The following is a 144,179-nucleotide window of genomic DNA, read 5'->3' on the forward strand; positions in this document are numbered from 1 at the left end:
CGCTCACTGCCTCCAGGCATTTGGACAAGGTTTCAACAGCCAACCTTGGTGAAGATTTAAATGAGAGATAGAGCTGCGTGTCATCTGCATATTGATGACATCGCAGCCCAAATCTCCTGATGATTGCCCCCAGCGGCTTTATATAGATGTTAAACAGCATCGGGGAGAGGATGGAACCCTGTGGCACCCCACAAGTGAGAGGCCAGGGATCCGAAACCTCCTCCTCCAATGCTACTCTTTGGTACCTACCGGTGAGGAAGGAGTGGAACCACTGCCATACAGTGCCCCCCACACCCAGCCTCCTCAAGCGGTCCAAGAGGATAGCGTGATCAACGGTATCAAAAGCCGCTGAGAGGTCGAGAAGGACAAGGAAGGTGCCTTCGCCCCTGTCCCATGCCCTCCTCATATCATCTACCAAGGCGACCAAGGCTGTTTCAGTCCCATGTCCAGGCCTGAAGCCCGATTGAAATGGATCCAGATAATCCACTTTCTCCAAGTGCGCCTTCAACTGTTTAGCCACCACCCGTTCTACCGCCTTGCTCAAGAATGGCAAATTTGAGACTGGGTGGAAGTTATTCAAATCTTGAGGATCCAAGGAGGACTTCTTTAAGATTGGTTTAATTATTGCCTCCTTGAGAGCTGATGGCATTACTCCCTCTTCGAGCGATGTATTTACCATCAAATAGCAATAAACATAAAAATAACAATGACCAACAATGACCCAACAATAATAGCAATAGGTAAACCATTTTAAGAGTAATGAAAAGTAATAAAATAAAAAATTCCCACCACAAAAGCCGAGAAATTCTAATACTCTGGAACTCTGAAAGCAGTGAGCAATAAAACAAGGACATGGTGAGTTTAAATGCCTGGACAAATGCAGTGGTTTTGACCTCATATCTAATACTCCTAAGTGTGGGTGCTGGGGCATGGAGCTAGGCAAGATATTCCAAAGGTGGCATGGCATAACCAGAGCTTGAAAAAATTACTTTTTTGAACTACAACTCCCATCAGTCCAATCCAGTGGCCATGCTGGCTGGGGCCGATGGGAGTTGTAGTTCAAAAAAAGTAATGTTTCCGAGCTCTGGTTGTATGCAGAGATTGGAAAAGTTACTTTTTTAAACTACAACTTTTCCAAGCTCTGGGCATAACAGGAAAACTCGATCCCTACCCACTGAAACTCAGCAGGTGGGTGGACCTGGAGAAGGGTCTCCGCAGATGATCTCCACGCATGGGCAGCTTCATGTAGGAACAGGCAGTTCCCGAGATACAATCCCATGACGTATAGGGCAGGGATGAGGAACGGTTATCAGGCCAAGGGCCACGTTTCCTTCTGGACAACCAACCTTCAGGGGCCCACATACTAGTGGTTATGTCCAGTGTCCAGGGGTACAAGTGGACAGAGCAATTAATGTTAATTTTACCATTGTGGGCTAGTACACTGTTGCTTCTGGCCAGACCCACCACTGGCATGTGGCCCTAGAAAGGTTGCCCAAAAGGGAATAATTCCCCCAGGGCTGAAAAGGTTTCCTCATCCCTGTCGCATAGGAACAATGGAAGGATGTGGTGTCATTCCCAGGGGCATTCTTGGGAGTCTGCCCACATTGTCCATCTTTCACTGAATTAATCCAATTTTCAGGGGGCATTTTCACCCAATCTCCCACAAACAGTGGTGGCTGGTGGCTCCAATGTCAGTGGGACAGTGAATCTGCTCTGGGTTTTGGTCCAGACTTTCAAGGAGCTGTCCACTCAGCCCCTTGGCTAGCTCCTTAAAAGTTTGGACTAAAGCATGGAGTTGATTCCATCACCCCACTGACATCGGGGCCACCAGTTGCCACTGTCCACAAATGTACAGACATCATTGGGCCAAAAACTAGCCCCATTATATGGGTAGTTAAAGTACCTGTGTGCTGTGCTGGGGTAATAATGGTGCCATTATTTGTCCTAATACGATGGCACTTTAAGGCGGCACATTCATGCAGTAGAGTTTGTGCCTAGCAGACAATACTTTGCCCCCATATAAAAGCTCTTTCTTATGCACACAGGAGGCAATACTTGGGACCTACTACTGTATGGATGAGAATCCTTGCAAGGGCACTCTGTTTTCCAAATGGCATGCTAAAACCATGCCAAGAAAAACACTTATTCCTGATACTCATCATGCTCCCCGCCTCCCCTCTCATGTATATTCTTCCGGGATTGTTATCTGTCCACGCAGCAGCTATATGAGAGAGATGGAAGTAAATGTGATGAAATCTCACACGCTCTTGTCTGATAAGAGCTGGAATCTGAGGCAGTGACTGTGCATGCAGCTCCCAGGGAAACAGGGAAGGGTGGCAGGGAGGGGAGGGGCAAGAGGAATGTTTTTAGTGTTTCCTTCGACTGACCTTCCTTGTCTAGCTGCAAGAGTGTAATTGGTAGACTCCCAAGAGAGCTATGGAAAGGCCTCCCATCCACAAGATGTGCTGCCATTATAGACCAACCGGAGGCAGCGAGGAAACAGAATGCGGTCACTTAACGGTGGGCGAGTGAATGCTGGAAAAGAGAGGCAAGCTTTTGCTGAAAGGGAAAGGTGGCCGTCAAGTATCAAGCAATTCTTCTCAGTCGCTTTGGGAACACCTTGAAATAAAGCAGGACGGCTCCCAGGGATGTTGGGTGGGGAATGAAATTTAATGCTCTGGCTAGCATTTTTATCTAGTGAATTGCACGAGATATTGAATATATGTGTAGGGGTGTGTGTGTGTACAGCTACACAAAAATCTTTAAAAGCAATACAAGACATTAGAAATAATTAAAATGATTGGCTGCTCAAAAAAATATAAACAGCTGTACAGCCCTGCCGGCACAAAAGAAGTCTTCATGAGACAAGAAAGTCAAAAGCAAGGATGCCTGCTGAATCTCTGCTGGAAGAGTATTCCATGGCATGGGACTGGCCATGCTATGTATAAGTTCAAAGACTGGTCTACACCTGAGCTGATAGTGCTGCAGTTTCATTCTTTCAAAAGATAAAAATAAAAGTTGCATTTTCAGTGGTTTGAGAAAAGATGGAAGAAATATGGAGAAAAAGCAGATATTCAGTGGGTTGGTAACAATGTCTGATTTATTTGTAAGAAGGGAATGAATGCTGAATCAGTAGCTGCCGTATACTGAGTCAGACTATTGGTCCATCTGAAATGGAAATGGACTGCCTTCAAGTTGATTCCGACTTATGGCGACCCTATGACCCTGGTCGTAGTCCAGCACCTTAACCGCTACACCACACTGGTCCATCTAGCCCAGTGTTATCTACACTGATAAGCCGTGGCTCCCCAGGATTTCAAGCTCTTCCCAACCCTACCTGGAGATGCTGGGTATTGAAGCAGGGACGTTCTGCATGCAAAGCAGATGTTCTACCGCTGAGCCGTGACCCTTCTCCAAAAAATGTATGTCAAGTAACCAGGATCATGGGAAGTGGTCATATACTGAATGGGAACACTGGCCCAGCTAGCTCAGCATAGTCTACTTTGACTGGCAGCAGCTCTCCAGGATTTCAGATAGTGGCAGCAATTCCAGAATTAGCAGCTGGTGTGGATCTAACCTATGTTTGTCGTATGTGCTTTATTTTCATCGCTTGCTACTAGCTGCTTTGTATTTTTTAGAAAACTGAAATATAAACTTTAAGATGTATCCTGTTGTAGAAGAGAAGCTGTGTTAATTGACTGCAGCAACATAACATATATGGCACCTGGGTGACATTTTGGGGGCATGAGTGTTTGTAGGCAAGAATCTGCTTTATCAGATGCATTTAACACAGATGGAGTTTTGGAAGTGGTGACTTCTTCACTCAGTCCATGATCTGTTAATCCAGAACAACCACCGCAGTGACAGCTTTTTCTGTCTCCAAAGCCAACCCAATTTGTATAGGGGACTTTTCCTATTTCAGTAATTAAGAAATGAAATAAGCCTGAGTGAAACTGTTTAAAAGGTTCTTGATATAATTAGAGACGACTCATTCACTCATAACTAATTCTTAATTAAAGTCATTTGTCTTTTCACCCTCCTCCTTCTTGAAGGTGAAGAATGAGGAATACTTGGAAGTTGTGCGGCAGACATTGAAAATTTCAGTAAGTTCCAATCGAGGCACATTCCACAAGCTTTTGACAGTCACTTTCAAGGCAAACTTCAACTGGTAAAAAGATCCTGGGTTCATGTTTATACTGTATACACCTTGCTTCAGATCTTGACAAAAGGTGGAAATAGTCATTTACGAAATGACGTGTCTTGCGGATTCACCGAGCCTCAATGTCATGTAGGAGCATCTTCTTTTTGAAAAGAGAGAAAGAGATGAAAAGTATGAAATTTGTTACATGTGAAGAAGCCCATCCTTTAAAAGGCTAGTCACAGCTGTGCCCAGATGGTGATAGATTCATCATATAAAATGAGGGATTAGTAAACAATGTGTACCTTTTTAAAGAGCAAAACAAGTCCTTGCTCATCGCCCGGGCTTAATTGCAGTAGTTATATCAAAGCTATATAAAAATTTAATCATCAACCACAAGTAAGGCTTGTGTGCCTTGCTTCCCTGTTTTTCCACCTGTTCAAATGAAAGATTCTTGGAGTATCACAATATGCAAATCTCGTTTATGATGCACAAATATGGCCTTTCATCTCTTGGCTGCTTTGATGTTGTGACATAGAAAGCTTTTAGTGACACCGCCTACCAGACATACAAATCTTATCTGATGCATAAACATGTGTGCCCAGGTTAAATACGCTCTACCTGGCAGATGCCTCCCTTTTCCACCCTCCATAAAATGCATTTATGGGGGGAAAAAATCCGGAGGACAGAAGGAAAGAGAGGCAACTGAAGTCTAAAGCAAGCAACGTGCAAAAAATGCCTTAAGAGCATCAGTGAAGCCCCTGTACCCCCCCTAGATATGGTTGGACCTCAAATCCCATCATCCTTAGCCATTGGCCATGCTGGCTACTGGGACTTAGGAGCCCAAGGGCATGAGGGCAAAGGGAGATGGGAAGGGGTGGGGAACAAGGGATTGTACTGTTCTATTATAATAAAGTTAAAACCCTAATAAACTGCATTTTTTAAAAAAAGGATGCACACTTGTAATGCAGTAGCAATGGCCCTAGAAGAGGCACCCAGCCCCTCTTCCAAGATGCTGCTTGATAAATCTGGGTCACATGTTTAATCAACTGAAAGGATTTTCACTGATTAATCAGACTGTTTAAGGCTGAAGTTGTATACTCACCTGGGGTGGAAGGATCTTTCAATTTAGGTTCTCTTAGCTTCTCTTTTTTCCAATCTTAAATTCAGTTTTACAGATTTCTGCAGTAATTTGCATTTTTGAAAAAAAAAATCCTCATGAAAATTCATCAGCGTTTTGGTGCAGGTTTCTCCTAACACCCACATTTTTGTATGTTGTTTTGACTAATGTACATATTTTATTTATTTATGTTATTTCTGCTAATATATTAATTTTTGCACGCACTTTCACCAAATCTATGCATTTTTGTAAACGTTGTTTGGTTGGCAAACTTCATTGCAAAACTCAGATATGTATGAATGTTGAAGGATGGCTGTGCTTCGGGTCTCATATTGTTCCGGGAAGTGTGAATTTGATAGATTCAGCTTTACATGGGAACTGAATCAATTTTGTCCTCCATTCCTACCTGGGAGTAAACCCCATTGGACCCTTTGGGATCAGTAAAATGGGATCTTCCTGTGTTTGCTTTTTGCTGACTTGCTGTTGTGAAAAAAGGTGTTGTGAGTGGTTTTTGTTTTTTTTTGGCTGTGGATGCTTGTGGGCAATAATCCATGCCACTCAGTGTGAGAGCTTGGGTGGGTTGGAGAATGCAGTTGAAAGGTGTTAATATTACTCATAAGCCACAGACTGAAAGTTTGTTAGCAAGAGTGGGTACTCTTTGGTGAGAGATGGAAGGGAGTGAGTGGGCTGCACCAGGTGACAGGTGGGGTAGAAATTGTTGCCATTTGATTGCTTTAGTTTGTTGGTTCTCCTGTTTTCTTTACCCAGGTATTTGGTTAAACTGGAAATGCTGTTGTTGTTTTCACTGCAGTTTAGTTTTGTTTGTTTTATGATGGAGTTGTTAATTTGTCAATTTTTGGAGTTGTTTTTATGACAATTTTGTAAATTTTGGTATATTATCTTTCCCCCCTGTATATATTTATTGTTTTATTTCATTGTTCCCTGCTCTGGGATTGAAATATTCAATGAACAGCTAGTTAAAATTCTTACGACCCACCGACCGACCAACCTAAATTTTGAGTAGAGATTTATTTATTTATTATTTATTAGAGCTGTACAGAGTAGACATGTATATTACTAAACAATGCACTTCTAACAACAAAAAGACTGCCTATTGCTGTATAGACCAGTAAGGGCCCATCTATACAACTGTGTAATATGCAATCTTATTCTTTTGTGTTCTCATTAATTCATTGTCATCCGTATGACGTTGCAAGCTAGTACAGATTTTCACATTCACAAATTCATATTAGAAATACCACTGAAAAACCGATATGCTTTCCTGTATCGATAATCAATCACATTAACGTCCATGTGCTTAGATGCAATGCCGTGGACTTTCCTGCAATAGGTGGTCCATGGGCATTCCTCTGTCATATGCCAAGCCCCCTGTCTCCTTCCCACCCAATAGCACATCCACAAACCTGCAAATGCATGGGAATAACCCCCCCCCCCAAAAGTTTCTGTGCTCTTCCGAAAAAAGTGTGTGAAAAGTAAAGGACTATTATGGACCAATCAATGAAAAGCAGTGGACTTAGGGAGGTGGCCAATGTTAAAGCAATTTAGGCAAAAAAAGAAACCTACTTGTATGGATCTCAAGGTCGCTAACTTAATATGGAAAACGTGGATTTTGCTGTTAGGTATGGATAGGCCCTAAGTTCACTAAGGTTATCTGAGTAAATTCTACTTGTGGCATTTCACTCTACAGAATATCAGGGGGTGGAGTCCCAAAAATGGGCATTTTCTGCAGATTCTGTAGTCCCTCTGCCATACGTGAAGCAGCAGGCATCAGTTGCTTTGTATGTCTTGTAGAGACTTATCTTTTTGCTTGCCTGTTTCATGTGTATAATCCCATGAATCTCTGCTGCTGCTGCATTTGTTTTTATATGGTTTTTATACTGTTGATTTATTGATTTTTGGTTGCATTTTGTTTTAGTGGGCATTGTTTTTCTATTGTACATAGCTGTCCAAGGTGCTTTCAGAATTCTGGCTGTGATAACCAAATATGCTACCAATTCTCTGTCCACATCTGAAAGTAGAATTTTTACAGTGCAACCATATATTTGTTTACTTGGAAGAATGTTCCATTTTCCATGGCACTTTACTCACAGATAAATGCGTACAGGACTGCAACCTTAGTGTAGTTCAACAAAACTGGGTAGTTAAACGGATTGGCTAACCTAATATTTTTAGTTTTGAGAGGGGAAACACACACACGCACACACACACACACGCACACACACGCACACACACACACTAGGGGGCAGAGACATCCATCTACTCCCACCCCCAAACACACACCACACCACAGGCACCCCCAACACACAAGGACACACTGACTGACTGACTGACTGACTCTCTCTCTCTCTCTCTGTCTGTCTGTCTGTCTGTCTCACTCACTCACTCACCCTCTCTCTTTCTCTCTCACACAAACATACAGGGAGACACACAGCCCAGACACCTCCAAACACATATATGCATCCAAGGAACCCCAAATACACCCCAGGCGCTCCCAAAGATACCCAGGGACACACACACACACACTCTCTCTCTCTTACTCACACACACACACACACACAGGCACTCACTGCCACTCCGCCTCCCTCCCCTTACCCCCAGGCACCCACCCTCCCCACCCTAACCTGCAGCTGCTGCTGCTGCTGCTGCTGCTGCTGCTGCTGCTGCTGCTGCCGCTGGCCTCTTGCTGGCCCCTAAGTTCTTTGGAAGAAGACCTACAGAGGTAAATGTTTAATACATGAATATGCAGTGTTAAAAACGCATTTTGTAGCCTTATTAAGATTTAATCATGTAATAGGCAGCAGCTGTCCTTTTTATGATGGCTTTTCTTTAAAGCAATTCGGAATGCATATCAGGGGAATCAAGGTCCAAACCTGTCCATATGGCATGATCATAACTCTGGACAGGTTACTGCCAGTTTTAACCACATTAAAGCCCTACCGATTTCACCGGGAGAGTGAGGCACATAGTTAGCCCTCTCTCTCTCATTGAAATCAGGTGCTTAGCATTGCCTGGATCATGCCCTGGGATGTTAACTTGTGATATGCTACAGACTTGGCCACTTCCAGGTAGGGATGGGAAAGAGATTAGATTTAGTTCATAACTGAAGGTGAAATTCGCACTTTGAACACAGGAAGCTGCCTTGCACTCAGTCAGACCATTGGCCCATCTAGTTTAGTATTGTCCGCACTGACTGGCAGCAGCTCTCTGGGATTTCAGACAGGAGTCTCTCCCAGCCCTTCCTGGAGATGCCGGGGATTGAACCTGGGACCTTCTGCATGCAAGGCAGATGCTCTCCCACTGAGCTATGCCCCCTTCCCACATTCTGAAACCCTAAGCCAGGGGTGGGGAACTTTTAGTCCATGGGCCAGACTTGGCACAACAGGCCTCCCCATTTGGCCCACAAGACTACTTTCCCTAAACCATGTCCACCTGCCCCACACCTGATGCCAAATATAATGCCAGGTGTGGGGCAGGGACCAATGTGGCTACAAGGGAACAATCAGGAGCTTTAACTGAGCGCCTGATTGCTCCTTTGCTGGAACAAGGAGTGCTTCTTCCACCCATCAGTGGATGCAGGGCCAGTTCTAAAGGTCAGCCAGGCAGGGCACTGGCCTGAGGGCCCCGGAGCTACAGGAGCCCCCCGCTCCCCTTCCGTGATCATTGGCACCATCCGCAGATCGCAGGGCATGAGCTTCTGCCTACCCGCCATTCCCTTGCCCCACCTACCTGTCTCCTGCCTTTTAGCATTGCCCTTAATGAAGATGGCGGCCACGGCTTCCCTAAAGTACAGAAGCCACAGCTGCCATCTTAGTTGATGGCAGAGATGCGTGCACGTAGCACGCATGTGTGCCATCAACAAAGATGGCGGCGGAGGCTTCATCCCCTTAGGGAAACCATGTGCCATCTTCATTAAGGGCAATGGTAAAAGACAGGAGACAGGTAGGTGGGGGTGTGTGGGGGGCACATGCATGCATGCATGCGCACACATGCCAGGGCCCAGGGCAAGCTGATGCCCAAGGGCCCCGGCATGACTGGTGCCAGCCCTGAGTGGATGGGTGGGGAAACCTTCTGCCAGTATCACCAAGCAGTTGGCATGGAAATTGCTGCTAAAATTGAGGTTTTCCCCTTCATTTTAGCAGCAGCTTCAGTACAAAACTTTTTGTACAGGAGCAGGAAAGCCCCTTGCAGTGCAGTTCCCAAGGGTCTGACAGCCAACTGGCATGTTAGAAGATTCTTCTCAGTGGCTAACACACTCCTCTTTCATACTGACTGACTTGTAGGATCCTGGAGACATCGGGAACCTGTTCCTAAAAAAGTAAGGGGTTTAAGACCCCCCAAGACCCTGGCGGACTACACCGCTGGTGACAGCAGGCCAAAAGGTTTCCCTACTCCTGCACTATGTGAACTGAAACATGTCAGTTCTCTGAAACTGCAGTTCTCCAGCCAAGGAATGGGCACAACAAAGCATAGTAAAGGTTGTATAAAAGTGTATACATTAAAGAAAATAGCATTAAAATGCATTATATTAGCATAACGTGCTCTGCAAATATGCGTATCAGGCAAAATTGTAGACAACAAAATTGCATATTAGGAAAAAATCAAACAAAGATGCCAATGAATTCTTATGAAGACTTTTTTTCAAAAAAATTGCAAGCTGATGTAGAAATATGGAGAAATGGATTTAAGAGTGGAAAAAGGATAAAATGAGAAACTAAAATTGGCAGATTCACCCATTCCTACTTACAGGAGACACTTGCAAACTTATGGCAAGGAATGTTTCATTTTCCACTTTCCATTCCCCCCCCCCGAGACGTGCAGTTTAAACTCTCTGGTTGTTTCAAATGCCATAGATGTCTCACAAAAGCCACTTGCTATGACAACCTTGGACTTCATCATTCAAGAAGCACTAATGGCTCAGCAGGGAAAATTGGACAGAAAACAAAATCCTTTGAGTCTCCAAGAAGAATTTTGAAGTTTAGAACAAGTTGATGCTGCATATACCTAGCTACTTTCTAAACTACTGTGAGTGTGTGTGTGTGCATGCATGCGTGTGTCCCACAACTCCTTCCCCCAACTCGTGTTAGCTTCAAAAGGAAAGCTGCTATTGGCAGCAATGGGAGCTTTACTTCTGGGATTGATAGCAGCTTGGTGGAGGAGGTAATTTTCTTCAGGATCACAGTGGGGAGGGAAGAAAGGTTAAAACCAGACATCCCATACTACTGCTATTTTGTTGCACAGATATGGTTGGTAATGATGTTTAGTGTAGTAAATATATTGCTAAGTGCCAGTTCACCTCATGCAACATATTCCACGTTATATGCAGGAATCTGTGGCTAATTTTCATAACTTCTTACAAGGTGTTTAGAAAGACCCAATAGGTGGGGTGCTGCAAATGCTATTTAGATAAGGAAAGATATGGCTATCGGCTTAGCAAGCAGCCAATCCTAGGACGTTACTACATTTCTAAGCAAACGGGCATAGGTTGTGCAGGTTACTGTATCTAACCTACTAAGCAGGCAATTATGCAGCCCTTCAGCTACCTGCAAGGGTGTGGCAATGGTAAGCTAACCATTAAATAGTTATGGCCTGATAACCTCAGTGCTTTAATATAGAATTGTGGACAGCTGCACCCCCTTTAGCCCCATGGCTTCAACAAACACTGTTTTATCCCAGGTTGGAGGATCACAGTGATGCAAAGGGCCAATTCAGTAGCTGGAAAGAGTGAGGCTTATTATTAATTTTATTTATTTATTATTTTATTTATACCCCTTCCTTCCTTCCTTCCTTCCTTCCAGCAGGAGGTGTTTAACTTTCCAGTTCTCAGTCACAGGGCATACCCACACTTCAAAATTAGATTGAACTTCCAGCTGGGTGCCCCCAAGGCAGCTGCTTGCATTTGAACAGTGCTGGTAACCTGTTTAAGAGATGTTCTACCAGCAAGATCCTGAGGCTCAGATCAAATTTTGTACTGCTCACTTAGTATGATTGATCTTGGCTCCCCCTGCCAAAGAACCATGGGGACTGTAGTTTGTTGAAGGTGTGAAGAATTCTCTGTTGGAGATCTTTATCCCCCCCCACCAAAAAAAGTAGCTTATGGTTGTATCCAGCTAAGTCTACCCAGAGCAGACCCATTGAAATTAATTGAACTAAGCTAGTCATGTCCATTAATTTCAGTGGGTCAACTCTTAGTAGGACTGGCAGTAGATGTAACCAGTAGTGTAATGGCAAATTCAGAAGTGCAGGGTCACTTGATGATGGTCACAACCACATGCCCTCTCCCTCCTTTTTTTGCTGCTGGGTTGAGAATGAGATCCTTGTTAATGTCTTCTTCCACAACAACAGATATCCCTAGGAGCTGATTCGCATGTAAAAAGAGTGTGTTGGTTACTGAAAAGAGTCTTCTCAGCGGCTAACTCACCTCCTTTTTTGCCGCTCTGTAGTTTTTGAGTGATGACAACTCCTCAACTATAGTTAAGGCTTCACACATAATGCTAAACTATGGTTTATAAATCAGCTACAACCCTTGGTTAATGAGTGACCTTTAAGCATAGTTAATAAACCATAGTTAAGCTGCTGGGCTGAGTTCACACATAACATGAGTAAGTCATGGTTTAATAAACCTTAGTCTAATAAACCTGTTAGTGTAATGTGCAAACCAGGCCATAGCGTATTTGTTAGTCCATCCCCTACCTTTCTTAGTTCTTAGTTCTATAAGGAATAGAGAAGACAGGGTTATGATATTTGCAAGGGATTTAAGTGGCCACATAGCAGTAGGCTCTGCTTTTGGCTTGACCCCCCCCCCCGCTTGCTGAGGAACAGGCTGTGTCAAGCACAAGACGTCTGGCCCCAGAAAGTCAATACAAATAAAAATCTCAGACTGCAAGGTAGCCGCTGAAGAATGCTGTCACCCTTTCCCACCGACTAATTATTTTTGTTAACTCGAAAGCTGCCTGTAAGGTTGGTCCTCATCCATTCTATCTGCACAGGTCAAATACCTGTCGTAGCAGGCACCCTAGTTAATATTCAACTGAAAATTAATAGATTAGATAACTATTACATGCTTTTAGTGACAATTAATTTACTGGCTTGGGTTTGCTGAATTTCTCTGTCCTCGCTCCTCTCTTTCAGCTTTTATCAGGGTAGGAAAATATAGGCTTTGCTCTGCCATGGCTATGTTAGCTCAGCCTCTCGGATCGCTCCTTTGTGCTACAATTACCAACCACTGGATTGGGTTGACACAAGTAATCCCCCTCTGGATTCCCCTAGCAATGTGATGTCAGTAAGAAGTCCTTCAAACAGGGCTATTAAAAAACACATTAAACATGCTCCTCATTGTATGGTTTATGTGAGCTTAAGTTAGAATAACAACGGTGCTGTGGCATTTGTTTGAAAATGAAAGGATTATACGGCCTTTTGTAAAATAAGGAATTTAGTTTTTGGGAGGGGCAGCGGAATGGTGACTTATTTTTTGTTTATGTACCTAAGAAACCTTTGATAAGTCAGCTTCTGTCACTAGCTCTTAGTCCACTTGTAATTTCTTGTATCAACCGAGATGAAATGCATACTGCCTCCAAATCGTTTATGTCAAACACCGAACAACATAGACAGCGGTACTTATTGAGAGATTATGGGAAGAAGGGGATGAGGGCCTTTAGGAATCTATAAGTAATTCATCTTTAAAGAGCATTCAGGAATCAGTCTATATCCTTTAATTGTCATATAGATGATCTCAGCTTTCAGTTTGTGTCAGAAACAAATTGAGAAAAAAGAGAGAGACATATCCTCATAAGGCTATTTCAGAGGCTCTCAATTCTTTTTACTAAATGAATGAACCAGCCGACCAATCCTATATTAGAAAGGGTAACCCCCCAATCGTATTGTTTTTTTTTTTTTAATATTAGCTGGCCCTGGAATTAAACTGGCTACCTGGGCAAAATCATTGGCCTGGTTCTCTGGAATGTTCTGCCAACAGAGATTCAGCAGGCACGTTCTGTTTTAACCTTTAAACGCTTGCTGAAAACTTCTCTGTTCCGCCAGGCTTATGCAGGCAATTAAGATGTCTTGTTATAATAGTCTACCTTTGTTTTTACTGTATTTTTAATGGTTTTTACTGTATGGTTTTCTATTTGTTGTAAACCACTTTGATGTTTTTTAAAAATGAAATAGCAGTATAATATATTTATAAATCAATAATATCTGCATCTTAGTGTCTAAATAAAAAGTGACAGATGTGTGTGTAGAGCTTGGCTAATTAGAACATCAGAAAAGACCTGCTGGATAGGCCAATGGCCCATCTCTTCCAGCATCCTGTTCTCACAGTGGCCAACCAGGTGCCTATGGGAAGCCTGCAAGCAGGACCTGAGTGTGAGAGCGCTTTCACCACTTGTGATTCCCAGCAATTGGCATTGAGAGGCAGACAGCTTTCAATAACACAGGTAGGACACACCCATCTTGGCTTGCAGCTGTTGTTCACCATTCATACAAGTGTTCAACAGCCCTTTGGTACTGGCATGCCCAGAGTTCAGTCTACATTGCATGAAGTCTGTGATCCAATGGCCTTTTTATGTAATATGCTGTTTGTTTGCAAACACATAGGCTGATCAGATGGGAAGCAAGCACATATGCAGGTAGTTGTAGTATCAAAGTAACATGAGTTCAGTAGTGTAGTTTAGAAAAGGAACATAGGGATTTGCCTTATGCCAGGTCAGACTATTTGTCTTCTGCTCCAGTAATGTCTGTTGGGACCAGCAGAGACCTTTCTGCCGAGGTCACTCTCATCACATATAACCTGTTAACTGGAGATACCAGGAATTTAACCTAGGACCCTCTGTAGGCAAAGCATATGCTCTACTGTGGTCCCTCTCTTAAGGTGAATTTGGCCTTGCTTCTATCATACCAATGGTGGGGTTTGAATGGTGGGGTTGGAACTGTTTCATCCCCTGGAAATCTGTGGTGTGAGCTATTGGGATGGCTTCAAATCAAAGAATTGGATTTGCTGCATTCATAGAAACCCTGCAAAAGTTTAGCTGCACACTGCAGTATAGCCAATTATCAGCTGTACAGTACTAATCAAGTGTAGAGAAATCAAGTGATGTTTGTTGTTGTTATTATGTGCCTCCAAGTCGACTATGACTTATGGCGACCCTATGAATCAGTGACCTCCAAGAGCATCTGTCGTGAACCACCCTGTTCAGATCTTGTAAGTTCAGGTCTGTGGCTTCTTTTATGGGATCAATCCATCTCTTGTTTGGCTTTCCTCTTTGTCTACTCCCTTCTGTTTTTCCCAGCATTATTATCTTTTCTAATGAATAAGTGATGTACATGCATCTAAAAACTATGCCAGGAATGGAGAATCTTTTTCAGCCAGAAGGTCACATTCTCTTCAGGGGACCACATGCCAGTGGTGGGCAGGGCCAGAAGCAGAAGTGGGCAAAGCAACAAATTTCAGGTCCACCATTGTACAGGAGGTTAGTTTCTACAGACATTCACACATCCCTCCCTTTCCTCCATCCGGGCAAGCAAGAAGCAATAATAGAGTTCAAAGACATTTTCTCGTGAAGCCAAAAACACTCAAGGAGAGGTGCAAAGCAGGATCAGTGAGGCATGTGATCTGGGGGGAGGGAGGAACTGATGAGAGTCCTGAGGGCCAGATAGAGAGGCCTGGAGGGTCACATTTTGTACCTGGTCTGGGTCCCTGAACCAAGCTAATGGGTTAGTTTTTCTGTCAATGGTCTGGATTCAGGTTTTATGGGAAACTACTCTAGTTAGTGAAAACAAACCAGGTTCAAACCTGGTTTGTTCATAAAATAGAGCAGGAATGGGAGTCCTGTGGTCCTATAGACATTGTGGATTACAACTCCCATCATCTCTCACCATTGGCCGTGCTGGCTGGGGCTGATGGAACTGGAATTCAACAACGTCTGGAAGGGTTGCAGGTTCCCCAGCCCTAAACTAAAGTTTTAACAAACCATAGTTAGATAATTATGTTGGGACATTATGGGGAACTGTGGTTTGTATAAATCCAAATTAGACACTTCCAATCTCTTCCTAAACACATGTAAAAGAGGAGAAGGTAGGGGGCAGCATAGAAAAGTGGGACTCATACAGGCTCATTCACATGCTGTGAAACAAAGTTTTTCCACTAAATCTAAATGGGGCTAAAATTATTTTTTTCACATAAGTCTATCCTCAGGCACATATTTGCATGGTCAAACATCATGTATGAACTGGTAAATTACAGAGGCATGTTCTGTAACTGCAACAGAACTTTATCCAGCTGTCGAATTTGTGAAAATTGTTGCAAGAATTTATGATCTACTGCAGGTGTGGAGAACCTGTGGCCCTCCAGAAGTTGCTGAACTACAACTCCCATAATCCCTGACCATTGGCCATGCTTGCTGGGGCTGATGGGAGTTGTATTTCAGCAACATCTGGAAGGCAGTTTCCCCACACCTGATCTTCTGTTTTGGACATTCCTGCATGTGAGCATTCAAGGCTGGCACAGGTATAGGATTAAAAAAAAGTAAACTTCTCTGTAGGAAAAAAAATCAACAGGTCTGCAGGAATAAAGCACTATGTGAACTACTCCTAAATATCATTGTATCTAAAAAAAAGACTACAGAAACATAAAACCAAACTGAAATGTTCAAGCTTGTATGCAGTGATCTGTAATGGATGGGCCTGGGAGTTCTACTCAAATATGGCTGTTGTACAAACCACAAAGATGTCTGTAATGCACATTGATTGTTGCACAAAGAACTTTTAATGGCTTAGCTTGCATTTCCTTCCTTTTGTGGGTTTGACTATTGGGAAAAAAGTAGTCTTAACACAACTTGGGGGCTTGTGTTGGCCCATTAACTTTTTGGCCCATTAACTTCTCAATTTTTCCTTTTGAAAATATTATTGTAAATTATTAAAAGCTCATTCTGATGATGTTTGGAAGGTGTCTTCAACAGCAAAATACAGCAAACTGGATTGTAAGCAAGTAATCAGCACCAGGATCGCAGTTCTTTTTAACACAATAAACCTACACACACATACATGAACACACCCCTGCCTGTGAAAGTGTCATGTTTGTTAATGTTTCATGTATTTAATATTTATATTTCTGTGAACTGCATTGTTGTTACCCACCTGGAACCTGCAGGATCAGGTGTGTTAAAATCTAAATAAATAGATAGGTGGGAAGTCTCCTTAAGTACCTCAAGATTTATGCCCACAATACTTTAAGACTTTCCTCTGTAAAAACTCTTTATCTCCTGGCACTGCACCCAACCTACGTAAGTTGCTGTTATTCCAAGAGCTAACACATTCGCGAACTGAGCCAACAGCTGCGTGACGCTGATGAACTACAAGGAGAAAAAAAAAAAAAAAGCACCTGCGGTTACCCTCCTGTGTAAATCTTGGCATGTCAGCATGCTCAAATTCTTTTGCTGCCACCTGACAATGTTGCAAAATCTTCCTGAGGCCACGAAGGCCTAGTGGCTGCAACCCACAGTGCTTTACCATTCATCTTAAACCTTTGCAAGCATCAAGCAGGCTGGATTATTTTCACTGGTAACAAGGAGAGATTCAACCAGAGGTATCGGTCATAAATCTGTGAAAGTCAGACACAAATAAGCTCCCATGGATAACCATGGAAATAGACTTAGGGGGCAATCCTACCCACCCACCCCAACGTGGCATGGCCACCACCTGTGCATAGTGGCTGGGGTGGAAGGTGAGTAGGCAGGGCATCATGTGTTGGCAGCAGGGCTGGCTCAGGATTGAATTCAGCCCCACTCCCTTCCTCCCTCTAGAAAGCCACATTGCAGGGGTTTCTTCTGGCTGCTGCCAGCTGGGATTCCACTGCCAGTACTTGCACCCTGCACATGTGGCAACTAGAAAGGGGAGCTCTATGCCAGCAGAGTCACACTGGCATTACTCTATAGGCAGCAGAAGGCCAACAGAGGCTAGCAAGGCTGGAGGGAGAGAGGCCTCTGCCCAACACACGCAAACTCCCAACCTGGTGCAAAGGGGGGTTGGATTGCTCTTGCAGTCGTGACTACCTAAGTCCTGTCTGTTTCAGTGGGACTCAAGTAATTCTTAGTTTTTTCTGGATTGTGTGAACTTTAGAAGCAAGAAGAAGGAGTAAGGAAAGCAGCCACACCAATGTGGGAAGATGGGTGCTCCTGTAAGGTAAGAACCTTCCAGGGCACGAGAGCCCTGGCTTCAAAAAGCTTCTGCCATCAGAAGATTCAGGGAGTGAGTCACTTGTCTGAGTATCTATGCGAATATGACTTTCAGGGCATCCTTTAGATGTGAAACGGAATTTCGGAAAGACTGAACATTTAACAAGTTTATAAACTGCACTTCATTTCTTTTTTAATTTTGAAATTTAGCCTTGAAATTTGATGTTTGAATTTTGGAATTTGAAATCTGACTGTTTAGTTCCCCCCCAGTCTTGTCATAGGGGGTGTTTCCTGGCTGGCTAAATGAAAACAGTGGATGCAAAAACGTCCTAATGCCGTTTCAAGTCTGCAGTCAGATTTTATTTATTCATTCAATTGATGTCCTGCCCTTCCTCCAGCGGAGCCCAGATCAGCATGGATACTCTATGCCAGCTTGCCTGGTGCTGTCAAATGTTGATTGTGACATGTCAGATACTAGCAAATGTTGTTCTGAAAAATCAGTGGATGCTGACAGTCAGTGTTGAATGTCAAATATTCATCCAGCCAAAGAATATTTGGAGAATATTTGCTATCCAGATTCACAGAATGGGATTTTGAGAAGAAGTGTGTGTGTGTTCATTTCACATATGACATATTCATGGCATTGTAAATGAAAGCTTCCATCCAATGTTACTTTAGGAATGGTGAAGGGTAGAAATATGTGAACCAAAATGCAACTATTCTTCAAAAATTAAAAAAAATCCTTCAAAGTGTGGATAAGAATGCATATACTAGTGAAGATGGCATACAAAAATGCTTGTGAAGATATTAGGCAAAATTGCATACAAAAAATCTGTATGTTCGAACCATGCACTAAAATGCAGATAAATTTTCATGAGGACTTTTAAAAACACTTTGTAAACTGATGCACAAATGTGCTAAACTGACTTTAAGTTTGGAAAAATGAGAAAACAGACTTGTCAATTCCTATGTTACTCTGATATTAGTTGCAAAGCTTTAGATAAATGGCAAAAAGTTGGGAGCATCTTTTAAGTGCCTTCAGGTAAGCCAAGTCTGGCTGACTTGGACTTCATCCTGACTCTATACATATCAGGAAGAATCGATTGTGTCGCCTCCCCCTGGGCATTTTATTCAGTATAAGACTTTCTCAGCAATGCCATTTCCAAATTGCTCCTGGGGCAGCCACGGGCAAAACTCAAAGCAATCCATGGATACCTACAGGCTTTAGGGATGGGCGAGAAATTTGATTTAGTTTGTATTTGCCAAATTGATCAAATTCGCACTTTCCAAAACAATTAGAAAACCGAAAGCACAGTCATCCTTAGAAATTTGCACTTATTCAAATTTTGCAATGCAGTTCCCCAACCAAGCAATGTTTACAAATATGCATATGTTAGGGGACAGTGTGCATAAAAATGAATATATGAATGAAAAGAACATTCAAAATGCATTATATGATTAGACATTGCTTGCATAAATGTGTACCTTTGTCAAAACTGCCTACAAGGTGTTTAGTAAGAGAAATTCACACTAAAATGTTGGAGAGTTTTCATGAGGATTTTTTCTTTTAAATATCATAAATTGTTGCATAAATGGGGAAACTGAATTTAACATTGGAAAAATGAGAAATGGAGAGAACCGAAACTGACAGATCTTTTCATCTCTACTACCATGTGCCAGCGTTGCCATCAGCAGGGAGGGGTGAATCTGCCCGTTTTGTGGATCATTTTGTGGATCATTAAACCTAGGAATTAACTGCATAAGAATACTTGAGTAAACAGGCTGTTTTTAATAAGTGGCAAAACAGCCACACTGGAGGAGCCTGCGACACCCCCAAAGGGAAATTATTCTATATGGTGAGTGCCATTGCGAAGAAGGGCCTCTTTCAAGTTGTCATAGGATGAATTTCTCCTGGATGTCAGAGAGCTGACATGGTCTCCTGATGATTTTAGTGAATGGGCTATATAGGAAGTGGCATTATCACAGGTAGTTTGGTCCCAAGCTGTTCAGAACCGTGTATGTCCATAACAAAGCCATAAACTTGGCAGCCAGTGCAATACCTTCATACAGGTGTTATATGTACATGGTAGGATGCTCCTCTGAGGAACCTAGCTGCCGTGTCTTGCAGAAGCTGTAGTTTCCAAACCAACCGCAAGGGCAGCACCACGTAAAGCTCCTGTTCTGGTTGCTGGAAATTTCCCCAGATCATTTAGAAAACCTTGGGATTCTGTACGTCCCTGGGGGTGGACCATCTTAATAGACCTCTCCCCCAACATTGTGAGATGAAACCATACTAAGAAATGGTCTGACCTTCTCTCTCTCTCTCTCTCTCTCTCTCTCTCTCTCTCTCTCACACACACACACACACACACACACACACACACACACACACACACACAGACCACCTTTGTCAGGACAAAGCCCAAACTGAGGGTACACCCCACTGTGCGTTAGCTCATTGACAAATTGAGGCTGCCCTGTGGTTGTCATGGAGGCCATGAAATCCCAAGCTGGCCCACCAAGGGTGGTCTCAGCATGGATGTTGAAGTTCCTCAGAACAATATCCCTGGGGTTTGCAGCACCACATCTGAGACTACCTCAGCCAGAGAGATTGATGGGCTTCCCTGCTATAAGTTCTGCAGTTGCTACAAGATCACAATCCATTAGAATGTGTTCCCTGTGGAATATACTGCTTCCCCCTCCCCCGCAACCTCCCCCCCATGTGCTCTTGCTGTAATAAGCAGCTCAGAGTTGAGGGCTGTAGAAAGATGTCATGGATGGAAGGCCCATGGTGCCCATTCATACACCTTTCCACTACTTAAATACAATTGTAGGTTTTTCCAAGTTCAAAGAGTAGTTGTTTGGTGCTCTACACAGCTGTTCCAACTGAGTTCTGGGCTTGGAGCCAGAAGGTTGTATAAAACACCTTTAGAACATGCCTATCCCCTCTTAGAACATTTCGTGGTGTGCACGGTGTTTTAAATTCTCACCAAACCTGTTCTGTTCTTTTGAAACCATAAATAGTCATGGCACATCTGTCTCTAGGCTGCTGTGTTTTTCTTTGAAAACCAATGCTAAGGACATTTCGGGGCTATGTTTCAGAGTGTAGGAGTTCATACCAGGAATGTTGCCAAAATACTTTCTTACACTAATAATTGAGCCCAGCTTATTCTGTTTTCCCACATGATGACTGTGTCTTTACTATGTTGAGTTGAAGCTACTTCTGAGGGTCTTCACAAGTTATGCATCAATATATTAATTTCCAGAGGGGTAACCTGTTGCAGCAAAAACAACGTTAAGGTCTTAAAAGATCTTAAAGACTAACAAATTTATATGACATAAGTGTTTGTGGAGTAGAGGCCATTTTGTCAGATGGACGAAGTGTTCTCCTAAGTTCCTAAGTTATATATTCATGTGGTTGGGGGTGGAGAGGGGATTCTAAACAGTGAAGGGAAATTAAATGCCACAAGTACAGCCAGTGACAATGACTTGAAAGCTTAATAGTGGTCTGAAAGTAGTGTTGATGATAACACAAACATCCTGGCATTGATGAGCTAGTTATCACATGTAGTGTGATAAAAACCCATTGTCCTGATTCCAGCCACAGGTGATTCAATTGAACTTGATGAATTGTAATTTGCTGGTTTTATGTTGCAATACTTTTTTCCCATGGATGTAAACTATAAGATCACTTATAGTTTCCCAACCAGTGTGCCTCTAGATGTTGTTGGACCACACCTCCCATCAGCCTCAGCCAGCATTGCCAATGTTCAGGAAGATGGGAGTTGTGGTCCAACAACATCTGGAGGCACACTGGTTGGGAAAGGCTGACTTACAGAGTGTCATGGGAGACTAGAATATTCCCCACTTATTTCTAATATATTTGTGTCCATTTATTATTTTGCACAGAGGCTGGCCTGTCTGATATAAAATGTAGGAAAGCATTGCTGGCAGATGGTGGCATACATCACATTGGACAATCTAAAAGGTGCTAAATGCAATACTTGCTTGCAGAGGAACAATTGGGAGTGTACTCTAAGACTGTCGTGTGACCTGCTCCACACCTGAAGTCATGTGATGTAATGTGTGGAATAAGTTGGCATTGCTAGAGAACATGGCCTTGAGGGCCAGACTGGGGCCCCTGGTGGGCCTAATATGGGCCATAGGCTGGAGCTCCCTCATGCTTATCACAGCATTTTAGAATACAACCTCAATTTTTCTCAGAGGCATCTGTCACTTGTTCATTAATGACCTAGAATTAGGAGTGAGCAGTGAAGTGGCCAAGTTTGCTGACGACACTAAATTGTTCGGGGTTGTTAAAACAAAAAGGGATTGCGAAGAGCTCCAAAAAGACCTCTCCAAACTGAGTGAATGGGTGGAAAAATGGCAAATGCAATTCAATATAAACAAGTGTAAAATTATGCATATTGGAGCAAAAAATCTTAATTTCACATATACGCTCATGGGGTCTGAACTGGTGGTGACCGACCAGGAGACAGACCTCGGGGTTGTAGTGGACAGCACGATGAAAATGTCGACCCAGTGTGCGGCAGCTGTGAAAAAGGCAAATTCCATGCTAGGGATAATTAGGAAAGGTATTGAAAATAAAACAGTCGATATCATAATGCCATTGTATAAATCTATGGTGCGGCCGCATTTGGAATACTGTGTACAGTTCTGGTTGCCTCATCTCAAAAAGGATATTATAGAGTTGGAAAAGGTTCAGAAGAGGGCAACCAGAATGATCAAGGGGATGGAGCGACTCCCTTACAAGGAAAGGTTGCAGCATTTGGGGCCTTTTAGTTTAGAGAAAAGGCGGGTCAGAGGAGACATGATAGAAGTGTATAAAATTATGCATGGCATTGAGAAAGTGGATAGAGAAAAGTTCTTCTCCCTCTCTCATAATACTAGAACTCGTGGACATTCAAAGAAGCTGAATGTTGGAAGATTCAGGACAGATAAAAGGAAGTACTTCTTTACTCAGCGCATAGTTAAACTACGGAATTTGCTCCCACAAGATGCAGTAATGGCCACCAGCTTGGATGGCTTTAAAAGAAGATTAGAGAAATTCATGGAGATCAGGGCTATCAATGGCTACTAGCCGTGATGGCTGTGCTCTGCCACCCTAGTCAGAGGCAGCATGCTTCTGAAAACCAGTTGCTGGAAGCCTCAGGAGGGGAGAGTGTTCTTGCACTCGGGTCCTGCTTGCAGGCTTCCCCCAGGCACCTGGTTGGCCACTGTGAGAACAGGATGCTGGACTAGATGGGCCACTGGCCTGATCCAGCAGGCTCTTCTTATGTTCTTATGTTCTTAATGTAAAACTATCTAACAGGAAGGTTTCCAAATGATGCTATATTCTCCATATCCTTCAAGGACGGAGGCAGCATGATTCTGAATACCAGTTGCTGGAAACTGCAGTGGAGATTCATCTGTTGCCATACCTGTGCTCTTTGGAAGGGTGCAAACCCTTGGCGGCATATCACCTCATCATAGGGAAGTCTGGACTTCCCCTTTCCTGTCACCCTTTGTGGCTAATCGTCTCTTAACTGTTGGGTGGGGACGAAGCAATGAAGCCTAGCAGCTTGAGATCTCATACTGGGTTATATATATATAAAAAGCCTAGCTAGTAATAGCATGATGCTTACCCTTTGGCAGGATGCCACGCTGCTCTGGGTAGGGAGGGACAGGAGATAAATTTGTCTGGTATGCATTTTAATATACATCTACCTAATTTCCACTTCACAAGGCAATTAATTATTAATTATTATTGCATTTATATGCCACCTTTCCTCCAAGGTGCTCGCAGTGGTGAATGTGGTTCTCCTCTTCCTCTTCCTTCCAATTTTTCCACACAGCAACCCTTCTTTGGCTAAGGAGCAATGACTGGTCCAAGATTACCCAGTGAGCTTCATGGCTGAGTGGGAATTTCAGCCCTGGAATCTGAGGTCTGATGCATTTTTCCACCCCCCCCCAATGTGTACAAAACATCCATAGGGTTGCCAGGTTCAGGGCCTCAGACTGATCCTGTATCTTTAGGAGAAGAGAAAGTCAACCAAGTGCAGGTGTTCTTGCAACCGTGTAATGGGAAAAACCATAAGGTGGAATTCTCCCTTCCCCCTGCACAACTTTTAAAGTGCTTGAAGTCCCTGCGGTGTTCCTGCCTGTAGGGACAGTTTGTAGAGCAAGGACGGGGAACATATGGCCCTCCAGATGTTATAGGACTCCAACTCCCCTCAGCCCCAGACAGCATGGCCAATGGCCAGGGATGATGGGAGTTGCAGTTGAGCAACATCTGGAGGGCCACAGGTAGCCCATCCCTGTTGCAGAGTGAGCCTTCCATATTGTATCTAAGCAGATGGGCATCCTAATATGTAGCTAGGCTCCAGCACGGCTCATATTCAGTGTCTGGCTGCCTCTAAACCTGCCACCATGATGGGGCATTTTTAGTGCCCTTGAAAGGACTGAAATAGACAGGCAGCTCCATTTCAGCAAGGCCTCCCCTATTTTCTCGAGCATCAGGGAATGTGCAGTGGGGATGAGAGTATGGAGACCTGTCTCAGATAGAAAGGTGGGGTATAAACATTTGACATAAAGAAATGCATGCACCCATATAACATTTTCAGGCACTGAAGGCAAGGGTGCAATTTCTTCTTGGGATACACTTCATGTACATTACAGGCTTTGGATCTTAGCCTGTGTCAAGCAGATATGATTAATGAGATTCTTATGTCAAAGATGAAGGGTCTCATGCTGTTTAGTCATCATAAGAATGTTCACTGGCTTTGAACAGGTGGGGGAGAGCCCCCGCCCACACAGTCAGCTGTTGGATCTGGGCCTTCTAAAGCAAATATTATTGTCCATTGTATAATACAATTCAAGTAAATAGGTATGCACGCTATATCCGTGAATCAAAACAAAAGGTTAAGTGAAGTACATGGACGAGTACTGACATGGCCAACACAGTTCATGTGGAAGCATATTCCCAAGCCTTAAGGAAATGCTATCATGATGTGTTTGTGTGTCTGTGTCTCTGTGTGTGTGTATTGGATGACAACTCCCATAATCTCTGACCATTGCCCATGCTGAGTCTTCACACCTTGAATTTCACTCCAGGTGGAATTCGCTGACAATAATGTGGGACCCCCTGCAAAATCTGTTAATTCTATAGAAAATCAATTTGCTTTCTTTGAAGTTTCTATAGGTATTTCACCTGAAGAGGCTCGCCTAAGGTTTTGTTTTAGGTAGGACCTACTGTCTGTCTAAAGCAGTTGAAACTGGCATTGCTCTCTGTATATAGATGAGAGTTTGCCATATTTCTTATCTGCCCAGGAGAAATTTGACACCTTGTAAGACTCTCACGGTAATACTGGAGACCTGAAGAACTTCTTGCGCAGATGCTCTTTTATAGTGTGATCCTAACCATGTCTACTCAGAAGTAACTCCTCTTGAATTCATGAGCCTTACTCACAGGTAAGTGGGATTGGAATTGCAGCCTGTTGCTTCTGCCTTTTTAGAACAATGCATAAAAATCCAGGCAAGGAATCTTTGACCAGTAAACACACACACACACACGCACACAGAGAGAGCGTTTTCTGTCAGCTGTGGCACATTTAAACCCCCTGCATATTTCATCAGACACTTCACTTATTTCAGTACTTTAAATAAGATTTAATAAAAAGTGGCAAGTTCAGACTTGCTCAGTCTTACTTTTGTTTGCAGTTGGCAATGTACAGCTCTGTGGGTTTGACTACAGTTAATAATTTTAATTACTTACCTTGTTCTATGCAGGCACACTCACTTTTAACTACTTATTGAAAAAAAATACCCATTAGGAAAAAAACCCTCACTATAGCCATATGTAAAACACACAAAAAATAACATTACTACTCTAACTCAGATCAAGCATTCCGCTTCTTAGGATCACAGGAAGCTGCCTTACCCTGATGAGACTGTCGGTCTATCTAGCTCAGTATTGCCTACACCACTGTTCTTCAACTTCAGGTCCCCTGATTTTGATGGGCCACAACTCCCATCATGCCTGACCTTTACCATGCTGTCTGGGGATGATGGGAGTTGTAGTCCAACAACATCTGGGGATCCAGGGTTGAAGAACAGTGGTCTGCACTGACGATGGCCTCTCCCAGTCCTACCTGAGATGCTGGGGATAGAACCTAGGACCTTCTGCAGGCAAAGCTTGCAGATGCTCTACCACTGAGCTATGACCCTTCCCCAATTTCATAGGAAGTTGCCTTAGACCTTTGGTCCATCTAGCTCAGTATTGTCTACGTTGACTGGCAGCAGGTCTCTAGTGTTGAAGACAGGATCTCTCCTAGGCCTACTTGGAGCTGCTGGGGATTGAACCTGGTAACTTCTGCATGCAAAGCAGATGCTCTACTACTGGGCCACGACCCTTCCCATCATACTTTTTGATAGCAAAGAAGCCTGGATTCACTTAGTTGGTTCCCCATTCATTTCCGATATGAGTTATATTATTTTTAGGGCATTTTCCCATGATATATATAAATTTTATTTATTTATTTATTTATTCATTTGATTTATATCATAGCATCATAGAATAGTAGAGTTGGAAGGGGCCTATAAGGCCATCGAGTCCAACCCCCTGCTCATTGCAGGAATCCAAATCAAAGCATTCCCAACAGGTGGCTGTCCAGCTGCCTCTTGAATGCTTCCAGTGTTGGACAGCCCACTACCTCTCTAGGTAATTGGTTCCATTGTTGTATGGCTCTAACAGTTAGGAGGTTTTCCTGATGTCCAGTCGAAATCTGGCTTCCTGCAACTTGAGCCCATTATTCTGTGTCCTGCACTCTGGGACGATTGAGAAGAGATCCCGGCCCTCCTCTATGTGACAACCTTTCATGTACTTGAAGAGTGCTATCATATCTCCCCTCAGTCTTCTCTTCTCCAGGCTAAACATCCCCAGTTCTTTCAGTCTCTCCACATAGGGCTTGGTTTCCAGTCCCCTGATCATCCTTGTTGCCCTTCTCTGAACCTGTTCCAGTTTGTCTGCATCCTTCTTGAAGTGTGGAGACCAGAACTGGACGCAGTATTCAAGATGAGGCCTAACCAGTGCTGAATAGAGGGGAACTAGTACTTCATGATTTGGAAACTATACTTCTGTTAATGCATTTGCCTTTTTTGCAGCCACATCACACTGTTGGCTTATATTCAGCTTGTGATCAACGACAATTCCAAGATCCTTCTCACATGTCGTATCCCTCCCTTCCTCCCCGTAGGAGCCCAGTTCAGCAAACAAAAGCACTAAAAACACACCAAAACATCATAAAAACAGACTTTAAAATATATTACAACAAAACATCTTTAAAAACATCTTTTTTAAAAAAGCTTTAAAAACATCTTAAAAGCAATTCCAACAATTCCAGTTTGGCCCTGTTGACTGCTCCAACTAAAATGCAATATGTCTATCTATCTATCTATCTATCTATCTATCTATCTATCTATCTATCTATCTATCTATCTATCTATCTATCTATCTATCTATCTATCTATCTATCTATCTATCTATCTATCTATCTATCTATCTATCTATCTATCTATCTATCTATCTATCTATTATCCCGCCCTTCAGCAGGAGCCCAGGGCGGCAAACAAAGCACCAAAACACTTTAAAACATCATAAAAACAGATCTTAAAATACATTAAAACAAAACAGCATTAAAAACATTTTTTAAAAAAAGTGAAGTATCTCCCGCTGTAAAGGTTGCTAGAAGGTCCATCAGAAACTGTAGGAGACATCACCCTTTCAGCTGCCTAGTTAGCATGGCCATATGTCCTGTTTTATAGAGGAGAGTTCTCTATTTGAAGATGTCCATTTTCTGAGACACTGATCCAAGTTCAGTTTGAAGAAAAAGAAGCATAAGAAGGGAAATCAGGAGCCTTAAAGTTGCCCATCAGCCATTATCACTTCAGCGATAGACTCAGCAGGGAGACATCTCCTGGTCATTGCATGCCTATTTAAATTATAGTACTTGTTTCAAAATTTGCATCTATGCATAGTAATTAGCTTATGTAACTTTGTACCATCTTTTGTTTCCCTTTTTTTTGGCAATGAGAAGTGGCTTTAAGTAAAATTTTGATAGCTGTAAGAGAAACATTCTAAGTGTTCTTCTGGAGGGAGAGAAAAAGTGATCAACTTGCATATAGGATACTGATCAACAGAGTATTTGTTTTATCTGAACCCTCACATGGAGTCTTGAGATTAAACAAAAGCTACATTCAGCATCCTAGATTATCAGCACATCATTGTAATGATAGCTACTAGTTAAACCCAGGCAAATAGTGGTGACAAGAGTCAAAGTTCTAGACCCTAATGACAAAATAAAACTGACAAATTGCCAGGTTTGGATGGCATCCACCCAAGATTTCTTAAAGAAGTCAAATGTGAATTTGCTGATCTTCTAACAAAAAATATGTAACTTGTTCCTAAGGTCAGGCTTGCCTTGGTACCTGAGGATTGGAAAGTGCCCAATGTAACACCATTTTTAAAAAAGGGGTCTGGGTGAGATCCTGGAAACAGGCTTGTTAGTTTAATGTCTGTTGCAGACATTGCCTTACTGAAGCAGAACTCCGCAAAGGCTTCTGAGTAAGGCTAGCAATCATGGAATAAGAGAAAAAGTCCTATTGTGGATTGATACCAGGTAAAGAAACAGGGAGGAGAGAGAAGGAATAAAGGGACAGTTCTCCCAATGGAGAGATGTAGAAATTGGAGTCCTCCCAAGATCCCAGATCTCCCTGGGATCTCTGCTTTTTAATTTGTTCATAAATGATCTAGAGTTAGGGTTGAGCAGTGAGGAAGCCATGTTTGCTGATGATTAAACAAAAAGTAATTGCAAAGACCTCTAGAAGGATATCTTCACACTGAGTAAATGGGCAGTAAAATGGCAAATGCAACTCAGTATAAAAAAGCACACTGGGGCAAATATATATATACATATATCTAAATTTCACATGTACACTCATGGAGTCTGAACTGGCGGTGACTGAGCGGGAATGAGACCTTGGCATCGTAGTGGACAGCTCAATGAAGATGCTAAGAATTCCATGCTAGGGATCATTAGGAAAGGAATTGAAAATAAAATTGTCAGTATCATGATGTCATTATACAAATCTATGGTGCAAGTGGACTTGGAATACTAGGTAGAATTCTGATCACCTCACTTCAAAAAGGATATTTTACAATTAGAAATGGTTCAGGAAAAGGGCAACCAAAATGATAAAGGGGATGGAGCAACATTCCTATGAGGAAAGGTTAACATTTGGGGTTTTAGTCTAGAGAAAAAGCGAGTAGGTGGAGACATGGTAGAGCTGTATAAATTAATGCATGGTGGGGAGAAGGTGGGTAGTTTTTCTCCCTCTTTCATAACATGAGAACTTGTCGACATCCAATGAAGCTGAATGTTGGAAGATTCAGAACAGACAAAGAAAGTACTTCTTCATGCAGCGCGTAGTTAAGCTATGGAGGCAGTGACAGCTATCAACTTGCCTACCTATAAAAGAGGATTAGACAAATTAATGAAGGATAAGGATATCCATGGCTACTAGCCACAATACCTATGTTCTACTTCCACAGTTGGAAGCAGTATGCTTCTGAATACCAGTTGCTGGGAATCACAAGTGAGGCAAGTACTGTTTCACTCAAGTCCTGCTTTTGGGCTTCCCCAGGGGCGTCACTGGGGCGGTGCGGCAGGTGCGGGCCGCACCGCGTGACACCGCCAGACGGGGGTGACACCCAGAGCTGTCTGCCCCCGCACCGCCTAGGCTCCAACGAGAGCCTTCATGTGCCGCGCCGGCTGCCTTCCTTGGCTGTTAGAAGGTGGCAGCGGCGGCGGTGGCAGCGGTGGCACCGCGCTCCCGGGCCCTGTTGTTTGGCCGCGCGTGTGATCACTCACACTCTTGGGAGACAAGGCGCTGAGGGCCGCATCGGGTGACACCAACCCTAGTGACGCCACTGGGCTTCCCAAAGGCATCTGGTTGGCCACTGTGAGAATAGGATGCTGGACTAGATGGGCTGTTGGTCTGATCCAGCAAGCACTTATGCCCTAGATCTTGTGACATTTCATGAAATTATTTTTGGCATAAGGAAGGGCTCCAACCATTCCCTGGAGCCTTCTTCCCATTTTCCCCTTTTACCAGCACACATTATGGGATAAAGGAAATGACACTCTAGGCTAGCCTTCCCCAACCCAGTGGCCTCTTTTGGATGGTGCTGGCTGGGCTGATAGGAGTTGTAGTTCAAAACAGCTGGAGTGCACCAGGCTAGGGCGGGCTGTGCTAGGCTATTGCATTTGCTATGATATGATGTTACACTGCCTTGATACCACCACTGGAAGTATCTGGGCATCTATTCAGTTCCAGGATTCAACTCCAGTAATGTGTTAAAAGCATAGCACCTTTACAAATATGAAAACCCATCCCTCATAAAAGCCTGCCCAGGATGACAAAATATAACCGAAATAACATGGCCATGTACCACTTCCAGAAGTCACTCAGAGATAAATGGAACCCCGCAAATAATTTTCTAAGATATGTGCTCTGTTCTCAAATTTCCAAAGCCAAAGTTAGTACTAAGAGACAACCTTCATTTTTTAAACATGCCTTTCTTTCTTTCTTTCTTTCTTTCTTTCTTTCTTTCTTTCTTTCTTTCTTTCTTTCTTTCTTTCTTTCTTTCTTTCTTTCTTTCTAAAAAATCCTGTCCTTCCTCTGAGGAATTCAGGGCTGTGTACATGGTCCCTCCTTTTATTTATTTAGTACATTTTTATCTTGCCCTGCCTTCAAAGAGCACAGAGCAGTGTGCAAGGTTCTCTTTCTCCCATGTTATTCTCATAAAAATGCTGTGTGGTAGCAACGATTGCCCATCTAGTCCAGCATCCTGTTCTCACAGTGGCCAGCCAAATGCCTATGGGAAGCCTGCAAGCAGGACCCGAGCACAAGAGCACTCTCTCCACCTGTGATTCCCAGCAACTGGTACTCAGAGGCATACTGCCCACACATAGCCATTGTGCGTAGTAGCCACAAATAGCTTTTGTGGTTGAGCAGAGATTTCAACCCTTGCCTTGCAGGTGGAAGGCTGAGATGACCTGTGCAGTAGAAGGACACTGTGGAATGATGAAGTGGTAGAATGGACTGTACCATATCAGAATGTTTCCCTACTTAAAAAACCCACTGCAAATGGTATGTGTATGTGAGGGAGGGAGAGAGAGAGAGAGACAGCTGGTGAAATACTAGACTAGAACTCTGTGCCTATGTGCTAGCTTTCTTTGCAGGGATTAGGTTTTCTTTAAAAAAACAAACAAGGAAGTAAATGGGTGAGAGTATGTAAATACGAAGTGGGACAGTCCATTATACCACTTTCTTCTGTTGCATGTGCAGAAGTCCCTTGCTTTCACCACAAGTACCTTAAACTGTAAATCTCACCTCTTAAGTCTCCCACAAATGCAGCCTAAGTCCCTCGCTTTAGCCACAACTGGCTTCAGTAAATTGTCTTTCTTAAGACTTGGTCTGCATCAATTGGCCCTTATGGATGTGCTAGGGATAAGGAAGTCTAATCAGCATTGAAAGCAACAGCAAAAACCAGAAAGAATTTTACCTGAAGAATGATGTTAATTCAGAAAGACCAAGGTGGGATGGAGGGAAGCAGATCTTCTGGTCTGGAAAAATCTGTAGTCTTATTTATTTTATTTGGAAGTGTCTCTCTTTCTCGCTCTTCCTCCCTTACAGTGGTTTCTAATCTACTTGAATGTGCTCCACTCATTGTATCACAGGGAACATTTGCCTATTGCTGAAGTCCAAGATTTCCCTGATAGCTACTGATATGTGACTTGTCATAAGACTTTGATGTTGCACTGAAGGGTGGACAGATTTTTGCTTGGATTGACTTCGGTATTCTCATTGTGGTTTTTTTCCTGTTGTTTAGATGCCTTTGCAGCAGACTTATTAGAGATCCATTGACGTAATTAGTAGCAAATGTTACCTCTGTTGTGAAATCTTCAAAGTGCTGGCAATCCTCACTCCTTCTATAACCTCTCCCTCATTTGAAATAACTTCAGTAGTACGAACTCTACTAGAGATGACTCAAAAGAAGTATCTTAGCTGTATAAGGTCTTTGAAAGAAGAAGAGGGAGAATCATTCTCTGTTATGGACAGGACAATAAAGCAATGGCTTTAATCAAACAACAGGGTGGCAGATTTTAGTTAAAGACTGAGGGCTGGATCCAGACTAAGTTAATTGCACGTAGGTCCCAAGGACTTCATGATGAACTTTTCACATTAATTTCAGTGGAACCTTAATCAGGATCCAGTTCTTAAAGCTGCAGTCTTGTGTGTGTGCTTACTTGGGATGGGGTTGCACTCCCCCTGAAGGAGCAGGTTTGTAGCTTGGGGCTTCTCCTAGAACCATCTCTGTCACTTGAGGCTCAGGTAGCCTTGGTGGCATGGAGTGCCTTCTACCAACTTCGGTTGGTGGCCCAGCTGCGCCCCTATCTGGACAGGGATAACCTGGCTTCAGTTGTCCATGCTCTGGTACTGCAATGCACTCTACATCGGGCTGCCTTTGAAGATGGTTCGGAAACTGCAGCTTGTGCAAAATGCAGCGGCCAGATTGGTAACAGGGACCAGACAGTCCGAACATATAAAACCGATTCTGGCCCGCTTGCATTGGCTGCCTGTATGTTTCCGAGCTCGATTCAAGGTGCTGGTTTTAACCTATAAAGCCTTACATGGCTTGGGACCACAATACTTGATGGAACGCCTGTCCCGATGAACCCACCCGTACACTACGCTCAGCATCCAAGGCCCGCCTCCGGGTGCCTACTTCGAGGGAAGCTGGGAGTCTGGCAACAAGGGAGAGGGCTTTTTCAGTGGTGGCCCCCAAACTATGGAATGATCTTTCTGATGAGATGTGCCTGGTGCCAACACTATTATCTTTTCAGCACCAGGTCAAGACTTTCCTCTTCTCCCAGGTATTTTAGCATGCGTTTTAAATTGTTTAAAAAAATTTAATTGTGTTTTAAATTGTTTTTAAAAGATGTGTTTTAAATTTGTATATCTGTTTTTAATGTTTTTAGTTACTGTAAACCGCCCAGAGAGCTTGGGCTATGGGGTGGTATATAAATACAATAAACGAATAAAATAAAATAAGCTCCTTTGAACTTAGTGGGACTTCAGGTGTGAATATAATCAGGTTATAAGACAGGAATGGGGAACTCTTTTCAGTCCAAGGCCAAATTCTCTTCTGGGAAATCCTCCTGGGGCCACATGGCTGCAGAAGGCAGGGCCAGAGGTAAAAGTGGAGGGAGGGATGAATATTAATTTTACCTCTGTGCAGTAGTCTAGTTTCTACGCACACTCACTCATCCCTCTCTATCCTTCATTGAGGCAAGTCAGAGGCATTATCTGAATTTAAGGACACTCAGGGAGGGTGCAAAGGAGAGCCAATAAGGGGTGTGGTCTAGGGGCAGGAAGGGAGTATGGCCTGGAGAGAGTCCCAGGGACTAGACAGAACAGCCTGGAAGGCTGCACATGGCCCTGAAGCTTGAGGTTCCACATCCCTGTTTTAAGGGAAATGGAAATGGACTGCCTTCAAGTCGATCCCAACTTATGGCGACCCTATGAATATGGTTTTCATGGTAAAGAGTATTCAGAGGGGGTTTACCATTGCCTCCCTCTGAGGCTAGTCCTCCCCAGCTGGTTAGGACCTGCTCAACTTGCCACAGCTGCACAAGCTAGTCCCTTCCTTGTCCGCAACTGCCAGCTGGGGGGCATCTGGGCTTCTTGGGACTATACAGCTTGCCCATGGCTGCACAGGTGGCAGGGCATGTAACCCCTGAGCCACTCACTGTAGGGTGATCTTTAGCTGGCCCTTGACACCCAGGAGACATGAGCGGGGATTTGAACTCACAGACTCTGGACTCCCAGCCAGGTTCTCCTCCCCACTGTGCTATACCAGGGTATACCAGAGTATTACAGAGTAATGCTTCTGAATGTTGGAACATGGGCTCGGAATACAAATTGTTTCTACACTCTTCTGAAGTTATGGTCAGTTCAGAATAGTCTCACCTTGTCACCTCTGCTCTCTTCCATTGTTGCCACCCTCTTCCATTTTCCACACACGCTTACTTTTCAGCAGCATCAGTGATGATGGGGAGGGCTGGTGATGGGGGCTCCATAATGTCTTCAAACACAGTTAAAGCAGCATCTTGGGTACCTGGAACTGTGGGAATTGTTGTTCCCATGGTTTCTGAGTATTTACTAGGGTTGTCAGGAGCCCTGGGACTATATTTCCCAGAGTACCTGTTCCTCAAGAAACTTCTTCAGCAGTAACATAAAAATACTAGAAGCCGCATTGCAAGGCTTGACCTGTGTTGCTGTTACCACCAGGGAGAGATGCTTGAGAAATTTGTTTAGCACACATTTTAAAGTGAACTAACATTTCCCAGGAGAGTACGTGATTCAAATGTAGAGTATCCTTGACACTTCTTTGAATTTTGAGTTCCTGCCTCACAACGTGCCAAAATGCATACAAAATGCTCTTTTTATAATAAAATGCATTTAAAACTTATTTTTTTTAAAAAAAGAATGCATACCAAAAAAAAGAGTGTATTTCATGTGTATGTGTGTGTGTGTTTTAATTGCAGTTTGGTGCTGAACAAGGATGAAATAGAGTTATGAATGAACATGTGCAAAACTAGCCTGAATTGGAAATAGATAAATCTCTTTCACCAGGTAAGTTTTGGGTAAGAAGAAAGGAGGTGGCGGATGAGAACCTTGTGTCTGTAGGGGTGTGTGCGTGCACGCTGCTGAGAGATTGGGGGTTGAGGAGAGGTGCTCAGGCCTTCTTGCACTCCTCATGATGTACTGGGGAGTGTGATGGGTTCAAACCTTGGAACACTTATGGGACATAAATAAATTACCAGAGCCTATTCCACAGTGAGCGAGCCCATTGCAGGAAAGAGCTTCCTGCTTGCCAGAGCAGTTAATTCTCCAATGGAACAGGATGACAGGGGTGTTTGAATCTCCCTTTGGTAGAGGCTTTTATATTTAGATGCCAGGCTGGGCTGTCATGAATTGTTCCTCAACCCAGCCTAGCCCAGCCCTGCCTTGGAATGCAAACTCATCTGAGGCCCATTGAGCTCCCCCTTCCTTTGCCTCCAACCTCCCAACCTGTCCTGTGAAAGAAGGCAAATAGAAGCTGCTGGTAAGCAGGTCAGCAGCTTGGTGGGGTTATGTGTGTGTGTTTGACACTCCTTTATGGTGCCCACGAACCTGAACTGGGCCTTACTTTGTCCCTTTAACTATTAACTATATCTATAGATTTCTATCCCACCGTTCTGGTAGTCATCTACCACACAGAATCTTGAAACAATTTAAAATCCATCCATCTGTCCGTCCGTCCGTCTGTCTGTCTATCGTCTATCTGTCTGTCTATCTGTCTGTCTGTAACAAAACTTCATCAAATGCATGATATTAAAATACATTTTAAAAGCAACAATGGGCAGAGATGACAGATAAAATTGACCTTCACAGATAATACTTAGCAGGCAAAACCCTGCTGGAACAAAAATGTTGCTAGCAGCCAGCAAAAGGCATCCAGAGGGGGTGCCACCGGCACTTCATGGGGCAAAGCACTTTCTCTTTAGCTAAGTTGGTTGTTTCACTGAATTCTATTCAGTGCTGTCTGCCTGTTCTCTGTCAGCCTGGTCCAAACTTACCTTCTCTGCCCCATACTAGATATATTGTCCACATCGTGCCTTGTCTGCTTACATAATTTGTTCTGGGTGCTGTAGGGTGTTCTGCTTCAAGAAAGGGGTTGGGCATAGTGTCCTTCCACACGTTGTCCTGTTTAGGCCAGGAGTAAGGGACCTTTTCTTTGGCTCCACAGGCCAGATCCTTAATCTGGCTCCACTCCCATAGGCCAGCTTTGACATCTGAGTGGGGTAGCCCGCCTGTTGGTCATATGATGTCATTAATATGTCATGTGATTAACAGGTGGGCTGTCGTGTCACCTATTAAAATCCCTTGCACATGGTTCCCAAGTGCCTGATAGGCAGCTGGCTGTCAGTTGCTTGGAAATTGCGGCACCAGGGCCTTTGCCGCCCTGTGGTCAGCGGTTTGGGAACCCCTGTGCAAAGTGCTTTGCAAGCCCTATGCAGCTGATCCAGTGGGCTTTAACTCTTCCGCCCTTGATGGGTGGTAGAACTGAAGCCTGCTTTTGGCAAGCCTCAGCTGTGCATGCAAGTTCCCTGTGGAGAATTATCTTGCACCACCAATCCAGCAGGCTTCGACTGCCCATCAGCTGTCAAGAGCTGCTGTCCCTTGTCAATGCACAACTGGGAGTGCATTGGGTTCCTGACTGTGTAGTTGCAGCTGTGTCTCTACCTGCCCCTCTCCTGATGTCACATATGAGTGTGGTTTAGGGAAAATGGCCTCGCAGGCAAATTTGAACTTATGGAGGTTCCCCACCTCTGGTGTAGGCAATTAATGCTCTGGATAACAATGCTAGTTGTTCACAGTGCATGCTAAAGGTATGTGGGCAGAGGGTGGGGGGATCCTTGAGTCAATGCTACTAAACTCGAAAAAATGGAAAGGACTAGCATAGCAGGGCTATTGTTATGCTAAAATAGTAATCCCCCCTTAACCCTTGGAATAGAAAGGGCTCACATTGAAGGAATGTGTGGAAGAGCCTTAGAAGACACTGTTGGGTCTTCTACATATTTTATATTATATTATATACAGTACATTTATTCAGGGTGTTTATATACCAGATTTCACATTATTTATCAAGGTAAAAACTGAGAGAAAGTGTAGTGCAGTCGTCAGAGGGCTTGATTGGGGAAGGACAGTACATTTGTTAACATATTTGTAGATTGCACTTTCATATAAAATATCACAAGGTAGTATGCAACATAACACCACAATACTACTGTTAGGTATGGAAGGATCTGTCACTTTTGGTTTTCTCAGTTTGTCATTTTTCCAATCTTAAATTCAGTTCTTTTCTGCAGCAATTTATGATTTTTTAAAAAAAACAAAAAGATCTCCAGCATTTTAGTGTAAATTTATCCCAATAAACAGATTTTTGTATGCAGTTTGACTAATGTACATATTTTACAAGGAATTTCTCCTGATGTAATGCATATTTTTGTAAGTTACTTTCACGAATACATTCATCTTTATGCATACTTTCTCACTATACCGTATATGCATTTTTGTAAACATTTTTTGCCTGGAGAACTGCATTGCAGAATTTGGGTAAGTGTGAATTTTGAAGGATGGCTGTGTTTCAATTCTCATATTGGTGTGGAAAGTGTGAATTTTATAGATTCGAACTGAATAAAATTTCTCCCTCAACCCTAACTACAGTAGAAACAATAAAAACATCAAACTCGTTAGTAAAAGCTGGTTGGCAAAGGTTCTCGGGTTCCAGAGGCCTGTCTGAATACAGTTCTGTTAAAAATACTGTTTTTCAAAGAAGTCTGAAACTAAGCAGGGATGATTCCTGCAGGAGTTCTTCTGGCAAAGAGTTCCACAAGGAAAGGCCTACCACACTAAACACCTGGGAAAGGCCTGCCAAAGTGCCCTGTCAGAAGACCTCAGTGTTTGAGGCAGAGCACAAGGATTCAGGCAGTTGTTAAGGTACTTTGGGCCTAGGCTGTTGTTGGCCTTTGTGGATTTACACAATAGCCTTGAACCTGGCCCAGTAGCAAATCAGCAACCAGTGGAGCTCCTACAGCAGTGGGATAGATAGATTTGGCTTTAAATGCAAACTAAATCAAATTTCACTACCATCCCTAGTGGAATGGAAATGGAAATGCCTTCAAGTCGATCCCGACTTATGGTGACCCTATGAATAGGGTTTTCATGGTAAGCGGGATTCAGAGGTGGTTTACCATTGCCTTCCTCTGCGGCTGAGAGGCAGTGACTGGCCCAAAGTCACCCAGTGAGCTTCATGGCTGTGTGGGGATTCGAACCCTGGTCTCCCAGGTTGTAGTCCAACACCTTAACCACTACACCACACTGGCTCTCATCCCTAGTGGAGTGGGGAGAAAATAGATTTTTTCTGTTCCTGATCCAGCAGAGAAGCCCCTGTTGTGCCTGTAGATGGATCAGCTCAAGGTCCATCTAGATTCAATCCTTGGCTTGCTGAGCTCCATTTCTCTCTGCCCTTGAAATGCCCTATTTTGGGGGTGTACGCCAGTGGTATCTTCAGCTCGCTGCTGGTGTAAATGGAAGCAGGAGCTTCACTGCAGCAGATGTGTGTGACCGTCCCAATAGCACCGAGAACATAAATAATCATGAATGAACAATAAAAGGATGTCTGTGGGTCCCCACAGCAAGAACAATGTCTTAGAAAACAATGGACTCCTGATGTTGCTTCCACTCACTGTGGGAATGTGTGTCTTCTCCTGCCTTAAGAAGCTATAAACATTTCCTGAAAAGAGTAAAAATGCCAATATGCATTATTATGAAACATTTTCAGTGCATCCCACCCTTTCATTCCAGTCAGTTTCTTAAAATGATGTGGATGATCTAAACCAGACTTGGATTTAGGAGACAAATTACTGGGGGGGGGGAGTAATTCCTAAACTTTGTTTGTCATCCTGGATCCTTGAGAACCAGAGTATTTTGCCACTTTGCTTTCCTTTTGAGACATTAAAGAGTACCTTTGAGTTAAACTTCTAACAGGACAGCGTGAAAAGGAGAAGGTATGGAGGAGAGTTGACCAAAGGGATTGTGCCTCTCCCAGTTTAGCTTTTAACTCTCTGACAGAACAGAAGGCAAACCATATAAGAAAAGCAAAGGGAGGGCCCCGTACCCAAATGGCCTTTTGCCAGATGTACAATACATTCTGCACCCCCCCATGTTTGTGTTTGCTTTGGTGTTGCAGGAGGGGAACTAAATTTTCCTTTAGCCTTTGTTTGCTTGTGTGAGGCTTAAGGCTTATGCAAAAATTGGCACCTAAGTATAAAATAGTTTCATATGTTGGAAGAGCTTGGAGTCTGAAACTGGAATGGAGGGGGCAGCTCTTAGGCTTTACTTTAATTGTTGCACTTGTAATCCCTTGATGCCAAATGCTCTCCTTGTTGCAGACATGAGCACGCCAGGCAAAACTCTTTTTAAAAAATAAAGGAGTAAGTGTAGGACTGAGCTTTTGAATGGCTTCTATAAGATACATTGTGAAATGATGGGAAGAGGCAGCTCTTGGTGAGTGCTGTGAAAAAAGTTGGCATTGTGACAGTCTTATCCAGCTTTTGCAGTTTCAGACTTTTGTTGTTGTCAGATTATGATCACAATGGAGCAAAGATGACACCATCCATCCATCCACTCACCTACAGTACCTGTCTCATGAATTGCATCTATAAAGTTTTCAATATTGGGTGTTTCAACAACAACAACAATAATAAATGTCTTTTGTTTTTGAGATGTTTTAAAGTGCTTTTAGTATTTTTGTTTGCTGCCCTGGGCTCCTTCTGGGAAGAAGGGCTGGATATAAATTTAATACATAAATAAGAGCCAGTGTGGTGTAGTGGTTAAGGTGTTGGACTACGACCTGGGAGACCAGGGTTCGAATCCCCACATAGCCATGAAGCTCACTGGGTGACCTTGGGCCAGTCACTGCCTCTCAGTCTCATGAAAACCTTATTCATAGGGTCACCATAAGTCAGAATCGACTTGAAGGCAATACATTTACATTTAGTAGTAGTAGTAATAATAATAATAATAATAATAATAATATAATAATAATAAAAAAAAAACATAAGAAGAGCCTCCTGAGTCAGGCCAATGGCCTATCTAGTCCAACACCTTGTTCTCACAGTGGCCTGTGAGAAGTATTTTATACTGTATTGAATTTTATATTTTAAACTAGACTATCCTATACTATACTATAGACTGACCCAGTGCTTTGCAAGATGTTGGCTTGTATGGATCCACACCAGACATTTCCAAAATATGTACAAACACATTGTTGGAAGTTTGTGTGTGTTATGGGGTTTCCCAAGTTTCTCCTCCTCCTCTTTCAACAAGCATATTTGGGCTTTTATTGGCATATCCTAGTTCACGCGCTTTACAGAGATTTGCATCCAAATACAGTGTTGGGATAGATACAATTCACAGCCACCTCATAGAGGCACTCTCCTGAATGTGAATCTATGAATTGTGGTGGCCCAAAGCTTATTTTGGGGTCCACAGTCACAGTTCCCTTTTCTCATGTACGTATTTTACATTTTGTTATTGTCATGTGGGCATCATGTTGGACAGTGTCATGCACCCAAATGAAGCAGTGCGCCAGATGTAATTACATGACATCTTACTGCGGATACTCTCCTGGCATAGGAGTATAGGTATATAGTTTGTGCTGACCCAAACCTTATTTTGGTGTTCACATCCCTAATCCGTTATTGTCTTCTAAATATTTTGGCCCTCCTCCTTCTTTTTCCTTATCCAGAAACCTGTAAGTTCACAAAAATTCTGTGAGCATAAGTCCCATGGTTCATGAGACAGATACTGCAGGGGGGTGTGTGTGACCAGTGGCCATTTAAAAAAATGGTTTCTGCATATTTCTGCCAGCCTGCCCATGATGTTATCTGTTCATTTTTCTGTCTTTCCAAAGTATGCCTTCCGTGACATCCAATTGCCATCAGTAACGACTTTCCTACTGAAGTCTGTTATAGGGACAGGACTAGATTGTTGTCCACCAAGCCCCTCACCAATTTTCAATGGTCCGTGGGAAAAATGTTTTGGGAACCACTGCTGTAGTGGACAGGATACTGGACATGGACTGAAGAGACCCAGATCCAAAATTCCTGCTCATCTTTACATTATATTAAGGCTGTAATTCTATATGGACTTCCTTGGGAGTAAGTCCCTTTGGACTCCACAGGACTTACTTCTGAGCAGATGCATATCGGATTTCACTGCAAGTGGCTTTCGGCAATTGCTGTCTATCAGCTAGGGATGGAAAAAACCTGTCAATTTCAGTACTCTCACTTTCTTATTTTTCCAATCTGAAATTCGTTTCTCAACATTTCTGCAGAAATCTGTGGGGTTTTTTTTAAATCATAAAAATTCTCCTGCATTTTAGTGAAAGTTTCTCCTATTAAACACATTTTATATGCAGTTTTGACTAATGTACACATTTTTGCAAACAAATTCTCCACATAGAATGCATTTTTGTATATTATTTTCACTAATATATTCATTTTTATGCACACTTTCCTTGATACATGCATTTTTGTAAACAGTTTGGGCTGGAGACCTGCACTGCAAAATTTGGATAAGTCAAATTTCGAAGGATGGCTGTGTTTCAGTTCTCATATTGTTTCAGATAGTGCAAGATTCAGCTTTAAATGGGAACTGAATTGAATTCCCCCATCCCTATTCTCAGCCTAATATACCTCACAGGATTGTTGTGAGGATAAAATGGTATAAGATATGTGCAGTTTTATTAAAATTTTTGTGTACTAACCTGATGAAGGGTGATTAGGAAATATAAGAAAGAAGGAAAGAAAGAAAGATGTTAATCCGAATACATTGGAGGAAAGTGGGATATAAACATAATACATAAAGAACCCCCCCCCAGCCTCCACATGGGATGGTCCATCCATCAGCACCTCACCCTGCCTGAAAATTAATTAATTCACACAATCCAGACTATTCACGTTAGTGTTTAAAGTGACTAAACAACTTAGGCCCCAAATATATGAAAGATGACCTCCTTGCCTCTCAGGTGTTAAGGTCAGGGCATTCTTTGTGGCTGCCCCTAAGCTGCGGTTTTCCCTCTCCACAAGTGTGCCTCCATTATGGGGTTCCTAGGGCTGTGGACAGCCCTCCTGATCCACCATGTCCCAAAGATGGTACCCCCACCCTGGATCTGTCCCCAAAGTTATGGGTGGAGCTAAGGGGTCTTTTTGAATTAATAATATGGTTGGGAGGGGGAAGAAGGTGATGCTATGTCTCCTTCTCTCCCATCCCCCAAGCAGGCGGGTGGAACCAGCACCACGCAAGAACTGCTTTGCACATGGTGTGGGGTGCATTTGTGGGCAGCACATGGTCCCTGGAATGATGGGAGGGAGATTCCACCTCCCACCCTTGTTCTTGCAGGACCGCTAGTGATCTCAGGCAATCCTGCGAGAGCCTGAGCATATAACAATCAAAGCTAGGCCTGCGCGACACGGGCCTCACCTGCTGGTTTGAAGGGAGTGGACTGTTGAAGAGTCACATAAGAAGTCGGTATCAGTTGAGGGCTCTCTGGCAACTCCTCCCTCCAGAGACCGGTGCCTGGTGTTGAATGTTGTCACTCACCCCAATGCCCCACTCCCTGATAGCCCTGGATCATTCTGGGCCACCATACCTGACCGGTACCAATCCAAGGCTATCTGAACCCGACTTGGCTGAGGCCCCAAAGCCAGCAAAGAGGCCCAATTCAGCTCAGGACTTGGCGAATATGGAGCATAGCGCTAGTAGTTTCTGTTGTATGCTGAAGACACATCTCTTTAGCCTGGCCTTTGACACTTGTGATATATATTCTTGGGATCCACCTTATTCTCTTGATTGTGATTTGTTTTAAACTGATTTTAATATTGTATTTTAAGCTGCTGTAATGCGCCCTGGGACCTTATGGTGACAGGTAGGTAAGAAATCAAATAAATAATACTAATAAATAATACTTTGTGGCCTAAATAGAAATCAAAGATGCCTCAGAGTAGCTGAAGTTACAAGTCACTGGTTTGTTATCCAGCATCTTTCTGTAACTCCTCGGGGCTTTTCTGCCATTGTCTTAGGCCACGATGGGTCTCTGCTTCAGTGGAGCCAGGATTCCATTTGTGTGGTCAGCATTCACTTTGCAAACCTATGCATTTCTTTGCATTACTCCATATGAGCTTTTTTTTAAAGCTCCGATGAAGCTGCACGATATTAATCTAGAGTAAATGATCTATTTCAGATTTATGCTGGGGAGTGAATTCACCAGGGTGCAGAGAAGTATCTCATCACAGACCACAATGAATAATGTATTACACTTAGCAGTGTGGCAGGCTTGAGTTAGCTGAATTCATGTCATTTCATTCGGGCCATAAGGAGCCGTGCTTTCCTTTGCTTGTCATTTGGAGGCCTGTATTCCTTAGAAAGTAGCCGGTATACAAGATGAAGCTATTTTTCTTCCTGTCTGCTTTAGAAAGAATACTTTCTCTTTTGACTTAGACACACATTCATTCTCCCTAATGCTTTTTTAAGAAAGCAGAGCCTTAAAGATCAAAGATATTCAGCCAACACCTGTGCTAACAGTATGTTCAATTGCTATTGAGCATTCTTTGTAAAGCTGTTTTTTAAATGCAGGTGTTTTCTTAGTCTAATATGTGGAATTTAAATGAATCCATAAAGGATGAGAACGGAGCATCTTCCACATATCTTTCTATTATGCTTACATAAAAGTGGAGCTTATTTAATCATAAATTCAGTACAAAGGAGTGGAAAAAAATATCAAAGATTTCTCCCTATCGCTCTTTGTTGGTTGATGCTATATTTTGTTCTCAAATATTTAAACCAGGGATGGCCAGCTGGTGTCCTACTGTTCGGATGCAGCCTGTGAATCTTCCTCTCCCCCTTCTGAACCTAGGTGGTTCTTACCAAATTTTAATAAACTGAAAGGTGGCAAAATGTTTGCTACCATTTCACTTCTATAGAAAGTTATAGGGCTGGGGACAGAGAAAGTCTACACAATGAGTGCGGAATCTCAGGCCTGGGGCAAAATGTTCCAGCCTCTCTATCTGGTCATGGGGATTCTCCCCAGCCACACCCACTTTTCCTAGGCCACACCCCTCACTGACCCTGCTTTGCACTTTACTTGAGGTGTTTGCGTTTTTTTTTTTTGGTGTGTGTGTGTTTATTTATTTAATTAAGCTTATATACCGCCCGACTAGCAACAGGTCTCTGGGCGGTGAACATTAAAAATACAATAAAAATAACACAAAACTGTACACAAAACTGTACAGTCTAAAATCAAAATATAATAATTTAGAATTAACAGGAATTAAAATGCCTCAGAGAAGAGAAAGGTTTTAACCTGGCGCCGAAAAGATGATAGTGTCGGCGCCAGGCGCACCTCCTCGGGGAGATCATTCCATAGTTCGGGGGCCACCACTGAGAAGGCCCTAGATCTTGTCACCACTCTCCGGGCTTCCCTATGAGTCGGAACCCGGAGGAGGGCCTTCGTAGTAGACCGTAGTGTACGGGCCGGTTCATATCGGGAGAGGCGTTCCGACAGATATCGTGGTCCCGTGCCGTATAAGCTTTATAGGTAAGTACCAACACTTTGAATCTGGCCCGGAAGCATATTGGAAGCCAGTGCAAACAGGCTAGCACAGGTGTTATATGCTCAGACCGCTTAGTTCTTGTTAGCAGTCTGGCCGCCGCATTTTGCACTAGCTGTAGCTTCCGAATCGTCTTCAAAGGTAGCCCTACGTAAAGCGCATTGCAGTAGTCCAGACGCGAGGTTACCATAGCATGTACCACTGATGAGAGGTCCTCCTTACTCAGATAGGGACGTAGCTGGGTTACCAACCGAAGTTGGTAGAACGCATTCCGGGCCACCGAGGCTACATGAGCCTCAAGTGTGAGGGAAGAGTCTAAGATGACTCCCAGACTACGCACCTGTTCCTTTAGGGGGAGTGTAACCCCATCTAGGACAGGGTATATATCCACCATCCGATCAGAGAAACCATCCACCAACAGCATCTCAGTCTTGTCAGGATTGAGTCTCAGTTTGTTAGTTCTCATCCAGTCCATTGTCGCAGCCAGGCAACGGTTCAGCACGTCGACTGCCTCACCTGAAGAAGATGTAAAGGAGAAGTAGAGCTGCATGTCATCAGCATACTGATGACAACGCACTCCAAAACTCCTGATGACCGCCCCCAGCGGCTTCATATAAATGTTAAAAAGCATGGGAGACAGAACCGAACCCTGCGGGACCCCACATTGGAGAACCCACGGTGTCGAGCAATGTTCCCCAAGCACTATCTTCTGGAGACGACCCGCTAAGTAAGAGCGGAACCACTGCCAAGCAGTGCCTCCAACTCCCAATTCCGCAAGCCTCTCCAGAAGGATACCATGGTCGATGGTATCAAAAGCCGCTGAGAGGTCAAGGAGAATCAACAGAGTTACACTCCCTCTGTCTCTCTCCCGACATAGGTCATCAAACAGGGCGACCAAGGCAGTCTCAGTGCCAAAACCAGGCCTGAACCCCGATTGAAATGGATCTAGATAATCGGTTTCATCCAATAGCGCCTGGAGCTGGTCAGCAACCACACGTTCCAGGATCTTGCCCAGGAACAGAACATTGGCTACTGGTCTGTAGCTGCTGACATCCTCTGGGTCCAAGGAAGGTTTTTTCAGGAGTGGTCTCACTGCTGCCTCTTTCAGACAGCCAGGGACCACTCCCTCTCGTAAAGAGGCATTAATCACTTCCTTGGCCCAGCCAACTGTTCCTTCCTTGCTAGTTTTAATTAGCCAAGAGGGGCAAGGATCCAGTACCGAAGTGGTCGCACGAACCTGTCCAAGCACCTTGTCCACGTCCTCGAACTGAACCAACTGAAACTCATCCAACAAAACATGACAAGACTGTGCTCCGGACACCTCAGTAGGATTAACTGCTATTAAATAGGAGTCTAAGTCCCGGCGAATGCATAAGATCTTATGCTGGAAGTGTTCAGCAAATTTATTACATTGAGCTACCGATGTATCTGCCGTATCTTGTAGGCCTGGATGAAGTAGGCCACGAACCACTTTAAAAAGCTCCCATGGGCGTGAGAGAGATGACTGAATAGTGGCGGCGAAATGTTGTTTTTTTGCCGCCCTCACCGCTCCTACATAGAGCTTAGTAGAAGCACGAACCAGCTCATAATTGCATTCATCGGGAGTTCGTCTCCATCTCCGCTCAAGCCGCCTCCTGTCTTGTTTCATCGCTCTCAGCTCCGGAGTATACCAAGGAGCTGTATGAGCTCTACATAGGAGAGGGCGCGCAGGAGCGATCGTGTCAACAGCCCAGGTCATCTCTGTATTCCACAGATCGACCAGGGCTTCGACAGGAGCGCCAGTCTTATCAGCTGGAAAAACCCCCAGAGCCTTTTGAAAACCTTCAGAATTCATTAGTCTCCGGGGGCGGACCAATTTAATAGGTCCCCCACCCTTGCAGAGGGAAAAGGCTACTGAAAGTCTAAACTTCAGCAAGCAATGATCTGTCCATGACAATGGGAGAGATGTAAAACTCCCCACATCCAGATCACTATCCCCATGTCCAGTAGCAAAGACCAGGTCAAGAGTATGCCCCGATGTATGTGTTGGGCCACTAACATATTGAGACAGCCCCATGGTTGTCATGGCGGCCATGAAGTCCTGAGCTGCCCCAGACAAAGTAGCCTCAGCATGAATGTTGAGATCTCCCAGTACTAATAGTCTGGGGGATCTCAACAGTATCTCCTAGACCACTTCCGTCAGCTCAGTTAGGGAAGCCATTGGGCAGCAAGGTGGGCGGTACACCAAAAGGATTCCCAGTCTGTTCCTCTGGCCCAGCACAAGGTGCAAACACTCCAGACCAGTGATTGCATGGACATGGTGCTTGGTGAGTGAGATGGAACTCTTATAGACCACAGCAACCCCACCTCCCCGACCCTCAGATCTACCATGATGCTGAACCAGATACCCCGGTGGGCAGAGCTGGGAGAGACTAACTCCTCCCTGTTTGCCCACCCAGGTCTCGGTTATACATGCCAGATCGGCCACCTCGTCCACAATCAAATCATGGACGAGGGAGGTTTTATTATGTACCGATCTGGCATTAAAAAGCAGCAACTGGAGATCTGAGAGTTGGCTGATAGGACAACCAACAACCCTGCGGGTATGAGATGGACCAGAACGCGGCACAGCCACTACATGTCTGAGCCGCGTTCTCCTTACCTGGCACATCCCTCTCATATCACCATACCTCTCTCTACCCATCACTACAGCAATTGGGGCCCCCTCAGGTCTCCCCTCTTGATGATAAAATCTCTTCCCGAGGCACATGATAAACTATAAATACAAAAAACTCATATACATAAAAATACACATTCACTCACAACATACACTCATATAACACCCATTCATCCACTTCAAACCCACACAGAAGACACAGTCCCGTATTCTGTGCACCCAAATGCCAGCTCTAAGACCGTTCTTCTTCCCACGTATAACGCCACCTGGGGCCTGGTCCTGCAAGATGCTCACGTGCAGAGCAGGAGCCCAAGAAGGAGAGAGCAGAGATGTTGGCCAAGCAGCAGCAGCAGCAGCCGCCGCCGCCGCCGCCGCCGCCGCCGCCGCCGCCGCAAAGCAGGCAGATGGCTCTCCCTCCCTGGGTGGTGATGGTCCTCTTCCCTTGCAGGCACTGGATCTCCCAAGCCCCCTCAGCCAGCCGGCTTATATATCCCCTCCAGAGAAGGGACAGGTGGAACAGTATCAGGCACAGCTGGCTGGGTACCTGGAGCCTGGTCCTGCAAGGTGCCCAAGTGCAGAGCAGGAGCCCAAGAAGGAGAGAGCAGAGATGTTGGCCAAGCAGCAGCAGCAGCAAAGCAGGCAGATGGCTCTCCCTCCCTGGGCGGTGATGGTCCTCTTCCCTTGTTGTTGTTGTTTTGCTTCAACCGCCATGATCCTTCACTGGACCTGAAAAACTTTCCAATGAGGTTTGTGTAGAGATGGGGGAGAAATTTGATTCAGTTTGCATTAAAGGTGAACCTGCCTAACCCACAGTTTCTGAAACAAGTATATGAATTGAAACATAATTGGCCTTCAAAATCTTACTCTTCTGTGAATTTTGCAATGCACTTCTTCAACCATGCAATGTGCACAAAAATGCATACATAAGGGTAAAGTGTGCATAGGAATCCATATATTAATGAAAATAATGTACAAAAATGCATTATATTAGGGAAAATTGCTCTGCAAATATGTGCACATTAGGCAAAATTTCATACAAAATGGATATATTAGGAGAAATCTACACTCAAATGCTGGGGAATGCCTGGTGGAATTCTTTGATAGCTTTATGCAACATGCAAACAATGCACCAATGCAGCCCTACATGTAAAAACAGTTTCACATGGATTGTGTTGTACATAGAACAGTCTTCAGGCACTGTTTGTTTGCACTGCAGGGACCTCTTTCCCTGCTTGTTGCAAACCATGCTTTACCTGTGCTGTGTTTTTTCTGGATGGCAGCCAGCAATTTAGATGGTTTCGAACTGCTTTATGGAAAAATTGCAAGCCATGAGGTTTTGAGAAATAGCTCCTTGCTGCTGTGTTTGGAATAACGTTTTGGACATACCGTGGACTCAGTCCACAGATATACCTGTTTGTTCAAAACATTTTAATACCGCCCTTTATTTACAAGTTTACAAATATAATAGATTAAAAACAATCAAACATTTAAATAAACCAGCAGAAAAGACCTTCTTAGCTAGTTAAAAGGCCTGGGTGATCAAAAATGGGTTTGTCTGGCATGTAAAAGAAAGCAGTGTGGCTGCCAGGTGAGTTATTTGGGGAAGGGCATTCCACAGTTGGGATGGCAGAACAAAAAAAGCCCCCTTCCTTCATTGCCACATGCTTTACATCTGACAAGAAAGGCACCTAGAGAGAAGAGCCTCAGCAGGTGATATAAGGTCTAGATAGGGTGGTAATGGGACTACCTGAATCCTTATATCCCACGTCAGTCACTGAGATCATCTGCAGGAGCCATGTTAATCATCCCCCAAGTTGGAGATGCTCATTTAACAACATGAAATTGAGCCTTCACTGTCATTGGCCAAGTTCTCTGGAATGCTCTGCCAACAGAGATTCAGAGAGGGGGCGTTTTAAAAGGTCTGTTTTAACCTTTGAATGCCTTCTGAAAACCTTTCTGTTCTGCCAGGCTTATGCCGGCATTTAAGAAGATGTCTTTATGCAATAGTTGACCTTTGTTTTTACTGTATTCTTAATGATTTTTACTGTACATTCCTTTTACTTGTTCATAGAATCATAGAATTGCAGAGTTGGAAGGGGCCTATAAGGCCATCAAGTCCAACCCCCGCAATGGAAAAAGGTGCTTCTTAAGGTACCTGAGCCCCCAAGCTATTTAGGACCTTGAAGATAAGTAGTGACACACTGAACTGGGCTCAGAAGTCAACAGACAAACAGTGATGCTCTTTATAAAACTAGTAAGATATGGCCTGAATGAACAATTTTGTTTATTCATTTATTCCTACCTTTACACCTTGCCTTTCTTCTGCCAAGGAACCCAAGGCTGTGTTTATGTGATTCCCAGGTGGTCAGCCATCCAGGCACTAACCCAGACCCAGATCTGCTTAGCTTCAGTAAGGTGGTGGCATTTATGTGCCTTCTGACCATATCCTTAGGACATAGCACAGCAGCGGAAAGCAGAACATGTTTACTTTCAATTATAATGTCAGAAAGGAATGGCACAGTCAGCCTTGAGCTCTGTTGCACAGGCTACATTGTCATATTTTAAAAACCAATCAACCAGCCAACAATGTTTTGATTCAGGGATCAAGTGTGACACCACCAGTTCCAGGACATACATTGAGGTGAGTTTTTTTTTTATGACCATGGCAAACATTGATCAGTTGTTAATTTTCAAAACCACAGTAGATGAAAAAAACATTTTAGAGTTGTAGAAAATGTACCAATAGGGGGCAGAAGCAGCATTTGACAACAAAAGGAATGCCTCCCCCCACCCTGGCAATTACTCCCCCCTCCCTCTCAGAATACAAGACATGATGTAAAATAGAACCGTGTGCAACCCAGAGTCGAAACTTCACAAACACAGGGAACATCTCCACTTGATTGCAGACTGCAAATGTTACCCAACTCTACTCCAAGCCACCAAACTTTTCTGACATTATCAGCTGAAATCCTGCAGGAATGGATTCCCAAATTTTATTTTCTGATGTTATTGCTGCGTAGCTAGTGTTACATGGATTTCACCGGTGACATTGGCATGATGGAGTCCAAGTGTTTAGGCAGACATTACCTGCATTCTGCCTTAGAAGTAGGGATGGGGGCGAAAGTAGGAATGGGGGCAAACTTACCTATTTTGCAGTTCCCCACACAAGACATAAACCAAAAATGTAGTCATCCTTGAAAATTTGCACTTCTCCAAATGTTGCAGTGCTGTTTTCCAACCAAGTAATGCATTCAAAAATGCATATAAGGGTACATATCTATATTAGTGAAAGTAACATATAAAAAGGCATCAACAACTTATGACCATATTACCAATAATTATTCTTGCTTTATAACTGAAGCAAAGCAAAGTGAAACTGTAATTAACATGTTCAGGTATATCTCCTGATCTTGGATGTTTCACATCTCACACAGACCTTACATCTGTTCCAAAAGTGGTGTGAAACCACAGCATGCTGCTTCTAGTTGCAACAACAAGAAAATGATCACAAAATTCACATAAAAGAAAAAATATTTGGTTTACCAAATCTAGGCTCCCAGCTCTCATATTTTTTTGTGTGTGTATGTGTGTAGTTCTCGGGCAGTTTCTGATAAACATTTAGAAACAAGATCTTAGTCATGGGGGAGACCATTGTTGGATAACATTGCTGTACAAGGAGTGTGTGGAACATCAATTCTAATTCAGCTTCCAGCTGATTGCATAAAAGCAGAGACTTAGCAGTGTTAAAAGGCTCTAGAGTAAAAGCAACCTTGGTGAGAACTTGATGAAGACGGGGTTGTAGTGGACAGCACAATGAAAATGTCAACCCAATGAGTGGCAGCTGTGAAAAAGGCAAATTCCATGCTAGGGATAATTAGGAATTGAAAATAAGACAGCCAATATCATAATGCCGTTGTATAAATCTATGATGCAGCCGCATTTGGAATACTGTGTACAGTTCTGGTCGCCTCATCTCAAAAAGGATATTATAGAGTTGAAAAAAGTTCAGAAGAGGGCAACCAGAATGATCAAGGGGATGGAGCAACTCCCTTATGAGGAAAGGTTGCAGCATTTGGGGCTTTTTAGTTTAGAGAAAAGGCAGGTCAGAGGAGACATGATAGAATTGTATAAAATTATGCATAGCATTGAGAAAGTGGATAGAGAAAAGTTCTTCTCCCTCTCTCATAATACTAGAACTTGTGGACATTCAAAGAAGCTGAATGTTGGAAGATTCAGGACAGACAAAAGGAAGTACTTCTTTAGTCAGCGCATAGTTAAACTATGGAATTTGCTCCCACAAGATGCAGTAATGGCCACCAGCTTGGATGGCTTTAAAAGAAGATTAGACAAATTAATGGAGGACAGGGCTATCAGTGGCTACTAGCCATGATGGCTGTGCTCTGCCACCCTAGTCAGAGGCAGCATGCTTCTGAAAACCAGTTGCCGGAAGCCGCAGGAGGGGAGAGTGTTCTTGCACTCGGGTCCTGCTTGCGGGCTTCCCCCAGGTACCTGGCTGGCCACTGTGAGAACAGGAGGCTGGACTAGATGGGCCACTGGCCTGATCCAGCAGGCTCTTCTTATGTTCTTATGAAATCTTGTGATGGTGGAGACATCTCTGTGTTAGTTCAGATCCCTGCACATCTCACTGCTGAGACATCAAGACAGAAATGAAGATATCCATTATGTATTTACCCAGCTCAGTAAGCTGTTCAGAAGAATATTCACTTTGTGCTATTTCCAATATTCATTGTGCTATTTCCAAACATGTCAGGTTGTGTGACACCTTCTGAGAGTGCATTTTATACTCCACTTTCCATTTAAAAAAAAGGTTTTCCATGTGGTATACAGGATAAACATTCATCAAAATGCTACAATGAAACAAAACTGCAGCAAAATATAGAGACAAAACCACAGTTGTTAACAGAAACACTTTGGAAAATGGAATATCATTGTAGTTTGACACCTGTGCAACAATAAGTGTGTCAAACCTGTGAAAGTGGGAAAGACTAGAGAAGACCCTCAGCCAATGATCTTAACTAGCAAGAAGATTTGTGTGGGAGGAAACAATCCTTTTGGGACCCCGTGACCTTCCAGAAAGGGTTTGCCAAAAACGAGGATTTGCATCACTGAAAAGCAGGAGAGTAGGTTGCATTCAGTAATTTATATGTATGGATGAAAATGTGTAATTAATTATGATAATTTAAAATAGGAGCAGGGCCGACTCCAGGCATGTGGGGGCCCTTGGGCATCAGCTTGCCCTGGCCCCCTGGTGGGTGGGTGCGCAGCCCCCCCATGGCCCCCCTACCTGTCTAGTCTTTACCATTGCCCTTAATGAAGATGGCGGCTGCGGTGTCCCTAAGGGGAATAAAGCCTCCACCACCATCTTTGTTGATGCACACGTGTGTGCTACGTGCGCACATCTAAGATGGTGGCAGCAGCTTCAGTACCTTAGGGAAGCTGCGGCTGCCATCTTCATTAAGGGCAATGCTAAAAAGCCGGCTGACAGGTAAGTGGGGGGCATGGGGGGCATGGATCGTGGAAGGGGAGCGGAGGGCCCCTCAGGGGCCCCTCAGGGGCTCCTGAAGCTCCGGGGCCCTTGGGCCAGTGCCCAACCTGACCGCCCTTTAGAACCGGCCCTGAATAGGAGTACCATACATCTTCCCATGATGGAGAAGACACCAGGTGATTTGTGTGCCCACTCAGTCTACTGACCAGGTGCAACTTCAAGGCTCCTGATCTCCCTTTTTATGGTTCCTTATATTTGAAACAGACTTGGATTGGACAGCCCTCAAAGAGAGGATACCTTCAAATGGAGGACCGTCCAAGTGATCATGAACTATAGCTCCCATAAGACCTGACCATTGACCATGTTGGCTGAGGTTGATGGGGCTTAGAGTCCAACAACATCTGGAGGGTTACAGGGTTGCCATGCCTGCAGTAGGCAGACCTGGAAAATCTTTAAATTGAAATATTCTTTTATCTGTATACAGTGTTTGAAGTGGGGAGGGACCGGGTGGGTTACCATGCCACTTCTTTTCCTGTAGTCATTGTTGAGCCTTCTATAGGGATGGGTGACAAATTTGATTCAGTTTGCATTTCAAGCCACATCTATCAAATTCACACTTTTCTAAACAATATGAGAACCAAAGCACAGCCATCCTTTGGAATAAATACTTATAATTTTGCAATGGGTTCACCACCTAAACAATGTTTACAAAAATGTATATGTTAGGGAACTGTGTGCATAAAAATGAATGTATCAGTGAAAATAACATACAAAAATGCATTATATGATGAGAATTGGCTTGCAAAAATGTGTACAATAGTCAAAACCACCTAGAAAAATGTGTTTCTTAGGAGAAATTTGCACTAAAATGCTGGAGAATTTTCATAAGGATATTTTTTTAAAAAGTTGCAAATTGCTGCAGAAACCTGGGGAACTGAATTTAAAATTGGCAAATTTAAGATTGGCAGAAACTGAGAGAACTAAAATTGACAGCTCTTTAAATTCCTAGTCTGCCATAACTATCCCAACTCACCACCACCCCGCCTCATTTCAGGCACTCTTGTCAATTCAACAGCACATTTATAATATGTTTTCTTCCTATTTTTAAAAGCAATGTATAGTCAGGTTGCAGCCAACAGCCGGTCATGCACATGGTTTTGGATGCTCATGTTAATATTTTTACTTTTAAAATGGTGCGTGCGACCACTTCTAGGTTGGATCCTTGCCCTTCTTGGCTAATAAAAGCTAGCAGGACTGGAACAGCCGGCTGGGCCAGGGCGGTGATTAACGCTTCTTTGCGGGAGGGAGTGGTCCCTGGCCTCTTGAAAGAGGCAACAGTAAGACCACTCCTGAAGAAACCGTCCCTGGACCCGGAAAACCTTAACAACTATAGGCCGGTAGCTAATGTCCCATTCCTGGGCAAGGTCCTGGAACGAGTGGTTGCCAACCAGCTCCAGACACTCTTGGATGAAACCGATTATCTGGATCCATTTCAGTCGGGCTTTAGGCCCGGTTTTGGCACGGAGACAGCCTTGGTCGCCCTGTACGATGACCTTTGTCGGGAGACAGACAGGGGGAGTGTGACCCTGCTGATTCTCCTTGATCTCTCAGCGGCTTTTGATACCATCGACCATGGTATCCTTCTGGGACGACTCACTGATTTGGGAGTGGGCGGTACTGCGTGGCAGTGGTTCCGCTCCTACTTGGCGGGCCATCTCCAGAGGGTAGTGCTTGGGGAACATTCCTCAGCACCCTGGGACCTCCAATATGGGGTTCCGCAGGGGTCAGTTCTGTCCCCCATGCTTTTTAATATCTACATGAAGCCGCTGGGTGCGGTCATCAGGAGTTTTGGAGTACGTTGCCATCAGTATGCTGATGACATGCAACTCTATTTCTCCTTTTCATCTTTTTCAGGTGAGGCTGTCGACGTGCTGAATCGATGTCTGGCTGCGACAATGGACTGGATGAGAGCTAACAAACTGAGGCTTAATCCAGACAAGACTGAGATGCTGCTGGTGGGTGGTTCTCCTGACCAGATGGTGGATGTTCGACCTGTTCTGGATGGGGTTGCACTCCCCCTGAATGCTCAGATTCGTAGCTTGGGAGTTCTTTTAGATCCATCCCTGTCGCTGGAGGCTCAGATAGCCTCAGTGGCATGGGGTGCTTTTTACCAACTTTGGCTGGTGGCCCAGCTACGTCCCTATCTGGATAGAGAGAACCTCGCTTCAGTAGTTCATGCGCTGGTAACCTCGAAATTAGATTACTGCAATGCGCTCTACGTGGGGCTGCCTTTGAAGACGGTTCGGAAACTGCAGCTTGTGCAGAATGCAGCGGCCAGATTGTTAACGGGGACCAGACGGTCCGACCATATAACACTGATTCTGGCCCACTTGCATTGGCTGCCTATATGTTTCCGGGCCCGGTTCAAAGTGCTGGTTTTAACCTACAAAGCCTTATATGGCACTGGACCACGATACCAGTGGGAACGCCTCCCCCGAAACTGCCCGTACACTACGCTCAACATCAAAGACCCTCCTCCGAGTGCCTACTCATAGGGAAGCTCGGAGGGCGGCAACATGAAAAAGGGCTTTTTCAGTGGTGGCCCCTGAATTGTGGAACACCCTCCCAGAGGAGATACGCCTGGCGCCAATGTTACTATTGTTTCGGCACCAGGTTAAAACTTTCCTCTTCGCCCAGGCATTTTAATTATTTTAATCATGTTGTATATACTGGAAGTGTTTTAATTCTTAATATTTTGTATTTTTAAATTGTGTTTTTATATTGTATATGCTTATGTATTTTTAATGTTGTTCTTGTTCTTGTGAACCGCCCAGAGAGCTTCGGCTATGGGGCGGTCTATAAGTTTTAATGATAATATATTATATATATTAAAATATTGTATCTGTTTCTACAACAAATCGATGCTTATTCCCAAGCAAACATGTTAAGCATCAGAGCAGCAGAAGCAAACCACATTATATCCCTGTAGTTTCGGTGGTGCTGTGTGTTAAGTGAGGTTTTAAAATGTGAAACTGCACATACTCCGATTTTTTCGTTCTTTTTTAGTGGAATGCTGGGTTGGAGGGAGAAATGTCCGTTGTGTGCTTCACAATGGAAGTAATTCACATGGACATGAATCCCCTTCTCCGTAAGACCATTATATACAGGCTCTAAAATGACCTAGCTGCACCACTGTTTGTGAGATCTTACATGTTGAGATTTTGTGTGAACTCCCCATCAGTGGGGAAGAGTGCAATTATACTCAGGCCCTTCTTGTGGGCTTCCTATGGGCATCTGGTTGTCCACTGTGAAAACAGGATGCGGGACTAGATGGGACCATTGGCCTGGTCCAGCAGAGCTCTTCATATGTTCTTATGCTCTTTCATATGCCTATGGCCTTCAGAAAGCCAATATTGATAACAAATCTGTGATGCTATAAACTCACCCCAGTAATTACAGACAAGTATCTCAATCCAGGAATGTCTTGTGTGTGCTCAGTCTTGCCTGTGCAAGAAGTTTCCCTATCCATGCAACCTTTCCTATTCTGTTCAATGGAAAGGGAGCTCTGTGTACATAATATGAGAACATGGTGGTCTCTCCTCCACTAAGTGAATGAAGGAGTCCACTCAGTCTCACACATGAGTTCTGTTGGTGCATCAAAGCATACCTTGAACTGCTCATAAACTTGTATTGATTGTGCCCCACCATTTGTAAACAATGTTATTTCCTTTTTCTTTTGTCACTACCTTGTACTCATTAGTAGCTTCACTTTTCTGGATTTATGTGTGAAAACATTGCAGCATCTTTCCTCTCTCAATGGAGGGTGAGGCTCTTGGCTTTCTCCATTGTTAATCCTGGTGTCGCTCCAAGGGACTTTTGTCATTTCAAGGATTGTTTCTTAAATTGGTACAAAGTGATTGCCTGGCATTTCAAAATCTCTTTGCGGTTTAGGTAACTTTGGTATACACCTGCATTTGCCCAAACAATGCCAATGCCTGAAAAGGTAGCTTTTGTTATTTCATGATGTCATTGTTGCATGCTGATTTGTTATGGACAAAATATTTTGTACTGCTTAAGTGTTTGATCAGAAACCTATATCATACTTATCATGGCTGGCCTATATTTTTCTTTTGCATTTTGTAAAAAAACAAGTATATTTCACACTGGTGGCTGATAGATTGATAGTGCTAACTGTAAGCAGTTTGTGAAGGGTCATCACATAATGTCCATTGTGCATTTACAAGGAACTGATCCTTCGGTGTGGCAGCACCTGCACTCTGGAACTCGCTGCCCATTGACATTAGGCAGATATCTTCACTGTATTGTTTTTGGTGCCTGCTAAAAACTTTTTTGTTTAGGCACACCTATCCAGATATGTAATTTTAACAGGCCATTTGTATGTATATTTGTTTTAAAACTGGTGATTTAATTTATATTTTGATAAATTTTATGTTTGTTTTTAACACTTGATTTTATTGGTATTTTTAATGAATATTTTATATTGTTTTATGTAAACTACCTAGAGGTTTTCTGTCGATTAAGCAGTATATAAATCTTGTAAAATAAAATGGGAAAAATCATTCCAGTGGCCCAAGAGTGGTAGCAAGAGGCGGATATGTCCTATACTTGTGATACTGAGCAAGGCGAGTTTATGTTTTGTCACCAATGACAACATAGATGGGTCCTGGCAACAAACCTGGATAGGACTGCTTCTCACAGTGGATGTCCCAGGAGACAAGGAAAGGGGAGAAATTCAGTTTTGTTTGCTTTTTAAAGAGGAACTATTTAATTAACATTTCTCAAACCAATATGCAAACCAAAGCATAGCTCCTTTTCAAAATTTGCACCCTGATTCCTGATGCTCTGTGTGATGTTCCTATATATTAGTGTATATATGGTAAGTGCTGGTTGTTTAGAGTATACATGGTAAGTAGTGAAAGAGGAGGGGGAGTGAATGGGCAATAGAATGCTTGATGATTGGCTGAATGTTTAAAATGGCTGACAGTATAAATGAAAGGATGACAGGTAAATCTGGATGAATGTGAGGTGGTGAATTGTGGAATCTGGGGGGAGAAGAGAAAGAGTGGATTGCTTGGTGGGGTTTAGAGAGTTGTTTACCAGGAGGGAGGTGGAGTTCGGATTAGGATTGAGTAAAACCATATGCTTATGTGCCTTAAGAAGAAATCTTGTTAATCTTGTTAGCTTTGTTATCTGTAATAAATACTTAATTTGGTTTACCAAAGGCCTGATCCTTGGCTGGGGTTTCACAGACCAGAAGGGAGGGTAAGGTAATGACCAAGGCTGAAGGGGAACTGTAACAAATGGTGGCAGCGGTGAAGAGAATAACAATACCAGTATTCAGAGTCTCTGGGAATACTAGTATTGGGACGTTACTGGTGGTTGCCTAGCAGGGGGATCTGTTGAGATCTGTGCTAGAGCGGGGAGAGAAATCATAAGAGAGAGCGGTCCGGACTGGTGGAGTCCCTGGTGGTGCCTAGAGACAGGCAGTAACCACGAGCAGGTAGGAACCTGACAGGAAGAGCCAGGGAAGGACGCCTCACACTCTGCTTCCATCATTTTGGGAGCTCCACATGCCCCTGAGGTTTGGCTGGCCTTTACCAGGGACAAAGTTTTAGTGTGACAGACTCTGCCCTGGGGAACCCCTTGCTAATAGAATTTAGGCAGGAGCCATCCTTGTTTGCTTTCAGATGTCTTTTTAAAACAGTATTATTCAGACAGACCTTTTGAACCTGAGATTCTTTGCTAACCTACTAATGTGTTTGAAGTTTTATTGATTTTACCATAGGTAGGTCTGGGGGAGAAATTTTATTCATTTCCCATTTAAAGCCAAATCTATCCAATTCATCAGTTCCGAAACAATATGAGAACTGAAAAACAGCCATCCTTTGAAATTCACACTTATCCAAATTTTGCAATGCAGTTCTCTGGCCCCAAAAATGTTTACAAAAATGCATATATTAGAGGAAAGAATGCATAAAAATGAATATATTAGTTAACAGCATATACAAAATGCATTACATTAGGGAAAACTGCTTGCAGAATGTGTACATAAGTCAGAACTGCATCCAAAATGTTCTCCTAAATCTCCATTTAGGAGAAAGTCACACTAAAATGAGATGCATTTTTATAAAGTTTTTTTTTTTTTTTAAATAGCAAATTGCTGCAGAAATGTGGAGAACTGAATTTAAGATTTGGGGGGGAAATGAGAAGATGAGAGAACAAAACCTTTCCATCTTTCCATTCTTAACAGGAGGTGGAAAGGCTGCACTGCCATGTGCACAAGATCCATTTATACTCTTTCCAGACCGGACAGGGCAGTAAAACTGTCCGTGGACTGTGCCACTTACACTTCAGGTGGGGAGTTGCAGGTTTCCCACTTAAAAAAGCAAAACCACGTTATACATATAAAATTAGCATATCAAGTTGAAGAAGATTAAGCTAAAACTGTCCTGTCCTCTCACAAGCTAGTTTTCTATGTGCAGGTAGACACATTTATTTATGCAATACATGCCACTTGCACTCTGAAGCAATACAGCCCAGGAACAGTTTTAGCACTTCATCTACAATTATTCTAAACTAGGCCTGCCAGTTAGGTTGTTCAATTCTTTGGCAAATGCAGAAAACCTGAATGTCCTGCTTGGTCCAAGATCCAAAGTTTCATGCTCTTTTCTTACATGGCTGATCAAAAATCTTAAAATCCTCCAAGTACACCCTCTAAGTGAAGTGACTACCAAGTGGGTGGCTACTGAGGAGAGGGCTGTTTGGGATGTAACGCCCTGGCTAGAGTCTATCCCCAGAGATGCTCACTTGGTGCCTTTTCTGTGGTCTTTTTTGTGCTAGGTGAAATCCTGTTTATTCACCCAGGATTTTTAATGGCTAACCTAGGGCACAATCCTAACCATAGCCACTCATAAGTAAATACTACTGAATTCAAAGGGGCTTACTCTCAGGTAAGTGGGGTTAGGATTGCAGTGTCATTGTAATTTTAATCCACACTGTAAACTGTTTATGTTGTCTGTTACAAAGCAAGTTTTTTGTGGTTGTCCATAATTACTTATTGTTGATGTTAATTACTGTGCATTGTATTTTTAATATTGTCTTCTTTCTAAGAAGCCCAGAAAAAATTATTGATGCCAGCCCTACAAATATTCTCCTTCTTAGAATTATAGAGTGGTATAGAAGGGGCCTATAAGGCCATCAAGTCTAACCCCTGCGCAATGCAGGAATCCAACTTAAAGCATACCCGACAGGTGGCTGTCCAGCTGACTCTTGAAGGCCTCCAATGTTGGAAAGCCCTTCTTCTTCTTCTTCTTCTTCTTCTTCTTCGTAGCAGCAGTAGTAGCCATTTATTTATTAAAAACACTTCTATACCACTAATTATTTGAAAATATCAAATCAGTGTACAAAGGTTAAAATCACACAATAAATAATAAACATAAAACAATAAAATAAAATATAGTAGATATAGTAGTACAGCTCCAATCTCCACAGCGACCAGTCAAGGGCATGAACCAATGTTAGTGATCAGAGAATGCATGGATGAATGCTAAGATCTTTAACATATACCAAAACCATAAATCAAATGGCCTATTATATTTCTACTGACTCAGCCTCCCCATTCTTCTGTTGCTAGTAAGTGTCCCCAAAGGGTGTAGTCATCAGGGGTCATGGGGTGGGGGTCATAGACCCGTTACTTTTGTTGGAGTAGGATTCCAGCCAGGTCCCTCTGGATGAGCCAATCAGCATGAAAAGGGAGCCTGTTAGCTACTGAGAAGAGACCTTGTCCTTTCGTGCTGATTGGAGCCAATCAGAGTGAAAGGAGGTGAGTCACCCACTGAGAAGACTCTTCTCTGTAGCTAACACATGGCCTCCCCTTTCATGCTGATTTGACCCTAGGGATGTCTGTTGTAGTGGAGTGTGGACTCGTGAGGTGACAGGGAGAGCAAGGGAGACAAAGGAAAGTGGTAAAGGGGTCATGGCTGTGGGTGTGTGGCCTGACTATTATGAAGGGACCCAGCACTTCTGAATTTGCCACTACACTACTGGAGCCCCCTTTAAATGCTAATGGTGGAGGTCAACCTCCTTTCATACCTAACTGCAGAGCTGTGGAACCTGTGGTCCTCCAGATTTTGATGAACTACAACTCCCACCATCCTTGACCATTGGCCATGGTGGCTGGGGCTGTTGGGAATTAGTGTCCAACAACATATGGAGGTCCATAAGTTCTCCCCAACACACAACATTCCATGGGCTGGACTGGAGGTTACTGAGCATGCTCAGTGCTCATTGGTCTGGGTTTTTTGGGCAGAGGAGTTTGCCTCTTTTTACTCTTCTTGGAAGGGGGGTACTTCTGTAAACCTTGAGGTTCTCACAAGCATGCTGATCCCTCCCTCTTGTTTTTCAGTGGCCAGGTTTTGCCTCCATTCCTGTTGGCATAGGGGAACTGTGTACAGTATTAGACGGGATTCTAGATAGAAAAAATTGGGAGAGGGGAGACCAAAGCACCAAGACAAATCTTCCAAAGAAAAGAAAAATGAGTGATGCTGTTTTGATGGAAGCTAGATATACAGACAATATCTTTGCATGATTCTGTAGGCTGAAATGAAAGTAACACCTCCATTCATAATTTATTAAATACAGTAGACCAGGGTATAAAAGATAACTTTGTAATATGTGTGGAACATACCGAGTGGACGTCATCCATGCGTGCAACATGTCTGCATACCTTTCACTTTGTTCTTTGGTCTTTGAGGCTGCGACTTAGGTTTAAGGTAAGCTTAGAACGTCTCCCATTGATCTCTTTCATTCTGCCTCCATAAAAGAAATTGTGAGGACATCGCTATTGATTTTCTTTTTCCCATCCCTGATAGGTGGTCATTAGAAATAAGAAGGTGGGGGGAGAGAGGGAAGTAAGACTCAACCACACTTCTACCTTTTAATGAGGCATTTAGCAGGACAATGTTTGAAAGCAATTAATGGAGAAAAAACATTTTTGTCCTGTTTTATCCACTGGGCCTCCCAAGAAAAATGGAGTGATTATGTGTATGCCAGGAAACTGTTGTCCTTTTCAGTTTTTTCCCATGTCGCCATTTTATTCATGTCATTCAGTGCTCCAAAATCACAGCCATGCCAATTATCTCTCTGTGTGCGTAGAGAGCCAGTTTGGGCTCCTTTAATGCCCGCGCCTCTCCCTCCCCACTTCATTTTATGCCTGGTTCTTGGCTATTCTTCAATGATTGAGCAAGGGTGTTCTGTGGAAAAAAAAGGGAGGATCTTCAACAAATATGTGAAGAGTCTAGAGTGGTATTTGGCTACCTGTGAAGAGGCTCCTTGAAGCAGCTTAAGGCACAATGGAATATTGCAGCTAGCAATGGTTTATTTTGTCCACATGGTTTATTTCACACGCACCCGGGCAACTGGTGAATGGAGGATTAGCACAAGTTTTCACCTTATTGAAAGGGACGATTCAAAGCAAACAAATAGGACATGCCGCAGTGGAATATGAAATTAAAGATTCCCTTGTGCCCTTTTGCAGACCCCTTCAGTCATGTTCAAACTTAATTAGGGATAATATGATTGCTTTGGTCATACAAATGGCATACAATTTGCAGAACTGCTGTATTATTTGTTGCAGTTTCAGTGTTCTAATCTCACAGCCCACTCATTTATTAAGTTTTTGTGAGGAAGGGAAAAAAATCAGTAAAACCAGAGTCGTTTGACTTTAACCTCATCTTCTCCTCATGCGGTGAGACTAAATTCAATTTGAAGTCGTTGTTGGTTTGTGGGTGGATATGCTCCATCTCTGTGAATTGGTGTAGAAAGATTATGTTGGATAAAATAGAAACCCTATAGCTACTAATTTTGATATTATGGCATACAACATACTAGAAGCTTCATACCCGGCATTGTTTGGGAACTCTAAAAACAACAACAACAAAATTAAGTGCAGTTTTGAAAGGTTCAATCCACTATCTTGTTTTAAAATGATGTCCAATCATATCCAAACATGGAAGGAGACATGCTTCTTGAACTCAGGAACCATCATGCAAAATTTGGTTACGATATCTTAAGAGGTGTCAAAATGCATAGAGAACAGATAAACAATATTTCCAACATAAACAGAAGTTTAATTAGTTATGATACAATTTTGTATGGGATTGCAAGCTTTAACGGTTAGATCAACCACCCAAAACCTTTGCTGATCAATTGCTAAGTGCAAATTTGATTTTATGAGGCTGACAATGAAGGGACATTGGTTTATTCTGAAGGCTGTTTTGGTTCTGGTGTGTTACTTTGCAAAACACAATGATGACACTATGAAAGACCCTATTAAATGCCAGCCCTTGGCTCCTGCTGGGAGGAAGGGCGGGATATAAATAAAATAATAAATAAATAAAATAAATAATAATAACTAAAGATGGCTTTTTCCCTACAATAAGATGCATCTGTTTTTCATTTAATAAAGTTTAAATTGTCATACACTTAAATACCTCTAAAAGGCACCCCAGCGTATAGTTATATGCAGAAGTGTTGTATTTAGCTAACTGACTATTTGATTAATCAGTAAAAAGGCAGATGATTAACCACCTACAACTCTTGGTTGGCAACCCGATGATTCCCCCCCATCATAAAGGCTGTGATCCTGTGTGCTCTTACCTAGGAATACTGCTGAGAATTTATGCATGGAATCTAGCTGCATGTACATTTCTCATCTTAATGGATACACCAGTTTAAAAAAGTGCAGGTAACATTTTCTGGAGATTCAAAAATCAGAGAGCCATGTGCAATGTTTAGCTCATTGTACCCTAGGCCACTCATGTTGCCTCCCTTCTGATATATTCCATTTATTGTCCTTCCTTCCTTCCTTCCTTCCTTCCTTCCTCTCCGAATATGCCAAAACATTGTGAATATTCAGAAATGCTCAACACAAACATCTGAACATGTTATGGAAATTAAAAGCATTTACATAATTAAAATCTGAGCTCAGCTCTTTCCTAGTTTTGTCAGACTTTCCTCTTGGTAAGATTTTCCATAAAAAGTTTCCCCAAAGTTGCATACTTTCTACTGTTCTGCTTAATATTTCAGAAGCTGATTGTTCATCCACTCAAACACTTGCAGTCTTCATGAGAAAAGCTCCCCAATAAGTAGACATTAGTAAACTTTTGTGAATGGATGCCTAAGTGCTCATTAACTATTGTTCAATTACAGGGGGAAACTCTGCAGAAGTAAATATGGCATGCACATGAATATCAATTATGCCCAGTATGGTCCCTGCAATCAAGCACCAGGAGAGAAATGTACCCAGACTTAAGAAACTATATAAAGCCATGCAAAAAAGATTATTAAAATAAAAACATAAAAGCTTTCTGCATTTCTTTTAAAGATAGTCTATTGAATTAATGGTATTCCTGAAATGTGCTAGGTTTTTGAGGGAGTCAGTATTGCTTTCTTGTAAAGGAGTAGCTTTTTCAAGGGTGATGCTGATCGTGTCAAATGGCTCTACTCATCTTGCTGTTCCTCAGCAAAACTGGAGCTTCAAACAGGATCACTTGCTCTTTCCACTGGTACAGCCACCACATCCAGTAGAAATCCTTCACAGTCCATAATCCTTCAAGGGCAGACCATCCAAACTTGTTCCCCACCGTTGCAGACAGGAATAGTCACTGCAAGTCCAAACTTTACCAGGAGGTAGTCTGACCATGGTAATGGAGCAGTATCTACCCCTCCTACTTCCAGACCACCACCACCACTTGAAGCAAGAACCAAATTGAGGGTATGCCCTACTCTTGTGTTGGGCCAGTTTGAGACAGTCCCATGGTTGCCATGCAGGCCATGAAATCCTGAGCTGACCCGAGGCACTACACTATCTTTTAGATTTTACTTCTGTATACTGCTTGGATATTTTCTGAATGGAAAATTGTTTATAAATTTTTCATCAACTAATTAATTAATTAAATCATGCAGGTGCCTGGCTGCTGACCTGATCTCAGCCCCAGTGCTTGGAGCTGCTAGCTAGTCAGCAGCCACATGCTTGCACTGTGTGTGACCGAGATGCTCCCTGCCTCCACCATCGCTGCCTCCTGCCCGTTTCCTGCAACAGCGTCCCGGTGGTCCTGTTCAGCCAGCTGCCTCACTGGAGGCTGTTGCTTCTCACTGGCAAAGTGATTTTCTGTTTGTCCTTGAACCATCTTGTGCTTCAATGCTCCGAGCATCTTTTGGTTCTTAATCTCTCTTGGTTTCTCTCGCTTTCTTCTCTAGACCTGTTTCTTGTTCATCTTGTACCATACTATTAGAAGTCTCTGCATAAAGGCAAAAGCTCAGGTTGCTATGGCAATAGCCAGTCTGATGGCGCTGTGACCTAAATCATGATGGAGAAAAGTAGCACCTTGCCTATATCACCGCAGTGAGAGCAGGCTTGAATTTTGCTCCTGATTTATTAACTCAAAGGCCTGTGCTCCAGAATACCAGCAGTGATATAGCCCCTCCATGTACGCCCGGCTATATCAGCTGTTGTTTTTTCCCCCAGGATATGTCCTTCACATTAATGCAAGTCATGTCAGCAGTTAGATTTCTGTTTCCCAGTTTTGTCCTAAGAAACCCAGTATTAATATCAATAAAGTTATACCAGGAGCCAATGAACCCAGTTCAGAACATTCGTGTGGTACAGACTCCAAAGATTGTCCATTTCACAATGCAGTTAAGGTTTACATGTATTAACATGCTCTATGTTTTTTAAAAAACTCTGCCCTTAGAAAGCTAGCATCTCAGAAAGGGTTTATCAACTTAGCCATCTCCTAGTATGATAGTTTTACTGCATGTTAGTCTGTTTTACTTGCATTTGTGAGGTATTCCTATTTGTGGTCTGAAATGGGACAGTCCCCAGAAGATTACAACATGTGATTTTTCTGAATTTGTGTTGATCTGTTCTCACATTGAATACCATGGACTGCAAAAATGACAAATAGTTGGGTGTTAGAACAAATTAAACCAGAACTATCACCAGAAGCTAAAATGATGAAACTGAGGTTATCATACTTTGGACACATAATGAGAATGATTCACTAGAAAAAACAATAATGCTGGGAAAAACAGAAGTGAGTAGAAAAAGAGGAAGACCAAACGAGATTGATTGATTCCATAAAGGAAACCACAGACCTGAACTTACAAGATCTGAACAGGGTGGTTCACGACAGATGCTCTTGGAGGTCACTGATTCATAGGGTCACCATAAGTAGTAATCGACTTGAAGGCATATAACAACAATTCTATTTCTGCATTGTTCTCCAAACACACATGAAAATTTTGTAATTTTGGTATGCTATACCCTAAAATGTGCATTTTTGTATGCTAAAATATATATTTTGTATTCATTTAAACTTAGAATACATATTTTATTATTTATTTATTTATTACATTTATATACCACCCCATAGCTGAAGCTCTCTGGGTGGTTTACAGCAATTAAAAACAATAAAAACAAATATACAAATTTTAAAACACAAAAAACAATTAAAAAACACAATTTAAAACTTTTTAAAAACAATTTTGGTATTTACATTTACACATTTGGCTTTTTTGTTGTTTAAGTCATGAACTGTATCAGACAATTCAGAGAAGTAGAAAAACCAATCTGCATATTAGTCTGGGAAGTTCACTTAAAAATGCAGACTGAATGAAATCCTTAAGAACATAAGAAGAGCCTGCTGGATCAGGCCAGTGCCCCATCTTGTTCAGCATCCTGTTCTCACAGGGGCCAGCCAGCTGCCCATGGGAAGCCCGCAAGCAGGACCTGAGTGCATCAATGATCTTCCCATTTGTGATTCCCAGCAACTGTTATTCATACTGCCTCGGACAGTGGAGGGCAAACAAAGTAGCCATCCTTGAGCACCCCTAGGTAGCTCTGGCAGGTTGCTGCTTGAATGACAGGTGGGTAGTTCCTAATGGCTTTGATTTTGCTCCTCACTTTCCCCTGCTGTCTTTGGAGCATATGGGCTGCAAATGCAGCACTCGAACAGAGGCAAATTAAAAAAATCAAAGCAAGATCCTAAAACACAAAGGCTCCTCGACAGAAATGGACTGATGGCAGCCATTCTGTCCTTGAAAGGTGTTCTGCACATTGTAGGTGGTTTCTGGCAGATTACAATATAATTTGTCTTTCCTGGAAGTGGTATCTTTCTACTGATCATATTTTAGGGACTTGGTTTTCTTTGCACCTTGTAACGACATATGACACTGAAGGGATGTTGACCCAGAGGTGTTCTGATTATGCCAGTGCTGTGTAAATATTCAGGTGTACTTGTGGGACAGCCTTGTTTCTTTAGCACTGATGTGAAAGCAGAATCCAGTTTAGCAGAAAACTAGTGCATGGGAACATAGGATGATGTCTTATACTGAGTCAGGCCGCTGGTCCATCTAGCTGAATATTGGCTACACTGTCCGGCAACAGCTCTCCAGCCCTACTTGGAAATGTCGTGGATTAAGCCTGTGTCTCTCAGTCTCCCGCAAATAGGACTTATTTTGATCCATTGATCACTGGAAAGTCAAACATTTTCAGATGAGGACAATTTGCTCAAATTGGGGGTGGGGGGAGAGAAGGGGGAGGGTGAAAGGAGGGCTGAAATGTGTCTGGCACATTTTGTGGGATTAAACTGGGGATGTGTGAAAATCACCACCAGGGGCTGAAAGTTCTTGTAGCAGTCACTGTCTAGCAGCTTCTTTTTAAAAAAAGAACATTTGGTGTAGACAAAACTGAGCTAGGGAGAGGCAGGTTCCTATATTCCTATTTAAATCAGCCCTTCATTCAAAACCATGAGGACTGGGATTTTGTATTACATTTAGACAAAGGGCCATAGCTAAAGGCAGAGAACATGCTTGTCATGTAGATGGTCCCAGGTTTCATCGCTGGCAACTCCAGGGTGAATGTAGACCAGGTGTGCAGAAGCTTTGGCCCTCCAAATGTTGCTGAACTACAACTCCCATCAGCCCTAGCAAGCATGGCCAATGGACAGGGATGATGGGAGTTGTAGCTCAGCAATATCTGGAGGGGCCAAAGGTCTCCATACCTGGTGTAGACAATACTGAGCTTAATGGACCAATCATCTGACTCTGTACAAGGTAGCTTCTTACATTCCAAGTGTTCTGGCCAATGACTGCCAAAGATCTAGAATAATTGACAAGCACTGTGCCCTTATTTTTAGATTTTATAGCATTATATGTTATTATATTAATAGTTTTGTTGTTATATGCCTTCAAGTCGATTATGACTTATGGCAACCCTATGAATCTTCTTTGGATATATTCATAAGGCTTTCATGGTAAGAGGTATTCAGAGGTGGTTTACCATTGTCTTCCTCTAAACCTATGGCAGCCGGTATTCTCAGGTGGTCTCCCATCCAAGTACAAACCAGGCCTGACCCTGCTTAGCTTCTGAGATCAGATGAGATTGGGTGTGTTCAGGGTAGTATGGCCGCAGGCTATATTAATATTTAAAGACAAATGCCTTTAGGCATAGTAGGCTACCTGTTTATATGTTCTGCAATGGTTCCATGCCCCTTTAGGCCCCTTGCTGCCCCAAATCTCTGACTGTGGCCATCTTAGCAGCCTCCATCATTATCTTTAGCAAATTACCCTCTGCTTGCACTCAACATTATGGCAAGACTTTGACAATGTAAGATGTTCCCCCCAAGGAATATGGCTGATAGCCAGTGTGGTGTACTAGTGTGAGCACTGGAATAACCCTTGGGAGGTTTGAGCTCAACCCTCCACTCAGCCTTGAAGCTCCTTAGATGGACTTGGGCAAGTCACTCTTAGCCTAAGCAACCTCACAGGAATGTCACAGGGACATCCAATATAGGTGGAGACAACCTTGTACACAAATTGGAACCAGCTATTTCCCTCTGATGCCTTTTTGCAAAAATCCAAGCAGGAGATCTCGAAGCAGAGCACAAGTCTCTGTGCTGAATTATTTGGAGAGCGCTAAAATTACCCTTCTCTTGCAGCCACCTGCACTCTTGAAACATCTGCTGAGTTTTTGGCTCAGATGCTTGCTTCTGTTTGAAATCATGCTACCCATGACATCATCCGGCAGAAGCTGTGCGGCACAATAATGGCACCTTGAAGAGGAAAGGAAATATTTTCTTCTGCAGATGGTGAAAATTTGTATAATTAAGTCAGCCCAAAGCTAGGACAATTGTATAGTCAGTGAAAAGCAAGTTTCAATTGTTACATTTATTACTTAGCAAAATGTGAGTGGGGTGGCTTGACACTGATTTCCATTTAAAAGGGAGGTATTTCTGCAACCCTGGACTTAGGTGTGTAAGGAATCATAGGGGAAGATCAATCTGGGTCTGGGTGATGCAACATGGAAATTGATAGAACAAGGCAGAGAAGCATCCACCATGACCTTCTCGGGGAAAGAAAGAAGTTGTACTCACTTTCTGAAGCTTTCATCTGAGGGCTTATCCACATGGGACCATTACTTTTTATTTGCACCGTCCACACTAAGGGCTCAACGTCAGCTACAAACATGGTGTTTTCTATGCACACTGAGGGGAAGGATCAATCACGCAGTTTCCTAATGATCACACCCTCTAATTAAACATCCCTACTCCCTCTGGTTACTTGGCAACCGAGCATGATCAGTTTGTTCTACCAGTTAGTTTCATTTAAAAAACAACAACCCAGAAGTGTGATCATTTTTGTTTTCAATGGTACGATACAGCTGAAATATAAATCTTTGTATGAGCAGTGTTACGCTTTTGCACACGAGTTGGGGGGGAAAGAAAAATAATGGTACCATTTGCAGAAACATTAAAAAGGCTTGCAAAACAGAGGAGAGCAGCCAGAAGTCGTTTATCAGCTCACAGGAAATGAAATGAACACAGGGAGGAGGAGGGAGTGGGCGTGGAAAGGGGAATGGTTGACACATCCACCTAAAAGCATTGGAGCAAAGCACTAGAGATACAGAATGAAAATGTTTTTTCCTTCCGTTTTTGTATTATCAGAGGATTGGGTTAGTACAGATTTACATGGGGAAAATTGTGTGATAGCTTCTGTTTGCCAGCAGCGTCATGTGAACCATACAAATTAAAAGGGGATGTGAGTAGTACCAAGCACACACTAAACCACCATGTAGATGAGCCCTGAAATAAAAATGTACTGCCTTCAAGTCGATTCCAACTTATGGCGACCCTATGAATAGGGTTTTCATGGTAAGCGGTATTCAGAGGGGGTTTACCATTGCCTCCCTTTGAGGCTGAGAGGCAGTGACTGGCCCAAGGTCACCCAGTGAGCTTCATGGCTGTGTGGGGATTCAAACCCTGGTCTCCCAGGTTGTAGTCCAACACTCTAACCACTACATAAACCAGTATCTGGACTGTACCACTTCAGATGGCAGGTATCTACTCCAGAGGTTCAGAACAGGGCATAGTTGGGTCCCTACCCTGAACTCATCGTCAAGCACATCCTATGGAACTGTCACCTTGATTTAATGAGATAATACATTCATTTTGCAAATTGGGCTACCAGACCTAGAACCATCCCTGTCTTCCAAAGCACATCTGAAAGAGTAACTTTTGTTCATTACATAGGTAGGTAGCCTTCCTGGTAACGCTACACATTGTCATGGATGGAGCAAAACATGGAGAAGGGTAGTAACGGACAGAGCTTGGAAAAGTTACTTTTTTGAAGTACAACTCCCATCAGCCCAATCTAGTGGCCATGCTGGCTGGGGCTGATGGGAGTTGTAGTTCAAAAAAGTAACTTTTCCAAGCTCTGGTAACGGAATTGGCAAGGAGAGATAGCCCACCCTCCAAAATAGGAATCACATGAGGCCTATCAGTTTCTGATCATTATCATGCAGGATTAAAATAGTTTTAAATCCTTGAATTTAAACCCATAGAATAGACTTGACCAATGTGGTGCCCTTCAGACATTTTAGACTATAACTGCCATCAGCTCCGTCCAGCTGGCTGGGGCTAATGGGACTTGTAGTCCAAAACATCTGGAGTGTACCAGGTTGGCCAAGACTGCCACAGAGAGTCAAAACGACATGAACAGCCCAGGGTTGAGGCCATTCTGTGTGATCAAAGCAGTTCTGCTTCTGCTTCTAGAAAAGGGCTAGGGTGCTTAGAACTGGAAAGGCTCTCATAAAACAAATTGTCTGCCAAAGACTTGTGAGAACTCACAAGACTGGTGTTTGGTGGGTTGTAGGTGGGTTTCTTTAACATATTGGGTGTATTCAACGCTAGTCCAACTCAGAGTAGACCCATTGAAGTTAATGGACATGACGAACTTAGATTCATTAATTTTAATAGGTCTACTCTGAGTAGGACTTAGCAGAATGCAACCCATTGCTTCTGCACTTTTGTGGGAGATTTTCTTAATGCCGAAGCAATTGTTTATAGTTTCTAAAGAGCACATCCTATAGAAGTGATAGTCACCAAATGTATAACTGGAACCTCTGATCAGCCCTTGTGTTAATGGATAAAGGACAGGGCAATTTTGGGGAGTTTTTAAAATCCTTTTAAAAAGTTGTATGTCACATTGAGGACCTCTGGGAGACAGAAAGTCATCCATGATTTTTACTCTAAATAAATATATCAGAAAATGTAAATTATGCCCCAGCACAGGTACAATTTTGGTAACTCCTTTTCATCCTCTACCAAGCCCTTAGTAGTCTTAGCGTACAAGAAATTTCTCCACAACCCCAATTCCATGTAATGCTGTTGAAGGATCAGCTTGAGCCAGCAATAACAGAGCATGGGGCTGCCCATAAATAACCAAACAAAATTTCAGATAAATACATGTGACAGCTGGTTAGCTGTGGTGCTGGTTTGGCCTAATTCATCAGTATAAAGAAGCTGTCTCTGTGCAAATGAAATTGAGCACAGAGCTGGGGCTGCTTAGCGACATCTTTCCAGCTCCTAATGGGAGTTATCATTAATCAGACACGAGCACAACAAAGGTGGAAAAGCACTTGAAAAATTAAAAGAGTTGAATGTTTTCTTGAGACGGACGTTACTTCTGTTTGTATCTGTGAATGCAAATTCTTTTGTATGCAACGATTTTCATGATTGATTGTTTACCGTTTTAACTCTCAGGGTGGGGAGGAAGGGTTTGTCAGTTTTAGAGTCTCTCCATTTCTCATTTTTCTAATCTTAAATCCAATTCTCCACTTTTCTGCAGCAATTTACAATCTTCATGAAAATTCTTTGGTATTTTAGTGCAAATTTCTCCTAATAAACACACTTTTTAGGCAGTTTAACGTACACATTTTTGCAAGTAATTCCTCCTAATATAATGCATCTTTGCATGTTATTTTCACTAATATTTTCATTTTTATGCACGCTTTCCTCTAACATATGTATTTTGTAAACACTGATTGGAGAATTGCATCACAAAATTTGGGTACGTGTGAATTTCGAAGGATGGCTGTGTTTCAGTTCTCATCTTGTTTCAGAAAGATAGATTTGGCTTTAAATGCAAACTTAATCGAATTTCTCCCCATCTAGTGGTGACTGGTGGCTCCATGTGAATGAGGCAGTAGAATCCGCTCTGGGTTTTAGTCCAACAGCTCCTTGAAAGTTCAGACTAAAACCTGGAGCGGATTCCACTACCCTTCTGACATGGAGCCACCAGCCACCACTGCCCCATCCCTACTATCAGGTTAAAGATCAGGTAGTGTGATTTGGTATTAGATCAGATAACATCTGATGTGGTATTAGGAAGCTTTCTATTTTCCATCATTGCCTGACCTTCTCCAAGAAATGATGGATATAGACAACCTATTTTCAGTTCATTGCTAACCAGGCACCTGGTTGGCCACTGTGAGAACAGGATGCTGGACTAGATGGGCCACTGGCCTGATCCAGCAGGCTCTTCTTATGTTCTTATGTTTATGTTCTTAACCATTGGTGACTGCTTATGGAGAAATCCCTGGTTGATTGAATCTGTCTACTCTGAGAAACCAAGGCTGATTCACACAAACACTGAGTAAAAGAGACCCCTCCTCCCATTTTTGTTTTTACAAAAAAGTTCCAGAGTGGTTTGGGCTGACAATATCATGAGCACATAGCATAATCTGCTATCCCAACATTCAAACTGCTTTTAAAAGATTTATGGCTGTGAACCAACCTGCGCGATCTGTGCTTATGGGAAATGTTTTGGATGACTTCAAAGACTTTGGATCAAGAATGCATTTGTTGCTTCAACTTTGCCGTTCCTCTCTTTCCCCCTCCTTGTGTTGTCTCTCCTCCTCCTGGCAAAATTTAGACTGCAAGGCCCTTGGGGCAGGGATCCAGCTTCTTTTTTAAATGTTACTGTATCTTATTTTCTTATCTATTTACTCCAGTGTTTATATCAACAAATGTTCTTAGCCACATAAATCACAGGGATCCACAGTTCTTGTTAATGTGTGCATCGGGGATAGGTTAGTGATGCTCTTTCCCTGGTTTAAAACTGAGAGGCTGATTTACTTCCTAGGGCAGGATTTGGGAATGGAATTGCTCTGCTTTCTCAGTTCACATTGTGGCTGCAATATCCCCTTTCAGAAGGTGTCATCATTTTCATTTTCTTATGTTCTGATGTAGCCTGTAATCAGCAGTAGCTTCAGCTCCTCTCATTACTAGCTCTTGAAGAGATTGTTCAGACTCAGCAAGAACAGCACAGGGTGACAGCATCTGCTTCCTCCAATTTCGGTGTCGCCTCTGTAACCAACACAACAACAGTGGCACACATTTGCATTTCTGAGTTTCAATAGAACTGGGGTGCCTTGTGTGAAATAATATTCTGAGGTTCTACATTAAAAAAATATAAGATATAATATTTTCTGGATAGTGATGCACACAAGTAAATTACATATGTAGTCATAGAATCATAGAATAGTAGAGTTGGAAGGGGCCTATAAGGCCATCAAGTCCACCCCCCTGCTCAAGGCAGGAATCCAAATCAAAGCATTCCCGACAGATGGCTGTCCAGCTGCCTCTTGAATGCTTCCAGTGTCGGAGAGCCCACTACCTCTCTAGGTAATTGGTTCCATTGTGGTACGGCTCTAACAGTTAAGAAGTTTTTCCTGATGTCCAGTCGAAATATGGCTTCCTGCAACTTGAGCCCATCATTCTGTTTCCTGCACTCTGGGATGATCGAGAAGAGATCCTGGCCCTCCTCTATGTGACAACTTTTCATGTACTTGAAGAATGCTATCATATGTCCGCTCAGTCTTCTCTTCTCCAGTCTCTTAAGAACTCTTAAAATACCACAAGTAACACAGAAGACATGACTTTAGGGGTGACCCAAAATATATAGCAGCAACACAAAAAGCTGATTTATAACAATTCAGCTTATCTTCTATTTCTGATCTTCAGAGGAGAGTGTTGTTGCTTATGTAGCACAAAAAGGAGGTAGTGGCAGACTCAGGGGACCTCTGAGGTTTGCAGAAGGACAACTCAGAAAATCAGGTAGGAATTCAGAGAATTAGGTAGGAGAGGGTAGTGGAATGGAGTGGCTGGAAAATGAGAAGAAAGGAAAAGCGCAAGATACAAGAGGCATACAGAGAACCATCTCTTTGTCTGGATAGATCATTTCTTGGTTCACAGTCAATTCTGGTGCCAGTGGTTGGCCAGCTTGGGCATTGGTCAGGGATACCAGGGGCTTGGAAGGTCCCCTCACTGGCCTGATGCAGTTGCACCACCATTGAATGCCTGCCCTATTGAGCTCCTGGCAGGTGGTGGTACTGCTTTGAAGAGAAGGCAACTTCTGCTCCCATCCATGGTGGCTGCCCACCATTTTAAGTTACCCAGCACCAAATGCCTCAGCCCACAGATCCATGCAATGTATTGATTTAATTAATCTATAGTACAGATGGGTGAAAATTCAGTTTGAATTTCAAGCTGCATCTATCAAATTCACACTTTCCAAAATAATATGAGAACCAAAACACAGCCATCCTTCGGAATTCACAGTTATTTGAATTTTGCGATGCAGTTTGCTCACCAAACTGTTTACAAAAATTCATATGTTAGGGGAAAGACTGCATAAAAATGAATATATGAGTGAAATAACATGCAAAAATGCATTATATGAAGAGAAATGGCTTGCAAAAATGTGTGCATTAGTCTAAACTGCCTACAAAAATGTGTTTTTAGAAGAAATTCACACTAAAATGCTAAATAATTTTCAAGCTGAGCTTTTATAAAAATTGCAGAGTGCTGCAGAAATGTGGAGAACTGAAAGTGACACATGTTTCCATCTCTAATCTATACCCCAGGTAGCATATCAAGGGCTGGTGGAGGGCAGCAAGCACCTGTGTTGCCATGAGAACAGCAATGGCAGCGAAAGTGTGTGGCAGCTGCCCTGGCTGCCAGAAGCAGGACTAGGCCCTGGCCTGCTTGGGGGCAGTGTTGGTATGGGGGCCGATCATCAGCATTGTGTCAAGGTTCCTCCCCCGGGAGTCTTGCACCCATCTTGTTCAAAATGGGAAGCTATTTGTAAAAGCCCCCAGTGATGGAAGTGGGAGGTGCCCATAAGAAGCAGGGGGAAGGGCTGTAGCTCAGTGGCAGAGCACCTGTTCTGCATGCAGATCCCGGCTTCAATGCCTAGCATCTCCAAGTAGGACTGAGACTGACCCCTGAGTGAAACCTGGAGATTGGCTGCAAGTCTGTGTAGACCAGGGTGGAGAACCTCAGGCGGGGGGCCAAATGAAGCCCTCTGTACCTGTCTCTTTGGCCCTTGGGACTCCCTCCAGCCACACCCTCTTTCCACAGGCCACATTCCTCACTGGCCTTACTTCACACCCTCCTTGAGTGTTTTGCCAGGGTGGAAGGTGTCCTTGAACTCGGATCATGCCTCTTGCTTGCCTGGAGGGAGGTCAGAGAGGGATGTGTGAGTGTATAGAAACTAACCTAATGTGCAAAGGTAACATTGACATGAATCGCTCAGTCGTTTTGCCTGTGGTCCTGTCCTCCACTGACATGTGGCCCCCAGGATGTTGCCCGGAATGGAATGTGGCCCTTGGTCTGAAAAAGGTTCCCCATCCCTGCTGTAGACAATACTGAGACTGGCAAAGCTTGTTGCACCCTAACAATCTCTGGCCCAGTCATCAGCATTGGAGAGGGGCACATGGATACGTTTGCCTTCCAAGAAAAACAGCAAAAGTGCTGGCTTGGGGCATATTCCAGGCACATGCAAAACCCAGCCATGTCAAGTTTGTGCATCATAGCTCCTTAACTTCTACAGTTTAGTTGGAGTGCATATTTACTCAAACACTCACCGAGTTCAGTGGGGCTTAAGGGTTTATTTGCAGGAGGGCCAGCCCGAGATATTTTGCTGCCTGAGGCAGAGCAGGAAATGGCAGACCACCCCCACTCCCCAGTCAAGGTGCAGAATATTCCAAGCCAATGAAGTGATTTCGGTATCCAAAAGCCAATCACATGATAAACACCAGTAATGATAGTGAGCCAGTCACATAACTGGCATCTGAGGCAGAACATCCGACAAGTGCCTCTCCCCATTTGCTGCCTGTTCATGGGACCAAAAATCAGCTGTTGGAGGTGGTTGCTTCACTCTGCCTAATGATAGGGCCAGTCCTGGATTGCAGCTGAGCAACTCAATCCTCAGAATGTTCACTTCAGAGCACGTTCCACAGTGTAGTAAGTCTGTTTAGGATTGCAAACTTTGTTGGTAGGATCTCAAAGAAATGAAAAAACACCCTCATCAATATTATGTGCCCCCTTTATCTCATTCATTCATTCATTAGAATTATATCCTGCCCTTCCTCCCAGTAGGAGCCCATTTTCTGCTCAGACTAAGTGTGAGGAACCTTTGGATGTCCAGATGTAGCTGAACTATAACTGTCCTCATCCCTGGCCATTGGGCATGCTTACTGGGGCTGATGGGAGTTGTAGGTCAGCAATGTCTGGCGGGCTAAAAGTTTCTCCCGCCTGGGTCAGACTACATGATCCCCAAAGCATTTGCTGAGAAAAGAAATTAGCCTCTTCTTTTCCTCTTGCAGACATTCTGTTGCTGACAGCAATTTAATCAACAGTTGCTTAAAGTTTCTCTCATTCGCAGCACAAGTTAGTAAAAACACAAATTAAAGGTAAAGCGTTTATTACAGTACACACATCAACATGTAATCTCTTTGCAATTCAGCTTAATAATAGTCCTCCAACCTTTCATTTTTATGATAAACTCTTTTGCCAACATTAAAGAGTGCTAAATTATCAATCCAGGTGCTTCCTTCAGTATTGCAATTTTATAGGAGTGATCCCAGTAATTCCAGGGTTTTTCTAAACTCCTAAACCATGTATTTTGTGTCAGACAAAATAGATACAGTTATTGTCATGAACATCAGAAACAAAATAATAGTTAGATGAATTTAGCACTTCCCCCCATCGTTTCTTTCTTCTGAAAAAATATTCCTGTCCTTCACTGAGTGAGTAAAGATATTTCATTTTTAATAAACCAAAGCCTTTCTAATATTAGTAGCTCATGTCTCTAAGCAATCAAATTCCAACAACACTGTTTTCTTAAAGACAAAGGAGTAGGGATGGGAGAGAAATTTGAATCAGTTTGCATTTAAAGCCAGATCTTTCTGAAAGGATATGAGAAGTGAAACAAAGCCATCCGACCAATGTTTTCAAAAAATTGCATATGTTAGAGGAAACGATCACACTACCAAGGAGTTCAAGGTAGTATACATAGGTATACTCACAGCATCCCTGTCGGGTAGGTTAGATGGAGAGATAATGAGTAGCTCTAGGAATCTGTATAGTTAAGTGTGAATTTGAACCTGGATCCCCCTAGTCAAATCTTTTAACATAGCATTAGGAAAACCTGTAGCCCTCTACATGGGAGCTCTTGATCCATTGATGGGAATTGCTGTTTGGAGATGAGATGACCAGGGTGTGCTGAAGACAAGGGGAGGGGGGGACCCTCAAAGTGCCTTGCCAGTGAAAAGCCAAAGGTGGAAAGAAAATTGTTTTTATTTACTGCCCGACATGTTTTGGGTGGAAATAACCCTTTATCAAGGGCAATCTCAAGGAAGTTTAATGCTGTTGTCTTATCGGTATAGCTAACCCATCACTTTGTAGTGTTAAACTTCCTTGAGATTGCCCTTGATAACAAGTTATTTCCACCCGAAACACATCTTTTATTTCCACCTTTGGCTTTTCACTGGCAAGGCACTTTGAGGGTCCCCTCCTCTCGTTTTCTATAATTCTGGGTGCCTCCCTCCTTGCTTTTCTGATGACCAGGGTGTGGCATGTGTTGAACACCTTCGAAAAACCAAAATCCTAATTGTGAATAAGATGCAGCTAGACTGAAATGCACACCCAGACTGTCCCTTATGGACAAAACAGAGTCAATTGTACAAATGGAACAAGTTCTGGATTTTCTTGGCACAGCATGTTTTTAAGTGCAGAGTGCGTGCACATCGTTTTGTGTGTATGTGCTGTGATTTTACTCTTGGAGATGCCTATCATTCAAGGGTATTCCAGTGGGCTCTTCTTATGTTCTCTATCATAAGCTGAGCAAATCCAGTTGCTCAGCCGCACCCCTTTGCCTCAGAGGTCCTCAGTGGGCTCTGCTGCTTGCTAAGTAAAGGCTAAAGGTTGACACCAAAGAAGGCCAAGAATAAGGGCAGGAAATGCCGCCTGAATGACCTTGGCACCATAAGGATGCCATGTTATTTCTCTTCCAGATACCAGACCTGAATTTGTGATGTTAACTGTGAGACTCTTTTGTGAGAATTGCGAGAATCACTTTGAGAGCTTCTTCGGGATACAAGTGGGATGAATGGGAATGGACTGCCTTCAAGTCGATTTCGACTTATGGCGACCCTATGAATAGGGTTTTCATGGTAAGCGGTATTCAGAGGGGGTTTACCATTGCCTTCCTCTGAGGCTGAGAGGCAGTGACTGGCCCAAGGTCACCCAGTGAGCTTCATGGCTGTGTGGGGATTTGAACCCTGGTCTCCCAGGTTGTAGTCCAGCACCTTAACCACTACACCACACTGGCTCTCTACAAGATACAAGTGTTCTAAAGAGAAGATTGCTGTCTTCAGTCTGAAGAGCTTAGAGGTGAGTTTGAGGCAAAAGAGGTGGTCCTAGGCAGAAGGCACCAGGAAGTGTCTGCTAATCCAATGAAGGCTGAAGCTTCAGAAGGAGCTTTGCAAGGTGCTGGGAACTAATAAAAAGAGCCAAGGAGCTGTTCACCCATAGGCTGAGGAGCTCAGGGCTGAGGAACAGATCTCTCTGTACAGAATATGGAGTTGGGGAACAAGAATGATGCACCACCCACAACCAGGCGCCTTTCATTAAAAAATCTACGTAACTTGTTGTATGTACTTACTTATCTGTCCTGTGAAGATGGTTCTCTATGAGTGGCTTGCAAAGCAAAAAGCAAAACAAAAACATCAACACACAAAACCTCACGCAATAAAATACAGTGTAAAACTTTTCTTTAAAAAATTAATTAATCTTAAAAGCCAGGATAAAAGCAGGAAGGGCAGGATAAAAATCAAATCTATTCATTTAATATTAAGAACAACAACACACACTCTTTTTTTAAAAAAGAAAAGCTCTATTGAAAATATAGAGGTCCAGACTGTAAAATGGCCATTGTTTAAGAAGGCCTGGGTGAATAGAAAGGTCTTTACCTGTGCCAAAAAGACCATAAATATGGGGCCAGGTGAAAGTCTCTGGGAAGGCAATTCTCTAACCATGATGCCACTATCGACAAGGCCTTCTCCGACTGTTCTTAACCACAGAATGCTTTTGTCTCTTTTTCACTACTTGAGAGTATATATTTAAATTTGTAAGAATGAAAGGATCACTTGGCTCATTATTTATCTATTTAAAAACATTTATATACCACTTAATAGTTCAAAAATCTCTAAGCGATGTACAGACTAAAAAACAAACTTCTCATTAAAACAAAAATGCAATCTAAAAGAGCAATATAAAAACACTTAAAAGAATATAAAAGTTAATAAAACCCAGGGGATTCAAACACGTAAAACAGGGTCCAGTTTTACGGGTCAGGAAAAGCCTGGGCAAAAGGTAAGTCTTCACAAGTCATCCAAAGCAACTGCTTCACGTACAGCATTGGGAAGGGTTAGAGCATTGTGAAATGTCCTTGTCTTAAAAACCAACCAACCAACCAAAACTCCACATCTGCAAATTCACCTTTGTGCCACTGTTACAAGAGAAGCCCCTTTAAGATCTCGCTGTGGAAAAAGTGGATAAAAGGGCTTTGACAGTTTGTGTCACCCTTACTGGCGATCTTTCCCTACCCATGGCCTAACGAAAGAGCTTGCTTGGTGTTTTTTTTATAATCACTATCATTATATGTGATGTTAGTGTGTTTTGTGTCTGTTGTGTTTTGGTGTAAACAGTTTTGTGAGCAAAAATAATGACTGGAATTAAAATGTCAAATGTTAGCTGCTTAATTGTTAGCTTTTGATACACTAGATAGTTTTTTTTCCTGACTTAACAATCCTTATCGGTTAATAGTTCTTGTGTACGGCAATGCCTTTCAGATGAACTTCTTTCAGGGATGAAATAATGCCTGCAGAATACCACCCTGGTGCAGAGCCCATGGTATCATTCTCGATCCAGAAGATGCTAGCCTCTGTGTGAAGTCAGGCCCAAAATGTTGTTGCAGTAATCACTCCCTCTGTTTCAGGGGTGGGGAACCTTTGGCCCGCCAAAGGTTGCCGAACTACAATTCCCATCGTCCCTGGTCATTGGCCATGTTGCTGGGACTTATAGGAGTCATAGTTCAGGTGCCACACACCTGGTCTGTTTCTAATGTATTCATTGCTTATGTAGACAAAACAACACTATCCATACAAAAGAGGCAGGTGTCAGTCAGCTCAGGGAACATAGGGGCATAGCTGAGTGGTAAGAGCAACTGCTTTGCATGCAGAAGGTCCTGGGTTCAATCCCTGGCATCTCCAGGAGGGCTGAGCAAGACTCCTTGTCTGAAACCCTGAGGATCTGCTGCCAGTCAGTGTTGGCAATGCTGAGCTAGATAGATTAATGGTCTGACTCAGTATAAGTCAGCTCCCTAACTTCTTATGTACAAATAATTAATAAATAATAAACAAACGTACACCAAAACCAAACCAAAATGGCAGCCCAATGTGCTCAGTGGCTATGGAATGCTGACTGACTGTTAGGGGGGAGGGGTGAAATGGAACATCAGGATGGAACAGTGAGATGGAATGGACTATCCTAAACAGGAATAGTCTACGCTGCAAAATTTTGTTGTAGCTTCCACTTGTCATTATTATTTACATTTGTATTATGCCCTTCCTCCAAAAAGCTCATAGAAGCATATATAGCCACCCCCAGTCTTTGCAATACAAGCCCAAGAGAGAGAGTCTGGCCATATGTCATGGGTTGTATCCAAATACATTCTACTCAGAGTAGACTTATTGAAATAAATAGACTTAAGTTAGTCATGCCCATTAATTTCAGTTGGTCTATTCTGAGTATAACTAACACCAAACTGACACCAAATAAGCACAGAATGTGGTTTTGGACATAGAATTCAATTTTCTGAACATTTCCACTTTCATTAAATAATAAACATGGCTGCAAAGATATCCTTAGAAATGTGTTGGCTAATGCCTGCAGAAAATCTCAGAAGTCAGATGGGTGAACAAATAGGGTTTTCAGCGGTTGAAGGTGAGGTGTCATACTAGCCTGTGTGGCTCCTTGACTCTTCCCCTGACTAGTAAAATCAGAATAAATTATGCCTCAAACAAATATGGTAAAAAGACAGAATTACGCAAAACAAAAGAAATGATGCAAATTGACTCCATTCCTGCTCACCCAGACATTTGATGGCTGAAAGATAACTATTCCTGGCTGCGAGGGATATTTGATTGTTTGTAAATGTTTTTAAGTGTTTTCTTTTTCTTTCTTTCTTTCTTTCTTTCTTTCTTTCTTTCTTTCTTTCTTTCTTTCTTTCTTTCTTTTTGCTGTTTTATTGTTTACCATCCTGGGTTCCTTTGGGTGGAATGGCAGGACAGACATCTAATAAATAAATAATATAAATAATAAATTTGCATAATCCATCCAGGCCACAAAATTCATTATTTATTGCTGCAAAATTTGGATTGCCTGGCTGCAGATTTTTTTTAAAACAAAGCTACATTGTAGAGATTCGATGTATGCAAATTTCATTGCACACAATATAATGGTGAGATTTCAATAATAAGCATGCAGCAGTAGAGACTGATCCATCGGGGCATATGGGGCACTGCCCTACCAACCTCAGTCTGACCTCGGCCAGCCCCCCCACCTGTCTTCTTACTTACATCCAGTCCAAAGGGCGGCACTAGCTCTCACCTTCCTCCTCCTCCATCTCAGTGTTGTGTTTCTAGACCTCAACCAGGGTGGGGGGAGGGGATGGGGCAAAACCAGAATTAGTTGGCTCTGCCTGTCATTGGCTCTGACTCCACCTACTGTGGGCCTCTCTGCCTTCCACCCTACCAGCCCACACCGATCTGCGTTGTCAACCAGCAGTAGCATCCACTTTTTTTCCAGTCGTGTGTCAGAGAATCAGAACTGTGTTGAACAGCGCATGATCCATTCTCTGGTACGTTTGCTGAGTCTATACAGTGCCCATCTATGACCTTTATGGGTGCTGTTTGCAGAGGAGGTCTTTTGTTTTACTTGCATACAAACGTCTGCCTGATGATCATCCACCCCCGGATCTCCTTGTGCCAAGACAAGGAATGTAAATGTCAGCACCCTCCATAAAAGCAGTGGAGAAGGCACATTTGATCTTCAAAGTGGTTTGCAGACATTTGCCAATTAATTATTCCCCATAACACATGTTCTTCTCCCCCATGTGATACCCCCATTGAACAGATGGGGAAACTGAGTCAGAGAGAGATCCAGAGGCTTGCCCAGAGCAAAAGGAGAAGGTGGCGTCAGAGCTTAGGTTGTCAGGGGGAGGGAGGGAAAATCCTGTCTTTTGTTGCCAGTTGTTGAGGCAGCCACATACTTTTGTCTCTGGTTGCTCCTGTTGTGCCTTCATGTCAGGTGTAGCATGCTATAATGTGTTGCTGTCATATATTTGTAGGGGCCTTTTTTCTGATGAGAAGGCCAGGCCCATTCAGAATCCAAGGTCTTGGCAATTCATGATGCATGGGAGGGAGTGTGGGTATTTAGGAACAGGAATGGCAATACAGGAAGCTGCGCTATATCAAGTCAGGCCATTGTTCCATCTCATTCCGTATTGTCTGTACTCTCACTGGCAATGGCTCTCCAGGGTTCTAGACAGGGGACATTTCCAGCCTGACTGCTACTGAGCTATGGCCCTTCACCTAAATGTTACGTTAGGGTTTATTTATACACTGATTTTTAGGCCAATGCCCCCCAAAACAGTGGACAGAATATTAATTCAAAATCGCAATATAAGTACAATACATCAGTCAAAACAATATAAAATAGCAAATCACTAAATACCCACCAATCACACTGGATACACAACCATGAGCTTGCATGAATGCGCTCGCCACAGATGCAGTTTCCCCAGCATTCCACTCTCACCAGGTTAACTCACACGCCCTCCCTCCTCCAGCTGCTCCAAAATGAGAAACGGAGAGAGCTGAAATTCACAGTTCTTTCCATCCCTAGTTAGTGGGAATGTAAGTTGACAGGTTAAAGTGCCTAATAATCAGACATTGTGCACATTCACCAGGCTTCATGGAGAATGTGCACATAATTTGGTTTTGATCTATAAAGCTCTTTATGGGTCAGAACTCCCAACATCTTCTGAAATGCCTTTCCTGATATAAACCTACCCAGCACCTCAGATCTTCTTCTAAGGACCTTCTCCAGGTTTCTTCTGTGAGAGAGGCTTGGAGGGTCGTGACAAGGAAGAGGGCCTTTTCAGTTGTGGCTCCCTGGTTGTGGAATGCTCTCCCTAGCAAGGTCTGCTGGGCACCTTTGTTGACATCTTTTTTGGCGCCAGGTAAAGACTCCCCCCCCCCGGCATTTGATAGACTGAGATGATCTTCTGTTGTTATTTATCTGCTAGCAAGTTTCCTGTGGCTGTTATGGGGGTTGTTCTGTTTTATGGTATTTTATAGTTATATTTATGTTTTTAATGTGTTGTAAGTTGCTTGGAGACTAATAAGTCCAATCATCATCATCACCATCATCTGAAGAGGGAATTCCATGAAGAGGAAATTGGGATCATTTCCACATATACATAATTACTGTAAGGATTTCTATCAATATTTAGTTAAACTTACAAAATATTGTGCAAAGCCTCCCACCATATATTGAAGACTTGTGTCTGTGTGTGTGTGTGTAACTACAAGGAATTTCAGAAAGAGAACTTGGGAACACGTTGATAATGCATAGAAATTTCTGCTCCTGAAGTTGAATAATGATGACCACCATGGCCGAGAGGGGATGTTAATCCTGCCGCCCTCAGCCCACGTTCAGTGCTTGATCCACAACACCACACTAAAAGAGTCTTCTAGAGGCATCAAAGAGTAACAAGTTTTTTGAAAAAATATTTTAAATGTAGCAATTATTGTTGAACCATTAAATGGGAAGGAAGCCTCCTGGTAAGAATATTAAGAAGAGCCCTGCTGGTGAATCAGACTAAAGGCCCATCTAATGCAGTATCCTCCTTCAGATATCATCAGGAAGTTCCAGATTAATCTAGGCGACATATATAAAGGATGGATTGGGGTTTTTTAGGGCATCTTGTGGAGAACAAGAATGGGTAGAAAATATCACAAAGATGTCAAAGAGCATGAAAGCCCAGGTTTTGGGTATAATCAACAAAGAATAGTACGTTTTTGTCGCATCGTAAACATAATTCCCTGAAAACCTGGTTGGATGTAGAAACCCAGCATTTCTTTGAAGCTCTCTTTATATTGCAGAGATATCAAATGAGACTAGGGTCAAAAAACCAAAACAAAGTTTCAAGATAAGGCAAACTGTTGATGGTCTTTACTCGCTATGGGCACTTTGGTAATGATGAATGATCAGAGCTTGGAAGTAACTCATTATTTTTAACGAGTTACTTGTAATTCGCTACAATTTTAAATAATGATTGGGTAATTTCATTACATTTGGCAAGTAACGGAACGACTAGTAATTTCCCTACTTTTCAGCTGCAACTTTAACGTTTCCATGTTAGGTTGGACGTTACTTGGGGGCGGGAACAAGGGGAAGTCAGCTCCTGGCTGTGATTGGTTAACACAAGACATGTGCCTCACACTGATTGGACCTCTGTGCAGACTGTCTCTTCCCTCATGATCTGTGTTAGGAGGCACGAGGGAAGAGGTGAATAGGCAGGGCCTGCTAGAGTCTGAGAGGAAAAAATGGACGCCGGAGGAAAAAGCCAGGGCAAGGACAACGGAGGAGAAGGCAGCAGCAGAATGGCGAAGAGCTGTGGAGGTGAGTGACGATGATTTGTGTGTGTGTGTGTGTGTGCCCCCCGTGGCCCCTTCCGCCCCGTGGCATTTTTGCCCCCCCCACCCCCCCGCAGCCCCTTCTGCCCCCCTCACTGCCTCTCCTTGCCTCGTTGCCGCCCCCTCCATCAATCACAAGGCACTTCTGAAACTTCGGCCTAATACTTCTCTTCCTTCCACCCCTTTTTGAACTCTCCCCCTTGTTCCCATGCATAGCTGTGTGCTGTATTTATCCAGACAGAGCACTCCTGCCTTTTACAATGCCGGCTAGCTTTTTATTGTATATTTATTTGAACTCCATCTTTCTTTTTATTTGTATTTTTGTCCTGTTTAATCACAAGACTGAATTGTATGTGGGACAAAAACTGTCTCAGTAATAATAATAATAATAATAATAATAATAAAAATAAAAAATCATTAGGCGTATAATAAATGGCTTAAGGCTGATTTTTTTGTTCTTGGCAGAGATGAGGTGAGAAGTAGGGTCCTTGCAGCTCCTCCTCTCAGTCCCCCAGCTCTCAAACTCATGTTCTGTGAGAGAGAGATTCCCAGTCCCAGAGAGAGATAGACTGTTGACAATCTCTGCTAATATCTATACAAATGTACATAACATGCATCACCAGAACTCACATGATCTAGAGTTACCTTAGATCTTGCAAGATTTGCAAATGAGAAGCAATAGGGTTTTATATTAGTTCTGATTGTCTATTGGGCTATCATAGGTTATATGTTTTTTTCATTTTCTATGGCAAAAACTCCAACTTCAGTGGAATTTATGTGATGTGTTCTAATCATTTGAATTTGGCTAATGAATGCTTTGTTCTTTCATCAGAACTTTAGCAGTAGTACTAAAATATTAATAAAAAAGAAAAGGGAAAGAAAAAATACTTTACATACATCATTCAGCTGTATTGCTAATTATAGATATAGATATAAAAGATAAACGGCATTTTAAGAACATAAGAACATAAGAAGAGCCTGCTGGATCAGGCCAGTGGCCCATCTAGTCCAGCATCCTGTTCTCACAGTGGCCAACCAGGTGCCTGGGGGAAGCCCGCAAGCAGGACCCGAGTGCAAGAACACTCTCCCCTCCTGAGGCTTCCGGCAACTGGTTTTCAGAAGCATGCTGCCTCTGACTAGGGTGGCAGAGCACAGCCATCATGGCTAGTAGCTATTGATAGCCCTGTCCTCCATGAATTTGTCTAATCTTCTTTTAAAGCCATCCAAGCTGGTGGCCATTACTGCATCTTGTGGGAGCAAATTCCATAGTTTAACTATGCGCTGAGTAAAGAAGTACTTCCTTTTGTCTGTCCTGAATCTTCCAACATTCAGCTTCTTTGAATGTCCACGAGTTCTAGTATTATGAGAGAGGGAGAAGAACTTTTCTCTATCCACTTTCTCAATGCCATGCATAATTTTATACACTTCTATCATGTCTCCTCTGACCCGCCTTTTCTCTAAACTAAAAAGCCCCAAATGCTGCAACCTTTCCTCGTAAGGGAGTCGCTCCATCCCCTTGATCATTCTGGTTGCCCTCTTCTGAACCTTTTCCAACTCTATAATATCCTTTTTGAGATGAGGCGACCAGAACTGTACACAGTATTCCAAATGCGGCCGCACCATAGATTTATACAACGGCATTATGATATCGGCTGTTTTATTTTCAATACCTTTCCTAATTATCCCTAGCATGGAATTTGCCTTTTTCACAGCTGCCGCACACTGGGTCGACATTTTCATCATGCTGTCCACTACAACCCCGAGGTCTCTCTCCTGGTCGGTCACCGCCGGTTCAGACCCCATGAGCGTATATGTGAAATTCAGATTTTTTGCTCCAATATGCATAATTTTACACTTGTTTATATTGAATTGCATTTGCCATTTTTCCGCCCATTCACTCAGTTTGGAGAGGTCTTTTTGGAGCTCTTCGCAATCCCTTTTTGTTTTAACAACCCTGAACAATTTAGTGTCGTCAGCAAACTTGGCCACTTCACTGCTCACTCCTAATTCTAGGTCATTAATGAACAAGTTGAAAAGTACAGGTCCCAATACCGATCCTTGAGGGACTCCACTTTCTACAGCCCTCCATTGGGAGAACTGTCCGTTTATTCCTACTCTCTGCTTTCTGCTTCTTAACCAATTCCTTATCCACAAGAGGACCTCTCCTCTTATTCCATGACTGCTAAGCTTCCTCAGAAGCCTTTGGTGAGGTACCTTGTCAAACGCTTTTTGAAAGTCTAAGTACACTATGTCCACTGGATCACCTCTATCTATATGCTTGTTGACACTCTCAAAGAATTCTAATAGGTTACTGAGACAGGACTTTCCCTTGCAGAAGCCATGCTGGCTCTGCTTCAGCAAGGCTTGTTCTTCTATGTGCTTGGTTAATCTAGCTTTAATAATACTTTCTACCAGTTTTCCAGGGACAGAAGTTAAGCTAACTGGCCTGTAATTTCCGGGATCCCCTCTGGATCCCTTTTTGAAGATTGGTGTTACATTTGCCACTTTCCAGTCCCCAGGCACGGAGGAGGACCCGAGGGACAAGTTACATATTTTAGTTAGCAGATCAGCAATTTCACCTTTGAGTTCTTTGAGAACTCTTGGGTGGATGCCATCCGGGCCCGGTGATTTGTCAGTTTTTATATTGTCCATTAAGCTTAGAACTTCCTCTCTCGTTATCACTATTTGTCTCAGTTCCTCAGAATCCCTTCCTGCAAATGTTAGTTCAGGTTCAGGGATCTGCCCTATATCTTCCACTGTGAAGACAGATGCAAAGAATTCATTTAGCTTCTCTGCAATCTCCTTATTGTTCTTTAGTACACCTTTGACTCCCTTATCATCCAAGGGTCCAATTGTCTCCCTAGATGGTCTCCTGCTTTGAATGTATTTATAGAATTTTTTGTTGTTGGTTTTTATGTTCTTAGCAATGTGCTCCTCAAATTCTTTTTTAGCATCCCTTATTGTCTTCTTGCATTTCTTTTGCCAGAGTTTGTGTTCTTTTTTATTTTCTTCATTCGGACAAGACTTCCATTTTCTGAAGGAAGACTTTTTGCCTCTAAGAGCTTCCTTGACTTTGCTCGTTAACCATGCTGGCATCTTCTTGGCCCTGGCGGTACCTTTTCTGATCTTCGGTATGCACTCCAGTTGAGCTTCTAATATAGTGTTTTTAAACAACTTCCAAGCATTTTCGAGTGATGTGACCCTCTGGACTTTGTTTTTCAGCTTTCTTTTTACCAATCCCCTCATTTTTGTGAAGTTTCCTCTTTTGAAGTCAAATGTGACCGTGTTGGATTTTCTTGGCAATTGGCCAGTTACATGTATGTTTAATTTAATAGCACTGTGGTCACTGCTCCCAATCGGTTCAACAACACTTACATCTCGCACCAGGTCCCGGTCCCCACTGAGGATTAAGTCCAGGGTTGCCGTCCCTCTGGCCGGTTCCATGAACAACTGGTCTAGGGAATAGTCATTTAGAATATCTAGAAACTTTGCTTCTTTGTCATGACTGGAACACATATGCAGCCAGTCTATGTCCGGGTAGTTGAAGTCACCCATTACTACCACATTTCCTAGTTTGGATGCTTCCTCAATTTCATATCTCATCTCAAGGTCTCCCTGAGCATTTTGATCAGGGGGACGATAGATCGTTCCCAGTATTAAGTCCCTCCTGGGGCACGGTATCACCACCCACAACGATTCTGTGGAGGAGTCTGCCTCTTTTGGGGTTTCCAGCTTGCTGGATTCAATGCCTTCTTTCACGTATAGAGCGACTCCGCCACCAATACGTCCTTCCCTGTCCTTCCGATATAGTTTATATCTAGGGATAACCGTATCCCACTGGTTCTCTCCATTCCACCAGGTCTTGGTTATGCTCACTATATCAATGCTTTTCTCTAAGACCAAGCACTCCAGTTCTCCCATCTTGGTTCGGAGGCTCCTAGCATTAGCGTACAGGCACTTGTAAGCAGTGTCTCTCTTCAAGTGTCTTTGGCACTTGTGGTTAGGCCTGTGGTAATTTTGCTCTTCTGAATTTATATCCTGTGCCCCTGCTCTCACAATGCCTACTTCTAGGCCTACCCCTTTTAAAATTTCATCATTTCTTTGGTTTTTATCCCAGGGGGGAGGTTTATTCCGAACCGGACCTTTCTCAGCTCCTGTCGGGTTTCCCCCCTCAGTCAGTTTAAAAGCTGCTCTGCTACCTTTTTAATTTTAAGTGCCAGCAGTCTGGTTCCATTCTGGTTCAAGTGGAGCCCATCCCTTTTGCACAGGCCCGGCTTGTCCCAAAATGTTCCCCAGTGCCTAACAAATCCGAACCCTTCCACCCGACACCATCGTCACATCCACGCATTGAGACTGCGAAGCTGGGCCTGTCTGGCTGGTCCTGCGCGTGGAACCGGTAGCATTTCAGAGAAAGCCACCTTGGAGGTCCTGGCTTTCAGCATCCTACCTAGCAACCTAAATTTTGCTTCCAGGACCTCACGGCTGCATTTCCCCATGTCGTTGGTGCCAATGTGCACCACGACCACTGACTCCTTCCCAGCACTGTCTACCAAACTATCTAAACGACGGGCGATATCCGCAACCTTCGCACCAGGCAGGCAAAACACCTTGCGGTCTACACGCCCATCACACACCCCACTGTCTATGTTCCTAATGATCGAATCACCCACTACAAGGATCCCTCCACCCCCTGGAGATATATCCTCGGCACGAGAGGATAGCTGCTCATCCCCCAAGGAATGGGTCCCTTCTAAGGGATCGTTTCCCTCTTCCTCAGCTGGATGCTCTCCTTCCCCGAGACCATCGTTGTCCATGATAGCAGGAGAGCTATCATCGTTGGAGTGGGACACAACTATAACGTCCCTGAAGGCCTCCTCCACACACCTCTCTGCCTCTCTCAGCTTTTCCAGGTCCGCCACGTTGGCCTCAAGGAAATGAAGTCGTTCCCGGAGAGCCAGGAGCTCATTGCACCGAGAGCACACCCACGACTTCTGTCCAACAGGCAGATAGTCGTACATGCTTGTTTTCCAAGCTTGGCATGGAATGCTTCTCATACAGAATTAATTTGAAATGCTGCATATTTATTATCATAATCATCATATTCAAAATAAAAAATATATGTACCGCCTTCAAGTTGATTCCAACTTATGGTGACCCTATGAATAGGGTTTTCATGAGGCTGAGAGGCAGTGACTGGCCCAAGGTCACCCAGTGAGCTTCATGGCTATGTGGGGATTTGAACCCTAGTCTCATTTTGTTCTCACAACAACCCTGTGAGATAGTAGGTTAGACTGGCCCAGGCAGGGTTATTCAGTGAGCAAAAATGATGCAAATAGGATCTCTTTTAATTGTGCTATCGACCTGCTTACTTCCACTCTGACTGGGGGATCTTGCAGCATGGGGAAGAGATGGGGGGACATCACAGCTGAAGTTCACCCATATAGGAGCATTATCTCTTGTTTATTACAGAGACGCCTGTTGCAGGTTTTGCTGCTGAGAGCAGCAGTCAGTTAGTGCGGCCACTTGAGTCACAGCTTGTTGATCCTGAGGAGGCAAAACTAGAAAGTGAGGTTCAGAAAGGAGGCCCTGTGTATGAGGAGGAGGAGGGCATGAAGCAGTGCCAGTTGCCCACAGCCACATCTGCAGAACAGCAAGTACCATGGTTTGGCTTTGAGAAATCTTGTACATTTGTGAGCCAGAGTGGGAAAAATGTTGTTGTATGATGCAATTACTGCCTTCCAAGGATCAAAAATCTGAGATCAGCTGTTTCTTTCTCATCCAATGTGAAGAAACATTTTGAGGTAAGCCTTTGTCATGCTGGTCCTCAAAGAGTGTCCATTGTCTATTTATGTTTAAATTGTGAAGTTCCTCTTCCATTTTTTCTTGGATTCATGCTTTGTTCTTCTTCCTCAGAGGGCACACCCTGAGAAGCTGAGAGCAATTGAAGAAGCAATAAAGGCAAGGAGACATGGCCTTCCTGAACCAATGCATGACACCCCTCCTCCCAAAATGCTGAAGCAGCAGCAGACAACCCTTGAGAGGTGGGGATCTGGCAGGGAGCCTGTCACCCAGAGCAATCTCGACAGGAGAATCATTGATTTCATTGTAGAGGAGACATTACCACTTCAGACTGTGGACAAACCATCATTCATTAATCTGGTTCGCATTGGACTCCCCAAAGATCTCACCATCATATGTGCCAAGACTCTGAGAGACAGAATTGAGAAGAGAGCATGCCACATGAGAGAAACTCTTGCAAACCGAATGGGTGCTGTGGCATATATAGCAACCACTGCAGATTGTTGGACCAATGGCAAGAAGAGTTACTTTGGGGTAACAGCCCACTGGATCAACCCAACTACCCTGAAACGTGAGGTCGGGGCCTTGGCTTTGTAAGCGTCTGAAGGGGCGCCATACATACGATGTCCTTTCAAAAGCACTGCATGATGTACATGTGCAGTATAGGATCCACAACAAAGTTATGTGCACTACTACAGACAATGGCTCCAACTTTGTGAAAGCGTTCAGAATTTTCATGGCCAAAGAACCAGTGGAAGCTGCAGGCACCAGTGATGATGATGGTGATAACCAGGAGGAGGAGGAGGCTGAGGTGCCTATCTGTGAGATCCTGGACACAGGACCTGAGGCAGAGGAAGAAGCTGCAGACTCAGGAGAGGATTTTCTTTTACCACCACACCAGAGATGTGCTAGCCACACCCTCAACCTTGTGGCAACACAAGACATAGAGGCCATGCTTTCTGACTCCTCCAAAAGTAGTCTTCTTGGTCCTTTCAAGAAACAGTTTCGTTCCTTGATGGGAAAGTGCAGCAAGTTGTGGTCCAAGCAGAACCAGTCAGCCCAGATTGCTGAGTATATCCATGCGCAATGTGGTGTGTATCTGAAGGTACCGAATAAGACCAGGTGGAATTCCACCTTTGATGCGTTGAAGCAACTACATGAGCTCCTGTCAACTGTGCCACTAAAAATGCATGCCATAATGGACCGCTGCTCCTTGTCCAGGATCACAGCTGCTGAGATTGAAGTGGTACAGGAATACACAGAGATTATGGAGCCACTAGCCCAGTCCCTAGATATCCTGCAACGGGAGAACGGCATGTTCCTGGGGTATTTGCTACCAACGCTCTGCAATCTGGACCGCAAGTTAGAAGGACTGGAAAACAAACCTGAGAGGTACACATACTGTTTTCAGCTGCTGAGAGGTGTGCGCGAAGCCCTAAGAAAGCGGTTTGCAGCTATCTGGGAGGACAAGAGGCTTCTTCTGGCAGCCTGCCTACACCCTCGCTTCAAACTAGATTGGCTGGAATCGTGTCAGGCCACCACCCATAACAACAAGTAAGAACATTAGGGAAGCCCTTTGGGTGGATTACTCCAAGGGAAATGTTGTCTCAAGGGAGGCATCAGAGGGCTTAAGGTGGTAGGCAGGGGCTGGGCCTTTTCTTCCTGGGGCTCCTCATCACAACCTTAGGAAGCTCTTAGAGGCAAAAAGTCTTCCTTCAAAAAATGGAAGTCTTGTCCGAATGAAGAAAATAAAAAAGAACACAAACTCTGGCAAAAGAAATGCAAGAAGACAATAAGGGATGCTAAAAAAGAATTTGAGGAGCACATTGCTAAGAACATAAAAACCAACAACAAAAAATTCTATAAATACATTCAAAGCAGGAGACCATCTAGGGAGACGACTGGACCCTTGGATGATAAGGGAGTCAAAGGTGTACTAAAGAACGATAAGGAGATTGCAGAGAAGCTAAATGAATTCTTTGCATCTGTCTTCACAGTGGAAGATATAGGGCAGATCCCTGAACCTGAACTAACATTTGCAGGAAGGGATTCTGAGGAACTGAGACAAATAGTGATAACGAGAGAGGAAGTTCTAAGCTTAATGGACAATATAAAAACTGACAAATCACCAGGCCCGGATGGCATCCACCCGAGAGTTCTCAAAGAACTCAAATGTGAAATTGCTGATCTGCTAACTAAAATATGTAACTTGTCCCTCGGGTCCTCCTCCGTGCCTGAGGACTGGAAAGTGGCAAATGTAACACCAATCTTCAAAAAGGGATCCAGAGGGGATCCCGGAAATTACAGGCCAGTTAGCTTAACTTCTGTCCCTGGAAAACTGGTAGAAAGTATTATTAAAGCTAGATTAACTAAGCACATAGAAGAACAAGCCTTGCTGAAGCAGAGCCAGCATGGCTTCTGCAAGGGAAAGTCCTGTCTCAGTAACCTATTAGAATTCTTTGAGAGTGTCAACAAGCATATAGATAGAGGTGATCCAGTGGACATAGTGTACTTAGAATTTCAAAAAGCGTTTGACAAGGTACCTCACCAAAGGCTTCTGAGGAAGCTTAGCAGTCATGGAATAAGAGGAGAGGTCCTCTTGTGGATAAGGAATTGGTTAAGAAGCAGAAAGCAGAGAGTAGGAATAAACGGACAGTTCTCCCAATGGAGGGCTGTAGAAAGTGGAGTCCCTCAAGGATCGGTATTGGGACCTGTACTTTTCAACTTGTTCATTAATGACCTAGAATTAGGAGTGAGCAGTGAAGTGGCCAAGTTTGCTGACGACACTAAATTGTTCAGGGTTGTTAAAACAAAAAGGGATTGCGAAGAGCTCCAAAAAGACCTCTCCAAACTGAGTGAATGGGCGGAAAAATGGCAAATGCAATTCAATATAAACAAGTGTAAAATTATGCATATTGGAGCAAAAAATCTTAATTTCACATATACGCTCATGGGGTCTGAACCGGCGGTGACCGACCAGGAGAGAGACCTCGGGGTTGTAGTGGACAGCACGATGAAAATGTCGACCCACTGTGCGGCAGCTGTGAAAAAGGCAAATTCCATGCTAGGGATAATTAGGAAAGGTATTGAAAATAAAACAGCCGATATCATAATGCTGTTGTATAAATCTATGGTGCGGCCGCATTTGGAATACTGTGTACAGTTCTGGTCGCCTCATCTCAAAAAGGATATTATAGAGTTGGAAAAGGTTCAGAAGAGGGCAACCAGAATGATCAAGGGGATGGAGCGACTCCCTTACGAGGAAAGGTTGCAGCATTTGGGGCTTTTTAGTTTAGAGAAAAGGCGGGTCAGAGGAGACATGATAGAAGTGTATAAAATTATGCATGGCATTGAGAAAGTGGATAGAGAAAAGTTCTTCTCCCTCTCTCATAATACTAGAACTCGTGGACATTCAAAGAAGCTGAATGTTGGAAGATTCAGGACAGACAAAAGGAAGTACTTCTTTACTCAGCGCATAGTTAAACTATGGAATTTGCTCCCACAAGATGCAGTAATGGCCACCAGCTTGGATGGCTTTAAAAGAAGATTAGACAAATTCATGGAGGACAGGGCTATCAATGGCTACTAGCCGTGATGGCTGTGCTCTGCCACTGTAGTCAGAGGCAGCATGCTTCTGAAAACCAGTTGCTGGAAGCCTCAGGAGGGGAGAGTGTTCTTGCACTCGGGTCCTGCTTGCGGGCTTCCCCCAGGCACCTGGTTGGCCACTGTGAGAACAGGATGCTGGACTAGATGGGCCATTGGCCTGATCCAGCAGGCTCTTCTTATGTTCTTATGTTGTTGCAGGTAATCCTTAAGGGTCTGCTGTGCTGCCCCATGAGTGTGGTGACTTGGTCACCTTCCTACCTTCCATGTCATCATCCACAGGCTCAGGCTGGACCCTGAACCAGGGGACATGACAAGCATCAGGAAATGAAGAGCAGATGATGGTTTCCTAACATATATGAGTTAACATATCCTCTCTCTTTGTTAGATACACAATGGAAGCCTTGTTGAAAGCTGAAATAAAGATGGGTGTACTTAATGAGGACAGTGATCAGTCTTCAGATAAAGACCAGGAAGGAGATGACTTAGAAGATGACTTCTTTAACTTTCTGCCCCAGGGCAAGAAGTCAGCAGTGGACACAGCTGAGGAGGAACTGGTGAGGTACCTGAGGTCTCCCAGCAGGGAAGTGTCATCACTCCATGGCTTTCCACGTGTGTTGCGGTGTTTTTTGCAGCACAACACAGGCATGCCTTCAAGCGCCGCAGTAGAACGCCTGTTCAGTACTGGTGGCAACGTAATGACTGTAAAAAGACATTCCTTGTCTGACATGCTCTTTGAGCATCTTGTTCTTTTGAGAGATAACAGAAACATATTATAAAAGCATTTCAAGTGTAAAATTTGATTTCAAGAGTTGGGGTATCTTCATTGCTTGGGGGGATGTGAGATTCTGTTATGCCATTATGTTAATCTTATGGATAAAATTTTTTATTCTACTACCCCCTGTGTGTGTGTGTTTATTTTTAATATTGTTTTAGGCTTCTTAGATGTGCAGCAGCCAAGGCCAGCACCTTGTAGGAGTTTTTTTAAAAAAGTAACTGAAATGTAATTGTAGTGATTACTTTTGAGAAAAAGTAAAGTAATCAGTTACTTTCAGAGCAATTGTAATTGTAACGGTAATTACTACTTTTTGGGCCAAGTAATTGTAACTGTAATTTATTACTTTTTAAAAGTAATCTTCCAAGCTCTGTGAATGATGGAAATGCCACAGAATAATACCTCTGCTTTTTTTCTGCACAAATAATCCTTGTTCCATTAGGGCCATCAGGCCATCTGAAGGTGGCTTTTTGATAGTGCACTCCTTCCACCAAATACATTTTATTGTGATTATCATAAGAGAGAGAGAGAGAGAGAGGCTTCTGATTGGCATCTGGTTGGCCACTTGGAGAAAGGATGGATCCCTGGCCTGATCCAGCAGGCTTTTCTTACATTTTTATCTTGTTATGTTTCATTGGGAACATAGGAAGATACCTTATACCAAGTCAGACTTGTGGTCCGTATAGCTAAGTACTGTCTACACTGACTGACAGAAGCTCCCCAGGGTTTCAGGCAGGAGTCTCTTCCAGCCTTACCTGAAGATGCTGGAGATTGAACATGGGACCTTTGTCATGCAAGGCGGATGCTCTACCACTGAGCTATGGCTCTTCCTCTTCTGGAAACTGCAGATGAGGCTGTAACCAAGAGGTGACATTTTCAGAAATATTCCGGCTGAATGGACAGTGATGCCTTCTTCCATAGTAAATGACACCTCAGACCTCCTTCCTTAAGTGCTCTGCTGGATCTGTGCCCAGATACAGCTATCACAATGCTTTAGAATTTTGACTTGGACTAATATTTAGATCTCCATCTAACAGTGTTGCACCTTCCTTCCATTCTCTATGGAGAATCATTGCTAAAAGCCTTCTTGTTTTCGCATGTTAAAAAGTCATATCTGGGCTCAAGTAATCTCAGTAAACAATTATTTCACATAACTGTGCATTTCCAGCACACATATAATCAGATGCTTAAAATGCCGAAAAGACAAAGACAAAAGTAGACATTAAAATGATCTTCAAGATTTGAAATAAATAAAAACAGTGATTAAGGAGGCAGAAACAATTACATATAAGTTTGTATTATTCAGCATTATGAAAGGAAAACATTAATTAACCCACATCTATGTAGGAGGATAAAAAAATCCTTCCTTAAGGTTTTTTAAAAAATTTAAGTGGCATTTTTAGGCTATTCAGAACAGATTCAGTTAAGGGTAGAAACAAAAAGGGGGAAGCTATATGTCCTCCCCATTTTTATTTCTTGGCACAGGAAAGGTTAATTATTAATGACACAAAGAAGAAATTATGAGACACAGAAACAAAACACAACTTCCAACTAGAATACATTTTAGGTTTTTTAAAAAAAGTTTCTAGCCCTCATATTTACATGGATATTAGAAACAACATTCCCTTAGATTTTCCAAAACTTATTCCAAGATACATCATTAAAGCAGTAGAGACCCTAAGTGCAAATGTTTTTATCTGCATATTTGAATATATTTGAAGTGAATATATAGCTGTCCTTTTTGAAGGTTTTTTGGTGGGTAACAGTAACAATGTGAAACAAATGCAAGTTCCCATTAACATGCAAAATGAATTCCAACTCCTTTGAGTTAGAAATGGAAGAAACGATTAAAGCACCCAAACTACCAGATTAACAATGTGATAGATCTTAACCATGTCAACTCAGAAGTAAGTTCTATTGAATTCATTGGGGCCTACTCCCAGGTAAGTGGGTTTAGGATTGCATCCTAGCTCTATGCCCCATGCTAACTCAGCTGAGGCCTGTGGAGGGACTCAGCAAGGCTTTGGCAATTCACCAGGAGTGGCAGCAAGAGCCTGGAATAAGCAGGAAGCAGGCTGAAGAGATCAGGTGGCAGGAGTCAGAATAGCCGGGCCTACAGGACCAGGGAGAGCTCCCACAGTGGGCAGCTGTTGTTCTGATGAAAGCCAGAAGCCATCTGCACTTTTAAGCAGTGGGACAAGCTTTGATCCTCAGCTGTGAACTGGCAGGAACTGTGAAGGGGCAGAGTCCTGGACTGAACTGTAGATACATCGTCAAAAATGGTTTGCAGGCTATTTGCCAGAACCTGAATTTTGTAGGATATCACATGCAAGAATGGGAAATCAAGAAAAAGGCAGAAAGCAGATGCCTTCATTTTAGGAGGATGGGACTATGCAGAGGAGATCCAGGGCATGAACTGGACAGGGGGAAGCCAGAAGTGCTAAGCAGGCAAAGTAGCAACAATTGCATGGCCTTATACATATGCAGAGATAGAGGACAGAACATGGAAATCAATCAATCAATAAATAATAAAATAAATAAATAAATACGTTTAAGAGACACTTGCCTGTATTCAGATACTTTCCTAGGGGAAATGATGGCAGCATGAGAAACAAATTGGAACAGTCCTGGCTCCTTAGCAACTTCTTCTGATCTCTTCCACGTTGACCAGAATGGTAGAGAGGATGGGTGGGATAAGGGAGTGGATCATGTAAGTGTGCAGCACTGTGGGAGAGAGAATCAGCATCTCTCTCTCTCTGGTTTCAGCATGTGGGAGCATGTTTTGCTGCTGGTATGAAAAGAGACACATACCTTGTTGAGTGTGGAACAGTGTGTCCTTGTGTTTTGGGGTATGATAAGCTGCCCCCTTTTTCATACAGATGTCATGCACCCAAGACAAATAAAGAATCCAGTTTCTGATTTAACTATTTCAAGAGGAGCAACACTTAAGAGAGGGAATCAAATCTCAGCTTTTGTTCCCACAGCAGCACCCAGGAAGAGTGGGAGTCAACTCAAGAGGTCAGCCAGGCTATGGGGCGGTGGGAGGGGGAGGAGACTTCAGGCTTATCAGATCTATTTTGTTTATTACTAGAACCCTCATATCTGTCAACCATAGCAACATAGGAAGAGCCCTACTGGATCAGACCAAAGGTGCATTCAGTCCAGTATCCTGTTCTCATAGTGCCAACCAGGTGCCTATGGGAATTCTGCAGGCAGGACCTGTGTGCAACAGTGCTCTCCCTGCTTGTGTTTCTCAACAATGGGCATTTAGATGGATACTGCCTCCAACAGTGGAGGGAGAACATAGTCATCATGGCTAATAGCCATTGATAGCATTAACCTTCTTGAACTAGAGCCATGTTCAAAAAAATGTACAGTTAGAATTAGAGAACAGGGTGCTTCTGAACACACTTTGAGTCTAGAAATTTGTTTTAGCACCAGAACTGAACTGAGCACACAGTCCTTTCACACAAAAATCCTTTCATGGTTAACCTTTTCTCCCCATTTCAGCAGCCTAATTTGCATGGAAAAAGTTATTTTGTTGTTTGGCGTTGTTAAATAATTTAGAGTCAGAAACACTTGGTGATCAAATGTAAATGGATCAGGGATCTACTAGTGGTTTTCAATCTGTCTTCTGCCCAGCCTTTTATGGTACCCACCTTTTTATTCATCCTCCTTCTTTGCTGTGAGAAATCAGCCTGACATGCAGCAATTTAAAAGGTGAAGGTCTTTCAGGCCTGAGTTTGGTATGGAAACTGCCTTGGTCACCCTGTATAATGACCTGTGTTGGGAGAAAGACAGGGAGTGTGACTCTTGATCCACCTTGATCTTTCAGCAGCTTTCGATATCATCAGCCATGGTATCCTTCTGGAGTGACTGTCTGAGTTGGGTGGCATTGCGGTCGTTCCATTCTTATTTCGATGACCAGCTCCAGATGGTGGTTCTTGGGGAGCATTGCTCAGCTCTATGGGTTCTCCAGTATGGGGTCCTGCAGGGGTCAGTTCTGTCCCCCATGTTGTTTAACATCTACATGAAACCACTGAGTGGGGTCATATGAAGTTTTGGAGTGTTGTCATCAGCATGAGCCAACTTGGTGAAATGGGTATTGGAGGTACTGTTTTAGAGTGGTTCTGATCCTATCTCCAGGGTCGTTTTCAGAGAATAGCATTGGGTGATTGTCTTTTGGCCTCTTGGCAGTTGTGCTGTGGTGTGCCGCAGGGTACCATCTTGTCCCCCATGCTGTTAACATCTATATGAAACCTTTGGGAGTGGTCATCAGGATATTTGGGATGAGGTGTCAGCAGTACACTGATGATACCCAGCTCTATTTCTCTTTAACATCTGAATCAGAGAAGCCGTGCAAGCCCTGGGCTGCTGCCTGGACTTGGTGGTGGGCTGGATGAGGGCCAATAAACTGAGCCTGAATCCTAGCAAGACAGAGGTGCTGTGGGTTGGTGGTTCCCGAATTCAGATAATTGGACAGTTGCCTGCTTTGAATGGGATCATAGTCCCCTTTGAATGAGCAAGTCCGTAGAGTGGGGGTACTCCTGGATCCATCTTTGTCACTAGAGGCCCAGGTGGCCTCAATGGCTAGTAGTGCCTTTTACCATCTTTGACTGGTAAGACAGCTGCGGCTGTTTCTGGACCGGGCTAGTCTGACCACTATTGTCCATGTATTGGTAATCTCTAGGCTGGATTATTGTAATGTGCTGTATGCGGGGCTGCCCTTGCGGTTGGTCCGGAGGCTGCAGCTGGTGCAAAATGCAGTGGTGCACCTGCTCATTGGGGCAGCATATTGCCAACATGTCACCTCACTGCTGAAAGAATTGCACTGGCTGCCCATTAGCTACCGGGCCATGTTCAGGGTTTTCGTGTTCAGAGCCCCATACAGCTTGGGACCAGGCCAGATTAAGATTGGCTGAAGCCTTGGAATTGCATTCATTTGCGGGGGGGGGAGCAGAAAAACATGGCCCTTTATTATACAAAGATGCTTTACTCTTGTAAAAGAAACCAAAATTTGATGTCTATAATGCAAACACTAAGTGCCCTTTTGCACTTTATTCCTTCTTCTATATCTTCAAAATAGTCACGTGAGGTAGGCTAGGCTGAGAGTTGGTAACTGGCTCAAAGGCCAGTGTGACAGCTAGTGTGGAATAGTGGTTAGAGTATCAGACTAGGACCTGGGAGATCAGGGTTCAAATCTCAACTAAGCCATGAAGCTCACTGGGTGACCTTCGGCCAGTCACAGGCTCTTAGCCTAACCTACCTCACAGGGTTGTTGTGAGGATAAAATAGGGAAGGAACAGAATCATTTAAGCCACCTTGAGCTCTTTGGGAAAAAGGTGGAATATAAATGTAACAAATAACTAAATAAGGCAAGAAGTGAGCAAAAACAGTGAGTTAAGTGAGTTTAAAATGTGAAACTGCGCACACTCACAAGTATTTTCTCTCTGTTTATCAGGTTTCACAAAATGTTCTTGTTTGTGTTTTGCTGAGAGTTGTGAAACTGTACATGCTGAGAGTATTTTTTGCAGTCCATAAAAGCTTATGACATAAATTTGTTAGTCTTGAAGATAGCACAAGACTTATTTTGGGGTACCTTATTTCATGTTCCTTTCTAGGAGAAGGGGGCCCTATTTTGAAAACTGCATGAAAGGCCCCAGCCACACTCATCTTGCCTTGGTTGTTGCATAAACATCATGGACTACCAAGAATGCTGAAGATATTACCTGCCATGATATCGAACAATTAGAAGCTGAATCTCTCTATTGTCCTTGATTTGCAGTAAAAACTGAGAGCAGATCTACACCCCAAACTTCTATTGGTTTTAAAGCAAGAATCGCAATTTCTCTCAAAGATTTCTGGAGATTGAAATATGGCGAATGCAATGAGAAGTCTTTGTTTGAGATTCTTAGCCTCACTCTTAAAACTAGAGATCCCAGTATTACTTGGGGAGAGGGAATGGCTATTAAATAAGTTTCTGTCTGTGGTGCTGGGGCAGAGCTTCATGGTCATCTCTAGAACCTGTGGCTCCCCAGATGTGGTTAGACTCCAACAGAACCCAGCCAGCATGGCCAGTAATGATGGGAGTTGTAGTCCAACATTTGAAAGGCTACAGGTTCCTATACCTGCTATATATACTGTACATCATGGCTTTAAAATAGACCATTGGATCTACACTTCACTGACAGACGGAAGAGAGCATGCTATGTTATCCACTTAGGTTCTGTTCCAGTGGGAAAGTCAACTGTTGAAGAAAATAATGGGATGCCTGTAGAATAGTTTTAGAATAATCTATCATAGCATTAGTTATATAGAATGCTATATCATAAGTGTGTGTGTCTCTCTGTGTGTGGTAATTTCTTCAGCACATCAATCAGTGACCCTCTGCTTAGTAAGTCTGCTTGAGCTTTCCATCTGCTGCTGCCACACCTTTCCCTATTATTACTGGGGGCTATTTTTGTGTGAAAAATATGCTTCTTATTGAGCAATTTGCCAATCACCTCCTGGATTTGATGAGAGCTCCTTTCTTTTCTCTCTATTAGAAAACAATCATTGCTGACTTTCCGACTTATTGTTAGTTAGTTAGTTATTCTTTATTTATATCCCGCCATCCTTCCAATACTGGAACTCGCAGCAGCTGCCAGGTAAAAGCACATATAATTAAAACATACAGAATCTACATTAAAATGAAATTAGACTACACCCAATATTAAAACCAATCATACTGCTAGATAAAAAGGAATCAAAACCAATTTAAAAATAGTAAAATTCATCATTAGTAGTGCAGTTCCCAGCAGTCCCAACTTTAGCAACCGTCAGTACCAAAAGCTTGTTGGAATAGCAAAGTCTTTGCTTGACGCCGGAAGGACTGCAGGGAGGTGGTCATTCTTATATCCCTAGGAAGAGCATTCCACAGCCTAGGGGCCGCCGCCAAGAAGACCCTATCCCGCGTCCCCACCAATCGTACTTGAGAGGAGGTGGGTACTGAGAGAAGGGCCTCTCCTGAAGATCTCAGGGCCCAGGCAGGTTCATACAGGGAGATATGGTCTGATAAATAGCCTGGACCTAAGCCATATAGGGCTTTATAGGTCATCACCAGCACTTTGAATTGTGTTCGGAAACAGACTGGCAGCCAGTGGAGCTATTGGTGCAAGCAGTCTTCTATATTTTTGTTGTTGTTATGTGCCTTCAGGTCAATTGCAACTTATGGTGACCCTATGAATCAGCGATCTCCAATAGCATCAGTCGTGAACCACCCTGTTCAGATCTTGTGGCTTCCTTTATGGAATCAATCCATCTCTTGTTTGGCCATCCTCTTTTTCTACTCCATTCTGTTCTTCCAGCATTGTTGCCTTTTCTAGTGAATCATGTATTCTCATTATGTGTCCAAAGTATATTTTTAGTTATTGCTTTATTTATATCTTTTGTTTCCCAGTCTTCAGCTCCAAAGGGTTTTTAGATTGGCTAACAATTAAAACGAGAAGCTTGTGCAGTCTGCCCGCTGCACAAGGCTTGGAAGTGGGACTTTGAATGTGCATTAAGATGCAAGGTGGGAGTGTTGAGAGAGGCATTTCATCATGAGCTGATGCACAGTGGAAGGAGAATCCTCATTTCAGATGGCAGATGGGGGATGAGGACCATAGCCTTATACTCACTCAGACCTTTGGCCCATCTGCCTCTGTATTGTCTACTCTGATTGGCAGCAGCTCTTCAGCATTACAGATATGAGTTTCTCCCCATCCTACCTGGAGATGCTGAGGATTTAACCCGGGTGCTTCTTTATCCCTCTCCCTATTTTAGCAGCTGAATGCTGCCTGACACCATCATGACCTTGCAGTGTTGTCCAGTCTATTACTGCCAGACTACTAATGGGGATCAACACATCTTGCCAGTTCCGAAACACCTTCATTGCCTGCTGTTATTTTATTTATTTAGAGCATTTGTACCCCTCTCTTCGGCCAAAAAAGGCTCCCAGAGCAGCCCACATACAATTAGTTTAAACAAGATCATCTCTGCCTGCAGGCTTGCAGTTTAAAGAACATGACACACAAGGGGAAAGGGCCAGGATGGGAAGCGGAAAGAGGCAGACTCAGGCACCAGTTCTTAAACAGTAGTTCTTAAATTGACCAGGTGGCATAGAAACAGTTCAGGGGCCGGAAAATCCGGATGGAGCTTGTCTTTCAGCAGAGCTGATGGAATCAGTCCTGTTTCTTATCTCTCCCACTGAGGCAGCCTGTTGGAAGGTGACAGCGGAGGAAAAAGAGGCCTGATGGAGCTGGTCCATTTCTAAGCATCATCACCATCATTTTACTGTTATGCCTCCCTTCCACAAAAAAGTGTGGTCCAAGTGGCTTACAACAAAGCGAACAGCAATTACAAGAACAATTGTATAACAATAAAAATAACAAAACATTAACCTAACAGCAAATTAAACAACCATTTCAGTACTAAATATTACATTTGTTAGCAGGCAACATCACATTTCCTGGCAAATATAGCAAAAATCAAAAGGGAATTCAACGGTTTCAACTTTGCTCCTTGCCCGTGATGTTACTCGCAATCCTGCTCCTGCAGCAACTTCTTACGAGCCTTCCAAAGGCGGGGGGGGGAGGGGGTAGCTGGAAACACCCACCCATGATGTCATTCACAATTCAAAGTGCTGGTGCTTATCTTAAAAGCCCAGTTTGGGTGTCCTTTCTTAGCTACCTGCCTGTAAAGGACTTGTCAGAGGCCCCTCTAAGTCCCCACATCATCAGTGTTTAGGGTGGAGGCCTTATTTTTTGGATTTGTTTTCCTCCAGGCCTTTCTAAACCTTCACTGAAAATCTTATGTTTATCTGCTGCACTGCTTTTAAATTGACTGTGTTTATTATTGTTTCGTTCTGGATTGCTTTTATTTTATTTTTGGAGGGGGGGTTGTAGGTTTTTTTAAAAAAATTATTCCAAATGAATCATTAAATGGGGAACTAATTGAAAATCCTAGCTTCCCAATAAGTGTGTGCACAGTGAGAGTGAACATGAATACTCTTCATAGCTGATGGAGGCACACTGGTGCACAAAGAGAAGCCCACGTAGGCGAAATGTATATGGAGAAAAATGAGTCTTCATCCAGGACTCATAGAATTTGAGGGGTCTTGTAGATCATCTAGTCCAGCCCCTTGCTGAACACAGGAAATCAAGGGCTGGTGCATTCCTAACAGATGTCTGCCCAGCCTGGGCCTGAAGACCTCCAGTAAGATGGAGTCCACCACCCACACTAGGTGATTGGTTCCACTGTTGAATTTCTTTTAGGATGAGGAATTTGAACCAAAATCTACTCTCATGTAACTGCCCATTAGATTTAATTTTGTGGCACCAGAGAACAAGAGTGTCCGCAGAAATATTTTGTTCGGGGGGGAGGGTCTATGAATTGTTACTACAGGTCATTGGCAACCGACTCCTCCCACCATACATTTAGAATTCCAGGGAGGCAAGCGCCCCCACCACAGACACCCTTGCCAGAGAACACTTGCTCTCCGTTATCATTCTCCACACTCCTCAGTTCTTCCCATGTGCAGCTTCTCTCACAACAACAGATGTCTCTAGGAGCAAGAATTCCTTCTTGTTAGTCACAGCCACACCCCTCCCCCTCTCTTGCTGTTGAGTTAAGAATGAGGCCCTTGTTAATGCCTTCTCCCACAACAAACATCCCTAGGAGCCAATAAGCACAAAAGGGAAGAGTGTTAGCTACTGAGAAGAGTCTTCTCAGTGGCTGACTCACCTCCTTTCACTCTGATTGGAAAGGACAAGGAAGCATGTTAGAAGACGCTTCTGAGCGGCTCACACAATCCCCTTTCATACTGAATGGGTCATAGGATGCTGGAGACATAGGGACCCTGTTCCCAAAAAAGTAAAGGGTCTAAGACCCCCTGAGACCCTGGACCACTACACCCCTGCCTTCAGCTTTTCCTCCTGGGGCTTGTTTTTCATACCTTTGACTATTTTTGTTACCCTCCTCTGAACCTATTCCAGTTTCTCTACTTCCTTCTTAAAGTGTTGCCTCCAGAATTGGGCACAGTACTCCAGACAGAAACACAGGGAGCTGCCTTAAAATGAATCAGACCATTGGTCCATCTAGCTTGGTATTGTCCATGCTGACTGGCAGCAGCTCTCCAGACTTCAGGCAGGGGATTCTCCAAGCCTTATTTGGAGATACCGGGGACTGAACCTGAGACCTTTTGTATGCAACAGAGGTGCTCCATGGCTGAGCTATGGCCTCTTTTCTCTGGTTTGACTAGTGTGGAAGCTTACTGGGCGGCCTCAGGAAAGTAGCAATCGCTCAGCTTTCCTACCTCAAAGGGGTATTATTGGTTTAAATCTTCCCGTGAGGAGGTCAGGATATAAATGCAATAAATAATAACTGGCTTGGCAGGCTAGACCTTCAAGCAGGACCACAGGAAATGTTGATTGGACGTCTATTTAAAGGGGAAATAATGAATTGGGGTTCATTCACCACTGAAGTTCAAGCTTCAGAGGACTTAACCTATCAAAATAGATGGAAATGTCCAGTGTTGATCCCTCCCTCATCAAAATCAGTCTCCAGCAAGCCTGTATCATTACACATTCTTTCTGCCAAGAAAAACAAATTAAATTACTTTAGAACATTGCTGCTTTGGTGAGGAACAAAAAGAGAGAGAAGGGAGCTTCCCCACTGAGAGACATTTTATGAACAAAATTAAACATGATAAAACCATATTATTAAAAATCTGTCAAAAAAAGGTATTAATCTCATTAGACTGGCACAGAATCTCGTTAGACTGGGTTTTCTGTAATGACAGTTTGCTGTAAACTTAACCTTTTACGACGTCTTCTGCTACAAATAATGGGGGACGGTGCAGTTCAAGTCCTCTTGTTAAGAAGAGAGAGAAAAGAGTTAAAGGAAGGAGCCAGTAGGCCATTAATATATCATTTATTAAGTGTTGACAAGGTGTTCATTGTTACACAAGGCTTAACATGAAAACAAGCCTTGCCTAATTAGCTTCAATGACAGAAGGAAAGACATGCTCCTGCGCCTTGGAGCAGAGAGCAGGGAGTTAGATCCAACACTCACTCTAGGTAAGTGTCAGAAACTGCATTGCTGCTGAATGTTGAAAGGCATTCCAGCTACTTATTTATCTCATTATTTAACCAGCTGTTGGGAAAATTGTAGCAATTTTCACAAACTTTTAAGAAACTTTTAACAAAAAGGGAAAGCCAACGCAAATGAAGAGATTGCGATGATCAGGAACATTATGAAAAATTAAGAGAATTTCTGTATCAGGTTTTTCCTCAGGGGTGGTGGGACAGTGACACAGTTCTACATATGGCAGCTTAGACATTCAGTGGAATTAAGTGCTAGCGCTTTGTCTGGACAGTACCACTTCAAGTTGCAAGTGGGTGTGTGGGTGTGGCATGTTACCATTTTCTTGGGACACTACCACTTGCAAGTGGGGGTGAGGGTGTTGCATGTTACCATTTTCCTGGACAGTACCACTTCAAGTTGCAAGTGGGAGTTGGGGGTGGTAATGTTGCACGTTTGAATGCTCTCCTGAGAGAAAAACAACATGGCATAAGGAAACCTAGATAATCTTTAGAATTACTTTTAAATTTATTTATTTATTATTAGTTTTATATCCCACCTTTTCTCACAGTAGGAGCCCAGGGCGGCAAATGTTACTGTCCCCCAAGTTTCTAGTATTTGGAGCTAACTAGATGAGTTGAGTAGGGCAGGGGGGGATTCAGTTTGGTTTTACCTAATTTGCACTTCCCAAATCAATATGTAAGTCGAAACACAACTGTCCATCAAAATGTGCACTTCTCTGAACTTTGCAATGCAGTTCTCCAACCAAATACTGTGTACAAAAATATAGAAATGTATATAAATGTATAAAATGTAAAAATATAAAAAACATAAAAATGCACATTCCAGTCAAAATAGCATACCAGAACGTGTTATGTTAGGGGAAATTGCTCAAAAGATGTGTGCATTCAGAGAAATGCAACCTAAAACACTGGTAAATTTTCACAAGGACTTAAAAAAAATCACAACTGATGTGGAATTCTGGAGAAGTCAGCTCAAGATAGGAAACATGAGAAACTGAGAAAATCCAAAGCTACCCGATTTGTCCATCCCTAGTAATAAGAGGCATGAGACTGCTGGTGTAGCCACATCTCTGTGTGCCCTTGTCCTCATCATGCCTAAGGAAACATGAATCCACGATGGTACTTTACTCATGTGTTTTGCTCCATCTCTGCTTCACATCATTGGCAGTGGCTGCAGGGGCATTGCCAAAATGTGTCATATGTTGCATTTACCGAGGGATTGGTAGAGTGCTGGAAATGGCTGGATAAACTGAGTGTTAATAGCCAGTAAATATTGATTTATTTCTTTTACATTTTTGTGCCTTGTCTGTTTCTCCAAGTAGACTCAGTGCTACTGATGTAAGCAACAAACAGGCAGGGGTCAACTCACAGGAAGATTTGTGGATACCATGGGCTGCAAAAAAGACAAGTAATTGGGTGTCAGAACAAATTAAACCAGAACTATCACTAGAAGCTAAAATGATAAAACTGAGGCTATACTTTGGACACGTAATGAGAAGGCAAGATTCACCAGAAAAGACAATAATGCTGGGAAAAACAGAAGGGAGTAGAAAAAGAGGAAGACCAAACAAGAGATGGATTGATTCCATAAAGGAAGCCACAGACCTGAACTTACAAGATCTGAACAGGGTGGTTCATGATAGATGCTTTTGGAGGTCACTGATTCATAGGGTCACAATAAGTTGTAATTGACTTGAAGGCATACAACACACACACACAGTTGGTCATATTACACTTCATCATTGCTGATCATGGGACACATCTCTTAAGGCATCAGCCTTAGCTTCCTATTTCTGAGATTTGTGGAGCTTCAGCCAATATGAGACAGTCTTAACTCTGCTGTTCATCAGGCAGAATTGTTTTTTAAAAAATAATTGAATGCCACTTCTGATTGGCTCCAGAAATCTCACCAATTCTAAGAAGGCTTGGACAGCCCATATAAATAGAGGAAAATAACTTTTGGGGCCCTGGTATCTTACACAGTTTTCTGGCTGTCTCCTAGTGAAGCCAGCCCTGCAAAGCCATGAGGACTAGCCACAATGCCTCCCTGACATTTTGAATTCAGACATAAAAAAAAAAAGTATGTAGTCCAAGGAAATAAACAGTTTATAATTGCTAATGTTTCATTTTTGATAAGTAAAAAGCCTGAGCACATTAAATTATATATATAAAAAGATTTCATTTCTAGTTTAAATACAGCTGCAGCAATTCTTATGTGCTGCACAGCTGTTCAACATGCTGGCAGCTGTCCATATTTATGTGTCCTGTCATGCATTTTCCACTATTGTCTTTCTAACAACATAAAGAATGTGTCTTTAACTCTTGGGTAAAAGCGATTTGATTAATTTTTTTTCCCCAGGTAGATTTTGCTACAGAATTTAATACATCTGCAGCTCTGTGGTCTTTGCACCCATCAAACACCTTTAACCAGCCCATTCTGAATTATATATGGAAAGTAATAATTAGCATTCTCTGTTTTTCCCTGTGGCTGATCAGCAGATTTTTTCAAATGGTGTGTTTGTTTCATAGATCCCATTTAAGTGCTCTTTGGGCAGTGACAGAATTCCTGTGCTAGATGAGCAGGTACACCCCCTTCCATCATGCACTCAGTATAACCTGTGACATGGAAGCCTGTGTGTACAGAGATACGGCTCACATCATCACACACCCCACAAAAGGGGGAAGCAGTAGATTGTGCAAATCAGGCTTGTGCATGCATGGGACTCGGTGTGCAGCACCCATGTAACACATTATGCTGGGAATGTGGTGCAAAGCGGTGTGCCCTCTTCATCACCACTGGCATTGGATCACTGCCGTATATGTTTGTGAACAATGGCATATGCCCAGCATTATGTTGCAGAACATAAACTGGCAACAAGAAGTCACAGAATCTGCACTGCTGACAGGATGGCCACATGTCCTACTTAACACAGAGCAGTCATTTTGATTGAAGTCAGCCTCCAGTTGAAGGGCTGTCTAGTCCAAACCTGGTTTAAAGATAAAGGGCCATCAGAAGAGAGATTAGGACCCTGAAGTTGCCCATCAAATGTTTAACCCCTAGATAGCAGACTGAGCAGGCTCATGGGCAGTATGTAGTGGCAAATTCAGAAGTGCAAGGTTCTTCTTAGTCACAACCACACCCCTCCCCCTCTCTTGCTGTTGAGTTGAGAATGACACCCTTGTTAATGCCTTCTCCCTGCACAACTTTTAAAGATACAGAAGACCTCTTGGAGGCTGGGCCTGGCAACCAAGAGGTCTTCTGTATCTTTAAAAGTTGGGCAGGGGGAAGGGAGAATCCCGCCTTGTGGTTTTTCCCATTACAGGGTTGCAAGAACACCTGCACTTGGCTGACTTTCTCTTTTCCTAAAGATACAGGATCAGTCTCAGGCCCTGAACCTGGCAACCCTAGGCCTGATCCAGAGGTGTGCAGACTCCTCTGCTTTCAAAGGCTTGTCCATCACTTACACAGAGAGGGCAAAAGCATACTTGTGCTCCAAAGGGTTATTTTATAGTGCCCAAGGGTTAGGGTGTATCTAGAAGGACTTTGGACCTTTTTGACTGAACTGCAGATCCCCAAATCACAAGCTATTTTGGAAAGCATCAGGGGTTGCTGTTTGAACAACACGTTAAATGATCCTTGGAGACATGGAGTTAGCTGCATGGAACATAGGAAGACTGACTCATACTGAATCAGACCATTGGACCATCCAGCTCCATACTGACTGGCAGTGACTCTCCAGGATTTCAGGCCAGGGTATCTCCCAGCCCTACTTGGAGATGCCAAGGATTGAAACTGGAACCTTTTTCATGCAAAGCCGATTCTTTGCCACTGAGCCACAGCCTTTCTCTGGTGTCTATGTGCTTCCATTTCTGAACAGCAAAATGTTCCATCCCAGTACCCACTTTCTGTAATGACCTTTGCAGTGCCCATTTCCTTCTGCATCTTAAGTTTGCTGCAAGTCCATCAGCATTTTTTGGGGGGGGAATCTGAATTAAAATGATCCATTCCAAATTTGAGGGGACACTCATTTCAGAATTGTTTTTGAGTGTTTGGAAGAGTGTTGGTATCAGTATTCAGATTTTGATGTCACAACTGATTTCCTTCATAATCCTTCCTCCACGAGATTTTTGAAATGCAAGAATAATGTTTCTCAAAACTTTGAACGTGGGTTCAAATCCCTACTCAGATATAATGTGTACTGGGTGGCCAAAGGAATACTCGTTTAACCTACACTATAGGTTTGTCGTCTGGCAAAAATGGGAGATATGGCACCGTAAGTCCTCAGAGAAGAGCAAGATATCACTGATGAGTAAAAAACATGTTTCCTGTTTCCTGTGTTCATACAACTGTTTACATTCTCTACCTTTTACTTGATAGTTCTTTTTCAATGCTACCTCAGCCACCCTCACCAATTCCTCTGTTTTCTTTGGTATACATCTTCAAAATACATATAGACAGTTATCATGTCCTCCCTTTAGCTATACATACTTAGCTCTTTTAATCTTTCACCATAAATCAATCATTAAATTGCTTAGTCATTTATCTTTACGTTTTAATTTTCACCAGAGTTTCTCATATCTTCGAGAGTTACACAAAATGCCACAACTGAACTCAAAACAGTGGGATTAAGGCTGCAATCTTATATCCATTTACCTAGGAATAACTTCCATTGAATTTAATAGGACTGACTTCTGAGTAGACATATATAAGATTAAAGATGGGTGAGAAATTGGATTTGGTTTGCATTTGAAGCTGAATCTATCAAATTTGCACTTTCCGAAACAGTACGAGAACCAAAACACAGCCATCCTTCGCAGTTATTCTAGTTTTCGCAGTTATTCTAGTTTTACAATGCAGTTTGCCAACCAAACAATGTTTACAAAAAAGCATAAGTTAGGGGAAAATATGCATAGAAATGAATATATGAGTGAAAATAACATACAAAAACATATGACCTCCGTGATGCCCCCTCTATGATGAGCTTTTGCCAGGCCTTGAAGACCTGGCTCTTCAAACAGGCTTTTGGGGTGGGTTAGGTTTTATTATTATTGGTTGAGATTTTAATATTTTAATGTAACTATATGTTTTAATTTTGTATGTCACCCAGAGTGGCTGGATTGCCAGCCAGATGAGCGACTAATAAATTTAATAAATAAATAAATAAATATGATGAGAAACTGCTTGCAAAAATGTGTGCAGTACAAAACTGCCTACAAAAATTGCACTAATATGCTAGAGAATTTTCATGAGGATTTTTCTTTTTAAAAAATCACAAATTGCTGCAGAAATGTGGAGAACAGAATTTAAGACTGGGAAAATGAGAAACCGAAAGAACTGAAACTGACAGAATTTTCCATTCCTAGATAGTATTACACCGCTGGTGCCTCAAACCAAAAATGACCTGATTAAGCCTGAGCTGGAACCATTCTTCCACAGAAGCCTTCCCTAACCTGGTGCCCTCCAGTTGTGCTAAACTTCAAGTCATGTGCTGGCTAGGGCTGATGGGAATTGTAGTCCAAACTATCTGAAGGGCACCCAGTTGGGGAAAGTAAGAAGAAAAGATATCTCCTGAAGCAAGAGGAACTCTCCTCTTTTCATACATATGAAGAAAATGAAAAGCATTATGATAAAGAGGGAAAAATACAAATGTTGCTCTGTGAAGCTAAAGGGTATGGCATAATTTCACAATGTATACTCTAGGAGTGGTCAGCGCTGTGCGCCTGGCTTCCCAATGGCAAGGGCCACTGTTGCTTATTGAGAGTGAGGGGGGATGTGTGGAGAGTTCAGGATGGTACAGTTGCAGTGGCAGGACTGTCAGATTGGCTCTGCCACTGCACCCCCACCACTTAGTAAGCAGCAGTGATGCTCAGTGGCAGGATGCCAGGCATGCAACATAGCCCTGCCTGCACTGCCCTGCTGGCTGCTGTGGGCATGTTCTCTTCCAAGTCATTCAAAGTATCATTAAACGTGCTAGGCTGCCATGCAAAGGCAATGAAAATATTGTTGTGACTTTTTCCGTCATGTTATGGACTTTCAATTTAAGCCTTGATATGACCTAATCATTGATGGAGACCCATTGGTAAAGGTAAGGAGTCTCACAGCACCTGGAATCTGCGATGACCCTAGAATCAAACTAACTTGTTTCAAGACACTAATCTAGCCCATCAGAAACCCAAATTTCAAGCAGAGTTCTCTATTATGCAAACTTCTGTAACAACTTCTCCCCTCGGGTTGCTAACAGTGCTAAAATGGCTATCATTTCATTTATTGATTTAAATATCATGCCCGGGAGGGGGGAATCCTCCTCTGCAAAATGTGGAAACCCAATATCACTTGTAACTAAAGATTTACTCTTCCATTTCGGTAGCTCAGAGGGGCTTTCCTAGGCTTCCTGCCATCTCCAATCCAGGCACTGATCTGGTTCTCAGCTTCTTAGCTTCAAACAGTGCTACAACAGCAAGTGCCCTCAGACCTTTCACTGGGAGTTTTGACTTCCGGGAAGGGTGACTTAGCCTGTGCCTGCTTTTGAGACGGGCTCCTGCCTCAAAAGAAGCTTATTCAGATATATCAGTCAGTTTTTTCTTTTTTTTTTTGACTGATTAAACTTCTCCCGGGTAGGGAGAAACGAAGAGATTAACCTCAAAGCCTATTTTTGTTGGGACGACCAGATCTCATTAATTTATGGGACGAGGTCCAGCCGACGAAGGTGGGACGGATTTTTAACAGCAAGCTCTATCTGATAAAGCGAACGTTCACCTTATCTTCTAAGAGAGAACGCACTAACAGGCAAGCACCCTTCTTTCTATATTTTTCTTTTACTTGACTTAAATTGTTGCTGTTTAAAAGAGATTTGCCAGATTGATCAGTTTTTGACATCTCACTGGGGAGCCGTAACTTCTCTCTGCTACGCACTAATTAATAGCTTATCTCTGTTTTTGTTGCAAAAAGCTGTCTTGGATTTGCATTCTAAAGATACACACAGAAGAGGGATTTCTATTCCAGATTTTTATTTTGAAAAATATTATACTGTTTTGAGACTACTCTCTTTTTGGTCTATTTTATTTTGACGAATCTGTTTCTTGACGATTGCCATTAATTGTTTCGATCCTGGGAACTGCATTTTGTTTACTTAACTATTGGAGAGATAAGGCTGTCTGCTCTGTTTATACTGTGATGTCACCAAGTTTGGAGTATTAACCCAATTGTTGCTGAAATAAGAAGTGGTTTTCCTATATTTTTCTTTTAAAATGGCAATTAAGAAAGTGGCTGAAAATCTGGAAATAACTATGTTTCAGAAAATAATGGATGAGATTGAGATAATGAAAATTGAATTGAGTAAAATGAAGCAGGAGATTAAAGATATAAGGGTCCCTGTGAGAGAGGTGACCCTGGAAGGGGTCCCTGTGAGAGAGGAGACCCCAGAGATTGGAACAGGGGTCCCTGTGAGAGAGGTGACCCTGGAGACTGGAATAGGGGTCCCTGTGAGAGAGGAGATCCCGGAGATTGGAACCAACGTGGAACAGGAACAAGATTTGGAGTCTATGGACTTTAGAAATAAAATCTATTGTTTGGAACTCAATGTTATCTCTGAAGAAATGAATGAAGATTCTAGAGATAAAGTTATCAATGGCATGGATAATCTTCTGGACTGGAATGATGTGATGGAGCCCAATATAGAGAAAATCTATGGAATTAACTGCAGCCATGTGACAATGGAAAAACTTTTAAGAGATGACCCAGTGTATTTTGAAAAAAAGAACAGAGATATGATTTTACAGCAGTATTTCAGCAACCTATTCAGAATGGATGGCAAGAAAATATTTGGGATAGAGGTAATCCCCATCAGACTCTTACTATATGACTATGGCTTTGACAGCAAGATTATTATGGAATACTGATAATGGAAGATTGGATATTGAAATTACTGGACTTAACAAGACTACTGAAGATGGAAGATGGAAAATGGAACTAATAGAGATAATAGAACAATGGCTACTGAAATTATTGAACCTAACAGATTCTGATGTGATGGATTAATTGAAATGTTTATTTTGACTATGGTTATGACAATAAGATTATCATAATTAGTAATGAGATGGATTAATCGATATGCTTATCTGGAAAAAAAAATTGATAGATATATTTCTTAAAGAATTGAAACCTCTCTTTGACTTTTTGTGGAAAGAATAAAGTAATGTTTATGAGATTTGATGATTAAGTAAGATAACTACTGGAGGAAAGTGATTTTATAATATGACTTAAGAGACAGGATTGTTATATATTATAGACTTATAACTGATTTGATCTTTGACAAATGGGAAGTCAATATTTTACTCTTTATTTTTTATTTTTTTTTTTCTTTTTTTCTTTTTGTTTAACTATTTTTGATTTTGTTTTTTGTCTTTGAATGTTTTATGATTTTGTCTTGTATGTTTTATGAAAATCTGAATAAAAATTATTGAAAAAAAAAAAAAAAAAAAAAAGACCTTTCACTGGGAGTTTCCCTATCAAAACCACAATAATGTCATCATAAGAATAGCATCCGTACAATTAAAGCTATATCAACGCTCCCAGCAGATATTATGGAAGCTGTGATATCACTTGATCCAACAACCTGCTGGAACAGGAAGTTCTTTGCCTTCCTCCTTAAAAACCTGAACTGTCAGGCTAACACAGGCCTGTTTTGGAAAAGAACTCCAGGAGGGTTTTATGTGTGTGTGTGCATGTGTGGTCATAACAGACTAAATTTCTTGGCCAAATGGACCACAGCACAAAGCTGCATCAGCTGATTTCAAAGAATGTGAATAGTCATAAGGTGCATCAGCAAAGTATGGTGGGCCAAGGTCACATGGTCAACCCATCTCATGCTGTAAAAATGGTCAAGGGAGAGAACATAACTCAGTGGCAGAGTACATGCTTTTGCTTGCAAAAAGGTCCCAGGTTCAATCCTTGGAAAGACTCATTTGACATCCTAGGGAGCCACAGCCAGTCAGTGTTGACAATATTGAGCTGGAGGGACCAATGGTCTGACTCAGTATAAGGCAGGTGCTTACGTTCCTATGTGTAACCTTTCAGAAACTGGTGGTGTTTCACCGTGTGAATATGTCTATAGCCAGCTACCCCTGTGCCACCCACCCAGATGGGCCCTCACTAGTGCCTATATATGCAGTCTTTCTGCGCAGCCTTCATCCCCTCCATGTGATTCTGCTGCTCATCTGCTTCCAACTGGTCCCAAGTGTCTGCCTGATCTTCAGTCTGGTCACACACTGAGAGAATATTTAAACCTCTTTCTCCAATAGGGATGGATGACTTTGTCCATTTCAGCTTCTTTTGATTTCTCATTTTTCCAATCTTCACCCCATTGTGATTTTTGTTTTTTTAAAAAAAGAAAGTCAGCATCAAAATTCATATGTATTTTCCACATGTTTCTCCTAATACACTTATTTCTGTACATAGTTTTGTCCAGCACATGCATCTTTGCTGGTAATTTTTCCCTAACAAAATGCAGCTTTAAATGTTATTATCACAAACTTACAGATTTTTGTATGAATTCTTTGATTGGATCTATCTATCTATCTATCTATCTATCTATCTATCTATCTATCTATCTATCTATCTATCTATCTATCTATCTATCTATCTATCTATCTATCTATCTATCTATCTATCTATCTGACTGTCTGTGCAGTTGTGTCTACCATCATTGCAATTCTGTGATCAGGAATGTCATGTCATTCAAGAGAAGTCCTCCCAGGTAGGTTACTCTAATATCATTTACATTAGGTGGAGCTGGCCCTACTGTTAAATAGAGGAGGAAACTGCCTCAGGCAGAAGGTACTGGTAACTGGGAAGCAGTACCAAAGGAGTTAGGGCTGTGTTGGTTTACTTTTATTTGGCACTGTTTATATATCATTCAATGAAAAGAAAATCTCTAAGTGGTTTAACATAAAATAGTATAAAATATAGAGGCCTTATTCCAGTCTGTCTAAGAAGTTTTAAAAGATTTTTTAAAAATATGTTTTTAAGATTTTTTATTTTAAAAATGCTTTTAAGAAGTTTTGTTTTTGAGATGTTTTAAGATTTTTTATTGTTCTTTGTTTGCCAACCTGGGCTCCTTCTGGGAGGAAGGGTAGGATAGAAGTTTAATAAAATAAAATAAAAAATAGCAATAAAAGCAGACTAAAGACAGTAGACGTAATAAAATTATAAAAATATAGATAAAACCACTATAAAATTATAAAAATATAGATTTTAAAAACAAATGTTCATAACAAAATTACATGTTTGGGCAGGCTGGCCTAAACACAAGGGCTTTTTACAGGCATCAAAATTAGCACAGTGATGGTACCTGCCTATTATCAATAGGCAGGAAGTTCCAGAGAATTGCTGCTGCCACACTAAAATATTAATTTCTCACAGGTGTGGAATGAACATTATGTGGCACTTGTAAAGGGCCCAATTCCACAGATCGAAGCACTTGAGTGGCACATAGGGGAAAGATGATCCTTCAACTAAGCTGTGTGTGCTATATGACCTGCTCTGTGCCCCTTAATCTAACCTGTTGTTCTCACTAGTGTGGGGGATGACTGTCCTCTGTTGAAGTCGAATTCAACTGCTAGTTCAGTTGGCTTATATGTATGAAGTTGAGTGCAGGTATATGTGTATTTTTTCCTTAGCCTCAGGGAGCCAAATATCTTTGGCCATTCCGGTACTTAGTCCTTGTTAACTTTAGGCTGCATCCACACAACACAATTAAAGTGCATGGCTTCCTCCCTTAAGGGTGCTGAGAATTGTAGCTCTGTAGGGGTAAACTACAGTTCTCAGGAATGTGCTTTAAAGGTATGGTGTACGCACAGCCTAAATTAGATTTGCATGTTGTCCACTGAAGGGGGAAGAGAAAGCTCTTTCTGCAGTTTCCAGAGGGGTTTGGATAAATAAATTCTCAGCCCTGAGTCTGACAGAGTAGCAGCAACTCCTGGCAGTTTGAGTAAGCAAGGAAATTTCATCCTCTTCAAAGGAAAAACAGAAGCCGGGAGAGTCTATTTATAATTTGGGGGATTTTTAAAATCATAACTCTTTCATTAGAAACTGCCTTAAGCCCACAGACGTGGCAATCAAACACTCTAATATCCGGTGTCATGTGAGAAGCACCTTCTGTATTTGAGCAAACATCATCAAAGGGCTTAAGCTGAAATTAGGTGTGTTTTAAGAAATGCGCTCATGGTCTTAAAGGGCCATGGTGGGTGAAGACGCTTATCAGGAAAGGGACACCAAATGAGATTTCTTTTTTTAAATGATTTTTCCTATGTCTAGAAAATAGTTAAGCACTTGCTAATCTGAAAGTGAAATGGGGGGGGAATGAATGTGATTTACACCCAATTTATTGCTAGCATTGTGAAAACTCCTTTTCCCAGATCCCACACTGCTGTAATAAGTGGCTAAGTGCTCAGAGTATGTATAGTAAGAGCCACTGTGGCATAGCAGTTAGAATGTTGGCTTAGGTCCTGGAAGGCCAGGGTTCAAATCTTTACTCAGTCATGAAACTCACCAGGTGATCTTGGGTCAGTCAGCCTAACCTACCTCACAGGATTATGGTGAGGATAGAATGAGAATGGGAGGAACAACGTGCACTGCCCTGATTTCCCTGGAGGAAAAGTGGGATATAAATGTAATAATAAACAGATAAATAAATACAGGAACCATACAAATGAGAGCAATAGCATCATTCCTTCCCACTTGATTCTTTTCCAGCTTGGAGTAGTATTGTAAATGTGGCCAAGCCTTTCAAATTTTGCATGTGCTGTGACAATTTTAATTCCACCAGCTAGGGAAGGATGGTTGTCTATATCTGGTCCATGTCACTTCTGCAGGTGCTCATTTTTAAACCCATGCCATCTTCTTTCTGCTTTAATATATGACTATTTTTAAGGGACAAAAATTAACATTTAAATATATAATTAAACAGCATTCTTAAATGCAAGTCCTCACACAATGCACATATCAAAAATGCATTTTGTCTCATATTTTAATGTCAAAACAAGAATTTTAAATGCTTTTTGATACATTATTTGATCCCAAACCATATTGCAAAGTTCAGAGAAGGGCAAAATCCAAATGACCATTGTGTTCCAATCTACACATTAATCCAGGAACATCAGGTGAGCTCATATCACAATTAGTAAAGGTCAAATTCCTCAAGCATCCCCAACATACAACTGAAGTTGGTTTGAAATTTAGGCTAAGTTCCTGTCAGAAATTGCTCCTCTCTGCCCCACCCTGCCTTGGAATGCAAGTTGCCCTGAGGCTCCAACTTTCCCTGTTTTCTTGTGTTCTGAATAGGGATGGGTGAATCTGTCAATTTCAGTTTCTCATTTTTCCAGACTTACCTTTAGTTATCCACATTTCCACAACAGTTTGCAGTTTTCCCGCTCAAGTTCTCGTGAAAATCCATCAACATTTTAGTGTCAATACAGACATTCTGTGTGCACTTTTGCCCAATATACACAGTTTTGCAAACCATATTTTCCTTGATGTTTATATTTTCCTTAATAGAACAATGGTGGTTTCATGAATGCATGCATTTTCATACACATTTCACTCTGGCATATGGGCAATTTGGTGCACATTACATGGCTGGAGAACTGCACTGCAAAATTCGGAGAAGTGCAAATGTCGAAGGATGGCTGGGTTTTGGTTCTCATAGTGTTTCAGAAAGTGCGAATGAGGTAGATTTGCCTTTAAATGTGAACCGAATCAAATTTATCCCCCATCCTTAGCTCCGGCAACCTTCTTGCAGTCCTTATATAAGGAAACAGAGAAAGACTGCTGGCAGGCTGGAGAACAACATCAGCTAGGCCTCTTTGGCGCTGCTTTGAACTTGCCTGGGTTTTCTGCTGTTTTTTCTGCCATCAGCCTCCCTCAATGCGCTTTCCTGATCCTGCCTAACAGCTACCTCTTCGGCCATTAGGGATAGGGAAGAAACTCGGTTCAATTCACATTTAAAGCCAAATCTATCAAATTCACTCTTTTCTAAACAATATGAGAATGGAAATAGGGCCATCATTCAAAATTGGCACTTATTTGGATTTTGCGATGCATTTCTCCACCCCAACAATGTTTACAAAAATACAATATAATGTGCATAAAAATGAAGGTATTAGGGAAAATAACATTCAACAATGAATTATTGTCTAAATGACAAAATGGCTTCATTAGGCAAAACCGCATAAAATGTGTTTATTAGGAGAAATTCTCACTAAAATGTTGAATTTTCATGAGGATTTTTTTAAAAAAATCACAAATTGCTGCAGAAATGTGGAGAATGGAAAAATTAGAAACTGAGAGAACCAAAATGTATAGATCTGTCCGTCCCGATTGGCCATTGATGCAGTCATGCTGCCCACATCTCAACCAGCCTCCTGACAATGCTGAGAGAGAGAGAGAGAGAGAGAGGCATAGATCCTCTAAAGTCAGAATCACAGAATCTCAGAAGGGATTAGCAGATTACCTGGCACTTGCAAAAATGAAGCAAATGAAAGTTTAGCTTATTTAGAAAAGTGATACATTTTGCTCATCAGAAATACACCCTCAGGATGGTTGAGAGCCAAGAAAAGCTTCATGTGCTGTTTTTCTGCATAGCAGGCCACTCTTGAAGATACTTAAAAATGATAAGAACTCAAACTCCAGCAGAAAAAGCAGAACCTTTCATGCATTAAGTCCCCCCCCCATCCTCTAGCCCTAGAGGCAGAGAGAGAAATGGTAAATACAAGGTACAGCAAGTACTCTGAGAGTGTTGCTCCAGAAGCTTATGAAACCAGTCCAAGGGTGGCCCTAGAAATTTTGCTGCCTAAGATGGACAAGATGGTACCACCGCCACCCCATTTCATGCGCCAAAGCCAACTAGATTGGGCACTGAATCTTACTTCAGCACTGCTGACAGATCAACATTTTCCACCACACCTAAGGGCAGTAGGCTAGCAGGTACAGGACCTGCCATGTAGTGTGCATAGCTCTATTCTCCAACACTCCTGCCATCTCCCCCTCAGAATCTGCTGACTGAGGTGGCTGCCTCACTCTGTCTAACGGTAGGACTGGCCCCGAACCAGACCATCGTTCTGATAAAAAATGCTTTGAATCCCATGCAAAGCTTATGTGTTTATAAATGCAAACCTAACCCCTGATCTGTGCTGCTGGAGGGGTTTAGGAGGAGGCAGAGGTATTGCTCTAACAGGCTTTGCTATGGGGGGGGCGGGTTGCTGTGCCCAAAGTTGGCATTTCCATTGGTGGTAGCCAGTGTAAGGCCCCAAAACTGAGCAGGATGTGGGTGGGATGTGGGCAGAGTTGGGCTGGCAAAGCCAGTCCATTTCCTGAAGAGAGGCCTGATCCAGGCCAGCCTGGATCTAGCGCAGCAAAAAGGAAAAATGATAGTGCTCCCCCGTCCCTCCTTTCCACAGCCGTACAAAAACTGTACTATGAAAAAATGGAACTATAGCAAAGCATAATACAGAAATGATTGTGGAAAACCGCATGAGGTGCATGTAAACTAGGAATCCACCAAATCTTCTCAAATCTTTTGGATCACCTAATATTTTATGAAAAACCACTTTGTGCAACTATTGATGCTCAGTGAAGTTGTTACTTTGGCACCATTTTATTCCCTCCTGGTTACCACTTCTTTCTTCTTCATAGATTAGTCATATGGATGATTCCAACCAATCAGGAATCACTCAACTGAAATAAAGCCACTGAGAGAGAGAGGAAGAAACAGCAATGTAAATGAATACAGATTTTGGATGCTGATGAAATTGTTCCTATAATCGGCATCAATTAAGCTCAGTCTGAATCCAAATATTGTTGTCTAGCTGCCCATGAAGCAAATCCCTGGGTTTTTCATGTACACTGCATCCCTTTCAGAGGATACATTACAACTTTCAAGCTAGTGGGCATTTGAAGAAAAACAATTTACGGCTACCAAAGTGGTTTTCTGTAATATTCCACTAGCCCAACATTTTCTATTATTAGGTGGTCCAAAAGAATTCCTGTTCTGCACTCCCGGTCCTAGTATTGAGTCCATGGGGCATATTTGCAGCTTGGGGTTGAATCCTTCAGCCGCTACCACCCCAAGCGTAATATTTGCAGGCACAGTGTGCATGTGTTGTGCACACCATGCATGATGACAAGAGAGTAGGGCACTGTGCCTATTTAAGCACACACTATCTATCCATCCTCCTCCTTTGATCACCAACATCGCTGGAGATCAGGCAGCACCGAAGATGTTTCTGAGACATGTTTCAGCAGGAAATCTCTCATCATTTGCTGCTAGAAGGGCACTTTGTTGCATTGGATAGTTGGCTTTGCCTTTTTCTTGGCTTGCTTCTTTGCTGTGTCATGGTTGAGGATCGCTCATTTGTAGCTGAGGCTGGATGGGCACCTTGCCCGTGTTCTTGATCTGCCATGTGACTGCAGTTTGTGTCAGCTAGACCCATTCCGGCCATGTCTGACAGGCAGCTCCGCTTTACAGAGGACAGCTTCACAGCACTTAAAGCACTGAGTTATTGCACAAGCATTCACATTTGATCTTGCTCGATTCTACTGTGCACTTCTGGTGTGATAACTTGGTCATTGTTCATGTCATCAGTTCCTTTATATCACAAAACCCTGGGATCATGCAGTTAATCTGAACATTTGTAATTCAGTGCTTTTGCTTTAATATCCTTTTCCTTGTACAACACCTGCCTAGTATTGGTAACAACATTGCTGCTGCTCTTTCCCAGAATCAGATGGGTAGATATCAAAGCCTGGCACCAGGGGCCAGAGCGTGGCTGGAGGTGGTTCCACTGGCATTTTGGGAACTTGGAGACTGGAGACAGAAAGGGCCATAAGCCTGTCACTGGCACTCAGTAGTAGAGATGGAATGAACTTTTGGTTCTCTCTGTTCCTCATTTTTTCAGTCTTAAATTTGGTTCTCCACATTTCTGCAGAAATTTCTGATTTTTTTTTAAAAAAATCCTCATGAAAATTCTCCTGCATTTTAGTGAAAATCTCTCCTGCTAAATGAAGTTTTGACTAATGTATGCATTTTTGCAAGCAATTTCTCCTTATAGTGCATTTTTGTATGTTATTCTCACTAATATATTCATTTTTATGCACACTTTCCCCTAATATATGCATTCTTCAGTACCTTAGGGAAGCTGCGGCCGCCATCTTCATTAAGGGCAATGCTAAAAAGCCGGCTGACAGGTAAGTGAGGGGCGTGGGGGGAGACGTGGATGATGGAAGGGGAGCGGAGGGCCCCTCAGGGACCCCTCAGGGGCTCCTTTAGCTCCGGGGCTCTCGGGCCAGTGCCCAACCTGGCCGCCCTTTAGAACCGGCCCTGCTTGCAAATATTGCTTAGTTGGAGAACTCCATCACAAAATTCAGGTGCAAATTTTGAGGGATGGCTGTGTTTCAGTTCTCACGTTGTTTCAGAAACTGTACGTTTGATAAATTCAGCTTTAAATGTGAACTGAATCAAATTTCTCCCCCATCCCTACCCAGCACACATTCCAGTTACCATAGAGCAGGTAGGGATCTCCAGGAGTTTAGGGGATGCTCAGAGGTATCAACCATTCTGGCCCAGACCCATGGAGTGCTTTATAGAATTCTGCGTGATATACAGAACTAAAGGCCTTACGGTCAAAACAATATGAGGTAAACTCCCAGGATTGTCCTTTCTGGCCAAGTCACAGGGTTTTTCTGACACCTCCAGTGACATTCGGTTCCAGCACATGCTGGAAGGTTGAGCTATGGACAGGGCTGGTTCTAAAGGGTGGCCAGGTGGGGCACTGGCCCGAGGGCCCCTGGAGCTACAGGAGGCCCTCTGCTCTCCTTCCGCAATTCACTGAAGCATCCGCAGACTGCCATCCCCCCGCTATACCTCCGCTTTACCTACCTTTCTGTTGTTTTTTGCGGCGCACAGATTTGCCATCAATTAAGATGGCAGCCGAGGTTTCCTTAAGGGGCTGAAGCTTCTGCCGCCATCTTTGCTGATGGCACACATGCATGCTACACGCACGCGTTGCTGCCATCAACAGCTTCTGTCTTGCGGTCTGCAGATGCTTACGTTCCACAGATCGCAGAGGGGGAGCGGATGGGCCCAGGGCAGACTGGTACCCAAGGGCCCTGGCATACCTGGGGCCGGCCCTGGCTATGTAGCTCTTGTCCCAGATACAAGGCACCTTCCTCCCCTGACCTTTTACTGGACTTGCTGAGCTGGTGGAACCGCCTCTGCAGTGGTGGCTTTGAGGTTTCCCTCATTCTTGCAGCAGCCCTCACCTTATTTTTTGGTGCATTTTGGGTTGCAGAATTTGTTGCTTCATCTGAAATGGAGACGTCCTCTAGGGCCTTTGTGGTTTCTGACCTTAGTTTTAATGCTGGTTGGGCTCACCTTTGCCTCTGTCATCTCTAAGATTGACCAGCTGTGGCCAGGGCCGGATTAAGCTGAGGAGGGCCCCTAGGCTGATTGGTGTTTGGGTCCCCTATTCCCACGCTTCACCTACCTTTCCATTGTTTTTTGCGGCACGTGCAAATTTGCCATCAGTCAAGATGGCGGCAGAGGTTTCCCTAAGGAGCTGAAGCCTATGCTGCCATCTTTGTTGATGGCAGCAACGCGCACGTGTAGCACGCATGCGTGCCATCAGCCAAGATGGCGGCAGAGGCTTCAGCCCCTTAAGGAAACCTCGGCCACTATATTTATTGATGGCAAATCTGTGCGCCGCAAAAAACAACGGAAATGTAGGTAAAACGGGGGGATGGCGGTCCACAGATGCTTTCACGGACCACAGAAGGAGAGCAGAGGGCCCCCTGTAGCTCCAGGGGCCCTTGGGCCAGTGCCCCACGGGCCCCCAAGAGCTCAGGGCCCCTCGGCTTCAGCCTACTAAGCCTAATGGATAATCCAGCCCTGGCTGTGGCAGGGCAAGACTATTAAACTATCACCTTCTTCTGAGGCTGACATTTACCCAGTTATGGCGTTATTTCCTTGAAGCTGGAGTGCTAAGCCCAGTTTGTTTGTTTATTGTTGTTGTTGGTTGCTTGATACCTGAATGTCCCCAAGTGACTTACACAATAATAGTTCACCCTTTACCAAGTTTCAGTTCTGGTCAGTTACTAGGGTGGCTTTGGTCTGGGTTTGGATCCTTGTTCCTTTGGTACTTGCATTTTCTAGATTGCTCTAGCCTCCATGGCAGCCCATTCAGGTTCTTCTGATGAAAAGCTTCAGGCAGAGGGGAGATAGCATTCAGGTGCTTTTAAGACATATATACAGTGTTTCAGCATGTCAGATGGCTCAGGCCCTTAACCATTTCACCAGTTTGTTTTGTTTTGATGGGTTGCTGGACTGTGTCAGGACAAACTCGTATCCTGCTCTGTAGCCATAGAGTGATCTGCTGGGCCAATCGCAGAGAGGCAAAAACACGCGTTGGCACTTAATTGGGTCTCAGTCAGTGGGCCACAGTGCAGTGGCTTGGTTGCCATGGGATGCGTTGGGATCAGCTCTTTCTGGCATTGTTTGGGATTACAAGGGTGATCCCAGGGGCATCAACCGGTCTCAGAAAAAAAAGTTAACCAGGCAATTCAGCTGGCCCTACTTGAGAAGGAGGGTTTGGTAGTTCACCACCCAGACATTATACATTCTAGGATTGAGTTGTATTGGCCTGATGGAGTTCACCTGGTTGATGCAGGTACGACATTTTTCTATGTGACCTGCGGATGTGCCTGCAACATATTGCTCTTGGTAGTGGGGGAAATAGGAACTAAATTGAGATTTGTCCCTCTTTGGTGGCAGGAAGGTGTGGGAAGAGCAACAGGTAAGGCCAGCTAGGTGAAACCCTTAGGCACCTTTGAGGTTGATGAGCAGCTCCTGAGGCCCATAGCTCAGGGTTATAAGGCCTGGGGGCAGGATACAGACCACATCTGGGGCCAATTTGTCTCATCTGCATGGAGAGATAGGGTCCGGGGGGGGGTAATGATACAGGTGGGGTTCCCTACTAACCTTTATGGTGTGGCTGAGGAAAAGGGTAGGCTAAATTGTTTGCCCTTTCCCGCAAGCAGCGTTTGGTCGCCCAATAGCTGCAGGTGTTGCCTGATTCATATAATTAGTTCCCTCACTCAGTCTTTCATCTGCAGGTTTTTGGTTAACCTTAATAAAAGTGGCCCATATTTTAACGCAGCTATACATGTCCACATATTTATTTCAGCCCTCAGCTGCAATGTGTAGCATCTACAATGTGAAAGGTATTTTCCAGACTTGAGAGTAAGATTATCCAGCCCTCTTTGCCAAACGATCATTTTGCTTACAGCCTGAATTTTCAAAACTGCTACGTAGCCGTGCCTCCTCTTGGCTCTGAAGAATCTCACTGGCATAAGCACTTTCAAATCAAAGATGTGTCAGGAATGGCAAAAATCAAAAGACACCACTGGCTGCATATCAAAGTGAGCCGTTAAATGTTGCAAACAAGTAGGGGCCTGTGGCAGAGTGCAGTGGTGGAAGGAAGGGGCAGAGAGGCAAAGAGTGGAGATCCCACACTCTGTGCCCATCTCCATGCCCCTCCAATTCTTCACCTCAACTTGCTTCCAAGGGGACAGACAAAGAAGAGCCTCTTTCCCTGTTCCCTTATATATCCCACCAGATATATATCTCCCAATCCTTTATATATCCCAGTCTCCCTCTCTCAATCTACCACTCACATTTGGAAGCATTTGACTGGGGGAAGGGAGACCTCCTCAATGGGGTCAGAGGGCACAGGCTGCAACTCTCAGCACCCTTAACAAACTACAGTTCCCATGATTCCTTTGGGGCAGGCATGCCTGTTTAAAGTGGTATGATACTGCTTTAAATATATAGCACAGATGGGGCCTTAGTTTCCCTTTCTTCTTGGTGGTCTGAGAAGCTTCCCTCTCTCTCTCTCTGTGCAAGCATTGGAAACGAGGCTATCGCCTTATCTTGTATCATACCAAAAGAAGGACCTTGTTGTGAAGGTTCCTGAACTCCTTGTGTGTTGCCTGGAGAGCAGAGACTAAGGAGTGGACTGCAGACTGAACAGGTAAGCTCACCACCCCCATACTAACCATGCCCGAGGGCCAGTACAGTTTCCATCAGTTGACATGCTGCATGCAAAGGTAATGATGACACAAGTATCTATTGCTGGGGAAGAACTGTTTTGGTTTGTTCTGCTCCCCATCTGGGATCCTTGACAGCCTGTTTTTCCTGGACCGGTTCCTGCCCTCTTACACTGACTGTAAGAAACTATCATTTGATATTTTTCTCCCCCTCCAGTCACTTACTAGTACATCTCTGCCTTCTAATAACCTCTCTGAAGGTTATGCATGCTAGTTACGTTCTTGGCAACTGTTCAGGTAGTTTTCAAGATCTCTCTTGTATGCAAATAGAACCTTGATCTGGTGATTAAATAAGATTTATGGCTGCAGTAACAGCAGCAGAAGCAGCAGCACCTCTTTAAGTGTGTACAGCACTAGGTGAAAGGAAGGACCTGTCATTTTTATTGTGACATCTTTAGAATGCTGATAAACCCAGGGCTGAATGCCTGTCTTTAAACATCTGGAGGAATTTAATTCTGGTTGGTGGGGACTGTAGCAGAATGAGGCAATGAGTGAGCTACTTGCCTAGGCCTCATGTGACCCCCAGTGCTGTTCTCTGTTCTGCTGTGTGCCTTCCAAGTAGCGCACATTTTTTCATCTCTGTGCCTCTGGGTCAGCACCTTGTTTTGCTTACGGCTGCCAACATTTGATTTCAAAACACTCAGGGTAGGCAAGACCAAGTGAGAACCTGATGGATTTGGTGGGTTATGGGTAGACTTCAGGAGAGCCTAGCATGTCAGGAAGAGAACCAGAATGGAATCTAGCATGCCAAGGGTGGGCGTTGGGCAGAATATGGCAAACCACAGGCAAAGCCAGGAGGGAACCTGGCATTTTTTCATTTCTAAAAAGATCTAAGTATGTGTTTATCCTTCCTTTCTCCCAACGAGTTCAGAGCTGCATGCAAAGCTGGCACCAAGTGTGAATTCATCCTGACCCCCCCCCTACTGCAAAGTGCCTTCCAGTGGTGCAACAACATCTGGTAATAAATTAATCTGGTAAGCCCCAGATAGGTGAAGGCTGCTTTACTAGGGTTGCCATATTCCAGTTCCACAAATCTGGGCAGGTTAATTTGCATATTATGCAAAGTATTTGCATATTAATATTTGGATTGTCCAGTTGTTTTGTTTTTGTGCCTAGGAATTACCACCAAAAACTGGGGAAGGATGTGAGAAATCTTTTTTTTAAAAGCAACATTTTTAGGCTTAAACGCCTAGACTCTAGTTTCCAACACTATGGAGTATTTATTGATTGATTAAGAGAATTTATATCCTGCCCTTTTGCTGTTAAAAACAGAGCTCAGCACAGCTTACAAATATAATAAAAACAATAAAAATACACAATCAATATAAAAACATAATAAAAACACAAAATAGCAACAAACATAAAGTAAGTCAGGGCAACAGTACGGTTAACCATATATGATATATTTCAAAGATGTGGTGGGTGGAGAAAAACAAGAAGCCAAAATGTTAGGAAAAGGAGTCTTTCACACCACATGCTCAGTTGTAAATACTGTTGCAGCAAGCTTTACAAGTTCCTCCAGTATTCCACTGGTGCAGGCACTCAGACATTCAAAGTATCTGTATGTTTCTTAGGTTTTATAAAAGCAGAGCTTTGCTTAACTCAAAATTTCTTCTCCCTTTGATCAACCACATCTACACAGGTTCCACCTCCATACTCAAAATGAAACTGGGACTGGAAGCGTGCAACAACCCCACACATACCTTGCTAATTAGATTACCAATGCCAGGATGTCTGTCTTATCGACTACTCTCCTGCTCCCCCCCCCAGGCATCATGAAAGACCCAGTCCTGGGCTCAGAGAGAAAATAAATATCTGGTCCTCTTCAAAGTATTGATAAGCCTCTTGTTTTAATTGAAATAATAATTATAAATTCTTGTTCTTATCACTAATGGGAGTTAATTATCTTGCATATGCTGCTGTTGCTTCTATGGCTGTAACAGAGTGAGGTTAAAGATAGGTGAAATGCAAATAGGAAAAAAACAACACAAAAGGCAGTAACACTTTCCTAAATGTAATACCATACCAACCACAACAATATTCCTATGAGTAAGGCAGAAAACTAAGCATCTCACAACCAAAAATATGATAAATGAAGAAATATTTATATAAAAGCATGACTATCAAATATATTTATTATTTACACAAACTGTAAAGATATTTATAGTGCAATCCTAGGTTTATTTATTCAGAAGCAAGTCCCAGCATATTCAGTGGGGCTTACTCAAACAGGGACAGAAATGCAACTTCAAGTGATAAGCAACTTCATTCACACAACCGAAAATTCCGAATCATGCCACTTTACGCTGTTTTGCAACTGTTTATACTTGTTTTTATGGTTATTGGATTTTAAATGGCTTTATTTTTTGTTGTGAGCTGCCTTGGTTTCCAACCCTACCTCACAGGGGTGTTGGAAAGATTCCATACACGTACACGCACACACTGCAGATGTATAAATACACACAGCCCATATAATAGTTTATTGTCAAACCAGTTGGTCATTGCAGAAAAATCAGTATTAGTTTTAAAAAAATCAGTATTACTTTCCTACAGAATAAAAACTGTAATACCTAAGTAAGCCCTGCCTACTTGCTTTAAAATAGGACTGGAGGGCACAAACACAATTCTTTTTTACATTCACTCCAAAGTCCCATTGATTTTCAGCACATTCATAACCATGTCTACTCAAAAGTAAGTCCTATTGAATTCAATGGGATTTACTCTGGGCATATGGGATTAGCATTGCTTTTACAAAAAGCAAGAATTGGGAAGGTTTTCAAAACACTGCCCAAGATCTGACTCCTGCACACAAGAGGAAAAAAAACTGAAATGTATATACTTACCCAATTTATGAGATTTTCAGATAAACAGGGGGTGAAACCACCATTTTGTTTTCTAGACACTGCCTAAGGTCAATGAAACTGAAACACAATCCCTGATTGGCTGCAATCCTGAACGGACGGGGTTAAAGCTACGAAGTGCTATACAGTACTGTTTAAAGAAAGATTTAACAGTCGGGGGCGGCTGACGTTTTTATGTATATCTCGAGAACCGGACCACCTAGAAACTTAATTTTTTTTTTAAATTAAAGCTGAGAATCCGGGCCACCTAAAGGACTAGCTGGGCACTGGGTGGCATGCATAGAATCCAGGTAAAACCCGGCTAACCGGGCAATATAGCAACCCTATGCTTTACGGTGTCCCAAACTCAAAAAGTATTTAGTAGTGAAACAAGTATAAGAATTAAGGCTGTCACCATAAAGACACCCGAATCATCAGTTGCATATATTTTAATAGATAAATGGTTTAAAATGATTTGCATATGAATAAAAACAAGAACTTTGAAGGAAACAACATCAATTTCCCCTGGCAGAAAAGGGAATGTCACTTCTAAGATCATGTCTATTGCCTTTGGCTTTTTAAAGTAGCAATATTGCAAAGGATCACATTTCTTTAAAGAAAGAAAGAAAAATCTGCTTCCCAATTCATGGGTGCACATTTTTAATTAATCAAAGGGTTGTTATTGATCAGTATAACAAATTAATTAGCTAATGATGTAGCCCTAGTGGAAACCCTTAGGATCTCATGACAGAAAGATGGATACTTCACTATCTTGGGGAAATTATAGCCTATGGTTTTATAAAGCAGAGCAGGAGGAATCAAGATGTATCAATACGCCTGAAGGCTAGAGAGTAAATTTAGGATGGAAGAAACACCCAGATACATTTCATAGATACTACGACAATGAAGACACATAAATCAAATCATTTGTTCTTTCTTGCTAAGCGTCTTGTTCTGGAACTCATGCCGATTCATACCGATTATTTACTTACCTTTGCAAAAGAATTACTACACCTTATATGTCTAAATTCAAGGTGACTTAGAAAGCAAAATAAAAAAACATCTAGAATAGTATCTGAGTTTTGGTATAATAATGATGAAGATAAACATAGCAGTAGTAGTAATAATAATACTGATAATATTTGAAAACCAACCCAGTAAGAGTCTCATATCTTCTTAATAGCTATCACATTTATTGTGGCATGTCCTTTATTAGATGCATCAAGTGTAAAATAAGTGTGTGTATGTTAGAGAAAGAAAGAAAAATGTAGGATCAACCTTTTGGAGTCTTTAAATAAATGAAGCATCAGAGACTGAAGAAGGTTTGATAGAAGTTGTGTTCCTTTTCCCATCTAACAGTATCTGCTTGTGAAAGGCCAACCCAAAGGGGCAACATCCCTTTGTCCTGCTACCTTTGGAAGTAGTCTTCACCCTGAGGTCCCCAGATGTTGTTGGATTACAACCCCCATAATCCTTGGGCAGTTTAGCCAATGGACAGAGATAATGGGAGCTGTAATCCAATAACATCTGAGGACCCAAGGTTCAAGAACACTGGCTTAGAAGCAAAACAAATCTTTTCATTGACTAGACTTTTCAGGCCAAAATAATACCAGATGTTGGTATTCTGAGGTGGGGGGGGGAAGTCTCCCTGTTCCAAGGAATATTATTTCTGGAAGTCACTATTCATGGCTCAAGAAAGGCTTAGTTGAAGGCATCACTTTGCATCATGCCATGTTGGAAGCAGTGGCTGTTTTTCTCTTGGACCCATCTGTTAACTTCTTGTTGAATGAATTCACTGACAGGAAGCAGCTCTTCAAGGTCTCAGGAAAGGTCTTTCCCACCCCCGCCTGCATATGCCCGGGACCAGAGCTTGGAAAAGTTACTTTTTTGAGCTACAACTTCCATCAACACAATCCAGTGGCCATGCTGGCTGGGGCTGATGGGAATTGTAGTTCAAAAAAGTAACTTTTCCAAGCTCTGCGCTGGAACTGAACTTTGGACCTTTTGCATGCACAGTATGTGCTCTACCAGTGAGCTGTAATAGGATGAACTCTGGTCAACCAATAGTTGTGTGTGTATTTTCAGTCTAGGATCATTGGGGTGTGGATGCTATCAGGTGGACAGTTCTAACATCGTTTGGATGTTATGGCTGATTCTCAGCTGTCTGATGCCTTGATCAATTACCTAGTAGTTCACATAGCTGTCCCACTGTTATATCTATCCACATGTGGAAAAGGTAGGTTTGATATTTTCCAAAATCATATAAAATTTAGGATGTGGGAGAAATGTGGTTCAGTTCAAATTTAAATCTACCTAACCCACCATTTGCAAAACAATATGAGGACAGAAACATAGCCATCCTTTGACTCAGCACTTCTTTGAATTCTGCAGTGCAGTTTTCCAGCCAAGTAATATGTACAAAAACGCATACATTAGGGCAAAGTGTTCATAAACATGCATATATTAGTGAAAATGGCACACACAAATGCATTGTATTAGGGGATATTGTTCTGCAAAAATGTGTACATGTGGTAAAATTGTATGCAAACATGTAAAGAGAAAGTCGCACTAAAATGCTGATGTATTTTCATGAGGACTTTTTAAAATTTATTAAAAAAAATAAACTGATATGAAAATGTATAAAACTGACCTTAGATTGTAACAACGAGAAATGGAGAGAAACTGAATAGACAGGGTCACCTTTCCCTATATAAGATAAATTAAGTCTTCTAAAGACAAATAATTGGGTGTTAGAACAAATTAAACCAAAACTATCATTAGAGCTAAAATGATGGAACTGAGGTTATCATGCTTTGGACACATAATGAGAAGACATGATTCACTAGAAAAGATAATAATGCTGGGAAAAACAGAAGGGAGTAGAAAAAGAGGAAGGCCAAACAAGAGATGGATTGACTCCATAAAGGAAGCCACAGACCTGAACTTACAAGGTCTGAACAGGGTGGTTTATAACAGATGCTGTTGGAGGTGGCTGGTTCATAGGGTAGCCATAAGTTGTGATCGACTTGAAGGCACATAATAACTACAACAACATAATCAAGATTTAAACCCTTATCGGAACGTTCTTATCCTGATATGATGACTCAGTAATAAATTCTGGGGTCTTTGTGCCATATCTATTTGCTGACTACATTGCATCATTCACATATCACTGTTTTCTGTAGACCTATAAACTCTACCTGCCAGATAGCAATTCTGTTATCATTTATATTAGGCCAAAGGATTTTTATTTTATTTGCTCTATAGTGTCTTGACCAAGTTGAAATATTTTAAGTTGTAAGATATGGGAAACTCTTTTCTCCTGTGTGAACTACCCATTTCCCTAAAGTCATCACAGATGGCCCTTCCCTGGAACTTAGTGCCATAGATCCAAAAATAATGGCGACATAGAGCAGGACCTTGTCAGTGGTGGCAACTATGATGAGAAACTCCATCTCTAGAAAGACTCATAAGACAAACTCCCGAAGGACAATCAGAAGTACAGTTGCCAGGTCAGAAGCATCCCAAACCCTGAGATTTCAGGGGTGGGCCCTAATGATGTCACAGGAGCAGGCCCTAGTGATGTCATTAAGCATGTTACATTAAGTATCAACCACAGTTGCTTGGAGTATACCACTCAAACAAAAAAAAATCTGAGTGGAAATTAAGATAGAAATCTTAGCTAAATGAGTGTGTTCCCGGGACCAGCTGAAATGACAGGATCATTCCTTCTTACCTGCTTAGGGAGCCTGGGTAGGGAACATTTAATCTAGTCTACTTGCTGCTGGCAAGAGTTTAAGTGCCCTCAGGTCAGGCCAGTCACCAGAAAGCCATTGTAGGAAGAAGGGAGCCTAGTGTTGTGGAGATGTAGATTCTAAACACACCTACTAAGGGACTAAGCCCCATAGAATTCAACAGAATTTACTTCTGAGTAGATATGGTTAGGACTGTGCTGCTGGTGAGGCTTGACTAGGGATCCTCTGCAAAGATATTGATATCAAAGCAGGGTTGGCAACCCCCTGCCTGGAATGCCCTGCCTGCCTGGCTGCTCCAAACTTCTTTACAGACTTGACCCTTCACTGCAGAAAGAGCTTTAAGAAATGGGTAAGAGTTAAGAAGATTCTCTACCCTTTCCTGCCTACTCTGTGGGTTGCTATAAACTCACTTTGACAGCCAACCCAAGTCCAATGAGTAATAATTAACAGAGAGAAACACACATGGCTTAATCTACCTTCACAGGCGGTAACTTGGAAACAAACGCAGCTGAAGCCACACTTCCCAGTACATGAATTCTCTTTTACCATTACTGAGCAAGAATCAAACCATCATGCAAATAACAAGGCATATCATCAGTGGGTTTAAGAGGGTTGAGCTGACCACATGGAACCACTGTTGTTGCTTCTATGGATATAAGGAAGTGAGGTCAGAGATAAATGAAATGCAAATAGAAAAAGAAAAAGAAAATATAGTGGTGATTTACTAAACGCAATACCATACCAACCACAACAAGATTCCTATGAGTAAGGCAGAAAACTCAGCAACCCACAACCAGTCAGGGTTCCTAACCAAAAAGCAAAGCTGAAAAAACATCTGGCAGTCAGGCAGCCAAGGTCACAAAAATCCCCTTGCAGCACAACCTGACCCGGGGGCTGCAGTTAGTGCAGAATGCTGTGGCATGATTGCTGACATGAGTGAGACCCTGTCAGCACATAATACCTCTGCTCTGAAATCTGTACTGGTTGCTGATTTGCTACCAGGCCAAGTTCAAGGTGTGCTTTCCATGTTACAGGTGCCACATAGTACTTGTTCTGCTCTTGTAAGAAATGGATCCTTTAGTGAGGCAGCACCTACACTTTTGAACTCCCGGCCTATCGACATTAGGCAGGCACCTTCATTGTACTCTTTTCGGCACCTGCTAAAAACATTTTTTGTTTAGGCAAGCCTTCTCAGGCATGTAGAAGCTATTGTGGTTTTTACCTGTTTTTAACTTATTGTTAGTTTTATTATTTTGAATGGTTTTTAATTTCCTGTTTTTAACTGTTTTTGCCAATAATTTCATTGATTTAATTCCTTCTGTTAACCACTTTGAGGTTATTTACAATAAAGTGGTATATCAAAGCTGTAAGTAAAATACATACTGTAAATACATTTCAGAGTCACTGTGGCCCTTGGGTCTCTTTCCTCTTTTAGGAACAAAGGAATCTGCCTTATACCGTTTCAGGCAACTTGGTATTATCTAACTCAATACTAGCATTGGCCCTCCAGGCTTCCAGGCACTGGATTTTGGACCTTTGAGCTATAGTCCTTCCCCTGTTTAAAAAAGTGTATTTAAAAATTGTTCTTTTCAGTTCACTAACGAATGCACAGCATACCTAGGGCAGATCCACACCATGCATTTAAAGCACGTTCAACACACATTTGAAGCACATGAATCCCACCACAGAATCATGGGAACTGTAGTTTGTTAAGGGTGGTGGGCACTATAACTGTGAGGGGAAAACTATACTTCCCAGGATTATTTGGGGGAAGTCATGTGCTTTAAATATGAGTTGGATGTGCTTTAAATGTGTTATGTGGATCTGCATTACTTCATAAACTTTGCCTGCATATAAATCATTTTAATTATTTTTAAAATGGAAATCAGCTACAAAGTTTACTTGTTGACCATGGGCTACTCAAATAATAATGTGCAACCATAGGGTAAAATCAGATACCTAGTGAGACATAGTATGAAGAAATATTTATATAAGCATGAATGTAAAAAATGTTTATTATTTACACAACCTGCAAAAATATTTATAGTGCAATCCTATGTATGTTTACTCAGAAGCAAGTCCTAATGTATTCAATGGGGCTTACTTAAACAGGGAAGCATGCACAGGGCAGCAACCTTAAATGATAAGGAATGTCACTCACCCATCCCAAAATTCAGAATCATGCCATTTTAAGCTGTTTTGCAACTGTTTTATACATGTTTCATGATTATTGGATTTTAAATTGATGTATTTTTATTGTGAGCTGCCTTGGTTTCCAATCCTACCTCACAGGGTTGTTGGAAAGATTCCATATACACACAATGGAGATGTAAAAATACATACACCCCATATAACAGTTTGTTGTCAAAACCAGTTGGTCATTGCAGAACTTTTTTTTTTTAAAATCAGTATTAGTTTCCTACCAAATAAAAGCAGTGACTTCTAAGGAAGCCCTACCTAATTGCTTACAAAAAAAGGATTGTAGGGGGAGAGAAAGATTTCCAACACAATCCTTTGCTATGTTCACTCAAAAGTCACATTGATTTTCAGCACAATCCTAGCCATGTCTACTCAAAGTAAGTCCTACTGAATTCAGTGGGGTTTACTCCCAGTTATACAGAATTAACATTGCAGCTAATCCTCCCAGAAAAGTGAGCATAGGATTAAAGCTTCATATTGGGAAGGTTTCCACAACAGACTATGAATTAGACAAATAAACTGCCCCCTTCAACAGCCCAGGAAAATTGAAACTTGTCTGACTCCTTATAATTACAAAAGTATAACACATTGTAATGGCATCATATGCTGCAGCATGTACACTTTTTCAAATTTCTGTTCAAAATTAATTTGAAAGATAAAATGTATAATATGCTATTCTTGCAAGTAATTTTAAAAAACCTGCATGTACACTTTTATTATAATAATAATTGAAATTGTTTACTGTGTGTGTATGCCTACCAAGATCCTGCTGTGAACTTCAGTTCTAGATTTCCCGCTATATTATTTTAGAAAGTAATCTTGCTACTGCTGAAAGTTATACACTCACTCAACTTCTGTTGTGCAGACAAGCAGGAAAAGGAAACTGTTTTCAGGATTTGCAATGACTTCTAGCTATTGCCTGGAGGTCAGCAAATCTCTCATCAGTCACAATCTTGACTTCACTTATTAGCTAAAAACCTGAAAGGGCGGCGATAAGAGCAACCACTACTAACAAAAGTTGCGGGGTGGCTGGCTGACATTTTGGTGTTTATCTCTTGAACCAGACCACCAAGAAACTTTGTTTTTTTTTTAAAAAAATGAAAGCTAAGAGTCTGGAGATTGGGGTGACTCACCCAGAGACCTGGAAAGCCCCCCAAAAAACCAGAGTCTCCAGGCAAAAACTGGAGACCTGGCAACCCTAATCAGAAGGCTGGTAAAGGTTGCCCTGGGATCCTACTGGGAGGAATAATAATAATATTTCATGTATGCCCTTGGGAAATAATCTCTGTGTTATCTGGCTGTTTTAATATGTAGAAAGAAAAAGATATATTTTCCAGAAATATACACTTTAAAGTTTCCTGTTACTTGCACAGGGTGTTCTTTATGTCTTCCACTCTTCTACTTTTGATATGAGGAGATGTAGATTGCTCACAGGGAATTAATTCCTGGTGCAGATATAGCTTAAAATATGGAACTGAAGTCCTGCCTTGGGACAGTGGGTTGAATCAATAATGCTCTGGCCCCTTCTTGTCAAGATGATTAAATAATTTGCATATATTTTTTTTTTAAAAGTAATTAACTAGCCAGAAGATAAATAATCTGGCCAGAGGGCCTATATTGGCAATCCCCATCTTTTCAGCACCACCTCCACCTTCACTGTTCTAGACTCCAATTGCCATCGCTACTGTTTAACATGATGGCCTATGTCAATCCACATATTATTGTTGATTGTGTCATGATGTTCTATCTGATGTGATGATGTCATGGACAAACAAACCCACATGTGTTGAAACATCTATTTATGGCACATCCACACCAGACATTTATTTAACTTTGAACAGTCATGGCTTCACCAAAGAATCCTGGGAAGTGTAGTTTGTGAAGGATGCTGAGAGTTGTTAGGAGATTACGCATTCCCCTCACAGAGCTACGGTCCCCAGAAATCTTTGGGAAGAGGGGCTGACTGGTAAACCACTGTGGCCACTGAAGTATTGCCAGAATAGGAGTCTCCTAATTACACTCTGCACCCTTCACAAACTACACAAACTTCGGGGGAAGCCATGACTGTCTGAAGTGGAATAAATGTCTGGTGTGGATGTGGCCTTAGATTAAATAGCAGTGATGGCAGAAGAAGCAAAACCGCATTGAGAAGAAGTCAAAGGGGTCAAAACAGCTAAGAAAAGCATCAAAACAAGACAAATGTTTGGAAAGGTTAGCGCACACACACACATACAATGTAATTTGTTTAGGTGCCAGATATGTTAATATTGAAATTAGAGAATATTTGGTGCAGCCCCAGTTGTTAGTGTCTAAACACAGTGATTATCAACCTGCAAAAGCTTATTAACTGATACACAGGTCTGAACAACACAGCCTATATATCAGGGCTAGCTTTTTTAGCCTGTGTTGCAACTGCTCTGGGGGCTGTTTGCCAGCAGTAGGTGTGGCTGATAAATTGGGCCATGGACAAAACATGAGCAAGCCCTGCTATAATCTCACACCTGTGCACACACATTTTATTTGTTTTATTTATTTACAGCATTTGTACCCCGCTGTTCTGCCAAAAAGGCTCCCAGAGTGGCTTATATACAGTCAATTAAAACAAGACAGGCCCTGCCCGCATCCTTACAATCTAAAAAGCACGACACACAAGGGAAAACATCCACGGAGGGAAGAGGAGAAAAGGAAACTCAAGCACCAGTTCTTAAACAGTGATTCTTATAATGACCAGTGGACATAGAAAGGGTTCGTGCCCGATGGAGCTGAGCTGATGGGTTGAGCCCCACTTCTGATCTCTCCCACTGAGAGCCCAATGGAGTTGCTGCTGCCAGGTGACAGTACATACATGCACCAGGGTGCACATATGCACTCCCCCACCTGTGTAGACAGACTCAGAGCCTCCTGATCCTCAGCTGATCCCTGCAAGCGTGAACAAGGTTCAAGGGAGATGGGAACTACACTGGGACAGTAGGCCGTGTCTGAGTTTTGCAGTCTGCTGCTTCAGTAGGGCAGGAAGAAAAGAAGCCACCAGGAACTTTTATACTTGGGATTGGCCTTTCTACAGAGCCAGCTTTGCTTCAGGTGACTCCTTGACTAGGCGGGGGCGGGGGTGAAGAGATGGAAGCAGGAACTGGGGTCTAAAAAATATTGGCCCTCTTGTTTGGCGAATGTCATTTGGGCTGCACTTAAGGCAGTAAAATGCTTTACGCCAGCACTGCCTTACTGTGGTGGGACTGTGGAGAGAATGCTGGATTTGGACCAAGAGGCTGTAGGTTCAAATCCTGATGCAACCTCCTCATATCACCCTCTCTTAGCCTAGCCCTGTGTCACAGGGCTGTGTGGCAAAGATAAAAGGGAAAAAGCCCACGAAGGACATCCTGAGTTACATACAGAAATGGAGTAATGCAAAATATGTGAGAGAAATGCCTACAAAGCAATCGGCCTGGCAACAGATTCTAGTTGTTGTTATGTGCCTTCAAGTCGACTAAGACTTATGGTGACCCTATGAATCAGTGACCTCCAATAGCATCCGTTGTGAATAGGGTTGCCAGGTTCAGGGCCTGATCCTGATCCTGTATCTTTAGGAGAAGAGAAAGTCAGCCAAGTGCAGATGTTCTTGTAACACTTTAATGGGAAAAACCACAAGGTGGAATTCTCCCTTCCCCCTGCACAACTTAAAGATACAGAAGACCTCTTGGAAGCTGGGCCTGGAAACCAAGAGGCCTTCTGTATCTTTAAAAGTTGTGCAGGGGGAAGGGAGAATTCCACCTTGTGGTTTTTCTCATTACAGGGTTGCAAGAACACCTGCACTTGGCTGACTTTCTCTTCTCCTAAAGATACAGGATCAGGCCCTGAACCTGGCAACCCTAGTCGTGAACCACCAACAGATTCGGTGGGGGGGGGGGGCGCGCATCATTTCCCTTTTTCCAGTCAATCTTTGGGAGACATTTTTTTTTTTAAAAAAAAGCTTCTCCAGAATTGGATGGGCATCACTTTGACTTTTCCAATGTACAAATGTACATTGCACTGATTGACACTCTTTATGCCTTATGGAAAAAGGAACAGCATGCATAAACAGTCCTGTTCTGTTCTCTGTGCAAATGGTTCCCTGTACATCAAAGTCTTCACCAGGCTGCCGGCTGGCTCCCCTGCTGTGGGGCTGATGGGCTCCTCACTGTGATGCTTATGTAGTCTAGGATAGTTGTGAAGACAATTTTTTTTAAAGAACTACATACAGAAACAGTCAGAAGACTCTACACATGTTAATCAGGATGCTGTTTAGAGAGGCTAGGGGGAGGCATCACTCTCCCTTTCTGGCTATAGATTATTGGCATTTATTATTTTAGTGATTTTACTTCAAATATTTCTACCCCACATTTTCATTTGTAGCTCTCACAGTGTCTTACAACAATTCCTTAAAACACTTTGAGACTGTTCTCAAACGAGACTTACAGAATAAGTCACATTGAGACTGGTATAAAGTAACTCTAATAATAATAATAATAATCCTAAAATGAAACAGTCAATATTAAAACACAGTAGAACACAGCTATAGAACTCTCATGAGAAAAGTCAAACTTACTAGTGTAATTTTGTATAGGTTTCCTCAGAAGTAAGTCTCACTTTGTTCAGTGGAGTTTCCTCCCAGGTACAGTAGGTGTGTATGGGATCGCAACCTAAGCACTGCCAAAATCCTGGGTCAGTTAGTAGTTTTTACTTGGCACATAAAAGCCATTGAAGTGGGTGCTAGATTATGGCATGGAGCCCCACAGATGGTGTGTCTCTTCAGCAGCCATATTTGTAACCAACTGTTTGAACTACTTGTTTGGTGACAGATCTGGAAGCCCACATTTCTCTGAAGAGGGGCAAGATAGTAGTGTGAGGGTATGATCTGTGGCCCAAAGGTGCTGGCAGGAAAAGAGGTGCTTGAGCACATGGTTCCAGATTGTGTGGGAAAGCGGTTAGTGAGGGGAGGTGGAAAGTAGGGAAGAGTTAGTTAAGCATTCCCTCTGGCCCACTACTTCTTCACATCAAATTGCTCCTAACCTCACCACTTGACCACTGTTGAACATAGACCTGCATCAATAAAATTGACCAATGTGCTAGATCTATTAAGTGTGGGGATAGTATTATTATATTGTTTAGTCACTAGGTGGCACTGGACTTGACTGAAGCCTGGTGGAGTCAGGAGTTTCCTGCTCTTGTTCTGTTCTTGCTTATGAGAGTTCTCGTCTAGCTTCCTGACTACTGTATCCTCTCAAGTGTTTCCTGACACTATTTCATAAACACAAGAAGCATGAAAGGGCTTTCTTGGCACTGGTGTCCTCAGGGCCGGTGCTATCATTAGGCCAACTAGGCAGCCACCTAGGGCACAGACCTCAAAGGGGTGCAATACTGACCTTTGAGGGGCACAGTTTTATACAGATTAGTTTTTTTAACCCTTGGAAAAAATGCAACTAAAATAAATTTAGCAGTTTCAAGTTTTGTGCTTTTCATTTTTTCTACAAGACATCTGTTTTTGAAAATTGAAGTTAGCGATTTGGGGAGGGGGTGCAAGTAGTTAGCCTTGCCTAGGGCACAAAATAGCCTGACACTGGCACTGGGTGTCCTCGTTATGGAAGGCCCTCCCCAAAGAGGTCCCCCTGACACCAACACAGCTATTATTTGTTCTTCATCTGATATGATGAAGGTAATAAACCAGCAAACAAATAAATGAGGTTGCTGTTTGACCTGCACTGAAAACATTCTTACAGTTACTATGAAGGAAGGAACATAGGAAGATGCTGTTGCACTCCTTGCTGCCTTGGTGGAAATCTTGCCTACCTGAAAAACTTTGCCCCACCTCCCTGTAGAAATGACACGCCTGATAGCAGTGAGGAAAACACTGCTCCAAGAATGAAATCCCCCCTTATCAAGAGCAATTCTTTTCTGTGCTCTTACCCATGCCTGGTAATTTCGCTGGCTGAACAAGCCACTCTCTTCCTTTAAGTATCATGACTCCAGACAAACACAGGTGTCACACCCACTGTACCGAGGCCCCTGAAGGCTTCCTTATGCCCATGGGGGATTGGAAGTTGCTTCCCAGAAATGACGAGAAAAGGAATGAGACGAGAGAAACCCACAACAGCAAATTAATTGTAGAGAGCTGCACTTTGAGCAAGGCATTTTTCATTCCTCATGTAAGCAGATCGCCCAAGGGTGTACATGTTACTGCTATAGCCAAAGTTACTGTTATAGCCAAGGGAGGAACAACAAGTTGCTGTGTGAGTGAGTCGCCTAAAGGCGCAGAAGCTATAGTTCAAAGATACAGTTGAAGGGGCATTCCTGGCTTTTCCACACATATAATATTCTTTTCAATTATTTTTTCTTCTCCAGATGGCTGAGGGAGCTGTTGTAAAGGAGCCCAAATGCAGTGGATGACCTTAAAATCCCCCCTCTTTTAAATCTCTGCTGTTATGTAAGGTGTTAAACTTAATGGTACTTGTGGCATTCCCCTCTCTAAGTATAGTGAATACCTGCTCAAACAAGTAATATCATACCGAACAGTACTGACGGAGAGAAGATGAAGAAAAGTTCTAGGGACATCCAATGCACCTCTAGGACATTAGCTGGAATTTTTCCTGAGCCAGTTGCAACTGGATCCCATGGGGAGCCAGTGTTGCTCAGGGTCCTCTTGTTTCTCAACTGGTTACAATCCAATGCATGTTGGTTGTGCATGCATAATTTCCCTAGAAATCAATGGTCTTAAAGCATGCATAACTCTAGATTGCTAGACTGAGGACATTGTCTTTGCACATCGCTGCATTCCAAATTACTTTAAAAAAAACCAACCCTCCACTGTTGTGAAGGAAATGGGAAATGAAAGGATACCTTGGACAAGTGAGACAAAGGAGCAGGAAGATGGACAAAGCTGCTTGAAAGGCTTCAGGAATGTTGGAGCATAGGAATCTGGAGAAGGCCCATAGCTCAGTGGTAGAGCATCTGCCTTGCATGCAGAAGGTCCCAAGTTCAATCCCCAGCATCTCCAGCTAGGGCTGGAGAAGAACCCTGCCTGAAACTCTAGAGACCTTCTGCCAGTCAGTGTAGACAATACTGAGCTGAATGGACTAATGGTCTGGTTCAATATAAGGCAAATTAGGACCATGGGGAACTGCCTTATATGGAATCAGACCAGTAGTCCATTAGTGTAGAAAATACTGAGCTAATGGACTACTGGTCTGATACAGTATAAGGCAGTTTCCAATGTTCCAAATTTGCCTTATACTGAGTCAGACCATTGGTCCATCCAGCTTAGTATCGTCTGCACTGACTTGCAGCACCTCTCCAGAGTTTCAGGCAGGATTGTCTCCCCCAGTCCTACCAGGAGATGCCGGGGATTGAACCTGGGATCTTCTGCATGCAGGGCAGTTGCTCAACCACTGAGTTATGGCAGAGGGCCAGGAGCTCCATGGCTTAAGGGTTTGCATCATACGGCGGAAATGTCTGCATCTGAAAGCAGTCGTGTGCCGTATGAATTGGTGGGTTGGGGGGAGAGGAGTGTGCACACTCCACAGGACATGAAGTACCGTGTGCAGTTCTGTATGTAAGGCTAGAACAATGGAAAAGGCAGCGGGTTCACAGGACAAGCCCTGAGCATGCAGGGGACCCCAAAGCCATGTGGGATTTCCTACACAGCATTCTGGGCTGCTGCAAGTGGGGAAATTTTGGTTGAGCATTAGTTGGGGTTCGGTCAACATGTCCTCCAGGAGACTGTTAGATGCATCCCTGTGCCATCACTGGTTGTGGATCTGGAGAGTGGGGTAGGACAATAAACTTAACTTTAGCCTCCCTTCCACAGGTAGCAGGCAAGCTGGGTGTTGCAGAAGGGAATGAGAAGACACTCTGATCTTGTTCGCCACTCCAGAGAACTCATTCTAAGTCTGTTACTAACAGGTCTTTGCTTGTTTTGATCAGAGGTGACTGCCTGAAGGAAAGCAGCACCAAGACATTCTAAATCCAACCAATGCGCATGGTTACCCTTGGTGAGAGAATCCTACTTTCACCCCTGATAATGAGCATCTTATTCTTTGCATCAGGTAGTAAAATGTCTTGGGCTGGAGCAGGTTATCTGGGAAGCCAATAGGGGTCTGGCTTGGCTTGCACAACTGTTGCTTCAGGCTTGGTTACTTAGTCTGAGCAACCTGTTGTTAAAACTAAGCATACACCTGTGGCTCCCTGCCATTTGCCACCTTTTGGAACCTGACCAGCTGTTTGACCATGACTACCTATCCACCTACCTGCCTGCCATTGACTCCTCTGGTACCTGTTCATTTCTGTGAACCTTATCTTTTTCCCTGACATGGACTATGTACTTGCGTCTGGCCCTTCCAAGCAACTGCTTGCAGGCCTGACCCTACAGAGCCCTGGTAATAGTGCCTGATCAAAGCTCTGCTGATGAAACAGGAGGGGTTTAGGAAGAGCTTAAGGCTTCCCCCCCCCAAAAAAAAGAAATTCTAATATTCTGGGCACTCTTCCCAAGTTACCCCAATGGATCTGCTGATGGAGGAATCCCAATGGATCTGCCATAAGAAGTCAACTCTAGGAGTCAGCAACTGGCAGCCTCGAGGCCAAATCTAATCTCCCTCCCCCCATCATCTCTGACCATTGGCTATGCCAACTGGAGCTGATGGGAGTTGGAATCCAACAACATCTGGAGGTTACCAGTGTGGGGGAGACTGTTACAGAAGGTCCTAGAGTTTACTCTGACACTGGCTTCTTTTAAGGTTTTTAGGCCTTGCTGTTATTTGTATGAAGTGATAACATACTCTAGAATAAACCCGGTTCTCGACACAGTGTAAGGAAAGATTCATAATAATGAGCAGGTTGTCTTTCTGGAACCTTGTAGGCCATTACTGATCACCCTTCTCAGGCTTCCCAAAGTTCCTGCAGCATGTTTAGAAAACCATAGGCTTAAGGGACACAGGCTTGGAACCCACCAGGGCAACACCTTAGGGCTGAAAACCAAAGAAGGGCATATTGAACAAAACTCTTGAGAACTCAGTTAGTGTTCTGCCACTGAGGGGAAAAGGTGAAAGGCAAAAAAAGAAGAAGTTTGTTTAATGTGAGCTGCTCTGTGCAAGTTCAGCTGCTGACCCTGTCATCAGCCTTTGTGTGTGAGGCAAAGGAAAGCATGTTTTTGCCCCAAGCCCACACTTGAAAGCTGGATCCACAGGCCTGTGTGCCTAATCTCAGCAAACAATATATATATGTGTGTGTGTGTGTATTCTTTACAAATTGGTTGGAGATTTGATCTCTTCTGTCTGAGGCTGAATGTTGAAAAATGGAAATGGACGGCGACCCTATAAATAGGGTTTTCAGGGTAAGTGGTATTCAGAGGGGGTTTACCATTGCCTCCCTCTGAGGCTAATGCTGGCTAGGGCCTGCTCAGCTTGTCACAGCTGCACAAGCCAGCCCCTTCCTTGTCTGCAACTGCCAGCTGGGGGGCAATGGGCTCCTTGGGACTATGCGGCT

The 144,179-nt window shown here is 42.9% G+C and overlaps 1 long non-coding RNA gene and 1 pseudogene across 2 annotated transcripts; one reads left to right on the top strand and one right to left on the bottom strand.

Moving 5' to 3' along the window:
- The first annotated feature begins 16,802 nt into the window (after positions 1–16,802).
- Positions 16,803–63,294, top strand: LOC133365480 (uncharacterized). Of its 2 annotated transcripts, none has more exons than XR_009758225.1 (4): positions 16,803–16,860; positions 17,394–17,456; positions 34,120–34,207; positions 63,183–63,294. It is a non-coding gene; the product is annotated as an uncharacterized LOC133365480 (long non-coding RNA). The 2 variants fall into 2 exon arrangements; XR_009758226.1 differs by lacking the exon at positions 63,183–63,294 and adding an exon at positions 53,868–54,294.
- A 4,035-nt stretch (positions 63,295–67,329) lies between these two features.
- LOC133365734 (5S ribosomal RNA) lies at positions 67,330–67,448 on the bottom strand (annotated as a pseudogene).
- Between the last annotated feature and the right edge of the window lie 76,731 nt (positions 67,449–144,179).

This window comes from Rhineura floridana, chromosome 10 (genome assembly GCF_030035675.1).
Source record: "Rhineura floridana isolate rRhiFlo1 chromosome 10, rRhiFlo1.hap2, whole genome shotgun sequence".
Classification (NCBI taxonomy): Eukaryota; Metazoa; Chordata; class Lepidosauria; order Squamata; family Rhineuridae; genus Rhineura; species Rhineura floridana.